This window comes from Arabidopsis lyrata, assembly GCF_000004255.2.
Source record: "Arabidopsis lyrata subsp. lyrata unplaced genomic scaffold ARALYscaffold_3, whole genome shotgun sequence".
Lineage (NCBI taxonomy): Eukaryota > Viridiplantae > Streptophyta > Magnoliopsida > Brassicales > Brassicaceae > Arabidopsis > Arabidopsis lyrata.
The window spans coordinates 21,041,645-21,181,100 of record NW_003302553.1 but is presented as its reverse complement, the minus strand read 5'-3'; the positions used below and the strand labels follow the sequence as shown (position 1 = coordinate 21,181,100).

Below are 139,456 nucleotides of genomic sequence, written 5' to 3'. Positions count from 1 at the left end.
TTGAATATGTAATAAAAATTAAACATAGTTACCACTATTTTACCTTGATCTGAAAGCATTTATTCAACGCTTCAGCAACATGCATTAGCAATACTGTGGGCCCAACTCCACCAACAAAATCCTTGTACAACACTCCAAGAATATCATGAGTTACTTGTCGGATACGTGAAGAACGCTCTGTCATTGAACATGTATGTTGTGAAACAAACACACAGACGTGAAACTTTGGGTAATCTTTTGATGTTGTAGCTCTCACCCTCCACGTACAACCTTTTACCCAGCACTTGATAATCAGCAAAAATGGTGTCGACTTATCAACATAAAAATCAAACTTTTGTACCACAGTTAGTATCTTCAATCGCGTCTCCAAATGTTCTTTCGTTTCATAACATTGACCAACAGCCAAATCCACATAAGACAAGTCTAATTTCACGAAATTAGCATCTTCCTTTAGTTCGTCAATAAAAATCTCTGAACTCCTCTCTTCAATGGTAACAATGCGTTAGGTTTTTCTTCTTCTTCTGGAAGAATCCCATACAAGGTAAAATTTTCATCATCGGAGTCTGTACCATCAGAATCGTCACAGTAATCGAATCTCGTTTCTTCATCGTCAACGTCTTCATCGTCTTTACTATCAGCATCTTGATCACAAACTTCCTTGTGAAAATCATCATCTTCATTCACGAAATCGTTTATGCTTCTTGCTCGTTTTTTGAAATTTTGTTTTTATTCAACAAAAACTTTCTTCTTCACTTCAACGCAAAGTCTAACTGTTTCTCTCTTCAATTGACACAAGAAGTGTGTAATTGTCGACAATTACCAATAATAACCTGAGGTCCAGGTAAGTTCTGCGACAACACCTTCGAAAGCTTGTAGCTCAACACGACATCATATTCTCTGTGATCCAGCCCATAATCTTCATACACCATTTGAATGCAATCAGCATAAATGGTTTGACGGTTACTTTCTAGAATACGACAACCCCTAGCATTATCAACAACAAACAACCATCGATTTTTTTCATAGATCCAACTACAACATACGAGAATCATCTGATCCATATCCAATCCATTGCCTTTGCTTGGGGACATTGTTTTTTCTAAACCCAGAAACAAGATTTGAAGAACCCAAAATCATGAGAAAAAACTAAAAAAAAATACGTAATTTGCTTAACCCCAATAGGAAAAAAATTGTGAAGTCGAAAGACACCCCAAAAGGAAAAAATGTAATTTCTCCATGTTGCCTCAATGGAGAAAAGAAAACTATGGAGGCCACATTTTTTTTCACAAAAACCCTTGATGTCGACATTTAATGTTTTAGTAGTAAATATGGTAACTGCTCTAATAAATCTGTCATTTCAAAGAGAAAAAGTTGTCACCCCTGTAAATCTTATTATAGCAAAAAAATCTGCCAAAAAAAAAAAACATGTCATCAAAGGGGTTCATAATTGCAAATCTGTCGTAACATACAACATTATAAACGTCATTCTAGCAATTTTTTCTTTACTTTAACAAATATGCCATCAAATGGCAGATTTGTGGTAATATAATTTAATCTGTCATAACATAAAACAAGTCTGTCATAACATAAAATATTATATTTTGAAAAACAAATTTGTTGTAACACGACAGATTTTATGGTAACATTATAAAAATATGTCATAATATATAATAAATCTGCTAGCATTAGACGTCAATCTAGTTATTAATTTTTAGTCAGCAAGCCAAAACTATTACAACATGACAATTTTTTTTCGAAAATAACAAATCTGCCGCTTCTTACAAATTAAATCAGCCAAACATTACAATAAGTCTGTCACAAATTGTTAAAGTTTGTGGTTGAATTAAAAAAAAAAAGAGATAATTGGGTGAGAGACAAAGATCTGAACTATATTTAGTTTTTTATTATTTTTTGTCGGAACCCAAAACAAAGAAAATTTTAGCCCCTCTTTTTGCCAGAAATAGCGTCACGCGTGTTTCCATTCGACATGATATAGTTTAATACATGAGACATCAATATGTTGTACATGAATATCTAAAAATCTTTATACAGTAAAACCTCTATAAATTAATACTCTATAAATTAAGAGAAATTGTTAAAAATGCCCTTTTTTCAATACCCCTTTTCAAAAATGCCCCCTTTGAGAGTCTATTTTTAAGTTTGCCCTCTTTTAATTTTTAATGACCATTTTACCCTTATATGAAACAAAATTAGGTCCACAAAATACAAAATATTTTTTGGCGGGAAAAGTGATCCCGCAATTTTCCCGCCAAAACACTTGTAAAAACCTTTAAAATACCTTGTAAAATTTTCCCGTAAAAATTTTTCCCGCCAAAAATTTTTTTTGCGGGAAAAGTGATTCCGCAATTTTTTTGGCGGGAAAAATTTACAAGGTATTTTAAAGGTTTTTACAGAGTATTTACAAGTGTTTTGTAAGGTTTTACAATGTATTTTAAAAGGTTTTACAAGGTACTTATAAGGTTTTATAAGGTATTCATAACTTGTAAAACCTTATAAAAAACTTGTAAAACCTTATAACTTGTAAAATCTTATAAAATAGCTTGTAAAATCTTATAATATCTTATAAATACCTTATAAATACGTTGTAAAACCTTTTAAAATACATTGTAAAACCTTATAAATACCCTGTAAAAAACCTTTAAAATATCTTGTAAATTTTTCCCGCCAAAAATTTAACGCCAAAAAAATTGCGGAATCACTTTTCCGGAAAAAAATTTTTTGGCGGGAAAATTTTACAAGGTATTTTAAAGGTTTTACAAGTTTTTACAAAATCAAATTTGTAATTTTGATGTGTGCACATTCTCATGTTTTCCTTATATATTTGTGATATTTTTTATTAAAAGAAAGGTAATTTAGTCATTTTGTACATAAAAAGGGGTATTTTTAAAAATGGACAGCCAAATGGGGCATTTTTGAAAAGGGGTATTGAAAAAAGGGCATTTTTGTGAGTCTCCCATAAATTAATAACCTCTCTAAATTAATAAATTCTTCCGGCCAGAGTTGGGACTACTGTAAAATATGACATAAATCGATAAATTAATAAGATAATAATTTTTTTGAAAATCTCATGTAAACAATGGTCTCATCTATATCATAAATTAATAATTATATAGATTATATATATATATATAATATAAATTTATATATGTTATATATGAATTACTATGATATATATTTAAAATATAATATGTAAAAAATTTGATGAAATATGACTCTATTATTCAAAAAAAGTTTGTGTTATTTTTTAAACTTAATAATTGTTTCTCTACTTGTAATTAGTTTTTAAAAGACATTGTTTATAAAGAAAAAATTTTATTTTTAGATAGATATTTTTTTAAGAGTAAAATCTCTCTATAAATTAATAATTATTAATTTATCGATAAATTAATACCTCTCTAAATTAATAAAATTTCTTAATCCCAACATTATTAATTTATTATAGAGGTTTTACTGTAGATCTATATATCTACCTTATATGTTACCTTCCTCCTCGTATACCGCCATCGTTTATATTGAGCCAAGATCGAACAGAGCACCACACTGTAATAGCAACACTTTAAATTCAACACAATTAGTGTTGCTATTATGATGATTTTTTGTAAGTTCTGGTGACAGTTTAACAACAACAGATGAAAATACAATGACAATTCAACGAAATCGGTGAAGATCCGGTGATAATTCGAAGAAATCCAATGATATTTCAATGTCCAATTACAATGCATTATTCACTTGCTCCGTTCAACAGTTTGGGATACAGTGATTGTAGTTATGTTTGTAGCGTTTATACAAGTATACTAACGTTAATAACGTTCTATATATGTGTTTACATATATACAAATGTTAATAACGCTCTATACATGTGTTTACATGCACACAAATGTTAATAATGATTCATATACATGTTTACATGTATACAAATGTTAATAACGTTTTATACATGCATATATAGATCTAATAACATAACACTATAATTATTTTTAACGCTCTATACATGTGTTTACATGTATATAAATGTTAATAACGCTTTATACATGTATATATAGATCCAATAACATAACACTATAATTATTTGTAACGCTCTATACATGCGTTTACGTGTATACAAATGTTAAAATCGTCTAATGTATATTTGTAGCATGCTAAAATTTTCCTAGTTTGAAAAAAAACCAATATTTAATGTTAGTCTGTATATTATTAAATGTTTGGTTGCATTAAAAATCCGTCTACTTTTTCTTTTTGTCTCATGTAAATGTTATATCATGTGACTAGTATTTACTCAATGTCGCTTCATTTCTTTTTGCCAATAAAAAGTCAAGAGCACTTTCCCACGCGCATAAGCGTGTAAACAATTGGTTTTTTTTGTAAATCTTTTGAAACCAAGGGCTATTGATAACGATTTATTTTCTCCTGTCTTAGACAAAATCGATTTTTGTCGATTCGCTAATTTGATGCTCTATTTTGTCTCTGCGCCAATCGTCCCTAAAAAAAATCAGTAAAAAAAAACAAATTTGCTAAAATTCTTTTAGTCTGTCGTAACCATATTCAAAAAAATCTGGCAAGCAAATAAGTCTGCGAAAATAAATCTATCACAGATAAATAAGTCTGCAGTTTATAAATTAATCTGTCACAACTTAATAACAAACTTTTCTAAAATTGCTGAAATTTTTTATGAACGGTAATTCTTTTTTTACACATAAGACAAATGTAGTTTAGGCATAAAAATAACTCATTTAACCCTAATTATTTGTGAGTCAATTTAATAATTAAACTCAAAATTCGGGTTAATCTAGTAACTCTCCCTTTATTTAATCTGATGTTTTCATTTTATAAACAAAGAAACTTTTTATGCTGATATATTTGATGTATAATTATGACTGTACACGTGTCGCTTTACCCTTAAGACTTTTCTTTATGGCACTTTGATATCTTATGACTGGAGATTATTTAAGGAAATAAATTTCATAATTATTTAACTTTTTAACAATAGGGTCACAACTGTCATAGACAACTGATGAGTGATGACAATTAGAAAAATGTCGTATTTCTGAGACTTGACTAAAAAATTAGATAATAAGCATTCAAAGAGAGATTCAATCCATACATAAGTTCGAAACATCCACAACAAAAGAAAGCAGCTCACACATACGGCGTTCTTTAACTTAAGAAGTAATAACCTTCTGTTTCTTACGCGGCTTCGGCGGACTAGCAGAGGGATATAAAAACTTGTGGATAATCACCCCTTCATCGAATAGGCGTCCAGGCCATACTGATAAGCTTTTGTGATCGTCTGTTGTAAGCTTCTTAGGCTCTACTAAGAAAGCATTAACAAGTCTGGAATGCATACAGGTAAGACCAAGGGTAAAGTTGACGCATCCTTGAATTTCATTTGAGATGACAATCACACTTGGTGGTACAACATACTTGTGAGGAGTGTCTATTTTCCATAAAAACATGTCGTTTACCATCATTTGAACTCTCTCAGTTTTATTCCCAGGAACTATAATACATCAACAAAGATATAGATTATGTAATGTAAAGAGAAAAAGGAGCGTTAAGAGAGCGTAAGGAAAAAGAATTCACCTTTGGGAAGGAAATAGATTTTGGCTTTCTGAAACTTCTCCAGCACATCATCTGAGAATGGTATCTTCTCAGCATAGGCCCATATTGACATCTCACCATAATAATCTTTAGCATCAAGAAGCAATTCGATTCTCGTATAGAGAAGTTCAGGATCTAGATCACTAGGGAATGGGAAATCCTCAATGTCCCAGAAGACGCCTACCCTAGGCCCTGGGACAGGTGGGAGAGGCTCTGCAAGGTTTCACAAAACAGAACGCATAAACAATTATCAAACGAGCAATAAAGGTAGATTACAATCGAAGAGATAAAAAGAAAAATCTAACTGGAGAAATCAAGGTTTTTTATGGTATCAACGGGAGAGAGTTGTTGGTTGTTCATGATTTCAACGGGAGAGACTTTTGGCACTTCCACTGCCTTCTGTTTCTTCACCTTCTTCCTCCACCGCTTATTAAATGGTCCGCATCTGGTTGGGCCGACAGAAAATCTTCTATCGAATAACGATCTTGGCCAATCTGAGGATCCGGGATCGATACACTTAGGCTGTACTAAGAAAGCAGAGTAATATCTCTGCTTGCATTCCAATTAGATAATGGGAGAAGTTAATATTTTTTCCTTGAGTGTTGATGTCATTTGAGATTACGATCACATTTGCCTCTACACCGAACACAGGATAAGTGTCCATTTCCCATAATCGAATGTCATGTGACATCCTAAGAAATCTCGCAATTTTATCCCCAGGAACTACACATATGTAAAGAGAATAGAGTCGATTATATAAATATATGTAAAGAGTGTTAAGAGAGCTTCAAGAAAAAAGGATTCACCTTCGGGAACGAAATAGATTCTGGCTTTCTGATACTTGTCCAGCACGTCATCCGAGAACTGTATCCTCTCAGCATAAGCCCATATTGATATCCCACCTCGATAACCTTTTTCCTCAAGAGTCGATTTAATTCTCTGAAAGATTGTTTCAGGATCAAGATCATTTGGGAATGGGCAATCCACCAGGTCCCAGAAGACGCATGTCATAGCATCTGAGGAAGGCGTGAAACGCTCTGCAAGATTTCACAAAACCGAGAACGCAGAAACAATTGAGAAATTAGTTAACTCAATCAGATCGGTCCGATGAAATCTAAACAAAAAAATTAAAGATAGAAAGAGAAATATTACCAGAGAAATCGTGTTTGTTAACCATAGTTGTCGAATCATTTCCTAATGGATATGTCCAGGAACTTAGTAGGGCTGGATTACTAAACATCTGGTCTGGTACTTGTCCTTCAAGCGGATGATGTGCGAAGTGAACATCGAAACCTCTTGATTTCAAAGCCCAAAGAACTCTTTTGGTCTCCTTGTCTTCAGGGAGACTTTTTGAGATTACCATGAAATTTGATGGTTTATGTGTCGAAGTTGGTTTAATGGTCGGTGTGAGGAGAAATGCGTGGGAAAGAATGTCGAGTAACATTGAAATACCTGGAACTGTATACATCAACAGAGATCAAGGTTAGATACATATATATATATATATATACAATATATGCGAGTAGAAAAGAGAAGAGTGTGTAATAATAATTAAAGGTTTTAAGTAAAGGAAATCACCGTTGTGAGAGAAAAAGAATCCGGCTTCGAAAAATTCCTCACTCGTATTCAACTCCTCATTTTCATCTGTCTTGTCAGGATAAGCCCAGATTTTCAAAGGCATATCACGATAACCGTCCGACAGAGCTGCCTTGATATTCTGATAAATCGAGTGAGGATCGATATTTGTAGGGATTGGGTAATCCTTGAGGTCCCAGTAGACGACTGTGCAAGACTCTTCACGAAAAAGAAAAACGGAGAACAACGCATAAACGATTAGGAAACAGAAGAATTAAAAAGAGATTACAAAAGATTGAGATATCCATTAACCATGAATTCAATAGATATGTATATGAAGGACAGACCGATAAAATGATATCAATCAAGCAATTTCGTAGAAAGGAAGAGAGCAGAGCCGGCTCTAACATTTTGAAGGCCATAAAGCTTAGAAAAAAAGAGAGGCCTAATTTCTTCTCAAAAAAATTGTTAAAGCATTACTGCAAGTGTGGGACTCGAACCCTCAACCTTGCACTTCTTTCTGACCAGCATTTAACCAGTTGAGCTATAAGAGAATTTTAGAAAAAGGAGGGCCGATATATTAATAACTACATCTGGGGCCACAAGCACATGCCTCCCTAGCTTGTGGCTAGGGCCGGCTCTGGAAGAGAGATCTTACCGCTGAAGTCTATCATAGTTTCGACGCGAGTGAATTAGAGACTTTTTCTCTTCCGGAGGAGAGAAACATGATAAGAAGAAAACTCAATTCGGGTTGAGAGGGTCGCTTCCTTTTTATCTGCGGCTGATACCGACTGACTTTTTAGGGTTAGATCTGTGCCTTGTTTTCAGCCGTTGGATCTCATCGTAAATTTAAGATGTCTGCGATTAAAAGATATATATCTATATATACATTTTTGGATCACAATTAGCAAATAAATCCTGAAGTTGAGAAGTATTTACAATGACATGCCATTAGCATTAATTATTTAGATTTGTTTTATTTAAGTAAAGATTTTTAATTGAAATTCATTTCTCATATATTTAGCAAAAGTCTCTACAAAATCTTTTCTTATCTATTTAAGTAAAGATTTTGAAATCAAATATGTTCTCAACAATTTACCAAAAATCTCTACACAATCTTTTTAAAAATCTCGACTTAGTTAACTTCTGATTTTTATCTGCAAAAAAAAAAATTAATTGTAACGAGTGATGTAAAAATCGGGAATGTTGATACTATAATTTCTTCTACTTCTTTTTTTTCATATAATGAAAATTATTTTTTAGGCATATTTTCTTAAAACCTCTAAACAAAACAAAGAGTTTCAAAAGATAGCTTCTCTTTTGGCGGGTCGACCCGCAAATCCGCAACTCTCTACGGGCTTATCCGCATGAACCTGCGACCAGTAGTGGATAAAAATATTATTCAAAAAAATAACAAATGATGTTTAATTTTACGGGACGGGGTTATATGGTGCAACGGGTTTAGATCAATATTAATATTAAACAATCTATATATACATTTTTGGATCACAATTAGCAAATAAATCCTGAAGTTGAGAAGTATTTACAATGACATGCCATTAGCATTAATTATTTAGATTTGTTTTATTTAAGTAAAGATTTTTAATTGAAATTCATTTCTCATATATTTAGCAAAAGTCTCTACAAAATCTTTTCTTATCTATTTAAGTAAAGATTTTGAAATCAAATATGTTCTCAACAATTTACCAAAAATCTCTACACAATCTTTTTAAAAATCTCGACTTAGTTAACTTCTGATTTTTATCTGCAAAAACAAAAATTAATTGTAACGAGTGATGTAAAAATCGGGAATGTTGATACTATAATTTCTTCTACTTCTTTTTTTTCATATAATGAAAATTATTTTTTAGGCATATTTTCTTAAAACCTCTAAACAAAACAAAGAGTTTCAAAAGATAGCTTCTCTTTTGGCGGGTCGACCCGCAAATCCGCAACTCTCTACGGGCTTATCCGCATGAACCTGTGACCAGTAGTGGATAAAAATATTATTCAAAAAAATAACAAATGATGTTTAATTTTACGGGACGGGGTTATATGGTGCAACGGGTTTAGATCAATATTAATATTAAACAATATTAAACAATATACGATGGATGAAATCCTAGAATTAAAAATCAAAATTTAATTATAAAATCAGAAACACTAAACAAAATAAACAATATTAACAAAACAAATACAACTTAAAATTTTGCAAAATAATTTTTTAGTTGTAAAAAAATCGACCCGCGGTGTACCGCGGGGTAAAATCTAGATTTGGAAGTTTAAGGAAGAAAAATCTTTTTTTAAAAATAATAGCTCCGCGGTGTACCGCAAGAAAAATCTTTCTCTTAAACTGAGGCAAGAAGAAGAAGAAAGCCAAATGTCGTTTAAGTGTATATAACTATATATAGATATACCATTTAAACCTAAAACACAATTAATATACTCAAAACTATTAATATAGATATATGGATGGTACATTTATAAAATAGGTCGAAATATTATATTATACTCTCTATTAATAAACAAAACTAATTATATTTAGATTTTTTTAAAAAAAATTATAGCCCCGCGGTGTACCGCGGGTTCAAATCTAGTACATGTATGTAAAACTTAAAATGAATTAAACGAATAATTCAACTAAAATATTCCTATGCAATCAGCCCAGCTCCTCCGTCAAACCTAAATAAATCAACGGTTGAGATTATTTAGAATCTCTACCATCTGATCCATCGCTCCTATTATTGGTTGAAATTTATAGCTTAATTAGTGGGTTGACAGTAACAACAATCATTCCGTGATTTTAATAACATTAATATTCATTATTATAAATATTTTAAGTACATTTTTAAAATGTTCGGAGCTAGTTAGATTGATATATAATTTTCTTTTATTATAGATTTTTTAACCCTCGTTTACAAAAAAAAAGATTTTTTAACCCTCCAATTAAATGAATTAAAAAAATTCTTATTCAAAAGATATTAGTTTATTTTAAAAACATTTTCGATGGCAATAAAAAAAAAATGTACTTAAAATTTTCTAAAATCATATATATGAAATGAGGTGAACTCTCTCCATAAAATAGACACGTCAGCGTAGGAGAGAATGACACGTGTCTTTGTAAGAATATTTAGCTTTTCGTCTTCTCTTAATAATCTCATTGGCCCCTTTGGGGAGAATCTTTTTTTTAAAAACCTCTCTTTATTCTCACTACCCCCTCTTCTTCCTAATTTTTTCATAAACCAATTTTACCCTTTATCATTCTTTTATCTATTTAATTCTACATTTAATTTAATACCAACATTTTTTCTCTTCTCTCATTAAAATCGTTCCTACGTCTCTTCTTCTTCTCCGATCTTTTTCTCAGCAGCTCCGATCTTTTTCTTCAGCATCTTCGATCTCCTTCTTCAGCAGCTCCGACGTTCTTCTTCTTCTTCTTCTTCTCCATCCACCATTAAAAGATCTGTATTTCCTTCTTCTTACGATTCAAGCATCTCCAAACTAAAAGCGAATTCTTCTTCTTCTTACGATTCAAGCATCTCCAAATTCTTCTTCTTCTTCTTCTCAATCCACCATTGAATCTCACCATTAAAGCTTACGATTTTGCATCTCCAAAGATATATCTCTTTTCTTCTTCTTCTTCTATTCCCAACTGAAACCATTAGGTACAACTAAGTAGAATATTTACGGAAACCCTAAGTTTGGTGCAACTGGGACAAATGTGTACAACTATGTTGATGGTCTACTACGAATGTTGTGAAATTATAGGCCGTTTTTCTCTCTTTCATTTTTAAGGACAAAGAAAAGCAATTCAGTCATACGCTTTGATGGAGACGATGCAGGTGGTTTACCAATGATGGTGACGTTGATGGAGACGATGCGGGTGACCAAGGTTGATTTATGAGTGCTATTTATTAGGATAATAAGAAACGATATTGTTTGTATTGGTTTTGTTTATGAAACTTATATGTTCTGTGTTGTACAACTAAGTTTTAGCAGGTATAACTATGGTTGATTTCCTTGTCGTAGCTGTGCAAATTAAGTTGTTCAGTCTTGGTACAACTAAGTACAACATGTACAACTAAGGTCTATTGCCTTGGCTAATTTTATAATATGAAAAATTAAGACCAAATTGAAAAAACCTAAAAAAAATGCATACACGATGGTAACGAAACTACACAACAAGTTTTTGACAAAATTTCAAAATTTTCTAAAATAATGAAATTCTTACACAAAATCCGACATTCATACACTAACAACCTTATACTTTCATGGTTACTTTGTAGTTTTGAACTAAAATTTTATAAATTTTTGAAATACTTGTATTTTGATAAATATAAATACACAGATACAAAGTAATGGTATTTTTATGAGGCAATACCATCGGTTCCACCCACAAAAATTAAACTAGAGTTGATAACAACTAGGTTTACTAAATTCTCTATAATTGTACAACTATATGAACAAAAATGTACAACCGGATACAACTGTACAATTATGAACAAATTTGTGCTATTTTTAATTATTTTTTTCAAAATAACGGCGCCAGGTAAACTATTTGTCAGATTTTTTTAGATATTTTGAGATATCTTTAGATTCTTTCAGATATTTTCAGAAATTTAAGTGTTTTTTTTTTTAATCAAAACCCTTACAAACCTACATATTTACCGGATTTTTTGAAAAATTAAGATTTTTTTTTTTGGTTCAAAACCCTTAGATTATATTCAATACATAGATTGATACATACAAATATTAAGATTCTGATTCAAAGATACATACATAATTAGATAGGTTTTTTTAACCAAAAAACATAAACCCAGAAACATAACCTGCTGCTTCGCCTAAACACATACATCAAAATCAGAAAACAATTGTATCTTTTCATGCCTCGCCTTCTCTTGCTCAATCTCCTTCACCTTCTTTTGCTCCATCTCCTTCGCCTTCTCTTGCTCCATCTCCCTCGCCTTCACTTGCTCCAATTCCCTTGCCTTCTCTTGCTCCAATTCCCTCATCTTCTCTTGCTCCAATTCCCTCGCGTTTTCCTTCTCTTCCTCCATCTTTGCTCTGATTGGTTTGGATCAGATTTCTTTAGTCTTTTGGATCTTCTAGTAGAAGATAATCTTTCCCTTCTAGAACTAGATCCTCCTCCTCTAGTAGTAGTCATTCTTGTTGGTGTCGGATCCCGCACCAGAAGTACGAGACCAACCAAAGATTGCCACGTAATCAAGATAATGGCCCATAAAGGATGAAGCCCATTGGACCCGTGAGCCGAAGGGACGGTCGAAGTGGTTGTCATCATTTCGGGAATCTGAACTGACTGCACGGTGACACAAGTTCGGTGTAGAAGACATGGGTAAGTCGGTTCAAGGACGCTTGGGCCAAAAGAGGCGAGGCCCATGAAGATCAGAGTCAACTCAAATTCAAACGTTGAGCATTAAAGCCGAAGAATCAAAACGGACGCATTTAAGAAGAAATAATTGTACTTAATTACTCATTTTAATGTCGTTTATCTATGTATAAATATAGAGGCCAATGGCCATGTAAAAGGGATCTTCCTCTCAAGAGAGAAATACTATAGCAATTTTCGTATCAATTTACAAGTTCTTACGTATTCATTTTTGTCCCTCAAGAATAATCTTTCCCACTTAACAAAATACTTGAGTGTGTGAATCCGACATCTACATTTTGGCGCCGTCTGTGGGGAAGTCAGGATTCTTGAGTGGTCAGATTTCTTCTTTTCTACATTTCCGAGATAAGCGACAATGTCCGGAGGAGACGCCGTTGAGACATCATTGGCCGAAACCCTCAAAGCTATGCAGCAAACCATGTCGGACATATCACAAAAGTTCTCGGATGTGGAGAAGGCCGTCGATACGTTGCAAACATCCCAGGTATCTCTTAGTCAAAACGTCAATAATATACAAACTCGTGTTCGCTCTTTAAGTGCAGGAAACCCGGTGGGAACCCGAAGAGGGATATTCAACTCGCCAAGTTCCGCTGCACGAAATGAAACCAGCGGGCAAACAACTCCCGGTGCTACTAATAATGTAGCTCAGACGTCGGAAGAAGAGACGCAGCTCGGGGATGAAGAGCAACTTGCAGCTCAGTACGAGCAGGAGAACCTCGACCAGTTCGAGACCATGAGGAAGGTTAGCCAGGAATTAAAAGAAATGAAATCAAAATTTCATCAGGCTACAAGTTCGGAGCCAGACATCAATCGAGTCATTGAAGAAGCTAGGCGAACCCCTTTTATCCCGCGAATTGCAAGTTTGAGGATCAAAGATTCCCGGAAGCTCAAGTTGGACCCTTACAGCGGATTGGAGGATCCAAAAAGCTATCTTGCAGCCTTTCTGATCGCTGCAGGAAGAGTCGAATTGGATGAAGCTGATGAGGACGCAGGCTATTGCAAGCTGTTTTCGGAAAATCTATGTGGCCAAGCTCTAATGTGGTTCACCCAATTAGAGCCGGGTTCGATCAGCAATTTCGACGAACTATCAGCCGTGTTCTTAAAGCAATACTCTATCCTTATGGATAAAAGCGTTTCGGATGCCGATCTTTGGAACTTAACGCAAGGACCTAATGAGTCACTTCGAGTTTTCATCACCAAATTCAAAGGAGTGCTGTCAAAACTCCCAAGAATCTCACAGCAATCAGCTTTATCTGCCCTACGAAAAGGATTGCGACATGATTCAAGGTTTAAAGAAGACTTAATACTTTATAAACCATACACAATTCAGGATGCACTCTTCCGCGCAAACAATTGGATGGAGGTAGAAGACGAAAAAGAAAGTTTTGCCAAACGGAATAAACAAGAAAAACCGGCAATCACCGTCCCTACCAAGAAGTTCGAGCCTAGAGAGAGCAAAGGACCAAGGAAGTTTGGGTCGCAACCCTTCAACAATTCCGTCGGGAAGCAATTCCAAGGGAAAGGAAGATCAAACACTTGGGTCCGTGATGAAAGTCTATATTGCGACATTCATAAAGTAACCGGACATTTAACCAAGGATTGCAGCGTTCTTAAAAAGCACCTCGCGGAGCTTTGGGCTAGTGGCAATCTTTCTAAATTCGATATAAAAGATTTTGTGAAGGAATACCACGAAGCAAAGGAAAACTCCAAAGATCAAGATTCCAAAAGACCAAGGTTATCCAACGAGGAAGAACCAAGGAGTTCGAAGGGGAAGATCAATGTGATTCTAGGAGGTTCCAGATTTTGCGGAGATTCAATAAGTTCCATCAAAAAACATAGACGAAATGTCTTACTCAAAGCAAGCTTGAGCGAAGAAATTGATTTTCAAGGTGCTTCAATATCATTTAACGAAGAAGAAACGCGGCATCTCGAAAGACCGCATGACGATGCTCTAGTCATTACTCTTGATGTCGCAAACTTCGAAGTATCAAGGATCCTTATAGATACAGGCAGTTCGGTCGACTTGATCTTTTTAAGTACTCTAGAAAAAATGGGAATCAGCCGAGGAGACATAGTAGGACCTCCGTCTCCATTAGTTGCATTCACAAGCGAATCAGCCATGTCTCTCGGGACAATCAAGCTACCGGTCCTTGCCAAAAAAGTATCGAAAATTGTGGACTTCGTCGTCTTCGATAAGCCCGCAGCTTACAACATCATCCTTGGGACTCCCTGGATTTATCGAATGAAAGCAGTTCCCTCTACATACCATCAATGTATCAAATTTCCAACATCAAATGGGGTGGAAACAATTCGGGGAGACCAAGAAGCTTCACGGACTTGTTACTTAGCTAGCCACCGTATGAAGATTCAATAGCAACTAACGAAGCCCGCAAAAGAAGAACTAAAAACAAAATTTCCTAGTGGGCAGAAGAAAGAGGATGTAGTAGTCGAAGTGGTACTGGAAGAAGATAAGCCGGACCGGAAAATTAGAATTGGAGCAACTTTGACTGGCCAAATAAAAGAAGCTTTGATCGAACTCTTAAGGAAAAACAAAGCATCGTTTGCATGGTCAGCAGCGGACATGCCGGGCATAAATCCGAGTATAATTTGTCATGAACTAAACGTAGATCCAAGCTTCAAACCGGTGAAACAAAAAAGAAGAAAGCTTGGAGTGGAGCGGGCAAAAATAGTAAACGACGAAGTGGATAAACTCTTGAAGATAGGGTCCATAAGAGAAGTGCAATATCCGGAGTGGGTAGCAAACACTGTCGTTGTCAAGAAAAAGAATGGGAAAGATAGGGTTTGCATCGACTTTACAGACCTAAATAAAGCATGTCCCAAAGATAGTTTTCCGCTCCCGCATATAGATCGACTTGTAGAGTCCACCGCTGGAAATGAGCTGTTAACGTTCATGGACGCCTTCTCGGGTTATAATCAGATAATGATGAACCCCAACGATCAAGAAAAGACGTCATTTATCACAGATAGAGGTATCTACTGTTACAAGGTAATGCCTTTTGGTTTGAAAAATGCAGGAGCGACTTACCAACGGTTGGTGAACAAAATGTTTCACATTCACCTCGGGAAGACTATGGAAGTCTACATAGATGATATGTTGGTTAAATCATTGAAGAAAGAAGATCATGTTAAACATTTGGAGGAATGTTTTGATATTCTCAATAAATATCAAATGAAGCTGAACCCGGCGAAGTGCACATTTGGAGTCCCATCCGGAGAATTTCTTGGCTATATCGTGACAGAAAGAGGGATTGAAGCCAATCCAAATCAAATTAACGCCTTTCTGAACATACCATCTCCAAGAAACTTCAAAGAAGTGCAACGGTTGACTGGGCGGATTGCGGCCTTGAATCGTTTTATCTCGAGATCAACAGATAAGTCGTTGCCTTTCTACCAAATTCTAAAAGGGAACAAAGGATTCCTTTGGGATGAGAAGTGTGAAGAAGCTTTTGGGCAGCTTAAGGCATACTTAACCACTCCACCTGTACTGTCCAAACCGGTAGTAGATGAAAAACTCTACTTGTACGTTTCAGTCTCAAACCACGCGGTTAGTGGAGTCTTGGTTCGGGAAGACCGTGGGGAGCAGAAACCAATTTACTACGTGAGCAAGTCAATGACGGATCCGGAAACCAGATACACAATGATGGAAAAACTTGCACTTGCGGTGGTAACTTCGGCTCGGAAGCTGCGTCCATATTTTCAATCCCATCCGGTTGAAGTATTAACTAACCAACCACTCCGAACAATACTTCATAGTCCAAGTCAGTCCGGACGTTTGGCGAAATGGGCGGTGGAATTAAGCGAGTACGACATAGAGTTCAAAAGCCGGATCAGTATGAAGGCTCAGGTCTTGGCAGACTTCCTGACCGAACTACCAATACCTGGAACGATAGAGCAACCGGAGAACCAAACTTGGAAATTACACGTAGACGGGTCTTCAACAAAACAAGGATCAGGAGTGGGAATCAAGTTGGAGTCTCCAACATCAGAAATTCTAGAACAATCATTCCGATTGTTATTCAGTGCCTCCAACAACGAGGCAGAATACGAAGCCCTTATTGCCGGACTTCGGCTAGCACAAGGAGTTGGAGCTAAGGAAATATTGGCTTATTGCGATTCGCAATTAGTAGTTAACCAATTTAATGGAGACTATGAGGCCAAAGATTCAAGAATGGAAGCATACCTCGAAGTGGTGAAGGATCTATCTAAAAATTTCTCGAAATTTGAATTAATCCGTATACCTCGGGGAGAGAATACAACTGCAGATGCACTTGCCGCATTGGCATCAACATCAGACCCTGAGTTGAAGAGAGTTATTCCAGTAGAATGCATCTCGGAGCGAAGCATTCAGGACAGCAAGGAAACCCTCGTCGTTACAAGGTCTCGAGCAGCGGCGCGTGACCGTGGCGAACCAGAGATCGAACCGCCACCCAACAAACGAAGAAAGTCAAAGGGATCAAACACATCTAACAAGGAACCCGTTGTCTTAGCTGAGGATGTGATTCCAGAAACAATATTGGAAACCGAACCAGAGCCACGAATATTTCACAAAGTTGACCAAATTCCGGCTAAAGACGAATATTTCACAAAGTTGACCAAATTCCGGCTAAAGACTGGGGGGCTGACTGGAGGGAGCCAATAAAGCACTACATCACGACAGGCGAGCTCCCAAAGAATAAATGGCAGGCCAGGAAAATGAAAGTCGTTAGCGCGAAATTTTGTCTGTCAAAGGATGCGTTATATAGACGAGGTGTCAGTGACCCTTACCTATTATGCATTTTTGGGCCCGAAGTCGAGATCGTCATGAGCGAAGTGCATGAAGGATTATGTGGGAGTCATTCATCAGGAAGAGCTATGGCTTTTAAAGTTAAAAGAATGGGTTATTTTTGGCCCACTATGATCACAGATTGTGTTAAGTTCGCCCAAAGATGCAAGCGCTGTCAACTCCATGCACCATTGATCCACCAACCGTCGGAATTATTTTCCTCCATTTCCGCCCCATACCCGTTTATGAGGTGGTCAATGGACATCATTGGACCATTGCACAAATCAACTCGAGGTGTACAGTACCTTCTAGTCCTTACGGACTACTTTTCAAAATGGATTGAAGCTGAGGCGTATGTTGGTATCAAGGATTCGGCGGTGAAGACCTTTATTTGGAAAAACATTATATGTCGGCATGGAGTTCCATACGAAATAGTTACTGATAATGGACCACAATTCATTTCACACGAGTTTGATGCCTTTTGTGCGGACTGGGGAATCAAAGTTAGTTATTCTACTCCACGATATCCGCAAGGAAACGGACAAGCTGAAGCCGCGAACAAGACAATATTAAGCAATCTCAAGAAACGCTTAAGTCATCTAAAGGGAGGATGGTATGAAGAACTCCAGCCCGTCCTGTGGGCCTATCGTACAACCCCTAGGCGACCTACAGGAGAAACTCTATTCTCTTTGGTTTACGGCATGGAAGCGGTAGTACCAGCCGAACTCAATGTGCCCGGACTTCGCCGAACAGAAGCACCGTTAAATGAGGAAGAAAATTCAGCAATGCTTAATGATTCACTAGATACCATAAATGAAAGGCGTGATCAAGCTCTAATTCGGATCCAGAATTACCAACAAGCAGCAGCCCGATATTACAATTCTAAAGTTAAAAGTAGGCCGTTCTTCGTGGGAGATTATGTATTAAGGCGCGTCTTTGACAACAAAAAAGAAGAAGGTGCCGGTAAACTCGGTATTAATTGGGAAGGATCTTACATTATTACCGAGGTGGTTCGAAACGGCGTTTATAGGTTAAAAGACCTAGAAGACAATCCAGTCAAGCGACCTTGGAATGTGATCAACTTAAAGAAGTTTTATGTTTAAAGGCTACATGCATTGTTTATGTACATGAACTACGATTTGGCTTGATCCCGAAATGGGTACGTAGGCAGCTCGAAAACGAGTTCAGCTATTAATAAAATTTTTGTTTTATTTCTTTATTAAAGGAAGAAGGTTCGGCTATGCGAACATACAAGAGATTGGAAATAAAGCGTTTATTCAAGAAAAAAAAAAAAAGGCGAAGTGTCCCTCATCGTACACTTTGAACTACGAAATCCTCGTTGACGAGCAGAACACTTCAATTCCTTGACCAGCAAGATCGAGGATTGACATCATGCAGTCCGGAATTCGAGCAAAGTCAGAGATTCCAAGCTCAATCCACTCTCCGGGGTGAGATTCAAGGATGTGAAGATTTCTTGACACCGTAGTAAGCCTGCGTTGCATCCGGTTAATCCTCTTCCGGAGCCTCCTCTTTTCCGACGTAAGCTTCCGGTGTTGAAGTTCAAGTGCCTCTATGAACGCCGTCGCTGTTCCTTGGTCTCTGATTGGGAGATCCCTGATCAAAGCACATGGGGCTCGGATCTGAGATCTCGAGAGGCCGCGAAGTGGGGAAGGCTGCCTGTTTGGCTCATTTGAAACATCTTCATTCATCATTCCGATTCTGGAGAAGTCGGGCATAGATTCTGAACAGCGAAGATTGAACTCCATACCTGCTAAAATGAAAAGAAGGATGAGAAGTAAAGGGAAATCGAACCTATAATTTATAGGAACCCCATATCCTTAGCAAGCTGCGGATTTTATCCAAGGAATGGAGTGATTCGCGGAGAAATTTATGCCCTCGAATGGATCCTGCATTAAAGGACGCATCTCCAAGAATATTTGGAAAGAAAGGAAAGTAGCAAATATTTCCATAAATAAAAAGGGTCGAAGCCCATCACGAGTTTTTTAAAAAAAAAAAAAAAGAAAGAAGAAAGTGAAGAAATTAAAGAACACTTATGGGAGAGGCTCAGGAACAGGCTCCTTCATCGCCGATTTAGTTTCCGAAGTGGACGCCTTGTTCGTGGCATCCACTTCGGAACGATCCCGAACGCGTTTCCGGCAGTTGCTGGCCTCCTCCTCCAAGTCCTCTTCCTCTTCACTGTCGGACGGAACGGCGCAGACAGGGGCGTTCACGGGACCCGGGACTCCTCTAGCGCGGAGATATATCCGAAGCATCTTCGGGATCTCAGCAACGGAGTCGAAGTTCCGCCACTCCCATTGAAAGGGATCGCTCTCCAGGGCCCGTATCTTCCTTTCCACCCGGGCGATGCGAGCCTCGAGCGTCTGCCTTTTGAGTCCCAGCCGCTGCCTCTCTTCACACAAGCGACGGTGCTTGTCGGCGACCTAGCATAAAAATGAGTGAATAAGGCAAAACAAAAAGTTTTTAAGTCAAAAAACTTTAAATATTTACCTTGTCGATGAAGTCGCAAGCCTCTTTCTTCTCCTTTGAAGGGAAGTGAAAGACGGCGTGAGGAAAGAGAACGCCAGCCGGTTCAAATCCGTCGCCGGACAAGAAAAGGGGGCTGCCGGGAGCGATGGGGGCTACTTCTTCGTTTTCCATTCTTAAAATATTTCTCAAGTGAGATTCTATAGTCATGTTTAATAAAGCCTAGAGGTAGGTAAGCCTTTATTTATAATAATTTAGGGTTTGTCTTGGAACCATAAATCCATTAATGGTAGCGTTTCCGAGTGGGTTAAACCATTTTTGGAAAATCGAGAAAAGGCAATTATTACATTAAAAGACGAGCCGTTCTCTTTAAGAAGGGAAAGAGCAACCGTCGCATTAACTGCAAAAGTTTCTAAGGCCCAAGCCTGACAAGTTTACCGAGTTGACTAAACCCGAAGTGGGGAACTCGCTTCAAGCCGAGCTCAGCTCTCGCATTCTAAAGAGAAAGGTCTGATCAGCCTAAAAATCTCGAAAGCATTGCCACAAGGCCACAAAAGGTTAAAAGCGGACTTTGCAAACCCGCATATAATTTTAACCAAACCCCCTTGGGTCACAACCTAGAAAGGTTTAAAAGCCTCCTCAGGCAAATATCTTGTTCAAAAGAAACAATAAAGCCTCCTTAGGCCAAAAATACATTAAGTCTTAAAGATAAAGGGACAATCCCCAATTTAAAGTGGACACAGCCACTACGGAGTAATCTCCACCCCGGACTCCGGCTCAGCAACCAAAGTTTCATTCACCTCCTTAACTGGTGCTTGATCAGATGAAGCTCCCTGGCCACCCTCCGCGGTACAACCAACCTCCGGAGTGACCTCTGGTACCATTGGAGCTGCGGGCGGGACAACGTCTTCCGTCTCACTTGAACCTAGAAATAATGATTCCAGTCAATCAAAGGTACAAGGTAAGAAAAAGGTAAGCCACAGGAGCCAAGTGTTACCTGCCCAATCTAAACCCGATTCACTGATAGGAGGTGATTCAGTAAAGAATGCCTCGAAGTCAAGCGGGTTGAAGACCGAAGTGGGAAGAGCTGCTAAGCGACTCCGTTTTTCAGAAAGGTTAGTCGACACTCGGTCCTTTCTTGCTCCTCGGAGAAATCTGCTTCATGGATTTGGTCCAGCAGAATCAAGTTGCTTTCGTGCTCCTTGATGTCTGACTCCAAGTCCGACCTAGCTTTCTCGGTTTGCATGAAGCGAATGGCCCCTTGGATCAATTCCATCCCGCGTCCCTTAACTTCCTTTCTGGCCTTCGATGCCGACCTTGCCAACTCAGAATCACGCAACTTGGCTAGCGCCTTGTACTTCGCGTCAAGCTCGATAAGTTGGTTGTTCAGGGTGTCGGCGGTTGATTCGGATTCGTGAAGTCTACCCTGAACACCAGACAGTTCGTCCTGGAGTTTGTAATTCCGGTCATAGTAGTCTTGCAGTTCCCCCTTTACCTGCGCCAACTCCGACGTTAACCTATCGACCTTATCCTCCAGATCGTGCTTAGAGCCAGCAGAAGAGTTGAGGTCAGCCTCAAGCGCTGAGAATTTCTTCTTCCACATGTCAATCTCCTTCTCCCGTCCAATGACCAACCCTTCGTAATGTTCGATCATGTCGTTAAATTCGCTTTGAGCCTGGCGTTATACATGAACCCGGGATGACGAGTCAGTTCGCAGAATGGCAATACAATAAAAAATATACATAAAAGAAAGCGAAACTAACCCGAGAAGAGTGATGCGCGTGAAGCAAATAACGTTCACGAATCGCAGGGCGCCATTTGTCAAAGTCTGGCAAGATCGAACCCGATCGGGTTTTGAAGCATCGGAAGACGCTGCCCTCTTTCTCCATAGCTGCGAAGAAGGAAGGGTTGTAAAAATTGGAATTTTAATAAAGACAAAAAGTTTAAGTATGTGTAAATCACCAAACCTGAAAGCGATTTGACTTGAGGTACAAGAGCAGGCTTCAGCCTCGAGGGAGCATCTCGAGATTCAGAATCTCCCTTTTTCGGAGACGCACTCCGAGCAGTCTTTCCACTATCAGGCTGGGAGGAGGAAGACATATCAACCGGACGTGGAGGACCCATTGGTTCAGGAGGAGGAGATGATCGAGGTGAGCGGTCAGTCCGGGCCCTCGACTTTTCCCTCTGCGGAGAAGAATCGCTGCGAGAGGACTTGTCTCTCTTCCGGCGAACCAAGTTCTTAATTGGCTCGTTACTAAAATCATCTCGGGGAGGACGAGGTGAATCACGGCGAGGAGATTGAACCCTCCGAGGAGAACGTGAGTCGCGACGATCGCGACGAGGAGTTAATCTGAAGGAAGCGACAGATCGAGCTCCCTCGGTGCTGCCATCATCAACCAACAAGGTTCTACTGTAGTCCTTCTTGTCTATAGAAGTCGCGAGGAACTTTTTCTTCTCCTCGCAAGCCTCAGCCATCGGCTTGGAAAGCAACTTACGCTTGGCCGCAAGGGCCCGAGATGACATTCCTTGAGTTGAAGGAGGGGGAGGAATTTGGTGAAGATGACCAGGCGGACTCATCCTGAGTCTGTGGTTAGCTTCCAGGAATCGTTCAAGAGTGAAGGAATTCCAAAGGGTTTCCCCTTCAAGAATTATTTTGAAGAATTCGATGAACTCTTCAGATGGGAGGTTGGAAGCGATGAAAGCTGCGAAATGAAACAACGGTGTTAGTCAATAAAGATAAAGAAACAACCGGGAAAGATACGGGCAACCTAATCACTACCGGGTTTCGCAGACCACTTCGAAGGGAGAAAATCAGCGAGATTTCCAATCGAAGCGGGGGTTTTCTTAATTAGAAACCAAGGATGATGCCAATTTTCATCCTTGTTCGGAAGATGCGAAATGATGTTCCTGTTGGCATTAGGATATGTTGAGAAATATCCCGTTTTCTTCGATGAACTTCTCACGCTCAGAAGCTCATTTAGTTCAGCAACTCCGATAACATAACCGGCCTCCGCCGCGATTGTTATAATTCCAAGAATTGTACGGAGAAGATTGGGGGTTAATTGAGGAAGAGCGATTTCAAGAGCCGCTAGGTATAAAATTAGGGCTTCGGGAAGAGGAAAGGTCAGCCCGCAACCCTTGAAATAAATCTCATACACACAGAAGTAACCATCGCGATGGTTCTCTGGAGATTCTGTGGGGGAAGCTATTTGTGCTTCCGCCATAATTTCCGGCGGAATCCGGCAAAGCTCTCTCAATCGCTCGAGGGATTGAAGAGTACAAGTGGACCTATAGTGCGGACCGGCAATGTCACCAGGGCGGGTGCACTCGTCGTTACTAGAACGCCTCTCGTCAAAAGACGGAGACTCGGGTCTATCGGAATCAGAAGTCATTGGTAAGAAAGAAAAATCAAGATCCGGCGAAGAAGGGTTTTGGTGAAGGAACGAAGAGAGAGGTTTTGATTAAAGTATAAAAGTAAAAGAAGAGAGTAATGGTGAAAAGAAGTTACCTCAAGCTAATGATGAAACCGCCTCGGAAGTCGTGTGGGAAGTGGGAAGGTTTTTCCCGTTTTAATAGTAATTAATCAATATACGGTCATAATGATGACAGATGTCACTCGGTTAAAAATGGCTAGTGCCGAAATTAAAGGAGTGATGAGATTTTCGGCGGGAAATCAGAAAGATTCTCGAGCGCAATCTTTGGCCACTAGAGCATTTAAAGTCCTCCGAATTGGAATAACACTTCGAAGAACTTGGGGGGCTAATTGTTGGTGTCGGATCCCGCACCAGAAGTACGAGACCAACCAAAGATTGCCACGTAATCAAGATAATGGCCCATAAAGGATGAAGCCCATTGGACCCGTGAGCCGAAGGGACGGTCGAAGTGGTTGTCATCATTTCGGGAATCCGAACTGACTGCACGGTGACACAAGTTCGGTGTAGAAGACATGGGTAAGTCGGTTCAAGGACGCTTGGGCCAAAAGAGGCGAGGCCCATGAAGATCAGAGTCAACTCAAATTCAAACGTTGAGCATTAAAGCCGAAGAATCAAAACGGACGCATTTAAGAAGAAATAATTGTACTTAATTACTCATTTTAATGTCGTTTATCTATGTATAAATATAGAGGCCAATGGCCATGTAAAAGGGATCTTCCTCTCAAGAGAGAAATACTATAGCAATTTTCGTATCAATTTACAAGTTCTTACGTATTCATTTTTGTCCCTCAAGAATAATCTTTCCCACTTAACAAAATACTTGAGTGTGTGAATCCGACATCTACAATTCTCCTTAGTTCCTGCAACAACACATGATCTTCAATAGCAAACATTCAAAGGATAAACAATCTCATAATCTTTAGTTTTTAACTCATTTCATAAACCATCTATACGGAACAAATTCATCAAATCCGAATTGTAATCATACAACTAGTCACAATGGCTATTAACAGAGGTAATTTCAAATCTGAATTCTAATTCAAATCCAAATTGTAAAACCCTCACATAGAAGAGGAGAAGTTCTCAGAAGAAATCAAAACCTAATTAAACCCAACACAATCAATCGAAATTAGGGATCTAACAAATGAAATTCAATCAAAAATGCACCTATTTAAAAAAAATCAAAGAGAACTACATATCAAACCCTCACAAAGAAGAAGAAATCAGAACAAATCAAAACCTAATTATACCCATCACAATCAATCGAAATGAGTGATCTAACTAATGAAATCTTACCAAGAAAAGACACGTCGGAGTTCTCACGGCGGATTCTTCGATTTCACGGTAGATTTCACGGAGAAGAAGAGAAAGGACGATCTTTGGATCAATAGAAACGAGTGAAGAGGGAAGAAGAAGACGACGAAAGAGTATCGAGATCAACGGTTGAGATTATTTAGAATCTATACCATCTGATCTATGCTCCCATCCATTCCTATTACAAGTGTTTTTTTATTACAGATTGAAGAGGCATCGGCATCTGCTATCAAAAACTTAGTTGGAAAAAAAATTTCAGTCATTTCTTTTTGATGAAAAAGATAAAATCTGCAGTGGGCATCAATTGCTTAAGCAAGCGTTGAATATTTTTGTTGTATATACTTTATCCTTAAACGTGAATATTTCGTAGTATACTTTTTTGTAATAAATCAGAATATTTTTTTAAATTCAGAAAATCATACTCTAATTATGTTAATAAATCACTAGATCCGGACCCGCACGTACGTGCGGGATTATATTTGTAGATATATTTTATTTGGTATAATATTTATAACCCAAATTTATATTGGTTTAATTTTATCAAGTTTATAAATGTTTGAAATAATAATCGTTTCATCATGCAATTTAGATCGACATGATAGAGGATCCATATCGAATATGAACTGGATTAGTGATCGGTTAGATTTATATTATAATCATGAACTATCAAACCAGATAAAAAAAGCGCACAAAAAGAAGAAAACGTCTTGAACTGGATGATCTATATATAGTTGTCAAGCGGATCAAACACATTTGCTAGGTCTGCCGACCGCCCTACAACATATAGAATATTTTGATCCGCAAAAAAAATTGTTCCGTGAAATCAACGGGAGTAAATAGTGTGTCCGCATCCGTCCTGTTTGAATTCGTGAGACCCGCAGACCTACATGCATTTCAATAAATGATTATTTATATTTTATAAATATACTTAAAGCTAAAAATTAACTAATATAAATAATAAGTAATTTGAAACATAAATAAAAATTTCTTTAAAAAAAACTTAAATTTTGTTAATAATGTTATATATATTATAAATTCTTAAAAGATTTTAATACTATATATTAGATAAATATATAATTATATTTTTTTCCAAAACTCCGCATATAACCCGCAAACCCTTTTCCGGTAAAAGTATATAATTATCAGTGAAAGTTTAAAAATTGAATTTAATAATCCAAATCTTATTATCTCGTCCCATTAACTAAAATTGTTGTCCCGTATTTTATTGAGAATAATTTAGAAAATATTTTTTATTTTTTGAATTACTCATGTCCATCTTGTGGAGTGTAAACGTTATTTTCTGTCCCAGTATTAAAATAGATAGGCCTATGAAAATTTTTGAATATGTTGTCAACCCGTTCCATCTTGTAATTTATCGAAAGTAATTTGGTAATGTTTTTTTACTTAGTATTAATAATAAGTAATTTTAAACATCCTTAAAAATATTCTTAAAAAAATTAAATTTTGAACATTATGTTATATATATATTACAAATTATTTTCAAATTTAATATCATATATTAGATAAATATATAATTATATATTTTGTTTTTCTAAAGCCCGCAAATAACCCGTAAACATGAGGTTAATCGGCAATAATATACAATTAGACAACTTAACATCATTAGTTAATGTGAATATAGTTCTTTTTAAAATATCTGTATTTTCAACGACACATCCGTATTATCCGTATTATATGTTTGGGTATTTAAAAGTTTAAAACAAAATTTGGTATATTTTCAAAAATACCTGATTTTAGAGTAAAAATATAACAACGTATACAAATGTGATATTGTGTATAATTTTGAATAATAAAATTCTTTTAACTAAACATAACCCATTATTTGATAAAGCCCACAATGAGCCCATACTACTTGCTCGATCTTCACTCATCTTCTCCGCTTTCATCCACCTCTTCCACTACTCCTCACCGTTTCAAATCCGCCACCACATATATCGCTACTGCCGCCGCGGTCTCAGGAATCTCCTCCGCCGCGAATCTGATCGGTTTTGTGGTATACGAAACTTACCTCTCCTCTGATCCACCGCTTTGTCTTTTTGTCCTCTCGCATGTGGACAATATTCGCAGGTCTCGAATTCTTCTATTTCTAAAAAGTTAGCTAAACTTTCTTTCAATAATTTCTTCTACTCTTAAACATGTGATGTGTTTCTTTATAGATTTGAATATAATTCTAAGATTGAACACACATGTCTAAGATTGAAGCTCTTTAGACACTAATCCTCAATATATAGTATGTCGTTAATTGCTATGGTTTTTAGTGAAATTGATGGAGTGAGAATATCATTTTAATGATTCAAAAGTATTATGTCAATTTCTAAATAATTAGTATTACACGTTAAGAACATAGTTTTGACAAACTATTTTCCTTTTGCTAATTAACAAATAGTTATCAAATTCACTTGATGAACGATGAATTTTTAAAAGTATTAGAAGTATCCCTTGAATAACTTATATAGAGGCTTTATGCATATAAGATATATGATGCTACGATTTAACTTATATGACCTTTCTAATATATTTTCTCTCTTATTGAAAGACAATAACATTAGTTGGTTTCTGTATTGTCTAGTTACAATAAGTAACAACAGTGATGATAAGATGAAACAAAAGATTATGTATTCCCTTCTATGTTAGACATGCGAACTTATAAAATCAAAGAAACAATACTTGTTACAGCAGATGTATTATATTAACATGTTTATTATCCTTTTGACAGATTAACATTGATGTTAAAAGTGTGAAGAATTGTTGGTGTGAATCACAATATGAAGAAAAGAAAAACAGCATATGCAAGCTCATGCCATTTTATTTAAAACAGAGGTTAGTAATGTTATTTAATATGTCTTAATAATCAAAACTCGAGAAACTATATAAACAAAATACATAGACAGTATAATCTAGAAAAGAAAAAGTCCTACATGTTCTAGAAAAGGATAAGACTTTATCTTTATCTGAAGAGCACTGTCAACCTGTAATGGAAAATTTTCAAAAAACAGCTTAACATCATTAGTTAGTCTAACATCAATTAGACAAAACACATTAGAAATCAAATGATAAAGACAAAGGTTAAGGGTTTTTACCTTAGTACTAAACAGTTTTCGATTATTTTCAAAATACATATTATCAAAGTGAGGCACATAACTTTCAAAAATTCGCTGCTCTCCTGTTTTGATAAACCTTTGAAGCTTGTTGACTTGTTGCTTCTTGACATAGCATGAATCAGGGTGCCCTTTAAAAAAACTATAAAATCATATTTAAATACATTGAAAATCTTAATTAGAAGCATATAAACATTTTTATTTAAAAAAAAGCATACAAACATAAATCGATAGGTGCATAGACGCTTACAAATGCATCATGTAGTGAGTCCACAAAAATGCAATATTCTTACTTGAATCCTCTAACTTGTTTGAAAGGTTTGATGTGAGCAAGGCTCGTGAAACCAAGATTTGCAGCCTTTTTTTTTTTTACTGAAATATATATAGCAATAAAAAGGAGAAGGTTCAAATGATTAGTGAGTGCTGAATATGTGAAGCGAATCCTTTATTTATAGATTAAGAAAATCGGCTAATATATTTCGGGTTTCAACCATAAAAAGCAAAATAATATCGTTTTCTTAATTTAAAAAAAAAAAGATTCGTGGTATATGCTTAATTTCAAAAGATTATGATATATTGTTAAGATTATTTATGGCATCTATAATTACTGTTGACGTCTAATATTCGAAACCGCCTCGCAAATATAGCAATTAATGATTCCATTTAATTATTTCTTAAATTGCGAAGATGATATATTATTTGAGTTTAAATTTTTCCATAATTTGTATTTAAAAATTGATTAGAATCGTTTTTAACTTTTTATGGTAAGGATGAAGATTACTACCACGTGGACGTCGAACATTGGGTATTATATTTTTCTGCAAAATAATAATAATAACAATTATCAATTAAATATAGATAATAAGGAATTTAGAATAAGATAAATCACCCTAATGATTAGCACTTGCCATAACTACCCGACAATAATTCGAATTCGATTTGTATTTGGAAAGTCGTGAATATTGCCATTTCAAATCAACAACCAAAAGTATCATAATATATAATAATTATGGAGGTTGACAAATAAGGCTTACATAGATCTTTGTTATATTTGTGCGAAATTCTTGGTATGTTTCCAAATCGGTATGATATAAAGGAAATATTCTAGGTACGTTAAGATTTATTCTCTAAATAATAAAACTCAAATTTGGTTAGTTATTATTGTGTGCAGGAGATTTGGAAATATCTTATAAACAGATTCGGTTATGTTAGAGATATATCATTAACAACTTCGGTTCTATTCACGGATCCAGCCCAAGATCCGCTTTTCAATCCGACCCAAGATCCGCTTTTTAATCAGACCCAAGATCCGCGTGTATTGACTTGTTGAAGTGACCGATTTACCCTTAATCGTTTTTTTTTGTTTGCTCTTTGATTTCACTTATTCCAATGGCATCTCTTGTAATTATTTACACTTAATAAGGTTATATATTATCTAATCTTTCCCAATTAATAGAATAGATATTACTTTTTTAAAAATTCATAAAAACATCTCATTAAAATTGTTGACAATTTGATTTCACTTACCTTATAGATGTGAAGATTTTCAAAACCGGCTGGTGCATCCGATTCAAGACTTATTCATTCTAGAAGTTATATACTCCTAAATTAGGAGAGCATGCAAATGATATGAGAAGATGAAAAATGAGTTTTTTTTATTATCATACTTTTAAACAAATAATGAGATCGAGTTTTTTTTTTTTTTCTTTTTAGAGATCGAGTTTAGAACTAGCAAATTCTTATTCTATATTTAATCTCATTATATAATCTAATTATTTACATTTTTCAGAAGAATTGGTTTGTAGGGTGAAAAGAATCCATGTTTCAGTGAACAGAACATGCCAACCGATTTGAGAAATTTGTAACTCAAGGAGATTAGAAAGTTATCGAGAACGTTAGATTGACTCATGAAACTAACGAGTGAAGTTCTCCTATATTTGCTTTCCATTACTAATATGTGTAGCTTCATGAGACTAACGAGTGAAGTTCTCCAATATTTTTTCACTAAATCTCCAAGAATATGTAATAGAACAATAAAAGAGTAATTCAGTATCACTGTTCATTGAGATTCAAAATTTGATTGTCAACTAACTTTCACTAGACACAAACGACCACAACACAAGAGAAAATAAAACGATTATAAAATGAAAACAAAAACCTTTTCTTTATGAATGAAGCCATTAAAAAGATTACACCTTATTTATTTTAAATTACCTCAAATTACTCCATGTTAATTGTAGTAAGTTGCTTGAAACTAGTCGAAATATTTGAACAGGAATCTAAACTTTATTTTATCTAAAATGAAATTGAAAAGTGAAAGATATCACAACCAGGAAAAAGATAAGGAGAAAAGATGCGAAAGATAGCCGAGAGTACACATTTAAGGCCCAATATAAAAGCCCATAAGAGTCAAAACAAGCAATACAAGTTTCAATAAGTTAAGACACGACAGAATTAATCCCTCTTCATTCATTCTCAGGATCAGTATCAGTTTCCCAGCTAGTGCTGCTAGTAGCAGAAGCATTGTCAAGTTCCATAGGAACAGAATCACCGTCAAAGACCACAGGAATGGAACCATCTAATAATCTTGTACAATCCAATATTGAGTCTTGAGAACGAAAAAACTCAGACTCATCATCAGACTGAACCAAGAAAACCTTGGAACCTCTAGCTTCCAAAGAGCGAAGAACCCTGAGACACTCGTCTTTAAGGGGGGATTTAGAGATAACCATCACATTTGCTGGGTTTGTACGAGAACAAGATGCAAAGGTAATAAGGTCAAAAAACATTGTGTCAACTCGAGTGTCTTTATCCCCTGGAGAAATATATCAAACAGAGATCTTGATTACATGCATATTATACATATAAGTAAAAAAAAAAAAAAAAAAGAAACAGAAAAGAGTGTTGAAGGAATTCACCTTCGAAATAGTAATAGATCCTGGGATCGCACCATTCAGCCTTTTTGGAGCTCGGCTCCTCAGGAGCATAAACCCTGATCACCCCCAAACTAAGAATACCCAATTTCTCAAGAGCTAATAGGATATTACGAGAAATCGAAAGATTGGGATCACTAGAGTTTGGGATTTCCTCGGTGAGCCAGAAGACGGCTGTGTCGATTGAGAACTCTTCACGAAAAAGAAAAACGGAGAACAACGCATAAACGATTAGGAAACAGAAGAATTAAAGAGAGATTACAAAAGATTGAGATATCCATTAACCATGAATTCAATAGATATGTATATGAAGGACAGACCGATAAGATGATATCAATCAAGCAATTTCGTAGAAAGGAAGAGAGATCTTACCGTTGTAGCCCAGCATGGTTTCGACGCGAGTGAATTAGAGACTTTTTCTCTTCCGGAGGAGAGAAACAGGATAAGAAGAAAACTCAATTAGGGTTGAGAGGGTCGCTTCCTTTTTATCTGCGGCTGATACCGACTGACTTTTTAGGGTTAGATCTGTGCCTTGTTTTCAGCCGAGTCACTTGCAGAGATAGAGTTGACTACATCAATTCTTCTAAGTGCTATTTCCCATGCTCAACTTACCACTCCTTCATCTTACATTCTGACGATAAGTGGTGATCACTTCTATGGAAAACTCCATAGAAGATTGAGGGATTTGAACTTTAACTCCTTCATTGCGGTACCTGAAAATGCCTTGATGGAGCATTTTGATCATCCAGATCCAACTAAAGCTATTGAAGAAAGGAGATATATTTGGAGTTTCAGGGACTAGCAGCTATGAATCCAACTCTTCAAGTAGTAGAAGAAGAAGAAGATGCTTAGGGTAGAACATAACTAAGCACATTTGCTTCCTCTTGTCTGATGATATTATCAAATCGCTGTGTGTGATTCCTCTTTGAGTTTCATCGCTTTTCTTATGTGTAATGGATTTGTTTCTTTTTTTCTTTTTGGATTCAGTTTTCAATGGAAACTTTGTTGTTGAAACGTTGTTATTTTATTCGAAGCAAAATCAGTTTATAATTACTTGCTGGTCAGTCATCTTTGTATAGCCAAACTTCTTTGTCCATATAGACTCTGCTTCTTCAGCTGCCGGAAGGACCAGGTTCTCAACATATAAAGAAGAAAGAAGATTCTCTACACAAGCATACAGCCCTTGGAAGTATCCCTGGTAGTGATCGTTTTGCTAAATACCGTTATAGATTTGTGCCACATAAATGTATCTTTTCTGGTCATTGGATTCAATTTGAAAAGGTCAGGCCAAATAAGGAGCTTGAGAGTCTTGTCATGTTCGGGTATCTAGCTTTTCTTGTCATGTTCCTTATGACTTATGAGTATCAGAACTCTCTTTACACTTCTAGTTCTGAAACTCTTGACTCTCTTTTTGAATAGGATATCTTCAAAAGTGAAGCTAGTCTTCATACTGGTTCTGAAGCATTACTCAATGATATCCTTTCCGAAGACAATGAGAATGGTGATTATGATCCTGGAACGAAGGAAGACGGAAATTGCATTTGTGGCTTGGAAAATGCAGGTGGTGACTGAAGATGGCAAAAGAATGTTAGCTAGATTGAGCTGCTCGTCTAATGGTGTATAGGCTTTTCTAAAGGATTCAGCAGCCGTGATTTAGAACCCCAAAATGAAGGTCATGCATTTGTAAATAGCAGCATTGAAGAAGTTCTATCCAGGCCAAGACAATGGAGAGCGGTGGACTATACTATGTAAGTACCTTTGAATTATAATAACTTTTATCTGTTTACGGGAGAAATATAGTGATTTGCCTCAAGAAAAAAGCAGAGGAAAAAGTTAATGATATACTTGAAGGCCGGAGTAGAAGAAACTCGTTTTTTGAGATTCTCCATAGGACAGTAGTTTACACATACAAAAGCATGCCAGTGTTGTTTATTTACTAACAAAATTGCTAATAGTTTCCAATGGTATGAGCAACCATATGATATGTCTTCCAATTATTTCGCAAGACTGATAATGCTAAGTTGTTTTACCCTTTCATGCTCACAAGATTAACCACCTTCTTGTTATGTAATAATTCCAATTCAATTATTTTGCAACACTATTGGTATAACTGTTATAGCTTATGATTTCCTTGTTTATCATTACTCAGAAAGGACTGTCTTTTAAATGAGCAGATTTTTTAAGGCGAAGACTGAGGTCTAAGTAACAGATACAAACTTGTAACTATGTGCAAAAGTAGTTAGAGAGACCCGGATGGTGAAACATCAAAAGAGGAGGAAAGACTCTATGTAGAAGATGAAGGTATAAGTTCTATTTTTCAGACTTCCCAGAGGTGTTGTTAAGGTCTAACGTTTGCTTCCTATTTTCTAATCTCTTCTGTAGTTTATAAAACATATCTGATTGCTGCGTCTAAAACATAACAGACTAACTGCTGGCATTATGTAGAAGTAAGTCCATCAGGTATTTGCAGAACCATATGTAAGTTAGAACGTGTTAGGCTATTACATCCTGATTCAAAGCTAAGAAACATTGGTTTGTCAGTATTGGTTATCATATATTTAAATTCCACTGTCAGGTCATGAAATGGTGTAACAACATCTTACAGTGAGGAGTAGGAAGGTGGGCTTTAAGATAGCTAAACAAGGTATCTCTCAACAACCTCACTATTCTAAGGCATCCTCTGAAAACTCTGGGGCTATAGCAATCAACGAGAACAAAACTGAGATTAATCAACTTCAAGATTCCACAAACGAGACTGCTTCACTCAGCAGGCAAGTATCTCTCTTTCTTCCTTCAACCGCAGATTAAAAGACACAGTAGTAGCACAGCTAGTTTTCTCATTAAACTCTTAGGTGTAAGTGAAAAACAGAAGTTGAAATTCATGATTTAGCACTGCTCTCATCTTTTCTTTCTGACCATTGCCATTAGTATGCACATTCTTTTTGCAACTTCTAAAATGTCACATCTTTTTCATTGTCTGAGTCTAGGCCTTCGACAAGTTGAAAGAACGATATGAGCTTAATGCAACTTCTAGAAGACAAAGAGACAAGAAGAGGACGACTTTGAAGCAGTAACGAAGAAGCTTCCTTTAGAACTGAAGCACATCCATGGAGACTTATAACCGAGAAAACTCAGGAAAATTTTAGGCAAGTCTTCTTGTTTTACTCCATGAGGACTCAATAGCAGAGACTTTTGAGCTTCTTGGAGAAATGTTGTTATGTTGTAGAATCAGATGTAGTTTTGTATTGTTTGATCCTCTTGGAATTATCAAGTCTAAGTCTTGACACATGTAGCTTTGAACTTTCTGTAACAGTGTAACATCTATGTATGTAATATAAGAAATGCCAAAGTTTTGTGTTTTCTCATTGTGATTTGGTTTGCAAATATTGAATCTGTGAATTTTCTCTAGTGATACAGTTTCAGAGATTCAGGGATCAGAATGCAAGAAACTAAAAAAATAAACCCTTTTAACACAAGAACAAAAATCTGAGCGGTTTAATTATAAATTAGATTTTGAAGTTATAAATATAAATTTTCCACAGGAAAATCAAAGAAAAGTTGTTTTGCCAGTGAGTTAGAGAGAGAGAGAGAGCGATAGAGCGAGAGAGAGCGACGGAGAGAGAGAAACTTGCGTCAGTGGAGGAGAGTCGGAAACTTGAGAAACTTGTGTAGAAGAAACGCCATATCTCGGAGGAAGCCCAAACGAGGATTTAGCTATTGTGTCTCTTCGTAGTCATCTGGTAAATGCGAGATTGTTCTTCTTGTTACGAAATTGTTTGTTCATTGTCTTGTTTGTTGTTTTGGACTGGATTATTGAGTGTGATTTGTGAGGTATGTGAAGGTTTTGTGCAATTACTGCAATTGAATTTGGTCTTTAGTCTCCGATGGTTTTGTGCCTATTGATTGTGTTCTAGGGTTTTCATAAGAACGAAAGTCTGTTTTGTTGTGAGTTTCTCAGGCTATATATGACTGAAAGATTGAAATTTCTCAGAGATTGTTGAGATTGAGACTTGAATTTTAGCATAGAAGGGGAATTTACTTACTTCACAATCGTTTTATGCAACCTGGATTTAAGATGCTATAGATATGTTTAGCTTGAATCTAGGTTGAAGGGTGCATGGGTTTCTAGATTTGAGTCACGGTAGATCCGAATCTTTTTGGTTTTCTCAACATCTAAGAACATCCTGGACTATCTGAATGGAAAGTCTGCATTTTTGACACTAGAGGGACCAACTTCGTTAGGAGTCCATTTTGTTTTTTCTTAGTGAGATTGGAGATGATGAGAACAATATGTGTAGGCTTAGAATGCAGTACCACAAAACTATTCAATTACGAATCAGGAGAGCAACCCTTTGGGCTCTTGATAATTGGCTGGGGTTAGTATAAAACAATGGGTTGGACTAAAATTATGTACGGTGAAATTGATCCAAATTAGTAATCAGAAGATAACGTACTGTTTCGTTTTTTTTAAATCATGGTTTCTTGGATACTGACTCTGTTCCATGTTTTGCTTTCGACATTTAGGAGATCAGGAGGATATGAACTCTACCATTCCAGGGGGACTACATGAAGAAGTTGACCAACAGATTCATCGGTACTTAGAGAATTAATGTGCTTTCAGATACTTTTGGGTTTATCAGGAAAAGATGTTGGTGGAAAGTTCGTTCAGCTCTTCCGTTGAATCTAGTCTACTGAACGTGTCCGAGTATCAAGATCCATTTGCTACATATGATTGGGCTTCGCTTGCTGAAACTTATCAGATGATCCACAAAGTTCCCGAACAGTCTCAAGTAAGCTTTTGTAAAGCTGTTCCAGTCACTGATGCAATGAATCTTGATGAATCAAAACATCCAAAACATCACAAAGTTCCCGAACAGTCTCAAGTAAGTTGTCCAGAGAAATCTGTTATGCACAAGGTATCGGGAAAGGCCCTGACTTCTCTTGTGTATCGTCGAAGGAAGAGGAGCTTAAAGCTTGGGGGAACTGAGGAACATAACCTAGGAAAAACCAGGAAACAGGATGATTCACTTGATGACTCTATTGTCTCTTTACATAACACTGGAGAAAGTACAAAAAGGAAAAATCGCTTCAACAACTGTCTTGTCTATAGCCGGAAAAAAAGGAGAGGGGAATCCAGTTGTACTTTTACAGGAGAAACTACGATAAGGGGTGCTGGGCTTGATGATGCTTTTGTTTCTAAGCATGACTGTGGAGAAACCAGGAGAAGAGGCAATCGATCAGATAATTGTCTTGTGTATAGCAGAAAAAAAGGTAGAGTGAAATTTAATAGTTGTACTTTTAGCAAACATGTCACTGGAGGAACCAAGATAGGCTGTGATCAAGCTGAATCTTCTGCATGTAGCCACAGGGGACAGGTAGTTAAAGCTGATAGTGCTTTTACTGGACCTATCCCTGGAGAAATCAAGAAAAGTGGTCATCAACCTGTTTACAACCGAAGCAAGCAGTTAGTGAAATCTAATGGGAGTTTTACTGAAAGTCATGTTGGGAAAACCAAGAGAAATGGAGAAAAATCTGATGTCTTGCTGACATATAGCCGGAGGAAGCAGAGAGGCAAATCTGTTGGTGATCGGGTTAATGGCTTTCTAGTTTATACCCGGAAGAAGTTAAAATTCAGAGGACCTTTTGCTAGACATGACCTAAGAGAAACCAAAACAAATGGTGATCAACTTGTAGATGATACCCAGGTTACCGAAGTGACATATTCTTCAGATGGAACTAATGACAGCTGCTCGTCTTTGAAATCCAGTTCTGAAGTTGATTCAAGTTCGAGTACAACTGGGGAAGATGATCGCTATTCCTCTGATGCTGTGGTGTCTGAGACAGATACAGACGGTAGTAGCGGCCCTTTCAGGCTGTGTAAACATTGTGATAAGCCAGGAACTGTCGAAAAGATGCTAATTTGTGATGAATGTGAAGAAGCATATCATACAATCTGCTGCGGTGTACAAATGAAAGACATCGCAGGGATAGATGACTGGCTCTGTCCATCCTGTTTGAAAAATAAGCCATCAAAGACCAAGACGAAGGGGAGAATTTCACGGGAACGGAAATGGAGAGTTACAGTACCATTGGTAATAGGAGTTCGAATAGGAAAAAAGTTTCAAGCAGATGTTCCAGACTGGTCAGGTCCAACAATGAGGTATGCACTTCGATATTCAACAGTCCTTTAAATTATTGTGATATCAAAGATGTCTGTCTACTCGTAAATGAGTTTTGTTCCTGTCACCAAAATGAGTGGCCATTGTTTTATTTGGTTGACATACAAAAGCGTTTTGATCTCAATGCAGTGATACTTCTTTTGTGGGTGAACCCTTCGAAATTGATCAGTCAGAATACACTCATGTAAGCTCTCAGTATAGTGGATAAGCATAAGTTTATGTTTTCATAGAATTGGCTGGATTTCAGATAGCTGCCATTCATCTCTCTTTGCAGGATCTCAAGAAGGCCAAGAATAGTAAGAAACAATGTTCTGCAGTGAATTGGCTTCAGTGCAGAGAGGAAGATAGTAATGGAGATATCTGCGGAAAGTGGCGTAGGTAAGTTAAACAATTTTGCATGTTCCATTATTTGGTTCATGCTGTCGCCTTTTCATCAGGCTTCTTAATAGTTACCAATATCTTCTTCCTTGTCTCATATCTATAACTCAACCACTGGTGTAAAATGAATTTACTCAATATGCTTAATTTGACTGGATATAAACAGGGCCCCTCGTTCAGAGGTACAAACCAAAGACTGGGAATGCTTCTGCTGCGTCTTTTGGGATCCATCACGTGCTGACTGTGCCGTCCCTCAGGTCAGAAACTGTCTTTACAACTATCTTTTTTTTCCTCAAATGAAAATCCTTCTGAGGGTGAAAAGTTAGCACCCGTGAGAGTCTGGTACTTGGTAAAAGCAGTGAAAATTCTCGCACCGTCTTGCTTCATCTTTCTCCATGAACATGTCATTTGGATTTTTGAACAGATTTCTTCATACTCCAAAAAAAGCCTTCAAAGTTTATACAATGCATCTTGTGTTCATTTCTTCAGGAACTGGAGACAAGTGAGATCCTTAAACAACTCAAGTACATCAAGATGGTTTGTTATCTTTCTCATTCCTTGTTTGATCTTTCCCGACCAATAGTCTTCTGTTCTCATCACGGATATAAAACTGAATGGTCGGTTTCCTCTGCAGCTAAGACCTCGATCAGACGCCAAAAAGCGAAAGCTAGGAGCAAAGGGTCGAAGCAGATCACATAACAAAGGAAAATCTTGATGGACACAATCAAATGCATATGCTTTTGGATTAGAGACCTTAGAAACTAGAAAGGTAAACTCAGAAATTTTTTGTGAAGCGCCAATGAGTTTTGTACCCCTTGCGAAACTTGAGGATATCAAGTTGCTCTATAAGTGATTAATTAGGTTCAGATCTTTTGTTAGCTCCCAAAACAGGAGTAGTGAAAATAGAACGTTTGTATTCAGGGACAAGTTCTGAGTTAAATCTGAGAATCATCTTTAATGCAACAAAATCTATAAACAGCATGTGTCAAAGCATTCTGCTGAGATTAGATTCATTTAGGGAAATGAGAATACACATTCAAAGCTTGGATCTTGGACAATAGTGAAAAAAAAATTACAGTGTGAGTTGCAGAAAATCTGTTGCCAATATCACAGAGAGAAACAATAGCGGCAAATCACCATCCATATTTAGCTTGTGTCTCGGCTTTTGTGAGCAATCCTCTAGAACGTCTCTCTGTCAACTCCGACTCCTTGTGCTTCATGTCCATGAATAACGCAGTGATTTGATGCTTCCTCTTGTGAAGCTTTGACACTTTCCCTTTAGATGAAGATGTTGCCGGCTGCAAGACAAATGAAAACAAAGAAGCATTTAAAAAGCAATACAAAGAATTCCAAATCTTTTTTACTGTGAATAACAACACACAATAAAATTGGTATGATAACAAGTATCTCTCTTCCTATACATCCACAAAGAAAATCTTCAGCAAAACAGAAAGAACTTGACAATGGAACCCCCAAACAAGAGATAATCTGCAACTCAAATTCTATTTTCTTCTTCTGGTGGTTAAATTTTGGGATTTTCTCAAATATTTGATTACCTAATATGCTCTCTAATGGGAATCTCCTACAAGCAAAGGGTTTAAATTTACAGAGCCAGAGTATATAATAAGAGACCTTAGAGAAAAGACAACTCCCAAGTTGTTGCATCCAAAAGAAAAGTCCAAGCAAGAGTAAAGAGTTTAGAAAGATAAACAAACCTGATACGCAGGTCCAAAGGCGATTCCAGTAGATTTAACCTGATCAACTCTTGGCCTATTCTTCATAAGCTCATCTTGCTTAACCTCAACAATCTCTGGCATCTGGTTCCTCCCTCTCCTTCCTCTCCTCGCACCACTATCCATAGCTACAACCGCTTCGGGCAATCCCGTTGTTGCCTCAAACCCACCACCATTCCAAGTATTACCTCCATAGCTACTACCATCATATCCCACACTACCACTAGGATTCGTTTCGTATCCACCATAACCAGCAGCATAATAGTTATCTACTCCAACATTTTGTTCCGTTTCGCTATTACTATGACTAAGCGATTCATAGCTCTGGTTTTGTTGATCACTAATACCTGAATCCGTTTGAGGAATTACAATCGCAGGTGTTTCTGTTTCGAGATTCGATCTTCGACCTGATCCGGATCCCAATGAAGGAAGAGCACCTAATGTTTGCGAGCTTTTAGGTGCAGGCATGGCGGAAAAGAACGATCTCACTGATGAATCGTGAGATGCGGAAGCAGATTCCATCTGTTTACGCTTCTTCCTAGCTTTCTCTTCTTCTTCGTCGTCTTCATCATCATCAAGATTGCTCGGTCTAGGGTTTACGGGAAGCCTGATCTGGACGACACGTTTCGGAATTGACGACGGTGCCGGATTTTGTTTCCGTGAAATTGAGGATTTAGGAGGAGGGAGAGAGGAAAGGAAAGGAGAAGATTTTCCTCGAGAGGAAGATGAACCAAAATCACCATCTTCGGAGGATTTGAGTTCTTTGGGTTGAGGAATAGCTGAGAACAGAGACGAAGAAGAAGTTCTAGGTTCTGAGGATTTCACAGTGAAAGCTTCTCTACGTGGTTGAAGATCTTCTTCTTCGTCCGACGACGCGTAACTCGCGACCAGAGAGTCCATTAGAGAGAGAGAGAGAAAGAGTTTGCCGTCGCCGAGAGATGTCGGAGTATTTGTCGTGTATAGATGGGCTTTTTAAGGAGAGCTCTAAGGCCCATATAAAAGCCCATTTGTGAAGTCACGTGAAAAAATGTTATGCCAAATCCGATACAGTAATACATATGTCACAACAAGCAGTCAAGCATACATAGTAGTCCTGGGCATATTAACCGGAACCGAATACCCGAATCGAACCGACCCGAAATTTTGCAATTCGGTTCGGGTATTGAGATTTGGTTTTAACCGATCGGTTCCCACTTTCAATATATTTCGGGTATGTCTTCGGTTCGGGTAAAAACCGATACCCGAATGGTTACTTTATAAACCCGAAATTAATACCCGATTAATACTAATATACCCTAATTATAATTGTCAACACTACCCTATACTCGGTTCTTCCCCTTTCCCGACATTTATACCCTAAGTCTCTCTAAAAAAAACCTAAGCCTCTATTTTCAATATTCAATCTAGAATCCTCATCAAGAAATCGATCTGCAGTAAGTCTTCTCTCCTTTATCTGTTCTTCTTTCCTTCGTGTGTTCTTCTCGAATTGATGGTTGTTTGACTTAGGGTTTTTGTCGATTAGATACAATTTCGATTCAACCGTCTGTTCTTCTCTACTTCTCGATTCAGTCGTCTGTTCTTCTCTACTCTCTACTTCTCGACTGTGTTTCTTGTTGATTTTAGTATTTTAGAGTTTTGTTGATTCTGAATTTCGATTTCAATCTGATTTTGATTGTTCTTTTCGTTTTGACTATTTTTATTAGATGGGTTCATCATCACTTCCAGAAGAAGATGTGGATACGAATGCTGAAACTCAAGATACAGAAGATGATTTGAGGATTCCTGAGAATCGAAAGAGAAGAAAAGAGTCAAAAGAAGCTTCAGGGAAAGGTTCTTCTAAGAGTAAGGGCAAGGGAAAGAGCAAAGAAGAGAGAGAAAGGTCGTATGTATGGGAGCATTTTACCAGATTGAAGGATAATGTTAACAAATGTACATGTCACTACTGTGGGAAGACACTAGCCTGTCCTACAACATCAGGGACTTCAAATCTGCAGAAGCATCTGACTTTTGCGTGTAAGCAATTCAAAGTTTGGCAAGACAGTGAAATGCAGAAGATTCTGAATCCAGATGGTAGTCATCTAATGGCTGGTAAGGTTTCAATTGAAGTGGTTAGAGAAGCAACAAATGAAATGCTTGTATTAGGACAGATGCCACTTTCATTCATTGAAAGTATAGCTTGGAGACATTTCACTACCAAATGCAACTTGTACAAGCCAGTTTCTAGAAGAACTGCAACAAGAGACATCTATGAGATGTTTGTGAAGCGGAAAGAAGAAATGAGGAAATGGATGCGTGCAACTAAGCAGTGGGTCTCTCTCACTACTGATATATGGACAGCTCACGTAACTGGTGCAAGTTATATGGTAATAACTTGCCATTTTGTTGATGCAAATTGGCATTTAAGAAAGCTGATCATAGGGTTTAAGTATGTGGCAGATCATAAAGGGGCAACAATTGCAGCTGTTTTGAGTTCTTGCTTGGATGAATGGGGTATAGAGAAGATCTTCACTATCACTGTTGATAATGCAACAGCCAATACTTCTGCACTTCAGAAATTTGAAAGAGCCTTCAGGGCAAAGAATGGGAATAATGCATTCATATTAGATGCTGAGATGATGCATATGAGGTGTTCAGCTCACATCATCAATTTGATAGTCAAAGATGGATTGCATGAGATCAATTCCCATGTGGAAGCAGTTCGGAATGCAGTGACTTTTGTGAGATCTTCTACAAAGAGATTGATCTCATTTGATCAAAGGGTTGATGCATCTAATCTGAGTAGAGGAAGCTTGCCTCTAGATGTCGAAGCCAGGTGGAATTCAACCTATTTGATGCTCACAAAAGCGCAAAGATTCAGAGAAGCTTTTGATCGGATGGAAGCTGAAGATAAGATCTACAACAACTACTTCTTAGAGATGGAAAAAGGCAAGAAAAGGGTTGGTCCTCCTACTTATTTGGATTGGGTGGAGATAGATAGAATGGTAAAGTTTCTGAACTTCTTTTATACTGCTACTTTAATTGTCTCTGCTTCTACATCGGTTAACTCATACAAGTGTTATGGAGAGATAGTTACAATAGAGAAGAATATGATACTATTGAGTCAGAGCATTGATCCGGAAATGAGGACTAGGGCTAAGGACATGAAAGAGAAGTTTGATAAGTATTGGGAGGGTTTTAAAAATATCAATAAGCTTTTGATTGTGGCTACTGTCTTTGATCCGACAAAGAAAATGTAATTTTCTCAGCTTTGCTTTGATAAGGTCTATGGGAAAGATAGTGTAGATTCTAAAGAGATGTATGATTCTACATATTCTGTGTTGACTAGTCTTTTTAAGGAGTATAGTAGCATGTTTCCCAAAGTCTCTACTGATGCATCATCGTCTAATACTGTTGGGAGCAATTCTGCTAGTGCTAGCCATGAACAAGCTACTGGATATGCTGAAGAGGAGTTAGAAAATACAGATGCTTCTCTTGGTGGTGGATTTGAAAGAATGCAGTGTGTTTATGATGAGATGGTTGATGAGTTAGGAGTTCATGATGCAAAGGACGAATTAGACATGTATTTGAAAGAAAAGGTTGAGCATCCAAAGAGTAATATGTTTGGTGATGAGTATGATGTCATGGATTGGTGGAGGCGCAATTCTGGTAAGTTCCCTATATTATCAGAAATAGCAAGAGATGTTTTTGCTATGCAAGTGTCATCAGTCGCATCAGAATCTGCCTTTAGTACAAGTGGACGCATGCTGGAACCAAGTAGGAGTTGTCTTAGTCATTACACCATTGAGGTTTTGATGTGCACAGACCAATGGATGAAGTCAGAGATGAAGTTAAAGGAGCAAGCTGCTATGACTCTGTCTTATATATATGCTGACTTTGTGACACAAGATGAGCTGGAGAAAGGTTGGTTTTACTTTATTTCTCAATTATACTTGTAGCATTGTATGCTTTTACCTACTGAAATTGTGTTCTCTAAATGATTTTCAGAGTTTGGAGCATTAGGAGTAAACGAGTAGATCTATATGACTCATACTCGGCTTTTGGGTAATAATCTAAACTGTTTTTTCTCTGTCTGAATTATTTTTGGTATTGATGAATCTTTTTTTCAATGTAACAGGAACATGATGTCTTTCTGATGCTTGTAGACTGTAGTTGTATGTTTCTGATAACTTTAACAACAATTGAAATGTTTGTGTTTTGTTCTCTTTTGAATTTAGACAATTAATCAGCTTATGTTTGCGTTTTGTTTGGTTTCAATTTAGACAATGCATCAGTTTATCTATATGTCTGTCTTTGGTTTCATAATTTAGACAAATTGAGTTATTTTTGCACAAGTATAATCAGGTTTTGCATGTTTGGTTATCTTTGGTTACTTTTGGTTATTTTTGGTTACTTTGGTTACAAATTACCCGAATTATACCCGAACCCGAACATAATCGAAACTTTTCGGGTATTCAACGGTTCTTAAATTTAATAGAGGACCCGACCCGAACCCAATTAGAACCGAACCGAACCCGAACCGATAATTTAGAATAACCGAATGGGTCTCGAACCCCTACCCGATTAGACCCGATACCCGAAAAAAAAGAACCGAACGGGTTCGGGTACCCGAATGCCCAGGCCTAATACATAGTCTACATAAAAAGTGTCAAAAACATGAAATTCCATTCAATAGATGGATTACAATAACTAAATGACTATGAGTTTATTAATAGTATATATAACATTAGAAAATATATAATTAGTTTTGAAGTCTGATTGTGTTCTCAGGTATCACTTGATACGGTTATGGATCCAAATGAAGCTCCCTTGACGCCATAGCTAACTGATGGTTCTAATCAGGAGGAAAAGCAATCGGTCTGGGCTCCAAGAAAATTGAACTCGATAGTCATATCTAAAGCATACTTCCGTTAACAGAGATAAATGTCTGACGAATTTCGTGGTACCTTAAGATCCTTCACTCCAAAATACAAGCTCAAATAGTCTTTAAATTGTTGTATAGCACCATTATCATTTTCCGTAATCGCATGGTCATAAATATAAACCAATATATATATATATATATAATGGTGCTATACAACAATTTAAAGTATTACATATTTTAATATATTAGTTTTAAATCCACGTAATGCATGAGACACTATCTAGTTATATATTAAAATATGTAATAATTTATGACTAAATATATATTAAAAATGTTTAGTTACTTTTCGGAACCGAAGAAGAACCCTTTAATTACTTGTAAATGGTCATTTATTTACAAGGTATTTATGAAATATAGAAGTACTTATATTCATGTATTCAAACAACTCTTACAACCAGTATTCATATAACCAACGCAATTGATTTTTTTAACATTAATTATAAATTTAGAAAATATCCATATAATACTTCACAATTAATAATATAAATATTAGAAGATTTTGTTAAGATTTAAAATGATGATTTTTCTACCATCTTTATTTGAATTTTTTGTAATTGCTTTGAATCATCATAGAGTACATACATTTTCTTCTTCCAATAACTTCAAATTATCATCTTGTTTTCCAAAACATGATATAAGTTCTTCAAATCTCATGGATAGATGCTGCTGGAAACTCTTTCGGAGTTGCTATAACTCAAGAACTCTCTCCCTCTTCTCATCAAATATTAGGACAATATCTGAAACTATTGCAACCAGTCCAAATAAGCAGGTAACTCTTTAGTACCAGTTAATTTGGAAAAAGACATGGCTGCAGATTTGGTGTTATAGGATTTTGGCAGAGAGTATTGAGAAGTTCTGTTGTTGAGTAGCTTCAGCATCACTACTGCTTTACTTCTCTGGGCCGAAGACACAACTTTGACTAGATTTGCAGCAAACGCTTCATTCACCTTGGCATAGCCATAAACTTGATGGTAGATTTGTTGATAACCACATGCTATAAAGTGAAATATGTTGTGCATTACGATAGCTAAACCTACTGACTGCAATCGGTTCAAAGAAGCATGCAACTGCTTGTTGCAATTATTCAAGATTATTTATATTCAGTGAAACTTAAAAAAAAAATCATAATCTTGAATAAGTATCATTTCCGTAAGGCACTAATTTCAAATTAATGCGAACACTTCTTCTCAACAACAAAATATGTGAAAAAATTTAGACTAATTTATTGTTGATGATTTTTTTTAAAAATAACTAAGAAGTTTTACGCCCGTGCGTTTATTGTTGATAGTTAGTGTAGTTAGAATCATATAAGCTAATACTACCTTACTTTAGGATCTATGATACGTGCATTTTTTGTTGAAATCATTCACTTGAAAACTACTCCCTCTGTTTTAAGAATGTATATAAGATGTTTTAGGCTTTTTCATTTGTTCCATTTTATAAGATTTTTCGTTTCTATGCATGATTTATATTATTTAGTTTTTAATTATTTAAATTATGTAGTATCTTCTCCTATTGGTTGAAGTTTTATAATTGAAATTTTTTTTTATTTTTTTATTTTTTGTGCTTTTTGCCAAAACATCTAATAAAATGGAACAGAAGAAGTATTATAAAACAAAAACAAAAGGAGTAAGATTTGATTTTTTAATAGGTAATATCTAAATGATTTTATATAGCAATTATATACACTTGTTGCGTAAATTAAATATCTTAATGAACTTTTCTATTAATGGTACCAATTTTATTGATACCAAATGATTTACTCGGATTTTTAGATTCATTGGCTTTCAAATCTTTATGAGTTTAATTGAAGGAGCGGATGGTTTTTTTTGTCTATATCCAGCAAACTTAATAAAATCACCCAATACGGTGAAACAAAATATCACCTTCAAACCAGATATAGATAATGTTATAATATACTTAGAATATAGTTTTTAGAGCATCTTCAATGCTCATGTTTATATTTATTATCTATTTTAGAGAAATTCTATTTTAGAGGAAATTTTACTCCGATGTATTTCTCTAAAATAGAGTTTCATCTAAGGAGAGACATAATTGGATCATACGAGATACAAAAAGTCAGGAATCAAACCGGTTTCTAATCATAAGAAACGTGACTGGGCCTTAGATTCCGATAAAAGCCCATTAATGAAGGCCCAATTTCTGTTCTTTGATTAGGAAACCGGTTTGATTCCTGGAAGAGGAAAAACCGAAATTTCACATCATACCAAACTTTCGTCTCTACCTCTCTCTCTATCTCTCTCTTCTCGCCGTCGCCGTTATTATTCCGGGCGATCAAAATTAAGACAAGCCATTGTAAGTTTTCGCAGCTACTTGGGTGATATAATGCTTGAGAGAAATGATAAATTGATGATATGGGTTTCTCTCAGAACCAAACTTTTTCCACAAAATTGACAAAAATTGTTTCCTTTGTTTTTGTTTCTTCTTCAGATAACTTGTGACCAGTCCCTGTTTATGTGGGTTTCAATCCTAAACCTCAAGTCTTCTGGTTTGAATCATTGCTTTACAAGAACCAAGGCTTTTCGATATTTCTGGTCAAGAACAAAGGCTTTACAAGAACAAAGATTTCAGAGTGATTCTGGTAAGCTAACTTACTCTGGATCACGGTACTATGTTTCCGATGCAAGGATTGGTTCAAGTAAGCATTTTGGTGAAAGTTTTGATACGATTCTGAAGAATATTGATGTCCCTAGTGACTGTGTTGAAACTATTAGAAATGTGCTTACGAAACACAGTTGGATACAGAAATATGAGAGTGGGTTTAGTACTGAACTTGATCAATACAATGTCATTAGAATTTTGGATGATTTGTTTGAGGAGACTTTGGATGCATCTATTGCTCTATACTTCTTTAGATGGTCAGAGTTGTGGATTGGTGTTGCGCACTCGAGCAGGTCTATCAGCCGAATGATTCATATTCTGGTGTCTGGAAATATGAATTATAGAGCTGTAGATATGCTTCTCTGTCTGGTGAAGAAATGTAGTGGAAAAGAAAGGTCCTTGTGTTTAGTTATAAAGGATCTATTTGAAACTCGTATTGATCGTCGGGTTTTAGAAACTGTGTTTTGTATGCTGATTGATTGTTGCATTAAAGAGAGGAAGGTAGACATGGCCCTGAAACTAACCTACAAAATAGACCAGTTTGGCATCTTTCCTTCACGAGGGGTTTGTATTTCGTTAGTTGAGGAAATTCTACGAGCTCATGGGTTGGAGTTAGCTCGGGAATTTGTTGAGCACATGCTTAGTCGAGGGAGGCATCTAAATGCTGCCCTTCTTAGCCTATTCATAAGGAAGTATTGCTCTGATGGCTATTTTGATAAAGGTTGGGAATTGCTTATGGGAATGAAAGACTATGGCATCAGACCTGACATTGTGGCATTTACAGTTTTCATTGATAAGTTGTGTAAGGCAGGGTTTCTAAGAGAAGCGACTTCGGTATTGTTTAAACTCAAACTCTTTGGTATCTCTCAGGATTCTGTATCCGTCAGCTCTGTTATCGACGGGTTCTGTAAGGTAGGGAAACCAGAGGAAGCCATTAAGCTCATTCATTCTTTTCGTCTTAGACCAAACATTTTTGTGTACAGTAGCTTTCTGTCAAATATATGTAGCACAGGAGACATGCTTAGAGCTTCTACCATATTTCAGGAGATTTTTGAGTTGGGACTCCTTCCTGATTGTTATTGTTATACTACTATGATTGATGGGTATTGTACTCTAGGCAGAACAGATAAAGCTTTTCAATTTTTCGGGGCACTGTTGAAAAGCGGGAACCCGCCATCCTTAATAACATATACACTACTTATTGGTGCTTGCAGCAAGTTTGGAAGCATAAGTGATGCAGAATCTGTGTTTCGGATTATGAAAACTGAAGGTTTGCATCCGGATGTTGTAACGTATAACAATCTGATGTATGGGTATGGGAAGACACATCAGCTGAATAAAGTATTTGAGCTTATTGATGAGATGAGATCTGCTGGTATCTCTCCAGATGTTGCAACCTACAATATTTTGATACATAGCATGGTGGTTAGAGGATATGTCGATGAAGCAAATGAAATTATCAGTGAGCTTATCCGACGAGGCTTTGTTCCTAGTGCATTAGCATTCACAGATGTGATTGGTGGGTTATCGAAGAGAGGGGATTTTCAGGAAGCGTTTATTTTGTGGTTCTACATGGCTGATCTTAGAGTGAAACCTGATGTTGTAACATGCAGTGCATTACTTCATGGTTATTGCAGAGCGCAGAGAATGGAGAAAGCTATTGTTTTGTTTGATAAGTTGCTTGATGCGGGGTTAAAGCCAGATGTGGTTTTGTATAATACGCTCATCCATGGATATTGCAGTGTAGGAGATATTGAGAAAGCATGTGAGTTGATTGGTTTGATGGTTCAAAGGGGAATGCTTCCAAATGAGAGTACCCATCACGCACTTGTTGTGGGGCTTGAGGGAAAGCGGTTCATGAACTCGGAAGAGCATGCATCCATGCTACTTGAAGAAATTGTAGTTGCAAATGGCGCCTGATAGCCGGAGGATGATAACAGATCACATTCTGCAACCCAATACAAGCTTTATCTGTAAGTTTTGGCTTTTGTTTACGACTTTACGTTTTGATTTATTTGTTTTTAACACAACGTAATTAAGTGATTAAATTTGTTCATTTAGTACATAAAACTTGTAAGTTTCACTTTAATTCATACATATCTCGACAACATTTAACACTTGATTAATCATCATCGCCGGTGATTTCCACTACTCTCACGTTACGATTCTCCTCTATCTCCGGCAGCTGTTGCGGCGAAGAAGAACCATCTTTCGCGACGAACACGACAAGAAACCCATCCTCCATCCACGCCGTGACCTGATCCTTCAAGGCGTTGTTAGGAAGTTCAAATCTGCTCATGAATTTGTTGTCGCCAGTACAGATCTGGAGATATCCTTCGTCGTCTACGAACACTATCGCTTCGTCTTGAGTCACTCCCGGAAGATACGCTTTGAAAACGTGAGCCGTCGGAGTCTCAGTCCAATTAAGCTGCGTCTTGACGGTGGTTGATGAAGATGATGGGAATATTTCTCGAGAAAGTGAGGGAAAGTGGTGAGAAAGAAAGAGAGATGGTGATGGGAAATCAAGAAAGGTGTTCATGAGTTCAAATGGTTCCCAGATTCTGTCGCCGGGGGATAGTCTCCGGTGATTGTTGATCGGAATCATCGACATCTTCTTCTTCTCTACTCTAGAAAGTAACAGAAGAAGAGGTATAAATCCTAATCTTACTCAAGAGAAGTTCTAGAGTTTTCTTGAGAGTGACGTTTGTGATGAAGCAGAGTAACTGGACCTAGAGTTGAAGGATAAAGCCCAATGGGCTTTTCATAGATAAAGGCCTTATTCTTTTTCTTCTTATTCCCGGATTTTGAGGCTCGCGCAAATAAACCGAACCGAATGTACCGAACTAAAACTAAAGCAAAAAAACCTGAATCGAACCGAGAATTTGAAAATAACCGGATGGATACTAAATTCAATGACCGAAATAACAGTAACCAAATTAGTACCGAACCGATATATTTCAGGTAACCGAAATACCCGAAATACAATTATATTTTCAAAAGTATTAGTTATTTATAGAACAAATAATCAAAAGTACTAGTTATTTATAAACCAAATAATGAAATAATCAAAAATACTTGGAAAAATATATAAAAATAGTAAAAATACTCAAAAATAACCGAAAAATATCAGAAAATAACTGAAATATCCGAAAATATCCAAAGCAAAATAACCGAATGGATACTAAATTTTAAAACCGAAAGAATCGGAACCGAACCAAAATTTTAAAATATCCGAATGGATACTAAATTTTAAAACCGAAAGAACCGGAACCGAACCGAAATTTTAAAATATCCGAATGGATACTAAATTTTAGAACCGAAAAAACCGAAACCGAATGGATACGAACCGATAACCGAACGCCCAAGACTAATTTTGACAATGTTGGTGTTCTAATAAATCAGGTGTAGAGATTGAAGATATTAAGTATCAAAGGTTTATTTGTTTTTTGATAAAGAAAACTAGTGTCATTTAGGTAAGTGGAGGAACTTTGTTGCAAAAAATGATCTTGTGGCAATATATAAGTAAACATAGATGTCTTTTTTCCGTATTTTTGTTAAACAATTAGTGTAATAATACTATCAAACAGTTTATTTGTTTGGCCATTCGATTGTTATAGAAAAAAAGATCATTTACACCATTTTTGAAAGAAATTAAAGACTACAAAACAGAACACATTAAATACTACTCGAGGGATGAATCGATCTTCCGTACGGTTCTTGAGAAAGCAAGAATGTCCTCTGGCTTGCGAGCGTCATGGTCGTTGTCTTTGTCGCCGTCACCGTCGTTGGAACCTCTGTCTTCCACTATAGACTCACGAACAATGGCTCTCACCGTCGTGTTGTCTTCGGCTTTTCCGGCCTCATTGGTGAGGTCTATCTTCTTCTCTTCTTTTTCCATTCTTTCTTTCGTTGCCTCCATTTCTCTCGTTCTCTTTCTCTCGTAGGTGCAATATTTTCTTGTAAGACTTCTCGACTCGAGACACGAGATTTAAGAACATGTGGCACGTTAGAGATGATTACGTGGTGGTGTTTGATGTGAAGGTGTTTTTTACGACGGATACGTGTAAGGATGAGTCATATGAAGAGGAAATGTTGTTACAAGAAAGCCCCTCAAAAGATTGAAGTATTTCGAAAATAACTTTTTGATCGATCTTTGAAATGAGCTAGTTTCAACTTTCATCTAAACAAATCGTCTTCAAACTACGTGTGAAAGTTGGTAAAAAAACGGGACTGGTAACGACTAACGCGTAACTCAAACCGGTTTTAAAATTTCCACCGAAAAATTTGTTCTAGCTTCTTATTTGATTTTCGTAGTATTATAGTGGAGAATTATATGGAGTAACTCAAATTAATTTGACATTTATTAAGCTTAAAAAGGTTTTCCTATGGATGCTACTAGCTAGGCATGGACAAAATAACCGAACCGAAGGAACCGAATCAAAGGAACAGAACCGGAACCGAAGCAAAAAGAACCAAACCGAAACCAAACTAAAATTTTAAAATACTCAAATGGATTCTAAATTTTAGAACCGAAAGACCGGAACCGGAACCGAACCGAACCGAAATATTTCGCGTATCCGAAAATACCCGAAATATGAGATTATATCTAAAAATATTAGTTATTTTTAGATCAAATAACCAAAAATACCCGAAATACCAACAAATATTTGGAAAATATATCAAAAAAATACTTAAAATATATAAAAAAATACTCGAAAATATCCAAAAATACCCAAAAATATCCAAAATACCTAAAAATATCTGAAATAAAATATCCGAATAGATCTTAAACTTCAGAACCAAAAGAACCGGAACCGAACCAAAATTGTTTGGTTCCTATATGGATCCTAAACTCTAGAATAGTAATGTATGTGCTCTCAGAATTCACAAGAATATTGTATACGTCTAGTGTCACAATTCCTATCTCAATCTTGTTAGCTGATCCCTCAAAACCATTGGCTATCTTTTTTTAGTTTCTTTGATTTAAACACAAAACTCTCTAAACATACAAACGTAACAAACCATACATAAAACATTGACGAAACAGAAGGAAAACACAATTTTAATTTTTATAAGTGATCATGAAGTACAAAAGTAGTAAATTTCACGGCTATTTTTGTGATTAATGAAAGGAATTTGAATTTTTGAATCGATTCTAAAATTCGTTTTTAAATCAATTTCTATGATCACCTCATTGGCCATGAATGAAGAATTTTTGAATTTTGGAATCAATGCTTGGTGGTACTTAAGATGGAGCTAGTCAAACTTTTTGCCATGAATGTAGTATATATGTTGTTTTCTAATTCAGTTTTTGGATTTGGTTTTTAGTTTTCTTAATTTTAAAATTTAATTTTAGATTTTTCTTTCAAAAAAAAAACAAAAAATGGTTTGTGGGTTTTGAGAAAAATATGTAGGTAAAGTAAAAATTAAATTCCTTAAATTATAGGAGAACTAGGAATCTAAAATCTTGAATTGAAGATTATAGAAAAAGTGTTTTCTTAAATTCTAAGGAAACCAAAAAACTTAAGAACTTGATTGGTATGACAATGATTGTTTGAAAAATAAAACTAAAAACGCCAAGAACAAGGCTAACAAAGTAGATTTAGTTTTTTTAGTAACATCAACTCATGTTGATATATAATTTAATATATATATTCGTATAGTTTAGTTGATACTTTAAAAACGAGACTTGATCTCACTCTAGTGTGGAACATATATCGTTTTTTCTTGGTAAATTTTGAAAGTAAATAAAGATGAAAGAGATCATGAACTTTATTTATAAAAACCAGAGTAAAAAGAAAAATATTTGTTAACGAGTACATACTATTAGTTACCGATTAAAGAGATTGATGTGTCAAGTACATTATCAATAGGAATATTCGCACTTTTTACACAAGTTCAATGCTTTTTGATTATTAGTGAGAACATTCCTTTTGATTTGGTCAAAAGATGCCAATAAAACAATAAACACTAATAATAGAAAGAAAAGAGTAATTTGCGTTAGTATTTGACTTTTTAAATCAGGTGGTTAGGAAACTTTGACCACTAATAAAAAAGCCATACTTCTATAATTACCTAATTAATCTATTTTATTAATGGCTTGGATATTTGGCTAAACTTAAATCGATCTACTTCCTTTTAAAACCCACCAAAATCCTCCACCGTACATCTCCTATAGTCTCTCCGTACACACACATTTGTTATACCATATTAAGCTTTTAAACTCTCTTTCTTCTATGATCATTTGATCATTCTCTTCTTCTTCTTCAAACATATACATAAAATCACACACACATATACATATATATATATATATATAGAGATAGTGTGAAAGATGATATGCGAAGAGGCATATCATCAGCAACCGCAAATACAAAAGGAACAAATGATGACTATGATGATGATGGATCAACGTAGTAATCATCAACGGAAAAAATCACCATTATCGTCGCCATCATCTCCATCATCACCAAAATCACCATCATTCAATAATAATGAGGAAGAGAGGCTAGAGGTTGTGAATTTGAGTGGGATGGCATTGGAGTCTCTCCCTAATCCTTCACTCAATTTAGCTCAGATTTGCAAGCTTGATCTCTCCAACAATCATCTCCAGGTTCATACCTAAACTCACAACACACATATACACATATTTATAATCATGAGACATTTTTCCTGCATTATTCAATACCATATGATCATAAGCATGTACTTTAATTCACATACTAATGCAATTTTGTCTATTTGGATAATAATTGAGAGCATGGCTTCATTTCTCTTGATGAATCAACACAGACCATAAGCATCTTGCAATATTTGTGAAAAAAGATTTAATGGGTTGCGTATTCCAAAAAAAAAAATCTTGCAATATTTAGATTTTTTTTCTTTTCCACACATTATTTATTTACATCAATAGAATCGTTTGATTGTTTCATTTTAAAATTTGATATCAGAATAACAATTATGGATCATTCCATTTTATATTTTGTTTGGTTTGATTCCTCGAAATTTTTGAAAATGACAATTTATTTATGTTAATTTTCAAATAATGTTAGGATTTTTTCCGATTAACTTGTACGCAGTCTTGTATATTTGACTAATTTTTATAGGATATTCTGGTTTACTTTTAGTTCAGTCTCAATCTTTGTCCGATCCAAATGTCAATCCCTAGTCAAATTTGTTATAATTTTTCCAACAGAGATAATCCAAAATTATGAGTCTTTTTCTTACTTGATAAAATGTATTGTAAATTTGTAATGCTGGAAAATGTGAAGAATTCATATAATATTTTCTTAGCATTTGGTGCTATATTGAATGTGACACAGACTATACCAGAATCATTAACAGCGAGACTACTCAACTTGATAGCATTAGATGTTCACTCAAATCAGATCAAAGCTCTTCCAAACTCCATTGGTTGTCTCTCTAAGCTCAAGACTCTCAATGTCTCCGGCAACTTTCTTGTATCCTTCCCCAAATCTATCCAACATTGCAGGTTTGGTTTCACCCCATAACTTTCACAACACCCCTACCAACAAAATCATAATTCCCACTTTTGTATTGGTTCTCTTTTTTTTTTCAGGTCTCTGGAAGAACTAAATGCAAACTTCAACAAACTCATCAGATTACCAGACTCCATTGGATTTGAACTCACCAATCTAAGGAAGCTCTCTATCAACTCCAACAAGCTAATTAGTCTTCCACTCTCCATTACTCACCTCACATCTCTCCGTGTCCTCGACGCTCGTCTCAACTGCCTCATGATTCTCCCAGATGATCTCGAGAATCTCATCAACCTCGAGATTCTCAATGTCAGCCAGAATTTCCAGTATCTTTCCGCTCTTCCATCTTCCATTGGCCTTTTAATGAACCTCATTGAGCTCGATGTTAGCTACAACAAGATCACTGTATTACCTGAGTCCATTGGCTGCATGAGAAGGTTAAGGAAGCTGAGTGTTGAAGGAAACCCGCTCGTGTCCCCGCCCATCGAGGTGATGGAGCAGAATCTGCAGGTGGTGAGAGAGTATCTGACACAAAAGATGAATGGAGGCTCACCAAGGAGTCCAAGCAAAAAGAAGTCTTGGGGATTCGGTAAATTGGTGAAGTATGGGACGTTCAATGGCGGATCAAGAAGCTGGAATAGAGAGGAGAGGGAAGGGTTTATCATGCCTGAGTACCGCGCCATCGACAGTCTTGCTTCGCCTAGGTATTCTGGAATGTTCTCTCCACGCCGTCTCTTTTCTCCAAGAACCTATTTCAGCAGATAAAACAGAGAGGTTTCACATTCCTACAAGCCATGCACACCTCTGTAGCATAGCATCAAGGCCAAAACAATCCAATTTTGTCTATCATTTTAATTATAGCATCATAAAAACATATACAGAGTATCTCAATATGTTAATCAGATTCTAGAATTCTTGTTTTTTTTCATTATATATGGTTGCACCAGGTCTCTGTTTCTATGCACACCAAATTTTGTTCATGAATAAAGTTTCTTCTTTCAGACTTCTTCCTGATTCTTTAGACATTGGCAAAAGACTCAAGATTATATAGACAAAGAAAGCAACTCTGAATTTTTTTTATTAAATTACGAAATTTAGACTATATTCTTAAATTTTTGATAGAAATGTTAGACTATTTAATTATCTCACAAAATTTCTTACGTGGCACGTTCTGCCGTTTCCCGAGTAAGAAAACGACACGTAGTTCTCGTTTAGAATGCCAATCCGGGCAGACTTGGTTGCTTTAACGAAAGTATCCATCTCCGTCATCTTTCTTCATTGAAGGAAGCAAAAGAGTTTGATTTCGTCGTCGAGCTTGCGATCTTCAGCTTTTCAGGCGACGTCGTTGTGATTCTAATCGTTTTCCGGTAAAATTGATTTCGGAGGCTATTCGATGGCTTACGTCGACCATGCGTTCTCAATATCGGACGAAGACCTAATGATTGGGACTTCGTACACCGTTAGTAATCGACCACCGGTGAAGGAGATCTCACTCGCGGTGGCTCTACTCGTATTCGGAACCCTAGGAATTGTTTCAGGTTTCTTCATGGCGTATAACCGAGTTGGTGGTGATCGAGGTCACGGTACGAATTACGATTCCTTATTTAATCAAAATTGTTACTAATTTTGCGCTTGTATCTTCGTGATTAGCTTGTTTCAAGACAATTTTTGTTAGCTTAGATTGAGGAAACTAGTGAAAATCTGTGTGATTTCTTATTGTTTTTGATTAATGTTTAGACTTGTTAAGGAACCTAGTTTGGGAGATTTAGGGATATATCTTGAGGATTTGAGGAAACTGCTTAGTGTTGGACTTGGTTTAGGTCTTTGTTTCTAAGTTCTCTGGGGATCAATTAGGAGATGTTAAGTGAAACATTGAGGAACTCTCTCTCAAACAAATCTCTAGAGGCATGAGAGATTTGGTGGCTCTTTTCTTCATTTCAGAATGCAAACCCGAAAAAGTCGGATTTGAGTCGAAATTTGAACTAATGATTACTGAAAACTCGCTCATTTCTTTTTGTTTTTCCTTGTTTGATTGTTGGTGGTGAAACAGGGATTTTCTTCATTGTACTCGGATGTCTTCTGTTTATCCCGGGGTTTTACTATACACGGATTGCATATTACGCTTACAAAGGATACAAAGGTTTCTCCTTCTCAAATATACCATCCGTTTAAGCCTTATGACTCGGTGTCTCTTCTCTCTTCTTACTCAATGTATAGGTTGTTTTCGCTTATATTGCTTTTAAACCAGTGACTTATTCTCTTTAGTGTGAGTTTACATGACTTGAATGACCCATGTTTGATATATGTGTATCTCTTTTGGTTTCTCTTTCTCTATGTTAGATCATTAATCTTCGATAACCATCCTTGTAAAATATAGAACAAGCTAATCACACGTGATGTAATTGGTGTCTTTAGTGTATAAGTAGAACGAGGAAATGACCAGAACGGTTTTAGTATAGAATACTAGAGGTAATTGACTGCTTTTTGTAGAAATCATGAAATTCTAAACAACTAGTTTAAGTAGATGAATGAATGAAATTTAATATAGTAGAGGAATAATTTAATAGTGATATAAGAAAAAAAATAAAAAATCTCTCTCCATATATCGTCACTGCTACTTCTTCTAGTAAAAACGCACTTGAATCTCCCAATCTCTCCGGCGACCGTTTCATCTTTGAGAAATCTAGGAATCAGATTATCAGATTGGTAGGGGGAGACCATTCCAGTGAAAAGACAGCATGATCGTGATTGGAGACTGATCGCTTGGACACCTCCTATGGTTGGTTGGGTTAAGTTAAACACAGATGGAGCATCGCATGGGAATCCGGCTTTAGCAACGGTCACAAGAGGTGGAGATTTGCGGGATAATACTTTTAGAAGAAACAAAACTTAATAATGTGTCAATTGGTGCTATTTTTGGAAATTTATCGAATGTGTTCCATAATTTTTCAAAAAACTTGTTTTAGTGCTATTCTCGGAAACCGATATAACAAACAATTGATGAAATTTTCTTTTGTTTCGTAAAAATGAGATTTCTTACCATATTCACTACTAACTATATTTACTTTTCAAAAACCAAAATTATTGCAGATTATCTTTCTTGATTACTTTTTCTTCTTTTTGGAAAAATTATAGTATTACATTAATTTCTTTGATATAAGTGAAATGAAAAAAAATCAATATCAATAAATAATATACACTTTAACCGGATATTATTTTGCTTTAAATTAATAATTTATTTTTATTTTCTTATTAAATTAATTAAAAGTATCTAATTATAGTTCATAGATATGACGTTCATTTTCTTGTGCATGACTTTTCTTTAATATATAAATATATAGTAGTATTTAACTTAATCATCTATAAACTAACTAGAAACTATTTAGAAAATATCAAAACGTTTTAGATAATCTTATTATGATCGATCGAATAATGACCAATTTAATCGTGCTATACATTCTAGTCATACTAGCTATGATAGTCACCGGAAGCGAGTCTTCTAATACTCGTGATGCTGAAATAAATCGACTCATGAAGAAACTCAACAAACCTTTTCTTAAATCCATCAAGGTTTATTTAATTTGTGGATTAATTACACAAAAATACACTTAACAACATTATTTTGTTTTTAATTTTCGATTGGTCTTACCTCGTAGTTGTGTATGTTTTGTAATTCTTAAAATAGAGTCCAGATGGAGATATCATAGATTGTGTTCATATGAAAAATCATCCAATTTATGATCATCCTTTATTCAAAAACCACACCATTCAGGTTCAGATTTTTTTTTATCAATATTATTTTAATGTACAATGTTATTATGCATTTTGTTTATGGTTTAATCATAATTTATTCAAAAATTACACCATTCATTGAATCTTTATCATAAGTTGTACCAGACCAAAACTTGATGATACTAGCACAAAAATTAACGAACCCGTTGAAAATGGTTTAACTAAATACATTTGGCTTTGTCATTTTTATTTAATCTATTACTTTTTTTTTTTGGTCAAACTTTAATCTATTACTTTAAATCTAACAATTTTGTGTTGTAGATGAGACCAACTTCTTACCCAGAAGGATGGAGCAATAAAGATTCAGATAATGAAAAACACAATATGGTTCCTCAACTTTGGACAATCAATGGAAAATGTCCAAAAAATAGTATTCCGATCAGAAGAACGAGAAAAGAAGATATTTTACGAGCAAAATCCATTGAAAGGTTTGGAAAAAAAGATCCCAACAATATCCATCAACATAAACGACCAACCAATCCAACTAACGACGGTGTACATGAGGTGCATATATCATTCATTAAGTATTTGAAATGCCATCATTTTTCCTATTATGAGTATATATGTTTTTATAGTTCTTACATATTTATATACATATACAGTATGCCATACTTAAAGTGGAAGTAAATTCTCCTCGAGCTATGTTTTATGGAACCCAAACTTTTATAAATGTGTGGAAGCCTTATGTACAACATACAAAAGAATTTAGCTTAGCACAAATATGGATGTCGGCTGGAAGTTATAGTACTCAACTTGAAACCATTGAAGCTGGTTGGCAGGTTTTAGTTTTTTCTTGCAATTGCATGTTTATATATAAATTAAATATAAATATATATTCTAATCTTCTTCTTTTATTCTTTTTTTTTTTGTTATTGATTAGGTGTTGACTGCACTTTATAATGATACTAACCCTCGATACTTTGTCTATTGGACTGTGAGTTAACTTCCAACGTATTGTTAAATTTTCTTTCTTTTTTGTCTTAACTTTTTTTTTTTTTTGTTATGTGTGTTGTTTGATTACCTGAAAACAGAATGATTCATATATACAACATGGTTGCTATAATACTATTTGCCCCGGCTTTGTTGTTGTCAACCAAGCATTTGCTCTAGGCGCGGCCGTTCCTGAAGTTTCTATCCGTGATGGTCTACAATACGAAATTTTCACAAGTATATGGAAGGTAAAAATAATACATGTTCTTTTTCATCATATAATTTCTATCTGAAATTACAAACTGAAATTGAATATGTTATATTATTATAGGACCGTAGTTCAGGGAATTGGTGGTTGAGATTTGGTACTCATGTAATTGTCGGGTATTGGCCTTCTTTATTGTTCAATCGTTTACGAATTGGTGCGACCGAAGTTGAATGGGGAGGCGAAATAGTAAATTTAAAGGAGAACAACCAACACACGTCAACACAAATGGGAAGTGGGTCATTTGCAATAAATGGATATAGAAAAGCTAGTTATTTTAGGAATATTTTCGTAACTGATGAAAATAATATTACGAGGCAACCTGTAGGTCCTTCTACATTTGTGTCGGAAGAAAGTTGTTATGACATAAGGTATCGCACTGAACAAGCCTGGGGAAGTTTCTTTTACTATGGTGGTCCTGGTCGAAGTCCTTTCTGTAATTGATCATATATGTAAGAATATTATGTATGAATCTATTTATGTCATCACCATCATATAGTATATATGTGGTGGTGAAAATAAAGTTTAAGATATAATTATAGTTTTGGGACTATAAATAGTTTAAGCCAAATTCATCAAGAGAGTACTTAAAAAGAAAGTTTAATGGATTTTTTTTTTTTTTTTGATAAACCCTATCGGCTATCCGGTCGGCCCCGGTAGGAACGCACCGTGGTGCTACATATTGGACTGGTCCACCGTGTTAACGGTTAGGCCCTTACGGGCTACCACTCTGCCTATCCCGAGTTTGGAATGCCTTCCGACTAAGTGCCAGGGGGTAGTCAGGCTGCCTGCATTACTGGCTACCAGGTAAACCAATTGGGCCAAAGCCCAACTGACAGACTTCCCAAACAAATGTGTTTTTGTTTCCAGGGAGAATCGAACTCAGGTTTGGGAGTTTCACCCTTTCTCAAAGCTTCCTCTGCCACTAGACCACAGATGCTTGGGCAGTTTAATGGATTGAGTATTTTAGTAGATTTAAACATCCAAACAACATCTTGTGTGCTAAAGAGATCCGAACCGTAAAGAGATCACAACCTCTCTGTCATTGATCACCACACCATTTTCAAGGTGATTGATAAAGAGATCCGAACCGTAATTCATGCTCGAAGACAAAGGAAGCATTTTAGAAATTTAATGCAACTTTGGATTAGATGATTTCACTTTTGTGTCTTCTTAAACATTTGTGGCCTTGTTTTTTATTCCTTTTTGGCAAAGTTCTCAAAAGCCCTAGGTATTATGTTTGTAATCCCTAAAATTTTCATTTCTAATGATATTTACAGTTATATAAAAAAAAAACATCTTGTGTGCTATATATTCTACATTTTTACATAAGTGCCTCCAGTGATTACCATTTTAAATAGACCACGAGATTTTTAATATAAAATTAGTAGAAATGAGTTTTGTCCAAAACATTATGGTTTAGAATAACGTTTTGTATTCATTTTATTGAAGACCTTGAAAAATAATTTTCGATACCGTGTAAGTGAAAACAAAATACGAAAAAATATTTTGTGGTAATTTGTAGGATCCCTAAACAAGTTTTGTAAACCTTTTAAGATATTCTACTGGTCGTCGAATGAGTGTAGGTCCATGTACTGAAAGATGATGTGTAGACCTATAGGCGGTGGTGAGTAGGGGTAGGTAAAATAACCGAATCTCAAAAAACCGAACCGAACTAAACCGAAATAAATGGTTTGGTTTGGTTATAGTTTAGTATACAAATCCGTTTGGTTGTAATTTTTATTAAATTTTTTGTTTAAGTTTGGTTTGGTTAAAAACCTTAAAACCCAATGTTTTTTTTTTTGTTTTTGACTAAAATTTAAAATAATTATATACAAAAATATTGTCCAGTTTATATTGTGACTAGTAATAGTATCATTAAAAAAATTCTTTATTGGATTTATAATTATTGATTTTTTTAATAATTTGGAAACCAAAAATTTAGGAATAAAAAAAATCTATTGAATTACAAAACCCTCACCTAAACTTATCAACATTACTTATAATTTATGTATCAAATTTATATATATATTTTCTATAAACATGGAATAACCGAAAAAAAAAAGAACCAAACCGAACCGAGATACATATGGTCTTATAGGTTTTAATTTTTATAAAACTCTAAAGTGTTATCGCATTTAACAAAGGGAAATTTTCCAAAAGTGAAACGGCGACGTAGTTAGAAAAATCATCAATCTGGAAAAGGGTTTCAAAACTCTAGGCGGTCTCCGAAATTGGCAAATTGCAAGAATTTTGGATCCAATGGTGTGGTTTCAGTGCGAAGATTGTGGCGAGAGTCTGAAGAAGCCAAGGCTCTCGAGGCACTTGCGTATGTGCACTGCCACCAAGGTACACTAAAATTGAAACTCTCTGATGATTCTCTTCTTCTCTTAATCTCTCTCTGATGATTATCTTCGAATCTTCACAGTTTTCTTGCATTGACTGTGGAAACATGTTTGGGCAAGATAGTGTTTACTATCATAATCAATGCATCACTGAGGCTGTAAGTATTTTTATTTCCCCATTTCTATCAATTTGATGCTAATCCCTAATGGTTTTTTTAAGTTTTTTTTTAGGTTTAGTTATGTATCTGAAGACTTATTTAGTGTCTTGAATGTTTTTTTTCTTTCTGGTAAATTGGAGAAATATGGTCCAAAGGGGCTATCTAATGGTGAAAATTCGAAACAAAAGCACGATTTCGATATAAATACCGAGTTATACAAGAGTCCTTCATGGTTTTGTAGGTACTTTACACATCTTTAGCCTTCCTTCCATTGTCATTAGATAGCTTGTCTTGTTTGTGTGTGTTCTCTTGTGGTGAGGTTTTATGAGGACATGACTTGAATATTATGTTATCTATTTGCAGCTTATGTAATGCAAATATGACCTGCGAGCAGGATTATTTTGCCCATGTCTATGGAAAGAAACACCAAGAGAAAGCAAATGAGGTTGCTGATATGGACTACTCTAAACAACAATCTGAACAACCACCAGTTGACAAGCACAACTTAAAACAACAACCCGACTTTGATATATATGTCGGGTTATCAAACCACTATCCATGGTTCTGTAGGTAGGTAATCTACATTGTTTAGGAAATCTTATCTATCTTTTTTTGGGTAAAACTAGTTCAAAATGTATTGTTGTTTATTTGTTCTCTTGTGGTGAGATTTTATGAAGACATGCATTAAATATGATTTATTTCGTTCCAGCTTGTGTAACATAATGGCTACCAGTCAGCAGACTTTGTTATCACATGCCAATGGGAAGAAACACCGAGCGAACGTCGAATGGTTTGATGCTGAACAACAGCAACGACAAGTAACACAACATTCCACGATGGACAACTCAAAACAACAGATCGAAGTCGATATAAATGTTGGGTTATCCAATTGTTATCCATGGTTTTGTAGGTAATCTCTTCACATATTTCACCTTTCCACTGCTATTTTCTATATCACGTTAGAAAAATGTATTTCACCTGAGTAAGTTAGTTGTGATTAGGATAATTCTAAGTAGGATATGCATCAGCTATTGAGTGGAGTCGTGTATATGGTTGCTTTTCGATCATTTGTTTGGTTTCATAGATTTCTCTTTGATATTGTATTGTAATAAATAGAGATGATTTCTGTGTTTGTTTGTAATAGTGCTCTTTGGGTGAGATTTCAAGAGTTAATGCTTTGAATATATCTATTTGGTTCCAGCTTGTGTAACGTGAAGGCTACATGCCAGCAGAATTTGCTATCCCATGCCAATGGTAGAAAACACCGAGAAAATATCGAATTGTTTGATGCTACACAACAACAACAGTTAGAAAAATCCTCAGTGGATAAGAAGGATACAATTGAAAATGCTTCTGATGGTAATTCCGAACAGAAGAGAGTAGATTTGCTTGTCTCATCAGGTGTTGCAAATGGATATCCTCAGGCCGGCAAAAAGAGAAAGCTAGAGACTTTCGATGAAACACGGAACAGGGAGGTAGTTCAGGCCGAAGAAGCAGAAGGAGGGGGTGAGAAAAAGCAAGAGAATAAGAAGAAGCGAAAGAAGGAAAAGAAGCAAACTATGTCAGACTCTGATTTCGAGTATGACAAGGAAGATATCAAGCAGCTGTTGGTATCTTACTCGAAGGAAGAGCTTGTTAACCTCATATACAAGACTGCTGAGAAGGGTTCTCGATTGATCTCTGCCATCCTTGAATCGGCTGACCGTGACATCGCTCAGCGCAATATATTTGTGCGTGGATTTGGATGGGACACAACACATGAGAACCTCAAGGCGGCGTTTGAGACTTATGGGGAGATAGAGGATTGCTCGGTGGTCATGGACAAGGACACGGGAAGAGGTAAAGGGTATGGGTTTGTGCAGTTCAAGACGCGGAAAGGAGCGAGAGAGGCATTGAAAAGACCGGAGAAGAGGATGTACAACCGCATCGTGGTATGTAATCTAGCATCAAAGAAGCCGTCTGGGGCTGGAAAGGAGCAGGATATGGCTGAACCGGTGAAGATTGATCTAACTCAGATGGCCAATCAAAGTGAAGCAGTCTTGCCCGGTCCCGAACTGGGTCACGGACATGTACTCAAGAAGATGCACCACCAACAACAGACTATAGATATGTTCGGACAGAACATTCCTTTTTACGGACACTCTCATCAGTTTCCTGGTTTTGATCCAATGTATGGTGCATTAAGTGGTCTAGCAAACTATGGTATGTTTGGCTCGGGTATGATGATGAACCAAGGATCGATGTTGCAGCCACCACCGAATCATTTAGGCATGGCAGGGCAATATTTTGGTGATGGGGGACATGCTTGGCATCAGAGGTAGCTGAGATCATTTGGTAAGGCTGTTATCTCTGATATATTAATTAGACTTTCAATTTTCGGTTAGGCTAATTACTAATCTGGTATCTTCAACCTACCTGAGTAAATCTATGTAAGCCAGAAAAGCAAAGTTCCGGTTTCGAGTTGTGTGAATATATACCAAACAAAACCAGCCTTTTGGGGTTTGATTTGAGAGTTTTTTATTTGGTTGGATAAAAAATAACTACAAGAATAAACATAAGTAAAAATGTTTGATATTTATTTAAAACTGTCTGTAGAATTTATTCTGGTTTACTCGGTTTGGTTCGGTTTATACTAAAAGCTAAATGCCTTGAATTCCCTTGTTGTTGCATTGCAATACAAAACAATCATCAATGCTAAAAACTAAGAAACCGTGTCGTTTTTAGTGTTTCAAAACACCGTGTTGTCTGACACTTCAATAAACAAACTCTGCATTTTTTTATTAAGTTCCTCTTGAAGGTTTTAAAACCCTAGCTGGTAACTAATCTTAAACCCATCTCCGATTCACGATTACAGAAATTTTTTGATTTCTGCTTGAAATTTTTTTGCCCCAAATCTCAATTTCGATAATTGGAAAACGAAAACAATGGTTTGGTTTCAATGCGAAGACTGTGGAGAGAGTCTGAAGAAGCCAAAGCTCCCGACTCACTTCAAGATGTGCAGAGCCAACAAGGTCTCACCTTTAAAATTTCTTTTGGTCTTCATTTTTTTTGCTCTTATGGTAAAATCGAAACTTTATGATGATTGTTGTGTTAAATCTCTCCTTCATGTGTTGTATCAATAGTTATCGTGCATCGATTGTGGAGAAATGTTTGGGAAAGATACTGTGCAAGGACATAACCAGTGTATTACTGAAGCTGTAAGTAATTTACCCATTTCTTGGAACAAATTGGGTTAAGTTTTAGATTTTTGGCTATGTATTGGATTTAAGAGATTGAAGAATTGATTTCTGTGTCTTGGATGTTTTGGCTATTTAGGAGAAGTATGGTCCAAAAGGGCAGTCAAAGTCATCTAATGGCACACCTGCAAAGCCAAAGGATAACTCTAAGCAACAGCCTGACTTCGATATTACTGTCGGCTTATCGAACCGATATCCATGGTTTTGTAGGTATGCACATCTTTCAACCTTTCCTTTCATTTTCCGCTTTAGGTATGAATGCATAATGTATTGAGGTTGGTCGACATTGTTCAGGAGTATAAGAAAGCCGGTTGTATCGATGTTTCTTTGGATTGATTATGCTAATGTAGACTTTTGTTTTAGAATGTATTGTTGTTTTTGTGTGTGTTATCTTGTGGTGAGATTTTTGAGGACATGGTTTTGAGTATATTTATCTATTTGGTTGCAGTATATGTTACACAAAGGCTACTAGCCAGCAGACTTTGCTTGCCCATGCGGATGGGAAGAAGCACCGAGGGAAAGCAAAAGCCTTCCATGCTAGACAACAACAACAGTCTGAACAATCCACGGTGGATACGAAGGATGGAAGCGAAAACGCGTCTAATGGTGATTCAGAACAGAAGAAAGTAGATTTACCTGTCTCCTCAAGTGTTGCGAATGGAGAATCGCATGCCGAGAAAAAGAGAAAGCTAGAGACTTTGGATGAAACGAGTAGAGGTGAGGTACCTCAAGCCGAAGAAGCAAAAGGAGGTGATCTAAAGAAAGCGAAGAAACAGGGCCATGAGAAGAAAATCAATTGGAAGAAGTTGATCACATTGGCTTTGAAGTCTGTACGTATTTATCAACTCACTGAATTTCAGTTTCAATTTAACTTCTTTTTTGCAATGTGACTACATAATGTAACAAATCTATGAATTTGTATTGATACAGAACGAAGATAAAACTTTGAAGATGAAGAAACTGAAGAAGCTCGTTCTGGAATCTATTGTGGATTCAGGCATAACTCGAGACAAATCTGAGCTTAAGGCAGAGCTAGTGCTAAAGGTTAGACATTTCTCATCTGTCTAATTAATGTACTACAATCTGTTCCACTGTAGAGAGATATTCTCAATAGAGTCTTTTTGTTTTTCTACAATTTTACAGGTGAATTCGAGCTCCAGATTCACGGTTGATGGGAAGTATGTGAAATTTGTGGCTAAAGATTGAATCTAATTCTTGAGTCAAGCAACAGTATCATGTCCCGACTGAAACTGGATTTGCGCCTCTCACAGTTTTGTCATATGATTCATTACTATTACTGTTTGTACTCTGTACCAAATTTGGAATTTTGGAATCTCATCAAACTACCGTATTTTTGGAATCTCATTAAAACTATTATTCGTGACGACTTTATTAATGTGCCTCAGGCGACAGTTATTATCATCGACTAAGAGAAAAAAAGAGAAAAATCTGCATAAATTATGCCTAAACTGTTGGTGGTATCATCCATTAATAGAGAGAACATGTTTTTTTGATAATGGTTTGATTGGTGGACTAAAAAAGAATGATACACAAAAGCGACATCAAAAGCGTTACTAAAAGCATTATTCTCAATTTTTTTTGTATTAACTTTCATGTACCATATTTTTATATAGTTTTGCATTATTCCGTAAAAGTTTACCGCTCCAGCTTACAACTATAATTTTTATACAACTTTGTGTTACCAATCGGACCCAAGATAAAATCAGCTTGTTAACTATATTTGTTAGTTGTTAAAGGTTAAACGTATTTGCAACATCTTTTCTCTCTTCTCTCTTTAACATAGAGAAAGAAAGTGTTTTGGTTCTTCCCATCCGGCTTATGTCTGACATCTATTTAGCTTTGTCAATGGTAAATGGTCGGCTTCTTGCCTAGCATCAGACGGCTTTTCTAGCGGCCATAGCTAGCTTTTGGTTTTGTTCTTACACAGTCCATTTTTCTCTTTCCACTTTTCAATCTCTGTTACTTTTGATGTCGGTTTTGTTTTCTAGTTAAAAGAAACTCATTGGTTTTGTGTTGTTGACGGCATTTGTCTCTTCCCAACTTCGTCGAATATGGAGATAGTTGGGAGACTTGGACGTTCCTTGTCGTAAGGATCACGTGTCGAAAGCCATCTATACAGATGCCAAAGATCAGCTTTTCTGTGGTCATATATGGTTTACAATAAGATCACCAGTTCAAGATGTTGATGATGGAATCAAGAATGGTTCAATTTGTTTCCATAACGATGACGTTTGGCCAGGATATGATTGTCCTTCAAAATGTGGTCTCTTCGATCTTGCCACGAGTAAGATCACATGGCCTAACTCGGTGTTAATACACTTACAAGTCAACAATGGTTTCTTTCACGATTTCCTTAGTCTTTTTATTTGATTGAAGTATTTTTGTTTGTTGCACTCCTTTACCAATTTTAATAAAATTTACGTTAACAAAAAGAGAAGAATTCAAAATCAATATCAAACATCCAATCTTATGATATCAGAAAGATCAAAGCAAACTCTTCCTTTTTTTTTTATCTCTAAACTTGAATCATCTTTACCTTTACAAATATTCAACAAAGGTTACGAGAAACACACATACCATCATATCATGATGGTAAAGATTGTATATAGTGACCTGATAATGGAGGGAGAAACTGAATTTTATTAAGGAACATAAAAATGTATGTACAGAGAGGTAATGGTCCTGAGGTTATGAAAACTACAAAAACAATACCCAAAGATGAAAGAAGAAGAAGAAGAGCCTCCATTTATATGTATACATATATCACTACAATATCACCATCATCACTCCTTTTTCCTTTCTTTCTTTCTGCCACAACAGCTTGTTAGAGCCGGAAGTTAACTATCAACCTAGTTTACCCACCGGATCCAAATCCAGCATCCATCACCAAAGTAAAAAGAGATTCACCCGAGAAATCGGAGTTATAAGAAGACGGAAAAGAAGCCTAAGAAGAAGAAGGAGAAGATGATGAAGAAAAGAATCTAAATGACCTAATTTTCTGGAGCTAACATCCGAATAACCCATTTCCTGTATTGGTTATTCGCCCAAGGAAGCAAAAATTTTCTTTTACCTTACGCTCTTTTTGTCAACTAGTATAACCAACAAGACTATACAGCTATAGATAGAGTGAGAGGGAGTGGTGACCTCATAACTTTATGTTCAGCCCTGAGAGATCATCCATTGGTATCCCAAGCTCCGTGATATCGAAATCTTCTTCGTCGTCCATGTTAAACCATGAACTAATATCACCTGGTTGCGTATCAAAATCTCCTAAGCCATCTGGTATTTGTAACTGAGATAAATCGAGAATTGGCTCAGTCTCCTCCAGTGCCTCCAAGTTATTATACTCGCTGTTTGCTTCATTCGGTTTTGGTAACAATGGTTTGGGTTGCTCCGGGACCCTAACAGATGGAGATATCTGAGTTGTTTTCTGCTTCGGTTTTGCTTTCGTTTTTCTTTCACCCTTAGCATTGGACAGGGAAGGCCGGCCGATCTTATTGGTTCCGCCTCTAGATGAAGCCTGCCCTTTCCCATCTCTGTCCCTGTCACTTCTCTTCCCCTTTGTATTACTTGAGAGTTGTGTTCCAATACCAACATCATCAAGCAGCAACTCTCTCTTCTTGACCCTATTGGACCATGCTGTATCTTCTTTCCCCATCGTTTGTTCTAGTAAAGCATTTTCAGATGGTAGAACATCAGAAGAACTGGCATAGTTCTCCGAGTTCTGCCCAATGCGTGCCAACGAAGAGCTTGGCTGTGAGCCCATGGGTGCTGTAAGGGAAAGAAAGAGAGATACAAATTAGTGAAGAGGATATGGATTTAAAAGAGAATTCGTTATTTTATATAGACAATAGATCGTACTTGAAGTTGACGGATTATACTCCTTGTCCATGAGAGTATCTTCGGCTGTTGCCAACCTGGCAATGAACATATCCTTAAATTCAGGCTCACTGAAGCAGCTTCTTCCCGTCTTTTCGAATTGATGGCATCGTTCAAGCGTCCCTCTAACAAAAGCCAATGCAGCCTGCTTTGAGATCTTGTTATTGGAATTCTTTCCACCAGCGTTGTGATGACGCCGACTTGCCTGTTAAGGAAACAGATTTATCAACTAATAACTAAGTATAAATTGGCAGTGCCAGGGAAGCAAAACAAAACTGAAACTGAGCCAACTTTACAATCAATTTACCTTGCTCTTTTCATATGCCATCTCGATGAGCTTTTCATAACTAAGTTGATCAAGCTCCCTATGGAAAGAATAAAAACCACAGATGAAAAACCGTCAGATCATAATTCAGATCCACAATGGCGTGCCCAAAAAGCAGAGTAAGGGAAAATTCATACTTCTCCTGAAGTTCTTTCATCTCTATGGCAGGCTTTAGTAGCCTATCCACAATCTCTTTCTTCTTGGAACCCTGAAAAAATTAACATAGAGACCATCAAATGGTGTTTTTTCTCTAGAGAAAGTAAACATGGGACACAAAAATATTACTTTTGTCCTTTTACAAGGATTTCTTAAGAAACATCAGAATCCCCCTTATTACTTAATAACTCACAATGGAGACAAGAAAACCATAATGAATCAACAAATATATATAATATTTGATGAAATAAACACCTCGTTGCAGATAGCCTCCTCCAACTTTTTAATTTCGTCCGCAATTCCTTCATCCTCCACGTTTGAGATACTAGGCTGTAAGAAAACACAAGAAGAATAAGCAACTTCAGTAAGAGACAAAAGTACATAGCAGTAATAGGCTCTAAATAACTAAGATACTAGACTGTATACCATTGGTTCTAAGGATATTCCAAGAGACTGGACTTCCAGATAAATCTTTTCATCTATCCCCAATTTATCATATTGAATGTCCAAGAAGTCAATGGGTGAAGTATCTGGAAATTTGCCATTGCAGTGGTGGGCTGACTTATTAACACCCTTGAACAAAATCGCAGACCCATCATCTTCTGATTCATCAAGTTCCAGCCTTTCATTGTTTCTAAACCCATTGAACTCCATATTATTCAGAACACTGAATTCTAAGTCATCGTCATGCATAGCCTCAAATCCATCAACTTGTAAATCTTCATTTACACCCATCGAGTCCTCAGAAATCAAAGCTGATAGCAATCTCTGGTACAGTGGAGAAGCCTTGGAATCTGCCCTGCTAGTTGCAAGTTCCTCGGGAAACACACGGCTATCAAACTCAGAGGATGTCAAAATGGGCATAGGACCCATGGAGGAGAGTTCTCCCTGAAAGAGAGAGGAAAAAAACATTACACTATTGACTATCTAAAATGTGTTGAAGTTGACATGATTAGCTTCCGTAGCACTGCAAATATTGCTGTCAAATCACATATGATAACAATTCCAACAGACACTTGACACCATTATTCTACTTCTTTGAGATTTTCTCCTTTCCCTTTACATTTACAAAAGTGGGGTGCAGATAGATACCTAGGGAACAGTGCGTAGTGAATTTACTGGTTCTCTTATCCAACTATAAATCCAAACACTATTTTTCCTTGAACCACATTCCCAAGTGACAGATACTCTTGCCTAGTTGTTTTTTGTTTTTCTGGGCTCAAGTCTAGTTGATTAGGAATGTGCTACAAGGAAAATTAGGGTTTTGGATTTATAGTTGGATAAGAGAATCAATAATTTCAGGAGATCGGGTGTGAATATTTATTACCAACAAAAATATATCTGTCAAATCCTCACTATGAGATCTGAAAATGAAGTAAAGGTATCACCTGTTGTTTCATGAAATTGATATGATCATCAGATATATAGCAAAAGTAGCGCTCCATTTGCTTCCAGAAAGAGTTGGGAAAATTCTGACCTGCATCAATAACAAGACAATTAATCCAGAAACAAAAGTTGGGTATAAATCATAGGAGTGGCCAAGGAAAAAAATGTTTTACCAAAATTTACAGCTGAGTTGACAGCTGCCAGTAGCTCCTCACGGCCATCATTTGAACCAACTAAGAAAGGTAACAAATCCATGAAAAAAAGGAATAAATCAATTAATAATTTCAATCCAAAAGAGCAATTCTTATTAAACTAAACTTGTTTTACCATGAAAATCTAGTGTTGGAGCATTTGTTGCCGTAGCTCTCTGACGTTTGTAGGCCTTACGATCAGATAGTTTCCTAGTGGGTGGACGACCCACCTTACTGCACAGAACTCATGAAAAAATCTATGAGATAAACGCAATGGATTCCAACAAATTTTAATCATACAGGAGAGAAAATTTAAGAGTGTGGAAAATAAGAATGATCTCTACCTTTCACTCTTGTCAAAAATAGGTCTTGCACTGCGAAGCTGTTTAGCTGTTCCAACATTCTTAAGTTTATCTACTCCATTTGGGTTAAGAGACCTCGTGGAAGAAAAGCCACGGCCTGTCCTTCCTTGCCTTCTCACACCATCCCCAATCTCTTCACCAGCTGCAGGCTTGTTACTTTTTCTTGATTGTAAAGCAGGGATGGACACTCTAGGAATATTTTGTGCAGCTTTCCCATCAACCTCATCAGACTGTTTACCCTTGTCTTTAGATTTGATCTCAGGGGGGCCAGATTCTTCACTTTCTGATAAGGCTGCAGTGGAGAAGCTGCTTTCACCTTTTAGCTTCAATTGAGGAGAAGCAGCTGGCGAACGTTTATGAAATCCAAACCCAGTTTCACTACAACCAGCATCTGATATATTATCAGAGTAGGGAACTTCGTCGTTACTAGAAACAATGGGCACTAAAGTTGTCCTCCTTGCTATCCGGGATATCTTCTGTGGTCTTTGACTGGCCCACTGAGTGACAGGTGGTGATGAAGACCGATTTGATGTCATACGCTTGCGATGTGTAACTCCTGACAATGTTGGAGGCTTACTCGTACAGCCAGAGATATCCCATTCAATTGGGGACGGAGTGTTATGGAGTCCTGGAGACAGTTTTGGTGGTAGCCCCGATCCTGATCTAGGTCCACGAACTGAAGCATTTGTTTTTATGTTTGAAACCAGACTTGAAGAATTGAATTCATCATGAATATTTGACCTTCAATGAATTAAACAAAGTAATAAGTACATTGACAATGATCAGAAATAACAGTCGCTAAATATGGGTAAGATGATATGGTGAATTGAAATCTTATGAACAAGGTACATGTAATTGATAGAAAAATTCAAAGGTTTGATTACGATTATAATACATACTTGTTGACTCCCCTGAGATTCACCCTTTCCTTAACTGAGCCAATGGAGCGTTCTCTCTTCTCATTGTACAAAGAATTATGATCAGAATCAACCCTCGGCAGTGGAGAATGCCCAGCCAGGCTCGTCTGGTGAGAGATGTTATCAGATCTTCCATACCCAGTAGCTCCATTACTAGTCGATTGCCTACAAAAAATAATCCAAACAGGAGATTTTACCCTATAGATTAACCACAAAAGAGACCAAATCCAATTTATCGAAAGAAGGCAAGAAAATAAAGAACAAGTAAAACAAAACAGAGTGAGTAATTCAATCAAGTGAATGGATCTCAGCATATTCTGAACCCTTGAAACCATAATCTATCGCACTGCAATGGATTGTAGAAATCCCCTGAGTAAAGGTCTTTCTTCGGTCAACAAAATCACCAGAACATACTTCTACAAGGTCAGATAAAGTCATGTAAATGAAGAGCAATCAATTGAATTTTGTGACATTCCACTTTTGATGTATTTCCTAATAAACTCAAAACGATGGATAGCAAAAGGAAATAGTGCAATTATGAGGTCTGCAAAAGAAAGTTTGCTAGCTAGTACATATGAGCTAAGTAATTTGAAAAACGCACATAGAATAACAAGGCGACAGTCAATACATAAGGCTAGTAAATAATAGATCTTCACCCTGAACTGTAAATATCAGCGCTGGACCTTGTATGTTGACTGCACAAAAATCTATCACGTACATACAACAGGTCATACCTTAACATGTTTGAGTCACCATTCAATCTCGACCGGGAGTCGCCTGTTGATTTCTGTTGTATGCCCTGCTTCAAGTCTCGGTAACCATCAACCACTTTATTTGAAGCCAAGTTAGGATGACAGTCCGCATTAATAGAGGAGCGTTTTTTCTTCATTTTTGACGTTTCCCAACCATCAATACCAATTGAAGTTCGATCTTCACCCTGAACTGCATTATGATTTGCCACCCGCATTATTTCTTTATCTCTGTCTACAGCCGCCGACTGTCGAACAATAGAATTGCTTCGAACATCCATCTGAACCAAAAAATAAAGAGATTAAGGTTTCCTGAAGCAATAGGACGCACATACTAGTTATAAGTAAACTGAGATTTGAAATTACTATCAGACGCAAATTTCTATAAACTTTTAAAAAAATAACAGTTAGTTTCATACTATCAAATATGCAAATTTCTATAAACTTTTATCAAAACTTTTTAAAATAACAGTTAGTTTCATATTATCAAATATATTCAGGTCATAACAGTATTGTGATAATACAACAAGCGTAAAAGCAAAAATAGTTGAGGACCTTTTAAATATAAGAAGACAAATGCTATGATATATCATTCCTTGATATAACACTTAAATTTGCATGCAATCCGACATATATAAAAAATACTACTTTTGGTAGCTAAAGTTGCCTTAAATGACGAAGCTTCTATATTATATCTAAAACTACAAATTGTAACCACTATCCAATTTATTCACAAAAACTTGTTCAAAAGATGCACCTTTACGGTGATCAGAAGCATGCACAATAACATGCAAACAGAAGACTGCATTATAGCATGTAAGACGTTTGTTCAAGTACGAACCAAGATAACAACTCCATACGGCTAATGCAGAAAATGATGTTATGTCAAAAAATAATCAGAATTACCATAGAAGTACGTGTTCTCTTATTTGGAACACCACTTTTAGGTCGTTCATCAAACTTTTGCTGGTCAAGCTCAAAACCACCAGCCAGGGTCTGACTCTGAATTCCCATTTTACCAAGGCCTGGTCCTGATACCAACCGATCACCAGAAAACCCTTCAGGTCGAGACCTTTTCTTTGTAGGTACACTTGGGAAAAACTTGTTAAATACAGAAGAAGCTTCGTTGAAAATTTTTACGCGCTCCCTGTGACCACAAAAAGTAAATGAGCCAAAAGAGCACCTCAAACACAACTAACTAACTTGTGGTAGTTAAAAACTACCTGGCCTTCACATTGTTTTCGCGCAGACCAGCCTTAAATCTTTTGATCTCTTCTGGTATAGGAGATGGAATAAACTTTCCTTTCAAAGATCCACTAGGAGACTCATCTCCTTGTATTCCAAGAGCAATACTAACATGTCGCTTAAAGTCACCTTGACGAATAGACTTGTGATCCGCGGCAACCACCTTAGGATCAAAACGCAAACACTGAAAGAAATTTGTTACATCGGTTTGTGCTATTGGTGAAGTGGTCCTCAACATGATTGGATGAGATGGGACAGAATGTTCGATGGACTCGCGAAAGCTACTCGATCTTTCCATCTGTGCGGCAAAGTTAGATCTGTAGAGAGGCCTATCTAGCCCACCAGAAGAATAATCAAACTTCCCAGGTGCTGACATTCCCTCAGCTCACGAAAGTCTTATGTTTTCTAATAAACACTAAACACACACTGGAGCATGACAAGCTGTAGCACATAAATGCTGATTTCTCAGTCTCAAATAATTGATTTAAGATGCACCTGCTATGTGACAACGAGAATTAATACATTAGTAAACACCATAAGAATTTTCCATGAGAACGGCATTTGTAAATTACTTGGAAGACAAAAAAATCCAAATATATTTCATGTAGAACTGTAAGTGAAACATTCGATTTAGACTGCCCAACACTTGAAAAGGCCAAAGAACAAACTCCAATATAAGACTATACACAAACACAGGAATCCCTTTATGTGGTTTCAGATTAATTTGGTTACTTCACGCAGTCATTGCATATATTCGGCTTTTTAAGCAAATATTCATTATGATCTTTAAACGGAAACTGCCAGAACCATGCTCAAATCCATAATAGCAAAGAAAATCTTATTCTAAATACTGCAACTAATCTACCCCAAATTAAGAACTAAACCTCAAAAGGGAATGTATTAAGTGACCACATTAGCTAATGTACAAAAAATGAAAACCTCTAGTAAAATTCGAAAACGAACTAAGCAAGAATAGAGATGTTATTCAAATCATTCTAAACTTAGTTCCAGATAACTATACTTTCACTTACAGAAAATCCAGGTGATAAATATTCCTCCAATATTCACTTCCACTTAGTTCGTTCGTTGAGCACCGGACAGACACAATTAGACAGTTACAATCACCTAACCAATGAAGTAACTATAATTAAACCCTGAGAAATTTTCAAAAGGATAATTCCTTAGTTGCCTTTCATCACAAATAATCTACATTGTCTATTAATCACAAAAACATATTCCCCAACTTAATCTTCTAAGCTTAACTACAAATTTGAACTGATCCTCTCTAAAATATTGATACTTTCACCATAACCTAACTTCATTACCACTAAATCAACATTGAAGTAAGAATTCTTAATCCCTGGATACTTTTAAACACGAAACCCTAGAAGAGAACAGAATCAAACATAAACGAACTAGAAAATCTTCAATAAGCAGTGTAATCAACAATTAGTTACTATAAATAAAACCCTAATAATCCAGATCAAAGCTCAAAGATTGAAACAAAGGAAAACGAAACAACCCGTACCTCTGAATCACAAACCGCGGCAAAGGAAACAAAAATTTCCGCAGATACAACAAAACCCAATACCAAAAATCAAAGCTTTCGAAGATTAGATCGTTTCAACGAGTTCGTGAAAAAAAAAAAAAGCTCGAAATCGAAATCAAGCAACGTTGCCATGAGATGACGGGATCGAAGCCAAACCAAGGCGCATTGGTTCGTTGCTAGTTTTTGATCGGCGATGAAACTAGGACTGTTGAAATTACGATACTACCCATGCTTAACCTCTGAGAAATGCATACCCCTTCATTGAGAAATTAGGGGTAATTTAGTCAAATGTAAGCCGAGCCGGCTCGAAGAAGCTATGGGCCTCTCTGGCTAATGGTGATTAATATTATACTGTTTACAAATTATCTAAATTGGAATGATATTTTGTATTTCACTAAATCTTGATGACTTGCTAAATCATTATTAACATAAGAAGCAGTTATTTATAATAGAAATGACTATGAGCAGATTAGAGTATTTCATTCATTACATTATTTATAAATAGGAGGATTTGCAAGTTATATTACAATTCTATTATTGGAATAAAATATACCAATACTAAATATAATAATAATAATTGTATAGTGAGTTGAGAGTAATTCTATAGATGACGATGTTACATTTTAGGTTTTTCAAATTCTGAATAGAAGGAATGAAAAGAGAGTATGTAACTAGATTTTGATTATTAAATTTAGAAGATTCACTTGGTAATTTTTAGATTAGTTCATAATGGTTGAAACAAAGAAACTGTAAAATTAGTAGATGGTTTAAGTAATTAACTAGTGTTTAAGATGAAGATCTATTTCAAAATACGATGAGTTATGACTGATTTTACTACTTGTCTAGATTTATTACAAGTGAAATGATTAAGATGAAATATAGGTGATAATTTTATATTAATATCACATTTTTAATATGTGATTTCATCCCTTACATAGTATTTTTGATATATTGTGATTTATTGTGATCTATTTATACTCTTTCACTTTCGTAATCTAATTTTTATTATTCTTCAGAAAAAAATTGTCAATATAATTAAAAATCACACTTAATTTTAAATATTTTAGTTAATTGTTTACAAAGATACTCCACGATCTCTCGCCAGTTATTTTTAAAAGCAGCATATAATTACGAAAAAAAAAAAAAGAGAAAAAATCTTTAATTAAATAATTGTTCCTAATCTTAATCAACTCGCTATCTTGACATAACATCTCCTCTTCACGTTTGTACTCTAGATTTTCATGGAACTGCCTTCTTCTCCATTTTAATGATTCAAAGCTGCTTTCCCTCTCCTTCTATGGAGGCGCTTCCCTTTTTTTTTGTAAAAAATTGATTTCTAGGTTATTCAATTACTTTGCATTTTTAAGGTATTCATCTTCTTAAGGTTATTCACTTTAAGGTAATCATTATCGATCAACCACTTCAATGCCTGATGAGGAATTTGAAGGAGAGAATGATGATTCAGAAGAAAACTCAACTGTTGCTTCTCCAAGTCCATAGCGGCGTTTCAGCAATAAGAGCGCTAAGAAGTGGCTGTTCACGTGCTTTACAGGAGAAAGGGATAAAGATTTCAAATACAAATAGGAAAGTGAAGTGGAGACTAACAAGAAGATTGATGGACACAAAGGGAATATTTGGACATTAAAGTTTAGTCTTGATGGTAAGTTCTTAGCAAATAGCAACAGCAGGTGAAGATAGAGTTGCAAAGATATGGTGAATCACAACAAGAAGCATTGGTTGTGTTTCCTCATAAAGCTTTTCATATCGAAGAAACACCATTTCAAGAACTTTATGGTAACACCAGAAATGTCTTGGACTTAGCATTGTCAGACTCAAATGTGAGTTCTTACTTTGTTTTTTTTTTCTTCTTGTTTTCGAGATTTCTTGATCCATTTCTTATGAATTTGTCTTTGGTGTTTTGGCTTTGAGTTGTTTTTCTCGGCTTCTAATGACAAGACAGTTCGATTATGGAGAACTGGTTGTGATCAATGTCTTCATGTCTTCCATCATAACAATTACGATAACATATTTTGATCTCAAAACTAACAGATTTTGGTCTAAAATAAAAGTTACTCAATGTTGTCGCTTTTATCTTTCAAATACAGTGACTTGCGTTGAATTCAATCATATAAATAAGAACAACTTCATAAGTGGATCTTGAAGATGCAGTTATTTTGGTGTTCTGTACTAGTCGTTGAAGTAGTACAGAAAGTAGTACAAGATGTGATTCAGGAAGATGAGATGCATAATTGCTGATGGGGGGGCTCGAGTACTTGGGTGTTGGAGCGTTTGTCAAGTCAAGAAAAGGAAAATTATCTTTGTTTGAAGCAAAAGGAGTCATGTAAGTAAAGGGGAAGTTTGCTTGAAGAGAAAAGGAAATTGACAAAAAGGAAAACCTTTTCCTTATGGGATTTGGAAACTTTCTCTTATGTGTGATTGGAAGAGCTTGAGGCGCAAGTTTCTTTTTGTTATATAAGGGGGACGTGACCTTATGAGAATGTGGATTTGCAAGAGTAAAAATCCCAAGGAGATTCGATGTGAGAGATTGTGTGTGTGATCGTGTGCGACGTAGTTTCGCGGGTTAAATGCTTGTGTGATCAAGCTTATTTGTGTGTTGGTGTTGAAGGTTCTCGTTGGAGAGTTTTGGTGACCATTGGGTTCGTTGGTGTGACGATTCGTGTGTGGTGGTCGTTCGAGAAACTTTGGAGAATTAAAGTCTAGACTCAGGGGAGTTTAGCTCAGGGTTAGGTTATCCTGATTAAATCTAGGCTCAGGAGAGTTTAGTTAAGGGTAGAGATTTATCCTTAAGGTTTCACGTTATAGAAGGGAGCGGTAAATCAAGAGGGTTGGGCTTGTTTTACGCGTTTGCGAATTGGTTGTAATTTGCTTTCTTGTTCTAGTGAAATCGAATCTGGACTTGGTCCCGGGGAGTAGGAAAAACCGAACCTCGTTAACAAATTTCTTGTCTCGTTTACTTTCTGCAATTTATCTTACCTCATCCGCACTTACAGATCTATTGATTGAAAAGCTCGAATTTGGGGTTTTTCAGAAAAGAGAGACCGACGTTCGTCATTCAATTTCTGCAATATGTTACCAACTGCTAAATTCAAGACCTTGTCCAATACCAATCAAATGGAAATGTAAATCTCCCAATTACCTTTGAATATATGTTATATAATTAACAAAAACTATGTCCCTGCATAGCAGGGGCCATAATGCTAGTTAATAATATAAATTGAAAGTAAGTAAGTAGTTTTCTTTCCATTTACTCACATTTCAAAATTATAAATAGATAAGGGAAAAAAACTTCAAGCATCTGTTAAACAATAGTTTTAATTTTCTTCTAAAATCTTCTCGGGTTTCGGCTTTATGTTGCGTTCATCGTAAAACCATCTTTTTGATGAATAAATTTTACTTTCATACAAAAAAACAATAGTTTGGTGGAGCTTTGACAATAAGTTTTCTCTTTTTTATTTTTACCCTTGAAAGTAAATCTAATCATTATAATTATTTACCATATATATATTTGGCACCATTTGCTAGCGGAATTTGCTATCAATTGATAAAAGAAGAAGAAATCAAATGCAAATTGCATACTAGGATAAAAATCTGTCACAATTGATGATAGTTTTTTTTTTGGTAATAATGTGAAGAATTATACCATTTTCGCAAATTTTTGACCGAAGTTAGAGAGGAATACAAGTAGCAATTAACAACTAGAAAGCAAAGCAAAAACTCCACTACTAGTGTCTAGGGAAGAAACACCGACATGATAGTTAATAAGATCATAACAAGTATAAACAAATGCAGAAAAGAAGAAGTAATCAAATGCAAAGATAAAAAAAAATAGGTTTATTTGGATGTTGCTAATAATAACTGAGTAACAACCAATGGCGGGAACAAACGGTTGGAAACTGCCACGAGGAAAAAGGCGGTTCAAGAAAAATACATGAACGCCGATTCTGGGCAGATGCAAAAAAAATACAAAACAAAACAAAAAACACAGCTTCTGAAAAAGAAGACAGAGAGACTTCTCAACATATTCTCTTCTCTCTGCAACTGCAATTATGACTGTACATTGAGAAACAAAAAGTTTCATGGATCAACAAAAATAGTTACAGAGGATTTGCTTTGTAGAAGAAACCGATGTCTGGATTGAATCATCTTGGTGTCTCAAGTATTTGAAGCAAGATAATTATTGTTGTGAACCATCACCACCAGTTGAGAGTTTTGTGTAATCAATTGCAGAGTCACCTGAGAATTGTAATGACATTAAAGCACAGAAGTTTTAAACCGATATTTTCGGTAATGGTTTAACCCGAGGTGAGGACTCGGGAGGACAAATTTAAATGCTAATAACAAAGGCTTACTTCGGGTAGAGTCAGTTGATGAGCGTGGTGGCGAAATGCCTCCTTTGATATCTGCATTAATGTTTACAAGAAACTATGAGAAAAGTAGGCTAAATGCCGTAATCCGCAAAAGAAATGAAAAAAAAAGCAGTTTTTGCACCTAAAGAATGGCGAGAACCACGGACCGCGTCAAAGTTTCTGTATGTATAGCCCACAAAATTGATATTTTGAGGGGTTATGCTCACCTACGGGCAAAATCAAAGTTCCAGTAGATCGATAAGTACAAAGCAAGACCCTCGGAATAAGTGAAACGTTATAAGATTTTCCTGATAATTATGGTACCTTCCACGACGGTCCAGATCCTGTTCTTGCTGGTCTTGGACACTCCACCTAAGGAAAGAATCAGAATATGATACCACTGAAAAAGAGGATATGAACTTTTTAATCCTTGAGATGGCGGACTTTTACCTCATCGAATTTCATAAAATTCTGGGTATCAAGTTCTCCATTGACCACTGGCTTAAAAGCTGCATCCATCTCATAGAGTTTTTCCCATTCCACATCTTTGAACCAAGGATGAGCCTAGATGTGTTTTGTTTTGTCAAAATGAATATAATAGACAAAAAGAAGAGTGAACAGTCTTTATTATTATATTTTACATACTTTGATTTGCTCGGCTCCGGCTCCATGAGAACCAAGCCTATGCTCAGAATCACAAAGCAACCTACAAATGAGATCTCTTGCCTCAGGTGTCAACCTTGCATCCTCGGGGAATACTAAATGAGTTCTCCAGCTCACAATCTAAATTCCATCAAATGTCAATTTTACGATAGAGATATAAAAGAAGATGTGAAAGATCCTAAGAGAAACAGAGCCAACATAATAAGCTTCCACCATCTTAAACTCTCATTTTAGTATCAACAAGAAATTCAAAATAATATAAGAGCAAAGTGGAAACTACTGTAAATTTAGTTACAAATAGACCTTTCTACATGTTGTTACGGGGTCATCGGAGTAAAATGGTGGATAACCGACAAGCATCTCATACATAATGGCCCCCAAAGACCACCTGCAGTCAAATGAATGCATACGAGTCGATGAAAGAAAATAGATATGTGTTGATCAACTAGTAGATAAGCAGCAAGAAAAGATGAAAAGCTGATCATGAATAACCCTATTGATATAGTAAGGAAGGGTTCTATGGAGAATAATCTATAAGATAATTTAGGTGACCCACCAGTCACACTCTACACCGTATCCCTTCTTCAGCAACACCTCAGGTGCAATATAATCGGGGGTACCTACCGTAGAATATGCCTGTTTCAAAACAAGAGCACACAAAAGCCAAAGGATTTAGACATAAACCCAAAGGAGCATGTTTTAAGCATACCCCAATTGAGATATGAATAAAAGAGTGATATCATAAAAAAAAAGTTTAAAACAGAGTTTTGTACTATACCAGTTTTCTTCGGTTTATCTGCCAATGCTGCAGCTGTTCCAATGGGCTCTTCCAACGCCTTCCACGACGTCCTATCGAGCAGTTCTCATCACCATCGATTGATTCATTTATATTCTCATCATTCAAAGGTTCATTTACGTTCATAGCCGAAATATTTCTACAATCGAGAGGCTTACAAAGACCAAAATCCGACAGCTTCATATGACCATTCTTGTCCAACAGAAGATTGTCTGGTTTAATATCCCTGCAAAAGATCTACCTCAAATATATATAAAATTTAATTCTCCATTCGACATGATGTGACAAACAAGTAGTAAAACCTGTGAACATAATTATGCTCATGTATCGACTCAATAGCCAAAACACTTTGGGCAATGTAAAACCGAGCCACCGTTTCAGTCAAAGTCTCTTCCCTCATAAGCAAAGTCATCACATCACCACCAGACAGATACTCCATGATAAGGTACAAATATTCTGGATCTTGGAACGAATAATAAAGCTTCACAATACAGTCACTAGCAACTTCTGCTAGCAAGTTCCTCTCAGCTCTCACATGTTCAACCTATTAAGAACGATCAACCAAAAGGGTATCCTAGACTTAAATCCCGAAATTTTATGCATAAATATAACAAAAATGAAATAATTGTAAGACTCACTTGCCCCCTACTAAGCATTTCAGACTTCTTTAGCTTCTTCATGGCATAAATGTTGCCAGTCTTTTTCTCACGGCAGAGTCTTACCTAAGAAAGATACCATATTTACAAATAGTTGAAGTGGCGTTCCTTGTTCGCGTTCTAATAACAGCAAATGTTCATAATTGGTAATACCCAAAAAGACTAACCTCACCAAAAGCCCCTCTACCGATAATACTCAGAAGATCAAAATCATCAACGCAAAGCCTGTTCCTCATTAATCTAGTATACTCTGTCTCTTTCCTCTGCAAATCCTCCAGCAACTCGAGTTGTTCTTTTTCTGATACATCTAAAGATGCAATCTTTTGCTCTAGCACCAAACGCCTGCAAATCAAAAGAACCCAATTTCCATTAATACTCTGGAGAAAACATCTTTGGATCAAAGACCTCTCATTGTTTAACAAAAAAACATTACAGCTCCCTAATAACAACACCATTCAGATAACAACACATTTGATTCTTCTTTTAGGAATATAAACAAACAGATGATGTGCAAACAAATTCCACAAAAATGGTACCTTTCTTTACGTTGTTGAATATGTCTCATGCGTCTATTGTAATGGTTTTCAATATACTTCTTCGCTGCAGCAACTTTCTCCAATGTCGAATTTGAAACCAACCCTTCATCCTCAAAACTATCCTCAGCCTCCGACGTCACCTTCGCCACCACCACCTCCTCGTCCTCTTGATTCTCCATTTTTTTGTTCTCTCCCAAGAAAAAAAAAAACAATTCCTTTGCTTTTCTTTAAACTCAGAGAATCTCTCGCACTTCTCTTCCCTCGGTCAATTGTGAGAATAATATGATTGCGAGAACGAAAACAAGTCTCTTCTTCTCCATCTATCAATGGCAATTTACAAGTTTGGATTTTGTAATTCAGAAAAGAAAAAAAGAATCAGGAATTATTACCTGGAAATTTTTGGTTTTACTATTTTTGCTATATTCAGGAAAAAAAAGAAAGATTAAACAAATCTACAAATCTAAACCCGACACGTATAGTAGATTGAATGAAATTTAACTTAAAAAAAACTTAAATTTGCAGATCTATTATAAATTGTATTTACATTTTATAAATAATACAATCAGCTATATTTAATATAAAATAACTTTAAAATTTGTAAAACATCTTACAGAAACCAAATATAATATTCAGCAAACTAAAGATTACCAAAAAAAATATTCAGCAAACTAAAATTTTCATTTTTATGGGTTTACAAACATAATCCAACCCACAAAACTCTTTTTTTGGTCTATCACAATTTACAAACCATAAATTAACATGCATATATAACTAAATATAATGCAACTTCAAATAAAAAAATTTACAAAAAATCTCTAGTGAGAAATATTAGCCAGTTATATTAACTATATCATTAGAAAACCGGACTCTTGATTTCCAATCGCGAATCGCAGACCGGAGTGTATGGTTCGGTGTGAGCTTGAAATGGTCGAGCTTTTGTCGAGTCACTGGTGAAATGTTGTGTTTCTCAAGCCACGCTAAGATCGCTTTCCTCTCGTACGTGAATCCATCAGCAGCAATCTCTGGCTCCTCCATTATCTCCTATATCAATAATATATTTCACAAATCAAAAAACGGTTATTAAAATTGTGTACCGAACCAGTTGACCTTTTTTACTCACCCGTAATATTGGACAGAAGTAATGACTTGGTGCACGTAAATTGCTTCCTTCTTTCTTTATTTTCGAATTTGCCGTCTCCACAAGCCGTTTCAAAACCGGTATAACCTCTGATTTAAGATCCGGTCTATCCCGGCATCGAAATTCTGCACATTTTAAACCGATCCGAGCCAATTCTTCGGTTTCTGCCAAAGGCCAATCGGTAACCGATTTATCTAGCATTTCGGTTAACGTCCCTTTCTTTACCGCATTTTCGACCGCTGGTACAAGTCCGCTCGGTTGACGAGCCGTCACCAGCTGAAGAATAATTATGCCGAACGCGTAAAGATCCGATTTTGGTCTAATTGTTCCGGTTCGATGGTATTCCGGATCAATATAATGCAATGTACCGGCAAGAACCGAGTTTTTGTACATTGTGACATTATCCGGTGCAACATCCGTAACCAGCTTGGCTAATCCAACGTCAGCAATTTTGCTCACGTAGTTCCGGTTTAACAAGATGTTTCCCGGTTTGAGATCACGGTGAACAATTGGTTCCGGTTTAGAGCTGTGTAAGAAGGCTAAACCGCAAGCCACCTCGAAAATTACCCTAAACCGGATAAACCAAGGCAAAGGCGGTTTATTTTTCCGGTGAAATATATATTCCTCGAGGCTTCCATTTTCCAAGTACTCGTAAACCAAACAACCATTCTCCGGACAAGCTCCGAGGAGAAGAACCACGTGTGGGTGTCGGAGTTGGCTTAGAACCTCCACCTATAGAGTAATAATAACAAACCGGAAATAAATCAACCGGATCAAATCAAAAGAGTTAACCGAAACCAGATATAATTTAACCGATACCTCTTGCAAGAACTCTTGTTTTTTCTCCGGCGTATCTAGCCGGACGACCTTAACAGCCGCCGGAGTACTATCAAGGCTACATTGGTAAACTTTTCCGTATCCTCCTTCTCCAATCACTTTCTCTGGCGAGAATCCTTCTGTGGCTGTTACAATATCCTCGATTGTGTATTTTCTATACCGGTGATCAGTTCCTAAAAGCTGATCGATCACTTTCTTCTTCTCCAAGTAAGTCCTTAAAGCATTCACTTCCGCTATTTGTCGCTGACAAAACTCTCTTGCGAGCAATGCTTTTGCGGTTTCTACCTCTTTCACCGCCTTCATGTACCGCTCTTTCTCCAGCGCCGCGGTTTTCCTCTCCAACTCTTCTTTCTCCACGGCATTGTTCACTCTTTTAGCTTCGTTCGAACATTCAGTCGAAAGCATTTGAACCTAGTAGAAACCGCAAAATAAATACTTTACTTAGAGAAAAAGCAAGCAAAATGATTCACCATTGAGTTTGGAAAACTATTTATACAAAAGCAAGAAAATCATATATAAAATAAACACTTCTTTCACACTTAGGTTTTGATGGCCATCACAAAAATACACATTTTTTTCCCAATTATCTCTAATCATTTTCTTGCGGAAACTATTTAGGGTTCAAAAGATCAGAAATATGTACCTTGTTTTGTGTGGAGAAAAGCTCTTCACAAGCTTGTTTATACTTAGTGACTGTACTTTGTAGCTCCTTCTTCAAACGTTCCACCTCTGCTATAATCTCAACCTGTCAAAGTACACCAAAACTTTCAAAAACCTCGGTTACGTCTAACTAGCTAGTCTCATCATTGCACCAAAAGATGATAGTAAAGTAACCTTCTTGGATTTGCTTGATGTTCCCGGGGGTGAACGATCAGAGTCTATCTGCTCGCTAACGATGATCTCAAGATTCGATGGGGGTTCGGTGTATGTTTGAACAAAATCTGAGTAATTTAGCTGCGGAATATCGGATCCGCCATGCCGCCTAACAATCTCTGGAATTGTTGCACTAGAAGCCTTACTACTTTGAGGCGTTTTGGGTTTATTACAAGTGAGGCTTAATGCCTCAAATCTCAGCTCTCTTGCCGATGCTGACCTCCTCGTGCCTGCCTCTTCAACACCCAAAAGAAAGAAAGAAAGAAAAAAACCCTCAGGCCTTCATGGAGATCATTTTTTTTTTGTTATAATGGTTAATCACGGCTTTCATAGACATCTTCGTTTATAATATGAATCTCTTATCGATAGATGCATGTTTGTTGCAAATTTCTTCATAAAATAAATTTATGGTTATAAGAGTTATAAGATTATGCAACTGCTTATTGTGTTAACCAAGATTATGCAACTAGTTGTTGATAAATTATTAACATATGAGATATAGTATATAGCATAAGTTTCCTTTTGCTTATCTTATGTATTAATCTCAAAGTCTATATATAGACTAATTGTACATACATTTGGTTTTAATGAGAATTTCAGTTTAATTCAATATGTTAACATGGTATCAGAGCCTAACACCAATCCGGCATGATTAGTATTGTACACAATCTCTACATTTCACAACTTGAACATCCATCATCTACATCATACTTCTCTGGATCCTTGATGGTTGATGGTGATCTTTGGCACAGGCGCCTTGGACATCCATCATCTGACAAGTTAAAGCATATTCCGGGTATATTGTCTAAAACTAGTTTTTTAAATTCTCCTTGTAGTGTCTGTCCTTTAGCTAAACAAAAACGTTTGTCATTTGAGTCTAATAATAGATTGTCAGCTTTACCATTTGATTTAGTTCATATGGATGTCTGGGGTCCGTTTTCAATCGAGTCTGTTAAAGGATATAAGTACTTTTTCACTTTAGTAGATGATTGTACTCGTGTTACATGGATATATCTTATGAGAAATAAAACTGAAGTTACTGGTCATTTTAAAGCTTTTATTCAGCATGTTTCTACTCAATACAACAATATCATAAAAGCTATTAGAACTGATAATGCTCCTGAACTTGCATTTACTGAGATTGTTAAAAATCATGGTATGCTTCATCAATTCTCTTGTGCATATACACCACAACAAAATTCTGTTGTTGAAAGAAAGCATCAACACTTATTGAATGTTGCAAGGGCTTTACTGTTTCAGTCTAATGTTCCTTTAGCTTATTGGAGTGACTGCATCTTGACTTCTGTTTTTCTGATCAATAGGACACCATCTCTGTTATTAGAAAATAAATCACCATATGAAATGTTAACAAAGAAGCAACCTGATTACTCTTTTATTCGCACTTTTGGATGTCTGTGTTATGTTTCTACTCTTCAAAAGGATAGACATAAGTTTAGTGCTAGAGCTGATAAATGTGTGTTTTTAGGCTTTGCTTCTGGTTACAACGGCTATAAAGTGTTGCATTTAGAAAATAACATCATCTCTGTATCGAGAAATGTGATTTTCCATGAAAATATATTTCCATTCCATGACATCACAGTTTCAAATCCACCAGATATTTTCAATAAAAACATTTTACCTTTACCAGTTCCTGTTATTCTTGATTCTTTTATTGATTCATCACATAACATTTCTACTCCACTTCATACTATACCATCTCATGCATCATCTTCATCACATTCTACACCTAGTGTCCCATCTACATCACAAGAGATTGTTACAACAGAAAGTGCTACTGTTTCATTGCCCAATGCTAGGCCAAAACGATCTGCAAAGGTACCCACTTATCTATCTGATTACCACTGTTCTTTCACCAAAATTTCTGAACCATCTACACAAATTTCTCCACCAGCCACTTCCATCACTTCTTCAAAAGTCTGTACCACTCCTTACCCTTTATCAAAATATCTCTCTTACTCCCTTTTCAATGAACCATATCAGTCTATAGTACTTTCATATTCTCTTGAAACAGAACCTACCACTTTTAAACAAGCTATATCATCACTGCAATGGACTAAAGCTATGGATGTGGAACTTGAGGCTATGGAATTGAATAAAACATGGAGTGTTGTAGAACTACCACAAGGGAAAAATGTTGTTGGTTGCAAATGGGTCTATACTATAAAGTATAAGGCTGATGGTACTATAGAAAGATATAAGGCCAGATTGGTTGCTAAAGGGTTTACTCAACAGGAAGGAATAGATTATTTTGAAACTTTTTCTCCTGTGGCTAAACTTGCAAGTATAAAGCTAATTCTGGGTCTTGCAGCTAACAAGGGTTGGAGCTTAACCCAAATGGATGTTACCAATGCTTTTTTGCATAGTGAATTGGAAGAGGAGATATATATGAGCTTACCACAGGGATATACTCCAAGCTCAGGAACTTTGCCACTTAATGCAGTGTGCAAACTACATAAGTCCATTTATGGATTAAAACAAGCAAGTCGGCAATGGTATAAATGCTTCTCGACAGTTCTTTTATCTGATGGTTTCATCCAGTCTCCTGTGGATAACACGATGTTTGTTAAAGTCAAAGGTATGACTTTCATTGCTCTACTGGTGTATGTAGACGATATTCTTATTGCTAGCAATAATGAAGCTGCAGTAAGTGATTTGAAAAGAGTATTAGCTCAGCAGTTTAAGACTAAGGATCTTGGACCAGTCAAGTTTTTCTTAGGTCTTGAAGTTGCTAGAAACTCAGATGGTATTTCAGTTTCCCAGAGAAAGTATTGCTTGGATCTGCTAAAAGATGCAGGTTATGTTGAGTGCAAACCAAGGTCTGTTCCTATGGATCCTAAAGTCAATCTTACTAAGGAGACGGGTGTTCTCTTACAAGATGGAAGACCTTACAGAGAACTAGTGGGGAGACTGCTTTATCTTACTCTAACCAGACCAGATATCACATTTGCTGTCAACCGGTTGAGTCAGTTTCTCTCTTGTCCTACAGATGCACATCTCCAAGCAGTGTACAATGTGCTCAAGTATCTTAAAGCAAATCCGGGCCAAGGTTTGTTCTACTCTGTTAATACAGAACTTTGTCTCAATGGATTTTCAGATGCTGATTGGGGTACGTGCTTAGACACAAGAAGATCTGTTACCGGTATATGTGTGTTCTTAGGAACTTCTTTGATCTCTTGGAAATCAAAGAAACAACAGGTTGCAAGCAGTAGTAGCACTGAAGCTGAATACAGAGCCATGGCCATGGCTTTTGATGAAATGGTATGGCTTAATCAATTGTTAAAGAGTCTCCATATCTCTGTGACTTCTCAGGCTAAGCTCTTCACTGATAACAAGTCAGCAATGCACATTGCTAATAATCCGGTATTTCACGAGAGAATAAAACATATGGAGATAGATTGCCATAGAACCAGAGATCGGATCAAAGAGGGTTTACTAAAAGTTTTTCATGTTACAACCAATAATCAGTTGGCAGATATCTTGACAAAGCCTCTTCATCCAGGGCCTTTTCATTCTGTACTTGGCCGTATGTCAGTTTCAAGTCTCTTCACTTCACAAGAGGATTCTGTTTTAGAGACTTGAGGGGGGCTATTAACATATGAGATATAGTATATAGCATAAGTTTCCTTTTGCTTATCTTATGTATTAATCTCAAAAGTCTATATATAGACTAATTGTACATACATTTGGTTTTAATGAGAATTTCAGTTTAATTCAATATGTTAACATAAATTTTCTCAAAACTTAGGTTTAAGTCAAAAATTTAACCTTCAAAATTATTAACTTTTGTTCGTTTCAAGAATGTACACAATTGAAAATTTACTATATATTAAAACAACCTAAAACCGCAATTTCGTAGGATTATGTAAAATTTACCAGTGGACTGTCGAGGCTCGGATAATGATGGAGACCGTAGAGTCTGGAAACTAGCCGCCCAGTCTCTCAAGAAGTCATGGGTAGTCGCGGCTGCGTATGGACTTGTGCACGGCTCTGATTATTAGATGGTTAACACGATTAAAGAAAAGTTTAATGAAGAAATGAAAAGTAATTGTGTTTTGAATAAAACTGTATAGTCCGTCTAAAATTATGAAGATTAAGAAATTACATCAAATATACATTTAGTATTACAAAAAAAGAAAATCCTAATTTTTACCTCTGTTGATTAATGGATCCATAGATTTTGTAGTGATTCTGTCTTTACACACAATGTATACTTCACATGTTTCTGGTGCGTATTTTAAGACAGTCAATGGTACTCCTGGACCTCTTGCTCTCCTAAACCAAAAAATAAATGGCCTGTTAGTGTATATAACCGAGTTGATTAAGAAAAACGTAAACCAAACCGGTTATGTAAATTTACCGTGTGAATATATTTGATGAAAATGATCCCATAACCAAACTGTTAACTCCTGATTTAGATATGAATCTGAGAAGTGCTTTAGCAGGATCGTCGTACTCTAGCAACAGAGTCTCTACCTGACACTGAAGGATACAATAATTGAAGGAAATTACAGTTTGACCCTAAAACTTCTCTAGATTTATATTTATAAACAGAAGACAAAACTAAACCAACCTTGGTACTACTACTACTCTTGCATATTTTCAAGAAGGGAACGAAGACTGTTTCAAATTCTTTTTTCACGTCTCTTACATACATTTCCACCACACTCTCCTCCACTTCTTCCACCGGCAATCTCTCTCCGTCTACAACAACGGACATTCTCGTAAACATTTATCTCAAAAACTATCGTTAACTAGTCCATTCGCGACCAAACTACATTCATATATTTGATACCTAAATTTTACTTATTAATATTTGAAATTAATGATCTTTTTGACCTCAAAAACAAACTAGGAAAAAATAAATAATTAATCATCTAACTATAATACGAATTTATTTTTGATTTTCCCTACCTGTTTTATTTGGTGTGAAGGAAACAAAAAAAAGTTCTGCCTATCTCCTTCTGTCTTTTGCCTACATTAAATTTGTTGTCGATTCATTGCCAAGATTATCTAGAATTTTTTATCAAAGAGATTACGGAAAAAGTTAATAACTAATTAATTCTAATAAAATATAATTCTTATTATTTCACGTTTGTAAATCTGTTTAAGTAACGTTTTTTTCCTTATTTTATCCATTTCTTGTGTCTACTCATGGTTATGTTTGATTTTCATTAGTTTGAACAAAACAAAAACAAGAAAAATGTAAAATTATGTTTTGGATTAGATAATTTGGCACGAAATATTTGTACCGAACCGCTTCATATCACATATGTAAACAACATTCTTTAGAAATGACTCTTTTGAACTCTAAGTAATTTCGGAGGATAAAAGAAAGAAAAAAGATTGAGAGAGACTTACTGGGGGTAGGAATAGAAGTAATGGTGGGGATGACGTGGATCATCACAAACCTATCAGCCTTAGGTAAAAGATTATCGACGGCCCACCGTACGGCACGGCGGCTTCCTGCGCCGCCTAATTTGTCTCCGATCAAACCCTTCACGGCCACCGCCACAAACAACTGGCCGTCTTCTGCCTTTGGACCACCACCACCACTCATTTCTTGCGTCAACATCACCACCATCTAATCAATTTTACTTACGTATACCACAAGTAACAAAAAAAGAAAAAATACTGATAGAATTTTGTTTCTGAAATTCGGTGGGCAAATGTAATCGCAGAGATGCTTATCTCTCTGACCACGACTATATTGTTTTGATCTCTTTATATATGAGTCGTTTAGGATCAAGTGTTAAGAAAATGTAAAAAATATATTTGATTAGTAGCCGGACAATGATTAGTCTTTGGGTCTATCTTTTGCTCTGGTTTGTTTTAATCAATAATTAAAGTCCTAATATATGTTTTAAACTAAACTTGAACAACCAAAAAATATGACTATATACGGGCTCTGAGTTTTGGATGGACGCACTTATAGCTTCTTTAAACACCCTAAAGTAAAGTATAAACAAATTAACAACATCAAAAACTAAGTGATTGTAGTCTAGGGGTATATTACGAAAGTTTTTCGAGCTCTTTTGAGCTGAGGAAATCACGCAAATTTCCGATCTTTGTGGTTCGGAATCGGTGTTTCTTTTCAAGTCTCTATTTGTGGGGTTTTCGTTTGTGTTTTCTTCCCCTTTTCTACTTGTGTTGTGTTGTACTTTTTGGTGGTTTCTATACCTTTCGATCTTTCCTGTATTCTTTGTAATTTCTGTCAAAATTTGTAAAAATAGTATAAATACTTAACATTTTACCAAAAAAAAATATTACGATAGTCCGTTCTAGAATTAATTTATGCATACAATTTTGAAAAATATAAGAAAATACGAAGTAGACTAATAGGGCTGGATTATATATAATCTGTCTATTGACTTTAGGAACAAACAAAAGATATAAGTTGATCTATTTTGAATTTTGTTGGTAATCACCGATACGGATCTTGCAGTCCTGAATAAATAATTAATTTATAGTGAAATATTTTGGCAAACATCATGAGTTAATCGATGGGATGGAAATGGCCTTCAAAGGTTTAAATATTCAATTTAATACTTTTCAAATTCGAAAATTTTTGGACGGCCAATTAGTTAATTATTATTAGTGTGCAGCTTTATTATCCGAAGTCTTCTATCTATATGATATTTGTAGGGTTTAGGTAGAGATTTTTATGTCTGTGAGTTTTATAATATGTATGATACTATGATCTGTTTCACCAATGTGGGCAACCAATGTGATCAATATAATGTAACCTACTAACCTATATAATCTATGAACCAAAAAATATAATTTTCGTTAATGTTACCATCGAATTCAAAGTCGTATAATGATTGCTATACACACAAAAAAAAAACACTTTTTGTTGGAAAATAATTATGTATAAAGTAAATTTTAATTTAATTGAATTTTTCTAGCAAGATTACTTAGCTTAGTAAGCCTTCATAACAAAAAAAATAGTAATTTTCTATCAGAAGATGACATGATTTAGTGTTTTTTTTTTTCTTTCTGTGCAAACGATGACATAACATAACTTAGTTACGCTACTAGATTAATCTTGAACTGGTCTGTGGTCGCAACAATCTGAATCGTTTAGTAAAAGGCATGTGATTGTTGTGGCCTTGTAAGATAGATATATATAGTCAAATTTGTTCGGGTTAAAATATGGACATTTTCAGTATTTTTGTCGCACACTGGCGATATATATTAACATACATTAATTATCATTTTGAATACAAAATCTTGAATTTTCACGATTCCTTGGACATAACAATTGTTTAGGATCTGATTATCTGATACGGTAACATATCCAAATTTACGATTTATGTAGTCCAAGTACAAATGTTTTCTAATATGTAACCAGAAGTTGACCAAAACAATCTAAGTTGTTTTTCGTCAATTTTTTGCTGACCCCAAATGAGGATATACCCGAATACTAAGGATTAGAAAACTAATAATTCACTGGTCGTTTACGAGAACGACATATTGAAAGTAATTAAATATCTTAACCATTGTCGACGTTCTGACTTTGTTAACTAAGCCTGCAAATTTCTTATACACACACACAAATATAGATATGATTAGTCCAGAAAATATTCGAACAGCAATTGACAGCAGACTTAGATCGATCTTTCCGAGAAAGAGATGTTACAAATAACATAACTGAGATAACTTATTAAAAAAACAAATCACTAACACATTCTATATATATTGGCTAGGGAAAAACGGTGTATTTTCCCACGAGAAGTATCGCATCATAATAGATAGAGCCCAAACTTTAACCCCGATCTATAAGTCCTTGACAACAATGTTTTATGTCTATTTCTCCCCGAAACGTAAGTTCAATAGCTAAATCTCTCCGAATTAATACTTCTAGATCTATTAAGACACATGTCTGGGTTTCGTCGGTTATTGTTTACTTAACCGTTTATAACCAAAGAAAACCTAATTTTGACCCGATTAAAACACAAACCCAATACCCTTCTTCTTCTTTCCTCTCCTTCTTCTTTTCTTCACCCGATTTCAAAATCTGGGTTTTGTTATTGTCAAAATTTTCTCTTTTTCACCCGATTTCAAAATCTGGGTGGTTTTTTTATTGTCAAAATTGGAATTCACTTTTCTTCTTGTTATTAAACCACTTATGATTAAGATTTTTACTAGCCAAAATCCTAGAACACGATCGTCTCGATTATAAGAAACAAAAGAGGTGAAGAGAGAAATCACATATTAAATAGGAAATTGTATAAATGTCAAACACAAACACTAATCAAAGCTTAGACATATACAAATAACTCTGTTAATCAATAATCTCTGAAAATCCAATCCATTGTATGTATATGTCTTAATCTCTTCATAAACATGGAGATTCCAAGCAAGCCATGTATAAAACTAAGTCCACTAAAGCTTAGGCACTTCAAAAGCAGTCTATTATATTGACACATTACTGTTCAATTGACATTCAAAAACAGAGAAATTATGCTCCATGGAAGCTTCGTCATTCCCGCCGCCTTCGCCGCAAAACCAGTCCTCGTCGAAGAATTAGCTCTTTCACCACCACCACGATCTTTACCTTTACCATAACCGCGATTTCCCACTTCTCCTTGCGATCAAGCCAATGATGATACTTCTTATCATCTTCTTCCTCAACAAAGCTAACTCTTATCACTTTACTCTTCTTCTTCCCATCCATGTTAAGTGTATTCACCTTCACCACATTGAATCCATAAAAAACAGAGTTTGAAGAAGAGATCGATTTGGTTAATCTCAAATTTGCATCCCAAATCGATTTGGTTAATCTCATCAATCTCAGAATCTTCATGGCGAAGAAGAGAGACTAATCAAAGCTTATCAATATCAAAGACCCATTGATTTCATCAACCAAAAGTTAGTCTTTTGTTATTGTTTTTAAACGAAGAGAATCCTAGCGATGTCAAATTGATGGTATCGAAACCCTAAATATTTTGAAGCGAAGAAGAAGAAAAAGTTCGATCGGGTCGTTAATGGGTCGGCCGGGTTTGGGTTAATTTTTGATAATTTCGGTTTAGTTTTGGTTAAAGTTGGTTTTAAAATGGTTAAGGCTGAATTGGTGTACACTAAACCGACGAAACCCAAATACGTGGGTTAATAGATCTCGAAGTATTAATTCGGGGAGATTTAGCTACTGAACTTACGTTTCGGGGAGAAATAGACATAAAACATTGTTTTTAAGGGCATATAGACCGGGATTAAAGTTTGGGCTCTATCTGTTATGATGGGATACTTCTCGTGGGGAAATATAATAGACCGTTTTCCCATTGGCTAGAGGTCAATCTTTGGTTAATTGTACCATATTGTAGATGCTTACCTATACATAGTACATTCAGAATTCTTTTGTTTTTAAACACTAAATGCAAATGTAAACGGAAACAAATCAAACAAAACTTCTAATTTGATAGAAAACGATATCATATATATATATATTTATAGCCAAAGCTAGCTGTTTTTAGGTGTTTATTTAATTTGTATACAATTTATATTTAATTGGAGCGAAATATAACCAGCGTGCATATAGAAGTTTCGAGACATCATGTAGAGGTCATGTGAATTCTAGGTCCAAAATTATGCACACTACACAAATTATTTTCTAACATCAAACGAAAAACAAATATACTAACCTACCATTACTTAGTTTCGGTTACGTGATACTTTTTTAATCAACTTTTATGAGTACTAACAAATAAACTCGAAATGGAGACAACGTTTGTACGAATGTAAATAGTTAACTCCTACATGAAAGTAAATAATAGATGACTGATACATATTGATTCCCAAAAGAAATTATTAAATCCAAATCATAGATGAAAAAGCTTACTAATTAAGATATATGGTTGTTGGGTTCGCTCATCATCTCGCATAAAGAATCTTCAGTCTATTTTACAAGTGCTTGTTGTTTATGGCTTATGGAGAGAAAGAAATTCTCGACTTCACTCTTTTTCCCATAAACTTGTAATTAGGGCAAAGCTTGCCGGTTTGGATCAGAACCAAATCATCAAGTCTTCTGTTTCACTGATTCCGATTACTTTAGAGAGTTTATTGGCTACTTGGTTTAGATATGTCCAGCGATAGTACATCATCAATATCAATATGAGTGGTCTTTAATGTTGCTTCACATGAGTTTCAAATCCAATTGTATCTTTATTGCTTTTGTGTAGTTCATCTTTTTGTTGTTGATTGTAATTCAGAATGATATCCCTATTGGCTATATATTGGGGAAGCATGAAAAGTGAATAAATTTCTAATTTTATTTTTATGGTTGTTGGTTCGTCCCGGTAAGCTGATGGGCGTAGTCAGACCATATATATTCTGATTCTGGACAAATAGTTCATGAATCATCTAATAAATTAGTCATTATTGATTTCTTAAAGATTTATTGATCAATTCATACATTTATTTCTAATTCTAGCCAAATAATAGAGCTAGATTTTTTTTTGTTCATAAAAAGAAAAACAGCTTTAATTAATAGTACAGTTGTTCATTATTAATTTTGCGACTTAGACGATGGATCATGCATGAAAAGGTACCAAGAGAAAGTACATAATTCAAACACTATTACATGTTGATAGATTCTAGAAATATACACAAATCATAAATGTGCCTGACAAAAAAAAATATAGATACATAAATATAAATGGTAAAAGAACAAAAATAGATAAAACATAGATAAAGAGAGAAAAGAAAGCATATAATTTTGTCCACAACAAGAATGATTTTTTTTCTTTTTTGTTAAAAGTGCCTTGCTCCTTTTTGTAACTCAAATCTCATCATTTGTACAAAAATATTTAGACCTTTGTGTAGCCTTATTTTATTATATTGATGTAATTAGTTTATAATTTAATCAAGAAAGTACGACTCTTCTGAGCTTTGCAACGGCTATTTGGCAATTTACAACGGATATAGCGACTTCAACTATTTTATTGTGAAGATTTAAGAATGATATATGTGTGAGTCGTTATAAGTAAAACATTAGTGAAAAAAAGGTGAATAGCTAGACAAGATATGGACCATATGGTCATATATAACTCATATATATCCATACAGAGAGACGTTTGTTGCCATGCCTGATGATGCATATATATGTACATGGAGATTTAATATACTTATATAGTTATATATACACATAGATATATATAGAGAGAAAGAGAGAAAGCAGGAGGAGACAAGAAGAGAGTAAGCACGCAGAGCTTTCGAGCATGAGCATGCTAGAAAAAGGAGCCATGTGTGCTCACTCTCTTCTGTCGCCTTCCTTATTGTTATTCATCACTTACCTCCTTAACTTACTTGACTTTCTTCATCTTCTTGCATGCATATGATCTTCATGTTATGTTAGCCTTGGTCCCTAAACTTACTAGATGATATGATGATATGATATGAAACAAGGTTGTCTGGTTTTAGGGTTTATATATAAGGATTGCAAGGGGTCTATATATGATGATGCGGGCATAGATATATATCATCATCATCATCCACTGACCACTAGCTACGTTTAATTTATAGAAATATTCCGCCGGATTAAACCCTTATTTTTTGTCAATTTGAGCATGCAAGATTCTCTCTTTTCAATATTATATATAAATAACACATGTCTATAATATACGTACAAACCAAAAGACTTATAGAATTGGAGTGTAACAAATTTTTGAGAGTGAGAGATGCCACTTAAAACGAAATAAACTATTTATTTGGTCATTGCATGCGTAAACAACCACTTGAACAATTAACTATACATAACATAGGTCTAGATCTATGTGAAAGATTCCCAAACTTAAGATCTCTAGCTAGAACATACATTGATACTCCAATCAAAAACCAAAGGAATAAAAAGTAATCTTTGACTCTTTGTAAGGACGAATGTAAAATCGAAACGTAAGCTAGAGGAATTGATATTAAAATGGAAGTAATAGCGAATATTACTAAAGGTTTTGGAGTTAATTAAGTAAAGCCAAAAGATGCTAAGGACAACGAATTATATTTGAACATCCTCTAAATATGTTTTAAATATTGTTTTGGCATTTGATTTGATTTGATTCTCCTAATTCCCCCATTCCATTGTTCATATGTGTTTTGTGTCTCACGCTAGCACTACATAAGCGGTCCCCCTACGTACGTTTCTAGAAACGTCGAAGTTTCAAGCATTCATTAGTTACCAACTTTTATGTGGTATCAATAATATAAAATCTGTAGGCTTTTGAATTGTGTCTGTTATCATCATCGAAATGCGCACTTTTATGAGAAATGTTGAATAAGATTCCATAAAGGGAAAAAACTCGAAAAAACCGCCATTTAATTTTTTTTTGGCCGTTTAATACGTGTAGTATTAAATTTGGAATAAAAATACCTTACTTACTTTTGGTTGCCTTTTAAAACCTTCATTTTAAAAAAATTGGTAAAATAGTACCTCCGAGTTAACGTCTGTTAACTTTACTAACGGAAGTACTAACTGCAGTTAAAACTTAACCCATGGTGTTTCAGAGTATCTATATACAATCTCTTTCCATAACTTTATGAATAAATTGACTTAGTCAGGTGGTTAAATGTGGGTACACTATCCAATTGAACGGGTTCGAATCCCCCTTCCTTCTTTTGACGTTTTTAAATTTTTTTTTCAATTTTTTTTCTCCTTCTTCTGTGTCTTCCTCTTCTCCTTCTGAACAATGCCTTCAACCCAGAAATTCAGAGATCATCTTCTTAAGTAATTTTCTTTAATTAAATTAGTTTCACTAATCCAACTTAAAAAAGCCCTTTCACTAACCTTCTTCCACGCCCAACGACCTAGGAATCAACGAAATCTCCCACCCATCGAAATCTGCAGAGCCTTCTTCTCTTTCTTCTACAACAATTGATCTGCGTAAAGAGAAGCTGTGCGCCACCATTCACCGACGGAGGGAGAAGTTGCTTCGCGTCGGAGATTGAATTGAGAAAATCTCGGATTAGGATCTTCCAATCTTCACCATTGAAAAATCAGTAGATCTATGCTGCACAACCTTCGCATCTCAGGTCTCAGCGAGCAAAAAAGTTGAAGAAAAAAAAAATTAAAGAAAAAAATTAAAAAAACGTCTAAAAACAAAAGGGAGATTCGAACCCAGGTTCAATTAGACAGTTTACCCGCACTAAACCACCTGACTAGATCAATCTGTTCGTAAAGTTCTCAAAAGAGATTATATATATACTATTAAACACCATGGTTTAAGTTTTAACCGCAGTTAGTGCTTCCGTTAGCAAAGTTAACAGTCGTTAACTCGGAGGTACGATTTTACCAATTTTTTAAAAATGAAGGTTTTAAAAGGCAACTGAAACTAAGTTAGGTGTTTTTATTCCAAATTTAATACTACACGTATTAAACGGCAAAAAAAAAAAATTAGATGGCGGTTTTTTTGGGTTTTTTCCCATTCCATAAAATACTTTTCTGGTGTGAATCATGGCCCAAAACATTGAAAATAGTAGTATATATTTAGTTAAAAGCCCAAACAAAAATATAGAATAGGTTTAACTAAAGGCTCAAAACATTTTTTTTTAACCCCAAGACACTTATTATTGTTGGACCGATCGAAGACTACATTTAACTTATAGATATTGTGAAGTATGATTAATCATCATCACACTTGTCTTTGTAAGACAAATCCCCATCACCATACACATGTCTTCTCTATATTAAGAGGTTATAACCTCATCATCATCCATGTGTCAACCTCTAATCTTGTAAACTTTACTATAAATATGTGTAATCAAAGTTGTAGAGAACGTTGAATAAAAGCTTCATATATACTCTTGTTACTCTCTCTCTCTCTAGTCACCAAAAATCTATCTCTCTCTAACACACATATATATAGTTGTGTTGTAGTTATATTTAACACGTTATCATCACGACCGACTCTCGATCCGTTAGCACGAGCGACTCTAGATCCGTCATCGTTTTGAGGTAACATTTAAATAATGCTAAATTTATTTAGATTTATATACATGTTATTATATGTTATTTAATATACGAAGTAAAATGCTATGCTTTCTTCCCGATCATAATGGTAGGCTCTGCCTTCTCGATCATATGTTCAGATCTATATATTTTTGGATCAAATGGTAGGCTCTGCCTCCTCGATCCTATGAAAAGCTATGCCCCTTGTACAATCATATGGATGGCTATGCCTCCTAAAATGATTGTTTTAATTTATGCTTTTACTATAGCTTATAGTATATAGTTATTTCTAAATTTATTTTATGTTGCTTTATTTCTAAAACAAGATTTTGCAAAAGTTTTTCAAAAAATTTATATTTAACAAATTGCTTTATTATTTATAGTTATCATGTCGAATTTGGCAAAGCTTGATATCGCTGCCCTTGATGTTTCTGGAAAAAATTATATGACATGGGCATTAGATGCAAAAAATGTATCTGAAAGGAAATGGGCTTCTTAAAACCCTCGATCCGTCGGAAACGACGTTAGAGGAAGAAAAGGCAAAAGCCATGATGTTTTTACGTCACCATCTCCACGATAGTTTAAAAGATGAATACATCACAAGAGAAAATCCCGCAGATCTCTGGGTCTCTCTCAGAGATAGGTTTGATCACCAGAAATATGTGATCTTACCAAAAGCCAAACATGAATGGCTAAATCTGCGATTTCAGGATTACAAAAGTGTAAGTGAATATAATTCCGCTTTGTTCGGAATCACTTCCAGGATGATTTTATGCGGAGAGACTGTTTCCGATTATGATATGATCGAGAAAACTTTCCAAACATTTCATCCTACAAATGTAATCCTACAGCAACAATATCGAGCTAGAGGATATACTCGATATTCTGACTTAATGCAAGTCCTTCTTGTTGCTGAACAAAATAATGAACTCATGATGATGAATCATCAAACTCGTCCAACTGGATCAGTTCCACTTTCAGAAGTGAATGTTGCTTCATCCAGTTATAATAATTGGTGAGGACGCGGACGCGGTCGTGGCCGTGGTCGCGGTCGTGGAGGAGGTCGTGGACGAGGAAAAGGAAGGGGTCTCCCTCCCAATAATTTCAACACCAAGAAAACCAACAAAAATTTTCAAGTGAATGACGCTGGTCGCACTTTGAAGAAACAAGATGAAAGTACTTGTTACAGATGTGGAATGAAAGGACATTGGTACCAGACCTGTCGTATACCTAAACATTTGGCCGATCTGTATCAATCATCTCAAAAAGCAAAAGAAAGAGATGTTGAGACCAATCTCATCTCTGATGAAGCTGGACCTTCCTTCCATGGCCTTAATGATGAAACCCATCTTGATATCGCAGATTTTCTCGTTGATCATGAAAACGGGAAATCAGGCTAATAAGATCGTTATGACATGATATGGTTGTACTAGTATTTTATGTATTTTACGGTTGTAATGCACTTTTTGTTTGTTTTTAAAAGTCTTTTTGAATAATGGTTTCTTTGTAATATACAATAAAGTTTTTTTGTAAGTCTTTATGTTATTAATGCATATTTTATAAATGCTTTATCTCAGAAAATGTCAAATTTTGAGATTGAGGATGGAGATATATGTCTGGCAGACAGTGCTACGACGCACACGATACTTAAAGATAAAAAATATTTCTCCTCTCTCAAAATAAAGGACTCCGTTGGAAGCGTGAGTACCATATCTGGTAATGCAAAGATCATTATGGACTCTGGAAAAGCCATTTTTTTAATGCCAAGGGGAACGAAATTTGAAATTGATGCATTATATTCCCCTATGTCTCATAGAAACTTAATAAGTTTCAAAGATATCCGAAGAAATGGATATCATATAGAGACTATGAATAAGAACAGCGTTGAATATCTTTGTATCACATCCGAGGGGAAACATATACTAGAAGAATTGCCAATGTTATCCTCTGGATTATATTGCACAAAAATAAATATGTTCGCATCATATGTTAAAGTAAACTCAAAGTTTACTACTACATTTAAGATTTGGCATGAAAGACTTGGACATCCTGGTTCAGTCATGATGCGAAAAATTGTGCAAAATTCTAGTGGCCATCCATTGAAAAACCAAAAGATTTTTCAATCTAATGAGTTTTCATGCGATGCATGTTCTCAAGGAAAACTCATAATTCGGCCATCGCCAAGCAAAATTGGGAATGAATCTCCATTATTCTTAGAGAGAATACATGGCGATATATGTGGACCTATCCACCCTTCGTGTGGGCCATTTCGTTACTTTATGATAATAATTGACGCATCCAGTAGATGGTCACATGTGTGTCTACTGACAACACGAAATACGGCTTTCGCGAAATTCATTTCTCAAATAATCAGGTTGAAAGCACAATTTCCTGATTACGCCATAAAGAAAGTCAGGCTTGATAACGCTGGTGAATTCACTTCACAAGCCTTTAATGACTATTGTATGTCAATGGGAATCGATGTTGAGCATCCAGTCCCTCATGTTCATACTCAAAATGGCATGGCTGAATCTTTAATTAAACTGTTACAACTCATTGCTAGACCGTTAATATTGAGAACAAAACTCCCAATTTCTATATGGGGTCATGCTATATTGCATGCTGCAGCATTGGTCCAGATACGACCAAGCGCATATAATAAATATTCCCCTTTACAATTAACGTCTGGTCAAGAGCCAAACGTAGCCCATCTCCGTGTTTTTGGGTGTGCGGTTTATGGTCCTATAGCCCCACCACAAAGAACAAAAATGGGGCCACAACGGAGATTGGGTATATACGTCGGTTATGCATCACCAAGTATAATTCGGTATCTTGAACCGCAAACTGGTGATATGTTTACGGCACGTTTTGCCGATTGCCATTTCAATGAAGATGAATTTCCAGCGTTAGGGGGAGGAATTAAACAAGTTCCAAAAGATATTACATGGTCTACACCATCTTTGGTATATCTTGATCCCCCTACAAATCAACGTGAGCTGGAAGTTCAGAAAATTGTGCATTTACAAAATTTGGCAAATCAATTACCAGATGCGTTTACAGATACAAAAAGGGTGACAAAGTCATACATTCCCGCTGCAAATGTCCCATCAAGAGTTGAAATTCCTAAGTTGGAATTCGATGGGAACAAAACTAATGAACCTAAGGTTCAACTGAAACGCGGGAGGCCAATGGGCTCTAAAAACAAAAATCCCCGAAAGAAAAAGAAAATGGGAGATAAAAATGAAAAGGTTCAAGAAGAACCTAATAAAGAGAAAAATCCTCAGGACGATACAGAAAAATATGAGATTTCCATTAACTATGCCCAAGATGGAAAATTTTGGGTTAGAGATGAAATCGATGATGATAATGGAATATTCTCTTTTTCTGTATCTAAAGAGATCGATCATGGATATGACGATCCTGATCCAAGGTCCGTATCAGAATGCCAACAAAGGCCTGATTGAGAGAAATAGAAAACTGCAATGCAAATTGAGTTGCTCTCCCTCAATAAAAGAGATGTCTTTGGACCTCTCGTCACTACATCTAAAGATGTAAAACCTGTTGGGTGCAAGTGGGTATTTGTGCGAAAAAGAAATGAGAAAGATGAAATCACACGATATAAAGCCCGACTTGTTGCACAAGGTTTTTCTCAAAGACCTGGAATTGATTATGAAGAAACATATTCTCCGGTCATGGATGCAATTACATTCAGGTACTTAATGAGCCTAGCGGCCTCTAAGAATTTAGAAATGTACCTTATGGATGTAGTGACAGCATATTTATACGGATCATTGGAAAATGATATTTATATGAAAATCCCAGAAGGATTTAAAGTTCCTGAGGCATTAGACTCAAAGTCTAATGAAATATGTGCAGTCAAATTACAGCGATCACTTTACGGATTTAAACAATCTGACGCATATGGTATAATCGTTTAAGCGATTATTTGTTAAAGAGAGGGTATATTAATAATGAAATATGCCCCTGCGTCTTTATTAAGAAATCTCCATCGGGATTTGTGATCATTGCTGTATATGTTGATGACCTAAACATAATAGGAACTCAAAAGGAGATTAATGATGCAAGAACTCATATGAAAGAAGAGTTTGAAATGAAAGATCTTGGAAAGACAAAATTTTGTCTCGGACTCCAAATAGAGCATTTCCAAGACGGAATGTTTGTACATCAATCAAACTATACCAAAAGAATCATTAAGCGTTTTTATATGGATAAAGCGCATCCTTTAAGTACTCCAATGGTCAATAGATCTCTGAATGTTGATAATGATCCATTCAGACCTTGTGAAGATAACGAAGAAATACTTGGTCCCGAAGTACCTTATATGAGTGCTATCGGTGGACTTATGTATCTTGCAAATTGCACCCGACCGGACATTGCATTTGCCACTAATCTACTTGCGAGATACAACTCATCCCCTACCCACAAACATTGGAATGGGATAAAACACATCTTTCGCTATCTTCAAGGTACGATTGACCTAGGATTATTCTATCCTAGAAACTCTTTGTTTGGTCTAGTTGGTTTTGCAGATTCAGGATATTTATCGGATCCGCATAAATCTCGGTCCCAAACTGGATACGTTTTCACAATCGGAGGAACTGCAATCTCGTGGCGTTCTCAGAAACAGACTTTGGTCGCCACCTCTTCAAACCATGCAGAAATGATTGCGCTTCATGAAGCCTGCAGAGAATGTATGTGGCTTAGATCTATGACCAACCACATACAAGAAGCAAGTGGAATAGCCTCTACTAAAGAGCCGACAACATTATTCGAAGACAATGCTGCATGCGTCGCCCAAATTAAAGAAGGTTATATCAAAAGCGACAGAACGAAGCATATCCCTCGAAGGTTTTTCTCCTACACTCAAGAACTCGAGAAAAACAAAGAAGTTAATATCCAATATATCCGCTCAAGTGACAACGCAGCAGACCTGTTTACAAAAGCGCTTCCCACTTCAACCTTCAGAAAGCATACTCATAACATTGGGATACGTAGTCTACGAGAATTATGAAGAAAAGATGACATCTATTTTCCAGGGGGAGATTACCTTATTGTACTCTTATTCCCTTATCATGGTTTTTATCCCACAGGGTTTTTCCATGATAAGGTTTTTAACGAGGCAATACGTAATACGACAATAATGATGACTAATCAAGGGAGAGTATTGTGAAGTATGATTAATCATCATCACACTTGTCTTTGTAAGACAAATCCCCATCACCATACACATGTCTTCTCTATATTAAGAGGTTATAACCTCATCATAATCCATGTGTCAACCTCTAATCTTGTAAATTTTACTATAAATATGTGTAATCAAAGTTGTAAAGAACGTTGAATAAAAGCTTCATATATACTCTTGTTACTCTCTCTCTCTTTAGTCACCAAAAATCTATCTCTCTCTAACACACATATATATAGTTGTGTTGTAGTTATATTTAACAATAGAAAACTACCACAGAAAACCAAAAAGGCAAAAACTCCGACATAACCTTCATCACTTAAATTACGAAACTATGTTGTTTTGAACGAAATATTTTGAATAACATATCTATAAAGGGGAGATTCGAACCCTTAAACTCGATACATTTTTTCGGTCCCAAATTTGATTTTGAGGTGATTAGTATATCGATAAATGAATAACTTGATAAATTAATAAATATCATAGTCCCAACTGTATTAATTTATAGAGGTTTTATATATAGTATACCTTATAAAGAGATTTTGGTAAAAAAATAAATTGAGATAAATCCATAAAAATTAATGACAAACCCATATATTTGGTAAAAATTCACGCAGATTTGTTAATCTAGATTAAAAAAAGTTAAAATCTCTAAATTTTAAAATCACTAATTTTATAATTTTTTACACCTAGTCATCTTCCAACAAAGCAATAACATACATTTATATAATTAACTGATTTAGTTGAATTATACATTGTAGACACTAGACACACCAAAAATAGTGTACATATTTTGTTTCCTTAATTTGTTTTGTTTTCTGAGTTTAATTTTGATTTATTTTTAAATATAGAATGACATGATATATTATTGTATTTTGATTGGCTAATTAAAAGGGGGTGAATAAGAGTTCTTCACCAGCGTTCAGAGATCTTCCTCCATTGCAATAAAGTCTATTTTCCATCTCCATCTCATTCGCTTTTGGGATACCCTTCGACTTCTTGACAAACTCCAGTCCAGAATAAATCGAATACGCGTAACAACTATGGTATCGTTTTTGTTTAGTATCAGGATCTGTCACAAATTTCTTCTTGTACGTAGCTTTGTTTACTTACATTTCCACAAACGTAAATTTGGCTCAACGCCTCATAGTGCTCCATCTGTCCACAAAGGACAGTTGTAGCACTAATAAAGTCGCAAAGGGTGTAATCCCAACATAAAGGATGCTCAAACTGATTCTCATAAGATAGTTTTGATGTAAGAAAAAAAATATGAAGTCTTTCAAGAATATCCGTAAGCATCAAGTTACTACCTAACCTATCTGTTTTATTCACTAGTTTAAATTTTTTCTCACCCAAACCTAGACTGACAGATCTCGAATACCATATGGCAGCTCAATCAATGTTGAAGACCTTCTCGGTAATGATATTAGACTCTTCTAAAGAAGTACCATTGATCCATGTTTATAAAGAGAAAACTTATAGCTGTTTTGTGATGTTCTAAGCTCGCACAACGCAGTTTCACCATAGCTGAGCAGTGCTATTGCAGATTTTTGGTGGAAGACAAAAGCCGATAGTAAAGGAATCCGTTGGATTGCCTGGGATAAACTATGCACCCAACTATCAGAAGGAGGCTTAGGTTTTAGAACTTTGTAAGAATTTAATCTTGCTCTTCTAGCAAAACAGTCTACCATCAATGAATTCAAGAATATATATAATAACAATAAATGTAACTTCAAGAAGAAATTACTAAAATATAAACTAATATAGTTTTCATACTAGAAAAACATAAATCTAATGCCCAATAATAAGTGATAGTTTATTATACTAGAAAAACATAAATCTTTTTTGATTTGAATTAGTTGCAAGTCTTTTTTACATTATAGCTCCAATACTTTTTGGGAACATGAATTCGATCAAGTTTATATTTTCTAGGTTCATGATTCATGAAGTCGAAACTGAGGCAAAAATAAGATCTTGTCAACGAGGGACTCACAGGATGAAGTCAGAAATTAACGTTGTTGTGAGGTCGATCCAGCCAAGCAATGCGGTTAGACAAAAGGGTACTACAATGGGGACTAGAGCTTTTCTCATCATCCAAGACATGAGGAGTTTATTGTGCAAAAAGAAAGTTAGCAGACATAGAAAAACCGTTTCTCTCTCTTTCTCTTGGCGATAACAAAAGCGATCGCCATCGAAGACAACTAGTCAATCTTTCCATCCCTTTGGCCGGCGTCGATTCCTCCGGTGTCGGCCACAAACCTTTTTCTATCATTTCCTTTCTCTAATACTTGCATATTTCCTGTTTTTAGTGATAAATAATGGCAAATCGAAGATCTGCAATCTATGCTCTTTGCTACATAGTGATGGTGATATTTCAGATTTCTCGTCCAAATCCATTGTTATCGCTTCAGTTTCAATCCTCAATTTGGGTTGCCTATCGTTTCAATCTGATCTCACCGATGAATTTGACAGATTCATCCGATCGCCGATGCTTCTCGTCCCGTGATATATCGATTCTTTTGAATCGTGTTGTTTGTTCTTGTATCAGGTCTGTTCACGGTGGTTGCTTTCCCCGGCGGTATCTCCGGTTCCTAACCGATGCTTTTTCTCCACTCCATTTGTATGGAGATATCATTTGGGTTTTTGATCCTGGAATCATTGGAACCGTCTCGCCTAAAGGAATCGGCCTCAATAGGACTCAAATTGGTGTTACGCAAAGGGGAAATACGGTCACTAACCGGCAAAGATGCGTACGACATTACAAAGTTCATGGTTTGGAACCACTTCAATCAACATATCAGAATTTTATTTTATCTAGAGTAATGCGGAAAGCATTTAGGAGTCTATCTATATGATGTTAGCCTATTACAAGTGTATGAAGAGGGTACTTAACAGATTTATTCTGTTGCATGTAAGGCTTCCGTTTGGAAAGCAGGGTTACTTCCACTTCTTCATCGAAATTGTGTTCAATTTCTTTTATTTGTTTATCGGTTGTATTTGAATGGTTCCATGTATCATGTACACTCTTATGATTAATATAATTGATTTGCCGTGTTAAAAAAAAAAAAAAGAAAGTTAGCAGACAAAATATTAAATATAAAACTAATATAGGGACTAAACGTATAATTAACAGAATTACTAAATCGGCCGGTTTAGGGATTGCTTCTTCTTACTCGTCATCTTCACCAAACCACTGGTGGTGTTATCGCCGGCGTTTTGCAAGAGTTTCACCGGAAGTTGCAAAGAAGCAGAGGAATATGTACGGAGACGCTACTAACTGGAACGAAGATGAGTATAGAGAATCAATATTGAAGGAGCGAGAGATACAAACACGTACCGTATTCAGAACCGCCTGGGCTCCTCCGGCGAGAATCTCTAATCCAGACGCATTTGTTGTCGCTTCCAGCGATGGAACTTTAGCTTTCCATTCTCTAAAATCGCTTGTGTCTCAATCGGCGAGTTTTGGCTACTCGAAAGGTCAGGATGTTATGGTTGCTGAGCCTGAGAGAGTGGTTAGGGCACATGATGGTCCAGCTTATGATGTTAAGTTCTATGGTGAAGAAGAAGATGCTTTGCTACTTAGGTAGAGACTTAAATCCTCTTTGTTGATTGATGATTCTTTGAATTGTGATTGAGAGTTTGAAATTTTGGTCTGGGTTTGTGTAGTTGTGGTGATGATGGTAGAGTTAGGGGATGGAAATGGAGAGAATTTGCTGAATCAGAGATGTCTCTTCATTTTCAAGGTGTGTGTGTACCATCTTTGTGGTTTTTATATGATATGAAGGATGCTTTTTTGAGTTTGAAGATTAAGAGCTTAGTGGTTGTTTTCTTATGATCTACAGAGAATCATGTGAAGCCATTGCTTGAATTGACTAATCCACAACACAAGTGAGTTTGATGAGTCTTGTTCATTTGATTCTACTTGATCACACTGTTACTGCAAATGCTATAATTAAGGGTTCAAAATGTCAGTATCCGCAATAGTTCTGCTGCGTATAATCACCATTCTTTTTCTTTTTCTCATAGAGGTCCTTGGGGTGCTCTTTCACCGATGCCTGAGATCAATGCCATGTCTGTTGATCCTCAGGTTGGAATTGTATTTAAACTTTTGGTAGATTCACTTGAGTAGTGTTGTCTTTTTTTCCTTCAAATGTCCCATTAAATCTCATTCCTTGGTTACACAGTCTTACAGGATAACTGTTTCCCCCTCCCTCATTTTTTTTCGTTTATGATAGTCAGGCAGTGTATTTACAGCAGCTGGTGATTCTTGCGCATATTGTTGGGACGTGGTATGTATTTGACCATGGTAGATGTATGTCATATGTGGATCCAATTATCTAAACTTCCTAAAATCATTTCTGTGTATCCAACATTTTCAGGAGAGTGGTAAAATCAAAATGACCTTCAAGGGGCATTCAGACTATTTGCATACAGTAGTTTCTCGTAGTTCTGCAAGTCAGGTAATGGTGATCCCATAAATATTAGAAATGTACTATCCAAATCTGAGTTCCACATTTGGATTTTTGTCTGATTATAGTCTCTTTCTCCAGATATTGACGGGTTCAGAGGATGGGACTGCGAGAATCTGGGGTAACATGCTCACACCCATATTTCTTTATGCTGTAATTTCTAGTTTTATGTTTGGGTCATATGTGGTTATAGAACTTTTGAAATCATTTGAGTCTTCATGTTGGTACTTAAGATCCAATGCTCCTCAGTTTTGTTGGCTGCTTCTTACAACTCTATGATGATTCATTTTGGTGATTACAGAACTTTCCACTATGTTTAGTTTAGGTTTTGATTCATGTGGTTTACTTTAGTTGTCTAGACTAATTTGTTCGCTCAAGGGCTTCTTTCTGTTTTGTCAACCAGATTGCAAAACGGGGAAATGTGTTAAAGTAATTGGTTCTCAGGATAAAAAGTCCCGCCTTCGTGTTAGTTCGATGGCCCTTGATGGAAGTGAAAGCTGGTTGGTAAGAACTAAGCAACTAGATAATCTTACATTTTCGCAACCTGCTATTTGTTTGAAGGGATTGTTGCCTCCAATAACCTAAGAATATAGTTCCTTTCTCCTGCAGAATCACTTAGAAGTTTAAATACTGGACATTTATTTACTGTTATTGCTATGATTTTCTCCTCTTTCAGGTTTGTGGACAGGGCAAAAATTTAGCTTTATGGAATCTTCCTGCCTCAGAATGCGTATCAACAATATCCATCCCTGCACATGTACAGGATGTGATGTTTGATGAAAAGCAAGTAAGCAGAACAAAATTAGATTAAATCTAAGCGGTGTAATTTAAAGTCTGGGAGGCTGTAGGTGTTATTTGCTTATCAAGGCTTAATATGTTTATCTAGTGTCTCTTTGAATTATCTCTGTTCAACGAAATTGCTATAAAAAAAAAGTATTACTCACTTTTCTAAACTAGAAAAAGAGGTCAACACATAGTCTTAATTCCTTTGTCAAAGTTGAGCATCTTTTTAAAAATGTTGTCTTTATCTAACAAGTATCACACTATCAGATTTTGACTGTAGGAGCAGAACCAGTTCTAAGACGTTTCGACTTAAATGGAGCTTTGCTTTCTCAAATTCCCTGTGCTCCTTGTTCAGTATTTTCCATTTCCTTGCATCCAGCAGGAGTACGTTTCCAATCCCTTCTATTCTCCCCTTTTTCGTAAATATTTGTTTGCTTATCGCTTTTAAAAATTTGATATATCTAGAGATAACCCTATGTTACTGCTAATGTTATGTGAATATGTTACCTTTTTTGGAGTAGAAACTCGATGTTTAACAGTTGATCCAAGGCTTTCGTATTTGCAGGTAGTTGCTGTGGGAGGTTATGGCGGTCTTGTTGATGTCATCTCTCAATTCGGAAGTCATCTCTGCACATTTCGTAGCAGCTCATTGTGAAACTCCTTACTCGGTATGGCTCGATACCCTAAAGAGGTACCAAAGTCTGGATGCAAAAGATGTGTCAGTCAGATTATTGTCAGAAGTTCAGAACCTTTGCTTTGTTTTCCTTAGGTTCTTGCTCCTGAAAAAGAGTTCAAGATCCCGTTTCTTATATGTTATCAGAAGGTTACGGAGGCAGTGTATTGGTCCAGTTCGGCTTGATTTGACTAAAGACCAAATAGTTGTTTGGTTCAGTGTAATTGGTTTGTGGTTCCGTAGTTGCTATCGAATTTGAACCCTTCGACCGGTTTAGTCTGATCACATACATTAACTGCCGTCGAGTTTCAATTTTTGCGAGTCCCTGTTTTCTTATGACCACCATTGATCAGATATTTGAAAAGCAAAAGGGAAGATCAATGCAAACATTTTCATATTTCGATAAATAAATGATTGTGACTCTTCCAAGTAAAAATTTCACCATATTATTCAATTTAATACATGGACAAAAAATAGTTCCTCTCACTAGTCTAAACTCAAAACATCACCACCATTGAAGTTATAACGAGTGACATTCTTAAGAGCCCAATCCTTAGCTCGGTCATAACTTCCCATGACCTTAAGCTGATCATTAGGAATAGCAACCATAACTTCAAGACCAGAGCCAGCAAGTGCACTCATTGTGGTCTCATCCGCATCAAAAAGCTTAACTTTGTTAATGCTATTGTCCTTAAGCATTTGAACCACTGTCTTTGGTGGTAGCTTATGTGTAGCCATTGTTCCCCAGTACACACCTAGCCCATCAACCACAACAATACCCATGATTCCAAATCCAACGACGATGGCCAACAGATTCATCATCCTGAGAAACAATGAAAGGGCTTACTAGGGATTTAACCCAAATTCAAACGTGAAATGCTAAGAAACCCTTGACTTGAACATTCGTAAAATCTCACTTAAACCCAAGAAATCGAAAAATCAAAAAGTTCAAAGCTTTTCACACAAAATCTACGAGATAACCAAAAATGAAGCCGAAGATACGATTTTTAACAAACATAAAAAAATGAGAATGGGGACGATACCTTTCCACTGAGAGTAACTGTCGTCAAGCAAAAGATCGATTCTTTATTTGGAAAAAGCTTTGGGCTTTGATCTTTCTCTGATTGAAGTTGGAAGTTTTTAACCGAGCAAGAAAGAGACTTCACTGGAGCCTAGGAAACGGAGAGATCATTAGGTGAAAGCCCAAATTTAAAAAAAAACTGTAAGTAACATTTCACTTTTTATTGTATAATTTTTATGGTCTAAATTGTTATAAACTACTAGGATATGATCCGCGGTACACCGCAAGTTAATTATTTGATTTTTTTTTTATCTTTTTATAAATGATGAATTTGTTGTGTATAATATTTGCTTTTGTACACCGCAGATCATTGTAACTAAAAAAATAAAAAATTTAAATTGTATTTGTTTTGTTTAGTGTTTAAGATTGTATAATTGTATTTTGATTTGTTAATTCTAGGATTTTACCGTAGTATATTGTTCCGTATTAATATCGACTCAAACCCGTCCACCATATAATCTTGTCCTGTGAAATTATACATTATTTTGTTATTTTTTAAATAACATTTTTATTTATAAGACATATAATTCGAGTCAATTTAAAAGTTTGCTTTCAAATGGTTTTCATAATATATATATATATTTTAAATTAGTGTGTGTTTTTGGACCAACCCGTAAAAACAATTTATAATTATATCTTAAAATACTAAATAATTGTATTTTGATTTGTTAATTTTAGAATTCCACCCGTGGTATACTGTCACATTTTAGATAATTGTATAAATTAAGGAAAAATCCGAATAAGTCAATTTCGGGTCAGAATAAAAAAAAAAACCGACATGATTAAATGCGCAATTTGTTCTTCAAAAATATTAATATAGATTACACACATATTCTTTTTTTATTGATTGAGTAATATATGTCCGTTTTAAAAATTTGAATAATAACATATGCAGAAAAAAAAACTAAAATTTATTAACTATATATATTTTATAATAATTCAAAATAATATAATATAAGATCAAATAAAAGTGAAATGAGAATCATATATTTATATTTAAATTAGATAGATATGTTTAAGGAAATTAACTCAAATTTGTTATATTAGCAATAAATTATCCTATTTGATTTCCTTATCTATAAAAATCGTAAAGAATATACCATAAATATAGAGTTTAGTTATAGTAATTAGTTGAGAAAATATATACATTTTAGATTTTATTAAATAATTTTCGTTTTTAAAATTTGCCAAAATTTAAGGAAAAATCCGATTGAAGATTTTCGGGTCAAAACTGAAACAAAATCCGACCCGATTAGCTTTTCTTAAAAGTGTTGCAAAAATGTATAGTAGATAACGCAAATACATAATAATATATTATATTATATGGTTTATGAAATAAAGATGGACACTGAGAGAGAATAGTAAATGAGCAAACAAGACTTCTTATTTCTTCTCTCTTACCTTCCTAAAATCCAACGTACACAACATATATATATATATATATATATATAGTGAGCATAGAATTAGATAAGTATCAATTACTTGGGGATAAAAGAACTTGATGGCCAAGTAATTCAAAGGATAAGAATAAAGATGAGATCAAAATGACCACATTTAGTGATGGATAATCACTTTATTTTGTAACACTTCCCCTTGAGTATCCATCACTATTGATAGATTGCGTACTGCCTCGTTAAAAACATTACCATGAAAAAACCATATAGGAGAAAAACCATGATAAAGGAAAAGAGTGCAGTAACGCAATCTTCCCCTGGAACAGACGAAACTTGTTCTCTTCATAGCTTTCGTAGATGATACATCTTGAATATTCTTTTCGCTTCTTCTGATCTCGTCAATATATGGCAAAGATTTTTTAAGAGAGATAGACCTTCACTTTAATGTCTATCTTTTGCGTGTTATTTGCTGCCTCTTTAAACACCTTGTCATGGAAAAACCCAGTGGGATAAAAATCATGATAAGAGAAAAAGAGTGCAGCCACGCTCATCATCATATGTCTCCCCCTGGAAGCAATCATCTTCAAAAGAGACCTTTTGATTTGCGAAGATGCTTTAGAATGTTGTAGCAGAAAGCGCCTTTGAACTCAAACTGCTACATTGTTACTTGTCTGGATGTACTGGACAACAACTTCTTGCTTCTTCTCGAATTCTTGAATGCAAGAGAATAATCTTGAAGACATAGCTTCTTTTGAGTTGGGAAACATATGTAACAATGTCTTGTTGTTGGCTCTTCACTGGTGTCTATATTGCTTGCTTCTTGTATATGTTGAGTGTATCAATCTGAGCCATACAGATTCTCGACATGCTTCATGGAGCGCAATAATTTTGGCATGGCTTGAACAAGCGACGACCAAAATTTGTTGTTGAAAACGCCACAAAAACTTGTTGTTTTGCATTATATATTTTTATAGATCTGATATAGATCCTCCATCTGCAAAACCAACTAAACCAAACTTGGGGTTTCTAACATAAAATAAACCCAAGTCAATCGTACCTTGCAGATAATAGAGATATGTTTTAACTTATCTCAATGTCTTGTCGTAGGGGATGAGTTAATCCTGCAAGTAGATCAGAAGCAAATGCTAGGTACAATATACAAAATATATAAATGCTCGTCAGTATTTATATATTCTAGCTACAATTCACAAAATATATAAAATATTCTTGCTACAATTCACAAAATATATAAATGCTCGTCAGCATTTATATATAGTGCTTCATGATCAAATATATAGAGAGTCGACTTCCTTTAGAAGTGACTAATATAACATCTCTTTCTTTAAATGTTTAGTTGGAATATCTGGAGACACTTTTGTCTTTCTAAGATCTTTTATTCCAAATAACTCTTCAAGAGTTTCGATGATGTTCAAAAACACCATGCTTATAAGTTCCCGGGAATAGAATTATGATATCATATATTTTAGGATTAGTCCTACAGACATCCCATGAGGCGCAATTCAAGTCATTTATTCATCAACTCAATATTGAGTGATTTTGACAAAATCCGGTGCAACACACCGTCTTGTCTTAAGTATCATAATACTCTTTCGATGCTTGGACCATGTGTCCAGGAATTACTCGTTTCTTATACGAGATTAATATAGACTTGGCTGCGTCTTTGTTTATTGGCCAATATATATCTCTTTACGATCACAGAGCGGAGATTTATGATCCTCATTAATCACATTTGTGCACTAGAATATTTTTATTGTCGACATTATGTTGTCTTTGGTTCCATATTTGCCGTAATGACATGGTTAATCGAGATCTCTTAATCATTATAAATGATTTTATTCAGGTACCTGATTGCGTTATTTACCATGCCAATCGGTCTCTTTACTCCTTTTGAAGAGTCTCTTTGCTCCTCTTAAGGAGTCTCTATTCTCCTCTTTAGAAGTTTATATGCTCCTCTTTTAAGAGTTTAATCCTCTTTTTAGTAATAATATGCTCTCTTTTTTTTCCCAGGATTTTGTTTTTATTTAGAACCAAAGTTGTCTATCACGTTCTTTTACGTATTATAGACAATAATATGTCATCCGCCAGAGACATATTTTTTAGAGCATTTTTAGCTAGGAAAAGAGTTTTCGTATGAACTTTAAGTTCATATGCATTTATATGAGGATCAATAATTTCATGAAATCTCATCCATCATCTTTTTGCATTTGATTTGCATTTATTATGAATAGTGGTCTATTTAAACTTTTGAACTCTTAAGTTCATGTTTATTATTGTCATTTGTTCAAAGATCCAAAATATTCAATGATTCTCCCATAATAATGGAGAACTTTATCATCAACATGATGATTTGCAAATATTGCAATAGGCTCATCTCTCATAAGATGGCTCAGTATTTGTAGAGCAGAGACTCATCTCCTGCATCTATATATTTCATCCTTTTTGGATGATATTTTTATGCGGTGCAGAGGAGCATTTATAACATATATCTCACACCCATAAAATTAAAAATGAGAAATACTTAATCTCCAATCATGTATATATAACATGGAAGAATATTTCTTATACATTGTTGGCCTTGTATATAATTATTAATACATGCAAAACTGCATGCTCCATATAAAAACATGGAGATTAAATCACCATGAATCGTTTTGCAATCTCTTGGATTTGCGCTATGAACGATTCTCTAAAAGCTCATTTTGAGAGTGAACATCATTTTAGATGTTGCACTTTATTACAAAGTGATAAATTTTAGGATATGGCTTCACCAAAATTTATCGACTTACTAACGATGTGGGATTCCTTTAATTCTCCCCCTCGAGATGATAACTCTTCGAGTTCATTCATCTCGAATTGAATCCCACTTTAGGATCAATAACATATCCGATACAGATCATGTATTTATTCTTAGATCCTTATAAAAATGTGGGACTTGTAATAACCCCTCCCAAGATGATGGCTTTTCAAGTCTATTTATCTTGGACCGAATCTTATTTTTAGATCGGTTATATTTGGAGCTTAATTTGGGGATTATTGAGAAAATCAACCAGCATATATAATGAGCTTATTAAATAAAATAATGGTGATTTGGCCAAAAATCGTATGCTTCTGGAGGCTTAGCCTACCACAGAGTTAAGGAGGAGGTATACAACATTCAACTCTGTATATAATATAAAAATTTAAATGAATTTAGATAAACCGAAATAAATTCAACATAAATTAAATGTTACATCTGAAATGTGGACGAAGCATGCAGTGCTTGAATAGCATTCTATTTGTTTATATAAAATTTTAGTGATATTTAATCACTCTTTTTGAGTTCCAAATCTCGATAGAGATTTCTTAATAAAGACGTAAAGGCATATTTCCCTTTGTTTAACAAATAATTGCTTAAGCAATTATACCACATGCGTCCGGATTATTTTAATCCATAAATTGATCACTGTAATTTGACCGTACATATTTTATTAGACTTTGAGTCTAATGCATATGAAACTTTAAATCCTTCTTAGGATTCCCATGTATATATCATTATCCAATGATCCATATAAATATGATGTCACTACATCCATAAGGTACATTTATAAATTATAAGAGACCGTTAGGCTCCTTAAGTACCTAAATGTAATTGCATCTATGACCGGAGAAGATTTTTTTTTTTTTTTTTTCATAATAAACTCCAAGTCTTTGAGAAAAACCTTATGTAACAAGACGGGTTTTATATCGTGTGATTTCAACTTTTTCCCACGAAGACCCACTTGCATCCAACAGGTTTTATATCTTTAGATGTAGTGACAAGAGATCCAAAAGAATCTCTTTTATTAAGGGAGAGCAATTTAATACATTGCACTTTTTAATTTTATTTCTCCCAATCATGCCTTTGCTGGCACTAATATGGACTTTGGATCTAGATCATCATTATTAATTTCATTGTTATACCGGGATGGCTTGACCGGTTATACTATGCTTAAAGCATTAGTAAACTTCATGTTTACTATTAAATAATTTTTGCCATCTTTATTTTGCAAGATATAATCATACATATGTGTATCTCCATTGTGGTCAAACATTAGATACCACATTTATTTATAGTCTCGATATAATAATTTTAAGGGAAAATATTTTGGAAACTACACGAGTTTCTTTGAGACTTTGGAGTACACAAAGCATCGATTATTATGAATCTGATGCATTTGGAAGTCGAGAGACTAGCTCATCTAGACCTTCCAATTATTTTGCACTGTCTAAAAATATATTGACATGTGCTTCATATATTCTCACAAGAGAAATATATTTTTGATTTTAAAGACAAATCAATGTCTTTAAATCTCATATAACACATATTTATTTTTACGAATAAAATAAATCAAAATAAATAAACATATTAATTCACAAAATAATAATAATTTATAGACTATAGCCTTTTCATATAATAATTCAGGAGGCATCGCCTTCCATTAAGAATTCAATAGGCATAACTTTTAATTGATCACATAGAAGGAGGCAGAGCCTACCATATATATCGATTAATCCGGGAAAAATATAAAACTTCATTTAATCGTTAGGAAGGTAAAACCTACCATATGACGATCGTTCCGGAAAAAGCATAGCCATTTATTTGATCGTAAAGAAGGCAGAGCCTATCATTTATAACGATCAAACTGGAAAAATGCATAGTCTCGCGATGTCTAAAATAATTATGTTCTATAAACATAAATCAATTTAAATAACAAAAATTATAACTTACCTCGTAAAAACTTTAGTGGTAAAGACATCATGTTGATAACGTGTTATAAACTATAACGCAAATATATAATAATATATTATATTATATGGTTTATGAAATAAAGATGGACACGAGAGATCAGAGAATAGTAAATGAGCAAACACGACTTCTTATTTCTTCTCTCTTACCTTCTAACATCCAACGTACACAACATATATATATATATATAGTGAGCATAGAATTAGATAAGTATCAATTACTTGGGGATAAAGGAACTTGATGGCCAAGTAATTCAAAGGATAAGAATAAAGATGAGATCAAATGACCACATTTCGGTACTTCTGTCAGCCTTGCACCTCTATTGAGTAATGCCTGAGTCGCAGCATCAAGGTCTGAGCCAAATTGAGCAAAGGCGGCCACTTCGCGATATTGTGCCAATTCCAGTTTTGAACGACCGCATACTTGTTTCATAGCTTTCAACTGAGCGGCAGACCCGACGCGACTGACAGATAAGCCGACGTTAATAGCAGGTCTAATTCCGCGATAAAAGAGCTCTGTTTCCAAACAGATTTGTCCATCAGTAATGGAGATCACATTGGTGGGAATATAGGCCGATACGTCTCCAGCTTGTGTTTCAATGACGGGTAAGGCGGTCAAGCTACCTGCACCTGTCTGGTCCGATCGTTTAGCCGCTCTTTCTAAGAGACGGGAATGTAAATAGAAAACATCACCTGGAAAAGCCTCACGGCCTGGTGGTCGGCGAAACAATAATGACATTTGTCGATATGCCACCGCCTGTTTACTAAGATCATCATAGATTATTAATGCGTGCATTCCATTATCGCGGAAATATTCCCCCATGGCACACCCGGAATATGGGGCCAAAAATTGCAGAGGAGCAGGATCCGAAGCGGTGGCTGCTACAAGAATGGAATATTCCAAAGCATTCGCTTCTTCAAGAGTTTGAATTAATTGTCCCACAGTCGAGCGTTTCTGTCCAATCGCTACATAGACACAATACATTGTCTCACTCTCAGAGGTGGCCCTTGAGTTTATTTGCTTTTGGTTTAATATGGTATCGATAGCAATAGTCGTTTTTCCAGTTTGTCGGAATCTTCCTCCCACATGGAAGAACTGCCCGACCCGGAAGGGCCGGTAGAGATGGATAATCACTTTATTTTGTAACATAAATGACCAATGTGTTTTATGTTTGACAAATGTTTTAGTGTAGTAGATAGATTTTTAAAATTTTCAGATTTTATTGTTAATAATTCATGTTACAACCCAATTACCAAATTTTGTGAGACTTAAAACATGGATAGAACACATACAAAATATTACTAGAATCTACTATACATTTTTGCAGCAGTTTTTGGGGTACCCAAATCGGGTCAAATTTGTTTAATTTTGACCCGGAAATCTTCAATCGGATCTTTCCTTATTTTTTTGGCAAAATTCAAAAACGAAATTAATTAATAAAATCTAAAAATATATATTTTTTTCAACTAATTAATTACTATACCTAAACTTTTTATTTATGGTATATTCTTTACGATTTTTATCCATAAGGAAATCAAATATGATGATTTAATGCTAATATAACAAATTTGAGATAATTTCCTAAAACCTCTCTACCTAATTTAAACATAATTATATGATTCTCATTTCACTTTTATTTGATCTTATATTTAGATTATTTTAAATTATTATAAAATATATAGTTAGTAAAATTTTAAATTTTTTTTCTGCATATGCTATAATTCAATGTTTTTAAAAACGGACATATACTACTCAATCGATGAAGAAAAAAGTATGTGTACAATCTAAAGTACATATTTACTCTTTTTTCGGGTCAGTTTTTTTTTTTTTTTGACCCGGATTTTGACCTGCAATGAAGTCTTCGGATCCAAATAATGAGACTTTCCAAAAAAAAATCTTAACAATTTAAATGATTGATTTCGTATATATATGTAGTTATTACTATATATAGTTATAACAAACTAATTTTTGAATCCAAGTCGTTTTCTAAATTGGTGCAAATGAGTTAAGTGCAAATCATTGTTTTTTTCCTAAATTAAATGAACTATGTATATGATAATAGTCATAGATTTTAATCTTTTCATCCTGAAATCTTCCCTTATATCTTACATATATTATTCTAATTTAATAAAAACAAATATCAAATCATTTACTAATTTAGATTTTCGGCATCTTTCTGTTTTTTTTAATAGATGTTATATTAACTAAATCATTTACCAAGAAACATTTCTTCAATGAAAATTTTTAGGAAAAAATGAGAAGATTATGGAAAATCTTTATTCTTTTATAAACTTAAATATATTCCTTACCTAACATTAGTAAACTTAAACATAAGTTGTAATACTTCTACCGTTTTTACTTCCATAATCATCAAACGAAAAATATTGTAATATTTGACTAAGTCTACCACTTTTTCACATCTCTAAATGTGTAATTGTAATACAAAGTTACTAAATTACACATGTTCTACGGGTTAAATCTAAAAGCACCAAAAAAATTCGATATTATATAATTTTAACACAAAAATTGTATAAATAAAAAATAAATATTATCCCGTGGTGTACCACGGGTCAAATCCTAGAAAGTAAAATAAAGTCATTTTATTTTGTTAACAAAACATTTTATTTAATGGGATTGAGTTTTAGGTGGATATAGTTTGGATTTTGTTCTAAAACAAAAATTTAAGCTGTATATTGTTTGAGTTTTGTTCTATTGGCATATATGGGCTTTAGTTAATTTTAAGGGTTTGCAATTTTTTAAACTTTGTTTGGGTGTTTTATCTTTAGTAAGATTATGTAACAACAAGTAAACATGTTTAACCCAGAATATGCAATGCAATCTTTAATATTATCAAACATTTATTTTTGATATACCAAGCAACTTTAAAATAATTGTTATTTTAACTATACAGAGATAAACTAAAACTAATGTAGCTTATACAATATAGAAACCAAATGCTATTATACTTAAAATATAAGAAATTTACATCTAATTAAAAACTAAAGAATCAAACTTACGTTACGGTACCAACAAACATACAAAATTAATACATCAAATTCATTAGTTTAAAAATAAATTATAAAAACAATTTAATATTTTAACATGCGGTGCACCGCGGGTCATATCCTAGTATAAGAAGAAAATTGCAAATCCAATAACGTTTACCTCACCAATTATTCTCGAAATAAATTCATAATACTCAAATAAAACAATTGATTGAAACTTTATACAAAATAGTCATGTAAAAAGAATCATCCCTAATTATAAAAAAAATTAATCATACCTAAAATTGGAGAAGATGATATTTTTATTAGGATATCTAGAAAAAAAAAGATGATATTGTATTCATTTCTAGAATAGCATAAAAATACAATATACCTTATACAAGAACTAGATCATGATCCGTACTACAGTACGGGTAGAATTTTATTTATTACAAAATTTATATTTTTATATATGTTAGAATAAATTTTTGATATATTATAATAGTAAGTGAACAAAATATTAAAATTTTCTCAGTCTCTATATATAATATTAGAATGAAAATATTTTCCTTTTTCTATAAAACTCAATTATGGATTTTATTAGATATAAAAACGGAAAATAATATTATTTTTAAGAAATTATTTAAGTTTTTGATCTATTAAGTATTTTTGATATTCTTTAAAAATACCAAGTAAAAATAATTTTAAATGTTCCAAATTAAAATATTTAAAAAGTTTATTGTAGTATATAAAATTATACATTTCAAAATATAAATGTATGAAATTGAATGTAAATATTCAAATTTTGACCCGTTACTCCATCAGAATTTTTGTTAAATTTATTTTTGTTTTAAAGATATATATTACTCAAGTCTGGATTTTTGACCCGCTAAATTTTTTCCTTCATAGATTGAACAGTTTGTATTCGTTTGTAAAAATTCAAATCTTGGCATATGCGGAAATTTTTTACTTTTTGTATTATATGGATGATATGGTGATTTATTTGTTCATAAAAATGGAATCATATAAAGATAAGAGGTGAAGTATGATTAATAAACAAATTAATATGGTAAATTAGATATCAAATCTTACATGTTCATTTTGATTGGTCATTTTTTTAATAATATATTTTCGTTTTTGTAATTAAATTAAATGAACTAAATTGCATAAATAAGTATTTGACTTGTTTATCCTTAATGAGCTGAATTAATTTACTCTTTAAAATTTTATCTAATGGCATTCCAATGTAATAACTTACAAAAAATAAGGTTAGTTCCAAAATGTACTCTCCAAATAATAGTATATGATTTTGAGAAAATAAAAGGTGATGTAAATCTATAACAATTAATGACAACCAATCATGATATTTGGTAAAAATCTATGCATTTTTTAATCAACAAAAAAGTTTAAAATCTCTAACTTTGAAGATTACTAAACTCTCTAAACCTATTCATCTACAAATTAGATATCAAATCTTACATGTTCATTTTGATTGGTCATTTTTTTTATTAATATATTTTCGTTTTTGTAATTAAATTAAATTAATTAAATTGCATAAATTAGTATTTGACTTGTTTATCTTTAATGAGCTGAATTAATTTACTCTTTAAAATTTTATCTAATGGTATTCCAATGTAATAACTTACAAAAAGTAAGGTTAGTTCCAAAATATACTTCCCAAATAATAGTATAGTATTTTGGGAAAATAAAAGGTGATGTAAATCTATAACAATTAATGACAACCAATCATGATATTTTGTAAAAATCTATGCATTATTTAATCAACAAAAAAAATTAAAATCTCTAACTTTGAAGATTACTAAACTCTCTAAACCTATTCATCTACAAATCATGATTTTCCCCAAAATGGCAACCTGAGGTTTTTTCGTTTCTTTTGTTTTGTTTTATTTATTGTTATATTTTAGTAAATATAATTTTTAATTATCTAATCATTCATTCATACTAAGGCTAAGCAAAATATGCGGATCCAAAGATTCAAACCGAATATGGTTTGAAATATCAGATACAAACCCAAACTTTAAAAATATCCGAACGAGTTTTAAAGGCCGGAACTTCAGGTACCCGAAAAAATCTGAACCTAACTAACCCATTAACAACATTTACCTATTTTGTGCTTTTCAATAAATTTTAAGTATTTTAAATAGCTTAGGTAGTTCTATTACTGATATATTTGGTTAATTTATATACTTTTAAATAGTTTGAGTTTTTTTATACTGGGATTTTTGAATAATTAATTCAGCCAATTTTGAATAGTTTTAGATACTTTAGGTAATCTTAACCGAACCCAAAATATAATTATAAATTCAAAAATATTAATTAGTTTAAGTTCAAAATAACTAAAATACACAATAACTGAAATATCCAAAAAAATTTATTTATGTTTATCAAAATTTAACAAATTTTTTTTATAAATTGTACCAAGTTTTTAGATATCTTCCGATATTTCGGATACTCGAACCCTAACCCCATCGAACATATAAAGTATATGAATGGGTCATAGAGGTCTAAACCTGAAACCAAAAAAAAAAACGAACGCCCATGCCTAACTCATGCAACTCATTAAAGTATTTTTTTTTTCTAGTAACATTCTCAACAATACATCACTCACACAATCTTTAAACAATTTTCGTTCTAAACCAATTTTACATATATATGTTGGGATTATAGAAAGTTCACGAATTTGATTATGGAGCTCTTTAGGTATTCCTCACCCTCTGTGATATATTATAAAGATAAAAATTTAAGAGAATAACCTACGTAAACCACTATACTATTATTTACTCATATTTTGAGTTAAAATTACAACATTAGCGAAAAACCCCTTAAGTATGAAAAAAACAAAGTTTTTAAACCCGATCCGGACGGTGAACCGGACTACCTTCTGGGTCACCGGGTCATTGGGTCAACCGGATCGACCACGGGTCAATCGATTAAAATTTGTTTTATGATTTAATATTTATAAAGATTACATAAGAGATGGCTTGGAAAGGATGGTCTTGCGGAGGCCATAGATTCAGGATTGAATCGCACAAGAAATTTTAGAATTCCAGTTTTTGTGGATAAAATTAAAAATTGTAGAAATTCCATTTCTTGGTGGAGGAAAAATAATATCCCGACGGGGCTGGCAAATATTTCTTCCCTTAAGTTGGCTTTGGAAGAAGCGAAGAACGACGATTCGATTCCGCAAGAGGAGATAAAAAGAATCGAAAATAAATTAAAGGAAGCTTATCATGAAGAGGAAATTTATTGGAAACAAAAGAGCAGAAATTTTTGGTTAAAAGTAGGAGATAAAAATACCAAATACTTTCATGCTTCTACAAAAAAAAGAAGGGCGAGAAACAAGATTTCAAGTCTATATGGACCTAATGATGTTTGGGAGGAATCAGAGAGAGGGATGGAGGAGATAGCAACTAATTACTTTAAAGAATTATTTAAGGTTTCCAATACGAATGGCATCGATGAGATGGTAAATGAGGTGTCTCCAATTATTACGGAAACTATGAATAATGAACTAACTAAGGAGGTTACCGAAATAGAAGTAAGGAAAGCTTTATTTTCTATGCACCCAGAAAAGACACCAGGTCCAGATGGTATGACAGCTTTATTTTATCAAAGGTTTTGGCATTCTTTAAAGGAAGATTTGGTAGGATTGGTCAGAGAATTTTTTCGTACTGGAAGTTTTGACAAAAGAATAAATGAAACAAATATTTGTTTAATTACAAAAACGGAAAGACCTCAGAGGATGGCAGAGTTTAGGCCAATAAGTCTCTGCAATGTGAGGTGTAAGATAATTTCAAAAATTCTCTGCTTGAGGCTTAAAAAGATTTTACCTGGACTAGTCTCTGAAACACAATCGGCTTTCGTTTTAGGAAGACTTATTACAGATAATATCTTATTAGCTCAGGAGATGTTTCATGGCTTACGGACTAATAGAATGTGTAGAACAGATTTTTTGGCAATTAAAACAGATATGAGCAAAGCGTATGACAGGATAGAATGGAACTTTTTAGAGGCGGTTATGACTAGGTTGGGATTCAATTCTAACTGGGTCTCTTGGATCATGTGGAGTGTTAGTTCGGTCTCATATCAGGTTTTACTGAATGGAGAACCGAGAGGAAATATCATTCCAAAAAGAGGTTTACGCCAAGGTGATCCCCTTTCGCCTTATTTGTTTATTTTATGTACGGAGGTACTTATTGCAAATATTAACAAGGCGGAAAGAGAGAAAAAGCTGACTGGAATTAAGATAGCGAAAAGAAGCCCTGCAATTTCACATTTGCTTTTTGCGGATGATAGTCTCTTTTTCTGTAAAGCGGATACAGAGCAATGTAAAACAGTGATGGATATTATTGGGAATTATGGTAAAGCTTCAGGGCAAGAGATAAATCTCAGTAAATCATCGGTCATGTTTGGTAAGCGCGTAGCAACCCAAACAAAAGATCAACTTAAAAACATCTTTGGAATCACTAAGGAAGGTGGAATGGGTACCTATTTGGGTATACCAGAAAGCTTAGGAGGCTCGAAAAGTAAAATCTTCAATTATGTCCGAGAAAGACTTAACGAACGGATTAACGGCTGGTCAGCTAAATTTTTATCCAAATGAGGGAAAGAAACAATGATCAAATCAGTGGCTGTAGCACTCCCAACCTATGTTATGTCTTGTTTTAAACTCCCTCAAGAGTTAACTTCTAAGTTAACAAGTGCTATTTCTAATTATTGGTGGAGTTCCAATGGAAGAGATCGTGGGATCCATTGGATAGCTTGGGAAAAAATGTGTAAGGATAAAGAAGAAGGAGGTTTAGGCTTTCACTCCCTAGACATTTTTAATGATGCTATGTTGGCTAAACAGTATTGGCGATTAATCCAATACCCGAACTCTTTAGTAGCACGTGTGCTAAAAGGCAGATATTTCAGGAATATTCACCCTTTGCACGCAAAAAAAAACAAATTCTCCATCGTTTGGATGGAAGAGCATTTTTTCGACTAAAAGACTAGTTGAAGCGGGAGCTAGATGGTCATTAGGCTCGGGTTTCAACCTATCGGTATGGCGAGATCCTTGGGTTCCTGATGTTATTCCACGTCCCGCAAATGGAAGAGGAAAATCATTCCTTCCAAGTTTAATGGTTAACCATTTAATTAATCCGGTTTCCAAAGAATGGCACCTTCCCATCTTACAAAAATTTTTGGATCCAGTGGATATTCAGCTTATTAGAGGACTGACTATTAGTCAAGTTTATAAACCATATAGGCTTATTTGGCATCATACAAAATCAGGAATATATACAGTAAAGTCAGGTTATCGGGTTGCTCGAGAGCTGACAGGAACGATTGAATGGGGCCCAAATTATCAATCATTACAAGCACAAGCTTGGAAAGTCAAAGCCCCTCCAAAAATAAAACATTTCTTATGGCAAATTGCATCGGAATCCCTAGCAGTGACTTCAAAATTAGCACATCGAGGAATTCAATGTGATATTATCTGTAAAAGGTGTGAGATGGCAGAGGAAACAATAAATCATGCTCTATTTGAATGCCCTCACTCTAAGGAAATATGGGATTTATCCACAATACATACGGCATCAGGTATATTTCCTTTAAGCTCGGAATATTTAAATCTAGATTATCTTTATCGGAGATTACCTTCTACTCCAGATGGGGGGGGGGGAGTTCACATATTGTTATGCTTGGATTTTGTGGTTCATTTGGAAAGATAGGAATAAAAAGGTTTTCAAAGGTTTACAATCAGTACCCATAGATATTTTAAATCATGCTTTGAATGAAAAATTAATGTGGGAAGAAGCTCAATTGGAAACAGTCGAAACTAGCTCTACTATGGAAGTTTTGGAAAATCCAGTTCAATCAATAAGATGTCGGATTGATGGCTCTTAGAAAGTTTCGGATCCAACTATGGGTATAGGATGGTGGTGTTTTCAAGGAATCGATCAAACGATATTACTCGGTGCAAAGTGCCTTCGGAGATGTCCCTCCCCCCTTCATTCGGAGATGGAAGCTTTAATTTGGGCTATGAAAAATATCCTTTCAAGAAGGATTGATTGTCAGGTGTTTGAAACAGATTGTTCGGAGTTAGTCTCGATGATACAGTCACCTGAAGATTGGCCCGCTTTCTCCAATCTGCTAGATGAGATTGGTTTGCTCCGTGTCTACTTTCCCTTGTTCTCGCTTTCTCTTATTTCTCGTTTATGTAATGTTAAAGCGGACTGTTTAGCCTGATCTTCTAGACTTTTATTTTCTGAAGTTACTTTTGTAAACACTTCTCCTCCTAGTTGGGCAACCAATCAAGGAGTTATTTATTAATTAATGTGTGGTTGACAAAAAAAAAAGATTACATAGTTTTATAAATACAAAAATAAAAATAATCATACCATATTTAACAAAATATGAAGTCTAACAATAATAATAAAGTGATTAAACTATTTAAATCCAACTAAAACTGTAAAAAAAAAAAACTAATATTGTAGGATATTGAATAAGAATAACTGGAAACAAATTAAAAAATAACTGAACAGTGGATAGTGAATACATTAAAAGTCTAAAATCCTATATTTTATTAAAAACATTAGAAACAAAAGTTAATTCATCAAAGTTTATATTATATTTTATTTTAAAAAAACCAATAAGTCACCAAGAAATATATACATAAAAAAAAACGAAATGATAAAATACAATACAAAAATATGAAGGAAAAAATGTAAATATAAAATTAGATAATCCTATTTTAACATGTAATTAATGTACATGTTAACTATATATATTATGGAAGAGATTTTTCTCTTCTTAATGTCCACATCATTATCCACTTCACCATATTTTTTCGGTCGAACCCACATATCTTGTTTATTAAATCTTAAAAACATTAAGAACATTAAAAACATTAAAAACAAAAGTTAAATCACACACTTTATATATTATCTTTCGGAAAAATCACATTTTTAACACTCAAAGTATCATTGGGTAGCACTTTAAACCTCGAAAGATTTCCACTAACATTATAAACAACCAAAATTATTTTACTAACACTTTAAACCTCCAAACTAGCAATCATGTTTGCACATCTATAAGATATGATGGAATAATTAATTTATGTTGGTTTAATATAAATTTATTTAATTTAATTTAAATTTTAATTAATTTTATTATTAAACCAAAGAGAGAAAGATAGGTTTTTCGGTTTGTGTTCGGTTTCAAATCTATCTAAGTACTAAACAAAACAAAACGGAAGATACAAATAAATCACAAACTTGTGCTTCAAGAAAAGTTACTAACTCATTAAAATCCAAAATACAAACAAATCCTCAAACTCTGACGTTGCAAACTTGTGCTTCAAGAAAAGTTACTAACTCATTAAAATCCAAAATGCTAAAAAATCCCAACTGAAGAAGAAAAAACAAGTTGAATCCTTCCTAAAAGGTCCAAAAGAGAGTAAGAAAAAAAAGACCTAAAACTTGAATCAATGCTTATCATCAGATCTCCTCTAATCAATGCTCAGCAGCATCAATATCTCCCGCTGGTTGAGAAGCACTCTCTCCACTGAACAACCACAGAGAGACAAAACCAGAATTAACGAAACTGCAATATCTCACAAACCAAATTCAGATAAGTAGTGACATGATCCTGATTTTGAGCTCAAATGGTTTGAAATAAGAGAAGGAGAGAGAGAGACCTGTAGGGAGAAATAGATGGAAGATTAGTAGACGAAGATCCCTGCATCCCCGCTGGTTGAGAAGCACTCTCTCCACTGAACAACCACAGAGAGACAAAACCAGAATTAACGAAACTGCAATATCTCACAAACCAAATTCAGATAAGTAGTGACATGATCCTGATTTTGAGCTCAAATGGTTTGAAATAAGAGAAGGAGAGAGAGAGACCTGTAGGGAGAAATAGATGGAAGATTAGTAGACGAAGATCCCTGCATCCCCGCTGGTTGAGAAGCACTCTCTCCACTGAACAACCACAGAGAGACAAAACCAGAATTAACGAAACTGCAATATCTCACAAACCAAATTCAGATAAGTAGTGACATGATCCTGATTTTGAGCTCAAATGGTTTGAAATAAGAGAAGGAGAGAGAGAGACCTGTAGGGAGAAATAGATGGAAGATTAGTAGACGAAGATCCCTGCATCCCCGCTGGTTGAGAAGCACTCTCTCCACTGAACAACCACAGAGAGACAAAACCAGAATTAACGAAACTGCAATATCTCACAAACCAAATTCAGATAAGTAGTGACATGATCCTGATTTTGAGCTCAAATGGTTTGAAATAAGAGAAGGAGAGAGAGAGACCTGTAGGGAGAAATAGATGGAAGATTAGTAGACGAAGATCCCTGCATCCCCGAAGTCTGACCCCTCCCAACAGAAAAATCTATTTTAAACTTGTTGTTCCAGATTTTAAGGCTCTCAGTCTCTTCAATCGTAATAGGATATTTCCCTTTTTCCATATCTACGGAGTAAAAATCGTAAAGGAGACTCTGTGGGTACTTTTTACAACTAAAATCCCCACCTTTCTTTCTGGCACCTGCAACTTCCATAAATCATATCTCTGGATCTATAAAAAGGTAACCATCATTACCAGTGTCCACCCCGTTTGAAGATTTACACCTTATCACTACAGTACCTTCATGTTTTACACAATCCAGCATCACAACTTGGTGCTCACCCATATAATAAGGAGGTTGAGGGCCACTGTAAGGTCCTTTATAAATTCCTGGGTTTTGCCACCCTTCAAAGCAGATTAACGTGGCAGTCACGGGATGGGTTCGCAATCGCTTCAAAGCATCTTTAAGTTGCTTATATCTGTACACATTTTTTATTTTTCCAAACAGTTCTTCACCGCGTTTAAGACTTCTTTCCTGATTGCAATCAAATTCTCCGATCTCCCTCTTTTCAGCTTTGGGGATACCCTTTGAATTCGTTAGATACTTCAGTGCATTATACATGGAATCCTCGTAGCAACTATGACACCTTTTTTGTTTTGTATCATGATCTGTCACAACCTTCTTTTTCTTGTAATTACTTCTATCAACGTGTTGACACACATAAATTTGACTCAGAGGCTCATATCGTTGCATATGACCGTACAACACACAAGTTGCACTTAGAAGATCACAAAACGAGAAGTCCCAGCATAGTGGATGGTCAAACTGGTCTCTAATGTACCCGGCAGCGTTCATATTGCCATTCCTAAAAACTGACTTTGAAGATACTTTGGAGGGAATCCAAAACAGATGAATACGTCCATTACTATCCGTAAGAGTGAAACACTCTTTTCCATTCACTAGAGCAGATCTTTCCCTACTCAAACAAATATTTGCTAAGTCCTCATGGTTAGAGACTATGCTGTTTTTCTGTAACTCTTCTCGCACTGCAACTGGTAGGGTACTCAAAACCACAGACCTTTTAGGGAATACTATAAGACGTCCTTCATCATCATTATCCACTACGTAGTCGGTATCATCGTCCGAGAATTCAGGGTCTTTTAGTTGTGCTGGTGTTGGTTTGGGTTTACTCGGTACAGTCTTCTTTGGTACACTCTTTGGGCGATACAGATTTTGTTGACTACGCTCTTTCCCTTTCTTCTTCTTCTTCGTCATAATGGATAATAAATATTTCAGCTATATTAAGCTAAACGGGGTAAAAGTAAGACAATTCTTCCATCTATATCTTTTATTAGCTGGAAAATTTCAATCATGCTATTTTTAATTCCTTTTTCAGTTTTTCATGTCTACCTTTTTACTTTCACTTCTCACCAATATAATTACACCATAAAAGATATTCAATGTTGATTTAGATTCCTAAGATTTGGATTTTTATTGAACAATTCAAAAATTACACAAAGTAATTTTCTTGGATTTAAAGATCAAATTGCTAGGATCAAATTTCTTCTTTCACAAAAAAAGGATCAAATTTCTTTTTTCTTTTTATTTATTTTGATCTGTATTATAGTGGACAAATCCAAAATAATAATATTTTTTTTGTCAAAATCTACTCTCTCTCTCTCCACCCCATGTCTTAGTACAATCATATATTAAATATAACTTTGGTCTTTATACTATCTTTAGAAAGATAGAAACAAAAGCTATAGAACACAAGAAAAGATAAAAGAGATACATATATTATTATCACTATGATCAAATTAGGTACATAGTTTTCATTCATCAACCGGTTTGTTTTAGTTAATAAATTCATTTCACTTGCATATGCATAATTTTTTTTTTGAACTTTCAAGAAATTTTATTAGTTTATGGGAAAAGATGACCATAACAATCTGTCAAATTGAATGCTCATGAAACGATTACAACCTAATTAAGAATTTTTTGTGGATAATTAAACCTACCATCACAGAATAATAGCTTCAATTCACATTTCAATGAACTGTTTAGATTGATCTCAAAATTAAGTTTTTTCTAACTATTTTTTGTTTATCGATTACATGTATTAGTTTAAGTAAAGGTTAATTAGTTTTTGTATTATAGGTTTAGAACAATGGATTTGTGATGATCAAAGAGAAAAAGACAACAAATGCTAGTAATTGGGACCACATTATAATTACAAACGAACCAAACAAAATCAATTAGTATTCTGAAGTGAAAGCGACTAATTCTATATACCAAATAAATTTTAATTGAAAATAAATAAATAAATAAGTGTGTACATATATATTTTGTTGGTATACTAGAAAGCTTGGTACATCAATCATTATAGCATAGAAAATTTCAATAGCATATATAATTTTTTAATTCATGCATGCATGCAAGTTATAGAAGTGTTGTGGTATAATATTGTTTCGTCTAATTAAATAATTATTCATCTGTAATATGCATTTATACTTATATAAATTATCAATTAGTTTAGTTTATGTTCACATGTTTGTCCTTTTCGGAACTTTTAAAGTTTGGACAAATAGTAACTAAAGATAAATCAAAACAAAGACTTATTGTTGTACCTGCAAAAAAAATTGGGATGAACACAAATTCTAAAGTCAAACTAACAGTGAAGAGTAATTGGTGAGAGCATCAATTAATGAACATACTAACGTATTTGCACCAATCAGTAAATGGCATAAAATCATTTAAATCAGTAAAGGATATCATTTATTTCATATACTCTAAAACTACAAATACAAATATTATAAGAAAACTACGAAGTTAGTAATAATTACAAAATAAAATCTCAAAAATAAAATTTAAGTTTTTTTTGTTTGTTTAAAAGGACCACCATAGCTCCTCTTTCTTCAGTTAACATGATCTAAATTCACTAAAGAGAAAAGAAAGAAAAAAAAACTTTCAATAATGTTGGTTCATGCGAAACTTTCCGCTTTTCTCATTGTGATGATAACGTTTTCACAAGCTAACTCCGATCTAGTCCGCCTTGAAGATGACAACAGCAACGGATTCATAGCGACGGTGATCCGAGTTTGCAAAGGATATGACGACAAAAAATCATGTCAAAACCTTTTGTTGGAGCTCAAGATGGTATCCTCGTCACTTTCGGAGATGAGATGTCGTGATTTATTGATTGCCGTTTTAAAGAACTCTGTGTCGAGGATCAACATTGGTATGCTTGGTGTGAGGGAAGACACGAAACTACTTGAGGAGGTGGAAAGTAAAATGCTTGGTTTGAGGGAGGACACAAATCTATTTGAGGAGATGATGGAGTCGGCAAAAGATAGGATGATCCGTTCAGTGGAGGAACTCTTAGGAGGAGAAAGCCCTAATCTTGGATCTTACGAAAATGTCCACACTTGGATTAGTGGCGTTCTTACTAGCTACATCACATGTACCGACGAAATTGGTGAAGGTGCCTATAAACGTCGGGTTGAGCCAGAGCTTGAGGACCTCATTTCTAGGGCAAGAGTAGCTTTGGCCATTTTCATCTCCATTTCACCGAGAGACGACACCGAACTTAAGTCGGTGGTTTCCAATGGCCCGTCGTGGTTATCCAACGTTGACAAAAAATATCTATATCTTTATCGTGAGGTAATTAAAAAGAACCCTAATATTTTTAAGTTACAATTTGATAATCAACTAATCGTATATTTAAATTCATATCTATAAACTTGTAACCTTTGAAATACACCCATATTTTAGGAAAAACATAAATATATTTACTTTAAATAATAGATATTAATAGCCTCAATAAACTAATCTGATTATGGTAAAAAAGTAAATTATTTTCATTTTATTTTTGGATGTTTGTTCTTATAAAGCTGGTATATTTTCATTAAAAAAAAAAAAGTAATCCTATTTTTTGGTTGTTTAAAAACCAACATGGGCCCATGGAATAACAGCCTAAAACCCAATGTTTCTTTTATTCATCGGGAAAGAGAGTAATCAAGCAACAATGGAGAAACAATTCTTTCTTTCCAATGTCAACAATCGTGAAAAATATTTATCCCTTTTTTATCTACAACTAATAGAATTTCTTCTGTTTTTTCTTAAATCAGACTCTAAAGAAGATTGCCGATGTTGTGGTCGCGAAGGACGGGAGTGGAAGTTACAACACAGTGAATGCGGCCATTGCAGCGGCACCTAAATTCAGCCGAAAGAGATTCGTCATCTATATAAAGACAGGCGTCTATGATGAAATCGTCAACATTGGGAGTACGAAAGCCAATTTAACTCTCATCGGTGACAGTCAAGATTCAACTATCATCACGGGTAATTTAAGCTATAGCTATGGTAAAACGACTTTCTACACTGCAACTGTTGGTAAGAATTTGTGTTATCTTCTTAAATAGTATATAGATTTCTCTTCTTTCTACCAAACTATAACATTTTTAAAGACCCTAATTATAATAAAAATACATTTGAAGCTTCTAATGGTGACGGATTCATCGGAATAGACATGTGCTTTCGAAACACGGTCGGGCCGGCGAAAGGACCAGCTGTTGCCCTCCGTGTGAGTGGTGATATGTCTATCATTCACCGATGTTGTATCGAGGGGTATCAGGATGCGTTGTATTCTCACAAACACCGCCAGTTTTATAGGGAGTGCTTTATTACCGGCACTATAGATTTTATTTGTGGAAATGCTGCGGCGGTCTTCCAATTCTGCCAAATTGTTGCAAGAAAACCTATGAGGGGGCATAGCAATGTGATAACCGCTCAGTCACGCGTAAGTGAGAGCGACAACTCCGGCTTCTCAATTCAGAAATGCAACATCACTGCAAGTTCCGATATAGATCCTCTTAAATCAACCGTGAAGACATTTCTTGGTCGTTCATGGAGGAAATATTCAACAGTTGCAGTTCTACAATCTTTCAACGGTGATTTAGTTGATCATGCAGGGTGGACTCCTTGGCAAGGAGAATTTGGTCTATCAACTCTCTACTACGGAGAATATCAAAACAGAGGTCCAGGAGCTGTGACTAGCAAAAGGGTAAAGTGGACAGGGTTTAGAGTTATTACGGATCCTAAAGAGGCTGCAAAATTCACTGTTACCAAGCTATTACTTGGGGAATTGTGGCTGAAAACAAGTGGAGTTCCGTACGAAAAAGGGCTCTGATGATATTGTTCCTCTTATGTTAATTCACTATGAGTTAATGTACTTAATAAAAGATATTATCTGCCAATTTCTCTATTACTCGTCCATTATCTATACTATTAATTGAGAAAGAGGACCAGCAAAATGTCATGCCTTTTGAGCTACATTTAGTTTTCGTTGGCTTGTAGAGTGTAAAGAAAAAAGGAAAAAAAATTAGGAGTAAAATCGCACATTAACATCACCATTTGAGCCGACCCAAGCCGTGAGAGAAACCGACCCGTCAAACACGCGCGAATGTTTGAAAAATGCATTTGGGTCGGTTGAAGATTACGCGCGGATCTTTGAAAAATGCATTTGGGTTGGTTGAATTTTCGATCCGATTACACAGTGTGGATATTATTTAAATTTTAATGCAATCTTCTTTAATTACCTACTATATTGATTATAATTGGGTTAATAGGAGTATATTTCGTTGACTAAATCGAAACTAACATTCCATATATATTTTTATCGGATTTATTGGAGCATATTCCAATATCAAAAACAATATAATTAGTGAATTTTCCATACTAAACGGATTAATAGTATAACTATACCAAAACTAGGTGAAATCTACAATTATCTCAATTAAATTTGGATAAGATATTATTTAAATCAAAAAGATATTCTAAAGTTCTTTTCTATCAAACCTAAACAACAGCCGACTAAACATCTCTATAAAATTATCTAAAAAAAAAAATTTATAAATAATTAGTGAAGAAAGAAAACTCACATTACCTCATCTTCTAGAAAATCAATTGGCTTCCGTGCTTACTGAAGCCTTTTGAATCAAGATGCATAACCAAGTGAATCTACAGTACACATGAAAGCGAAGGCGATCAAATGATTATTCCTCTGATCATATGTGCCAATATAAGAGTGTGGGAGGTAAATAACATTTTCAATTTTTTAAAAGGTCAGTAAGAGTCCTATAGAAGATTTGGCGTAGATATGAATACTAATTTCTGAATATTGATGCAGATATCCAGAAACATTTGCACTGCCTTCGAGTATTCGTAAGTCATTATTAACCATCCATTTCAGTGGTTTGAGGAATTTAAAACTGTGTAAGCATTTTCAAAAATAAACCAAGTTTTTAGTCAACTATGATAAATTAAACGTGTTTCTAATTTATCTTTTTTTTTTATTGACAATTATTGTGTAACTAAGGTTGTGATGTCTGACAGACATGCTATGTAGATGATCACTCAATATGCATCAATACTCCTAGATCGTTAATTTGTGAGCTATGTCAAGGCATACAAAATATTCTTCTTATAATGATTTAAGTGTTGTGTTTCTTATGATTAAGTGAGAAATAATGAGATTCACAAGTCATTTTACTAACTATTTTTAACCAAAGAGAAAAAAGGGATAAAATCTACTCCTAAATGTGTTGTTTCTTTGATATTTAAGTTTCTCTTGGCAAGTTCCTTTGTTTTGTATGATTTTTTTTTTATCTTCTCTATTGCCTTTGAGTTGTTTTAATTTGGATATCATTGTTATGCTTACTAAATAGTGTCTAATTCTCGGTTTAAAGAGTGAAAGATCTATGTTACCAGTTGGAAATAATTTTAAAATGCTTACAAAACAAAAATCTTAGATAAAAAAATTATAATGATAAGAACAGGTAAAAGTCAATCCCAAATGATTTCATATCTTAAGTATGTAATTTTGTAAAAGTAAAGAAAACAATCACCTGGTGCTTTTGTTGTTGAGAAGACGACTCCAAAGACTGAAAACGAATAGCTCAGAATACTAAGACAGTGAAGTCTAAAAAGCACCATATTGTTCTCTGTAATACCGAGAGCCCAAGAGCTCCGACAAGATGGGAAAAATAGTAATTGATGAGTCATGAACCGAACTAGATACTACTTCATATGTATCTTGAGAAAATTTACCTCTGTAAAAAAATGAAAGATAATTTGAAATCGCTTACTTCGAATTTGAATCAAATCAACAAAAAAAAAAAAACTGATCTAACTGTGATATGTGATGTCTTCGATCGAACCGGACTGGACCTTCAATGCAGCTACCAAATCAACAAGTAGACAAATCATTAATGAAACAACTTTGAGTTTTGCATGAACTTCAATCAGAATCGTCGTATTTCGTAAACAAGGAGAAGACTCCCAAAAACCCAAAGCACATCTTCTTAGGAAAATTCATGTTTCAGTTTAAATTACTTGAGTTAGCTATACTTACTTGGAGTTATCTCCCAAATATATTACTTTAATGCGTATAATTTAATTTAGTTATTTTTTTAAATTTTAAGTAAAATTAGAAAAAAATATTTGAATAGATAACCGTAACTAACCGAAATTTTATCAAGTTCGGTTTGGTTCGTTTTTTTTTCTTCCAAAACAACCAAAATAAACTAAATCTAACCAAAATAAACTAAATCGATACATGGAAGGGTTTTATTGCAGTTAACTTTTCAGATTGTGGTTTGACCTGCATTTATTCGACATGGAGGTTTGTCTTGCAAAAAGAAGTTACATGGAGGGCTCTTTTGCAGAAAACCCTTATGTTTTCAAACGGATTTATCGAGTGCTACATCATCGCTACACGGGAGGACTATATTGCGAGTGAGTTTTGAGATTGTGGGATTGACTTGCATAATTAAGATTTAGAGGGTAAATTTGCTGAAAATCCATTAAATTATATATTATCAAGTCTTATATATATTCACGTTAATTTTTAAAAAATAATAATTATATAACTTTACTTTCCAATATTAATATTATTTTGTTATCAGTAAAAAAAATTATTTGAATAATTATATATGGTTTTTAATCATTAGTCATGTTTAAAATTTTTATACTTTTTGGTGTTTTTATACTTTTGTATAATCATATATTAAATTTATTATGGTTTATTTTGGTTTAGTCGCTATTGTACCCGCTGATCAACCAGTCGTAATTCCCCCATAAACGTACTTGTTTTCAACTGTTAAACCAGTCAGTCAAAACACTAAATAATGCTTGAAAGCGCAACCGTCCGCTTCCGCAAACTCCCACAACCGCAACCGCAACCGCTGCGTTTAAACTAGTCAAGCCCTATATCGAAACTACCAAAAAGAAAAACTCTTCTATAATATAGAAAATTAATGGGATAATAACAAGTTTATATCTTAGTAAAATGGTAACAACAAATACCAATATACCATGTGCTACATATTTCAAATCTAAAGGAAATAAAATTATCTAATGTGTTGTCATAGTGCTGGTCAAATCAAAATCAAATTATTTTCTTACTAAAAAACATGGTCAAATTATCAAAAAAGCAAATATTGAACAGTTTGACATATTGCTAATAAATTCAATCATTTTATTATGGATAAATCTGTTAGCATTCAACTATAGAGATATTTTTCAGCCAATATAAATCTCACATATAAGTTCCAAACACACATAAAATAAGAAAAATGGTGACATACGCCGATAATAAAATTTCACCGGCTTGTTTATTGGTTTTACTTCTTTTTGTTGTCCCATCTTATGCAATGTTTAGTACGATGGTTACAGAAGATGAGATCCACACCATATGCACCAAAGAGGATATCAATTCTTCATTTTGTTTTGAGGTTCTGAAAGCAAATCCCAAAATTGCTAGATTAGATTTTTCTGGTCTTGCCAAATTTTTGCTCAATTATCAGGCTCAAAATATTTCGGATACGCTGAAACAATTTAAATTATCAGGAGGCTACACGCCGGATATTGATTCATATATCTTCTGCGATACTCAATATCGCTTATGCAAAGAATTATATGAAAATGCTCTTGACAATCGTGAATCTGCCCTCAAATATTTGGCTGCCAAAGATTATGACGGCTTAAACACTATGGTCAGCGGAACGTTGACAGATATGTTTACGTGTACTGATGATTTGTCAACAATGAAGCCAGTACCACAATTTTTTATGACGAAAAGTAATGTTATTAAAGACTTGTCTAACATTATCTTAGTGATTGTCGAATGTTTCCTACGAAAAGAAAAAATATTATGTCCTTCTCGAGATCTATAATCATAAGAAATATTTAGTATGGTTGTTGTCATTATCCTTAAAAAGTAATAAAGACATTAAAAGTTCTTGACATTTAAATTGGCATGTTCGCTATTCATTCATGTTTGAATTCATCCACACCATGTTATTTTTTACAATTTAGTAAAACAACTTGTGTAAATTATTGTTTCAGATCTTTCCATTTTAAGCGTGTAAGTAGGATTATTGTTATGTGATAAAGTTTTGAAGGTGTGAAATTGAAAGTTCGACTAATTAGTCAACAAAGCATTTATGCTTTGTATAGAGAACTCCCGTCAACAGGATTTCTTGGTCACCGTGTTTGTTGCTTATTCATCTTCGCTTTAAGGGATTCAGTTTCATCGTCACAAAAGTGAGACCTCTGCAATTCGATCAACATTCTATCGCTAATATCTCATAGTTGCATCAGCCTTCACTAAGCATTTTTCCATTGTTTAAAATGATGAAAATTATATTTTGAAAGAAATCACGACAATCGACGCTCCGAGGCGCATAATTTTTGTATCTTGTGTGATTGACGTTTTTGATCAACAAATGTTTTAAGACGTGAGCTCTCAAAATTTTCTAGTTTATCGATTTCTATCTAACATTCTAATGATTGAGCACAGAAGTGTCAAGAATATTCATTTGGTCATAAACGCTCAAACCTGAATCTTACCTAATTAATAAACATCGTTTTGAGATTTGATTAATTTTTGGCATGAGAATTTAGATGTTAACTATTTAATTAAATGGAAAACAAATAAAATGACACCAAAACATTTCAAATATATATCAAATATTGTATGTAATCTTCTCAAGCAAAGTTTTTATTAATCCGATATTTAGAAATAAAACTTTAAGAAAAAAATGAATAAAACGTGCGGCGTAGCGCGAGTATTCACGTAGTTATTCTAAAGGTTTATGAAAAAGTCTCTGGAATTAAATAACTAAATAATTGTGTTGGGTTTTCATTTGAAAGTTATGAACTCCTACTAGTACTAACATCATGAAATTTGCAACAAATAAAAAATACTTATAAAGTTTTCTGATATTTTTTTTAATTAGGATTTTTTTTTCCAAAAATACAAAAAAACGACTATAGAAATGAGAAATGTTGGGGTAAATTAAACAGTAGGAGGAAGAGTTATATATCCCATAATACA

The 139,456-nt window shown here is 35.0% G+C and overlaps 20 protein-coding genes and 1 long non-coding RNA gene across 30 annotated transcripts; 10 read left to right on the top strand and 11 right to left on the bottom strand.

Annotated features, from left to right (window-relative positions):
- Positions 1-5,072: 5,072 nt before the first annotated feature.
- On the bottom strand, positions 5,073-7,938 carry LOC110229794. 2 transcript variants are annotated; one of them, XM_021030681.1, is made up of 7 exons: positions 7,853-7,938; positions 7,198-7,413; positions 6,772-7,077; positions 6,426-6,656; positions 5,925-6,342; positions 5,602-5,832; positions 5,073-5,518 (listed from the first exon to the last, which is right to left on the bottom strand). In XM_021030681.1, the coding sequence occupies exons 1-5, from the start codon at positions 7,866-7,868 to the stop codon at positions 6,137-6,139; spliced, it is 975 nt and encodes a 324-aa protein (XP_020886340.1). In that variant the 5' UTR covers positions 7,869-7,938; the 3' UTR covers positions 5,073-5,518; positions 5,602-5,832; positions 5,925-6,136. The 2 variants fall into 2 exon arrangements, with proteins under 2 accessions (XP_020886340.1, XP_020886339.1); XM_021030680.1 differs by having other exon boundaries at positions 5,602-6,342.
- A 19,485-nt stretch (positions 7,939-27,423) lies between these two features.
- On the bottom strand, positions 27,424-27,775 carry LOC110230431. Its single transcript, XR_002333537.1, has 2 exons — positions 27,718-27,775; positions 27,424-27,606 (listed from the first exon to the last, which is right to left on the bottom strand). It is a non-coding gene; the product is annotated as an uncharacterized LOC110230431 (long non-coding RNA).
- A 2,224-nt stretch (positions 27,776-29,999) lies between these two features.
- Positions 30,000-32,219, bottom strand: LOC9322118. The gene is made up of 3 exons (XM_002883953.2): positions 31,041-32,219; positions 30,654-30,860; positions 30,000-30,550 (listed from the first exon to the last, which is right to left on the bottom strand). Exons 1-3 carry the CDS (start codon positions 31,054-31,056, stop codon positions 30,201-30,203), a joined length of 573 nt encoding a protein of 190 aa, XP_002883999.1. The 5' UTR covers positions 31,057-32,219; the 3' UTR covers positions 30,000-30,200.
- A 1,965-nt stretch (positions 32,220-34,184) lies between these two features.
- On the top strand, positions 34,185-38,188 carry LOC9320066. The gene is made up of 7 exons (XM_021031300.1): positions 34,185-34,408; positions 35,193-36,828; positions 36,977-37,031; positions 37,122-37,225; positions 37,392-37,482; positions 37,715-37,762; positions 37,860-38,188. The coding sequence occupies exons 2-7, from the start codon at positions 35,315-35,317 to the stop codon at positions 37,938-37,940; spliced, it is 1,893 nt and encodes a 630-aa protein (XP_020886959.1). The 5' UTR covers positions 34,185-34,408; positions 35,193-35,314; the 3' UTR covers positions 37,941-38,188.
- LOC9322116 lies at positions 38,161-39,895 on the bottom strand. The gene is made up of 2 exons (XM_002883952.2): positions 38,941-39,895; positions 38,161-38,523 (listed from the first exon to the last, which is right to left on the bottom strand). The coding sequence occupies exons 1-2, from the start codon at positions 39,856-39,858 to the stop codon at positions 38,359-38,361; spliced, it is 1,083 nt and encodes a 360-aa protein (XP_002883998.1). The 5' UTR covers positions 39,859-39,895; the 3' UTR covers positions 38,161-38,358.
- A 6,076-nt stretch (positions 39,896-45,971) lies between these two features.
- Positions 45,972-48,611, top strand: LOC9320065 (pentatricopeptide repeat-containing protein At2g19280). The gene is made up of 2 exons (XM_021032809.1): positions 45,972-46,195; positions 46,331-48,611. Exon 2 carries the CDS (start codon positions 46,355-46,357, stop codon positions 48,419-48,421), a length of 2,067 nt encoding a protein of 688 aa, XP_020888468.1. The 5' UTR covers positions 45,972-46,195; positions 46,331-46,354; the 3' UTR covers positions 48,422-48,611.
- On the bottom strand, positions 48,537-49,154 carry LOC9320064 (18.5 kDa class IV heat shock protein). Its single transcript, XM_002883951.2, has one exon. The coding sequence runs from the start codon at positions 49,110-49,112 to the stop codon at positions 48,624-48,626; it is 489 nt and encodes a 162-aa protein (XP_002883997.1). The 5' UTR covers positions 49,113-49,154; the 3' UTR covers positions 48,537-48,623.
- Positions 49,155-50,079: 925 nt separating this feature from the next.
- Positions 50,080-50,560, bottom strand: LOC9322115. The gene has a single exon (XM_002883950.2). It carries the CDS (start codon positions 50,418-50,420, stop codon positions 50,184-50,186), a length of 237 nt encoding a protein of 78 aa, XP_002883996.1. The 5' UTR covers positions 50,421-50,560; the 3' UTR covers positions 50,080-50,183.
- Positions 50,561-52,497: 1,937 nt separating this feature from the next.
- On the top strand, positions 52,498-55,007 carry LOC9322114 (plant intracellular Ras-group-related LRR protein 6). The gene is made up of 3 exons (XM_002886002.2): positions 52,498-53,114; positions 53,824-53,993; positions 54,081-55,007. The coding sequence occupies exons 1-3, from the start codon at positions 52,836-52,838 to the stop codon at positions 54,763-54,765; spliced, it is 1,134 nt and encodes a 377-aa protein (XP_002886048.1). The 5' UTR covers positions 52,498-52,835; the 3' UTR covers positions 54,766-55,007.
- A 235-nt stretch (positions 55,008-55,242) lies between these two features.
- LOC9322113 (transmembrane protein 230) lies at positions 55,243-56,445 on the top strand. Its single transcript, XM_021033898.1, has 2 exons — positions 55,243-55,583; positions 56,051-56,445. Exons 1-2 carry the CDS (start codon positions 55,394-55,396, stop codon positions 56,170-56,172), a joined length of 312 nt encoding a protein of 103 aa, XP_020889557.1. The 5' UTR covers positions 55,243-55,393; the 3' UTR covers positions 56,173-56,445.
- A 901-nt stretch (positions 56,446-57,346) lies between these two features.
- Positions 57,347-59,566, top strand: LOC9322112. Its single transcript, XM_002886000.2, has 7 exons — positions 57,347-57,570; positions 57,686-57,772; positions 58,054-58,296; positions 58,395-58,571; positions 58,673-58,726; positions 58,824-58,970; positions 59,054-59,566. Exons 1-7 carry the CDS (start codon positions 57,418-57,420, stop codon positions 59,429-59,431), a joined length of 1,239 nt encoding a protein of 412 aa, XP_002886046.1. The 5' UTR covers positions 57,347-57,417; the 3' UTR covers positions 59,432-59,566.
- Positions 59,567-61,154: 1,588 nt separating this feature from the next.
- Positions 61,155-64,501, top strand: LOC9322111 (UBP1-associated proteins 1C). 4 transcript variants are annotated; one of them, XM_021032400.1, is made up of 7 exons: positions 61,155-61,336; positions 61,416-61,490; positions 61,628-61,731; positions 61,854-62,060; positions 62,200-62,400; positions 62,692-63,824; positions 64,437-64,501. In XM_021032400.1, exons 1-6 carry the CDS (start codon positions 61,250-61,252, stop codon positions 63,809-63,811), a joined length of 1,794 nt encoding a protein of 597 aa, XP_020888059.1. In that variant the 5' UTR covers positions 61,155-61,249; the 3' UTR covers positions 63,812-63,824; positions 64,437-64,501. The 4 variants fall into 4 exon arrangements, with proteins under 4 accessions (XP_020888059.1, XP_020888060.1, XP_020888058.1 ...); XM_021032401.1 differs by lacking the exon at positions 64,437-64,501 and having other exon boundaries at positions 61,631-61,731; positions 62,692-64,068; XM_021032399.1 differs by lacking the exon at positions 64,437-64,501 and having other exon boundaries at positions 62,692-64,068.
- On the top strand, positions 64,191-66,118 carry LOC9320063 (UBP1-associated proteins 1C). The gene is made up of 6 exons (XM_002885998.2): positions 64,191-64,501; positions 64,613-64,687; positions 64,806-64,936; positions 65,175-65,556; positions 65,657-65,770; positions 65,870-66,118. The coding sequence occupies exons 1-6, from the start codon at positions 64,415-64,417 to the stop codon at positions 65,930-65,932; spliced, it is 852 nt and encodes a 283-aa protein (XP_002886044.1). The 5' UTR covers positions 64,191-64,414; the 3' UTR covers positions 65,933-66,118.
- A 1,249-nt stretch (positions 66,119-67,367) lies between these two features.
- On the bottom strand, positions 67,368-75,737 carry LOC9320062. 4 transcript variants are annotated; one of them, XM_021031632.1, is made up of 16 exons: positions 75,486-75,675; positions 74,989-75,111; positions 73,936-74,452; positions 73,619-73,859; positions 72,698-72,993; positions 71,946-72,128; positions 71,029-71,787; positions 70,821-70,918; positions 70,667-70,726; positions 70,496-70,584; positions 69,534-69,995; positions 69,363-69,437; positions 69,089-69,159; positions 68,934-68,991; positions 68,609-68,831; positions 67,368-68,518 (listed from the first exon to the last, which is right to left on the bottom strand). In XM_021031632.1, the coding sequence occupies exons 3-16, from the start codon at positions 74,331-74,333 to the stop codon at positions 67,893-67,895; spliced, it is 3,639 nt and encodes a 1,212-aa protein (XP_020887291.1). In that variant the 5' UTR covers positions 74,334-74,452; positions 74,989-75,111; positions 75,486-75,675; the 3' UTR covers positions 67,368-67,892. The 4 variants fall into 4 exon arrangements, with proteins under 4 accessions (XP_020887291.1, XP_020887292.1, XP_020887289.1 ...); XM_021031633.1 differs by having other exon boundaries at positions 73,936-74,455; positions 74,989-75,082; XM_021031630.1 differs by having other exon boundaries at positions 74,989-75,082.
- A 3,604-nt stretch (positions 75,738-79,341) lies between these two features.
- Positions 79,342-82,888, bottom strand: LOC9320061 (serine/threonine-protein kinase tricorner). Its single transcript, XM_002883948.2, has 13 exons — positions 82,525-82,888; positions 82,156-82,330; positions 81,971-82,054; positions 81,635-81,876; positions 81,315-81,558; positions 81,093-81,172; positions 80,840-80,924; positions 80,519-80,656; positions 80,324-80,437; positions 80,198-80,245; positions 80,016-80,100; positions 79,877-79,927; positions 79,342-79,760 (listed from the first exon to the last, which is right to left on the bottom strand). Exons 1-13 carry the CDS (start codon positions 82,701-82,703, stop codon positions 79,702-79,704), a joined length of 1,584 nt encoding a protein of 527 aa, XP_002883994.1. The 5' UTR covers positions 82,704-82,888; the 3' UTR covers positions 79,342-79,701.
- A 305-nt stretch (positions 82,889-83,193) lies between these two features.
- On the bottom strand, positions 83,194-85,803 carry LOC9320060 (U-box domain-containing protein 34). The gene is made up of 5 exons (XM_021030438.1): positions 85,334-85,803; positions 85,143-85,244; positions 84,482-84,910; positions 83,645-84,394; positions 83,194-83,565 (listed from the first exon to the last, which is right to left on the bottom strand). Exons 3-5 carry the CDS (start codon positions 84,902-84,904, stop codon positions 83,353-83,355), a joined length of 1,386 nt encoding a protein of 461 aa, XP_020886097.1. The 5' UTR covers positions 84,905-84,910; positions 85,143-85,244; positions 85,334-85,803; the 3' UTR covers positions 83,194-83,352.
- A 3,344-nt stretch (positions 85,804-89,147) lies between these two features.
- Positions 89,148-91,048, bottom strand: LOC110229714 (U-box domain-containing protein 34-like). The gene is made up of 5 exons (XM_021030440.1): positions 90,752-91,048; positions 89,964-90,094; positions 89,751-89,872; positions 89,544-89,665; positions 89,148-89,380 (listed from the first exon to the last, which is right to left on the bottom strand). The coding sequence occupies exons 1-5, from the start codon at positions 90,972-90,974 to the stop codon at positions 89,220-89,222; spliced, it is 759 nt and encodes a 252-aa protein (XP_020886099.1). The 5' UTR covers positions 90,975-91,048; the 3' UTR covers positions 89,148-89,219.
- A 16,609-nt stretch (positions 91,049-107,657) lies between these two features.
- LOC9320059 (THO complex subunit 6) lies at positions 107,658-110,793 on the top strand. Of its 3 annotated transcripts, none has more exons than XM_021033245.1 (12): positions 107,658-108,115; positions 108,199-108,275; positions 108,375-108,420; positions 108,559-108,619; positions 108,768-108,821; positions 108,912-108,992; positions 109,083-109,122; positions 109,405-109,505; positions 109,678-109,788; positions 110,052-110,168; positions 110,350-110,475; positions 110,554-110,793. In XM_021033245.1, the coding sequence occupies exons 1-11, from the start codon at positions 107,790-107,792 to the stop codon at positions 110,437-110,439; spliced, it is 1,104 nt and encodes a 367-aa protein (XP_020888904.1). In that variant the 5' UTR covers positions 107,658-107,789; the 3' UTR covers positions 110,440-110,475; positions 110,554-110,793. The 3 variants fall into 3 exon arrangements, with proteins under 3 accessions (XP_020888904.1, XP_020888903.1, XP_020888902.1); XM_021033243.1 differs by having other exon boundaries at positions 107,661-108,115; positions 110,350-110,452; XM_021033244.1 differs by having other exon boundaries at positions 110,350-110,793.
- A 71-nt stretch (positions 110,794-110,864) lies between these two features.
- On the bottom strand, positions 110,865-111,678 carry LOC9320058 (glucan endo-1,3-beta-glucosidase 8). Its single transcript, XM_002883945.2, has 2 exons — positions 111,501-111,678; positions 110,865-111,280 (listed from the first exon to the last, which is right to left on the bottom strand). Exon 2 carries the CDS (start codon positions 111,277-111,279, stop codon positions 110,944-110,946), a length of 336 nt encoding a protein of 111 aa, XP_002883991.1. The 5' UTR covers position 111,280; positions 111,501-111,678; the 3' UTR covers positions 110,865-110,943.
- Positions 111,679-130,996: 19,318 nt separating this feature from the next.
- Positions 130,997-134,624, top strand: LOC9322107 (probable pectinesterase/pectinesterase inhibitor 42). The gene is made up of 3 exons (XM_002885995.2): positions 130,997-132,720; positions 133,188-133,452; positions 133,557-134,624. Exons 1-3 carry the CDS (start codon positions 132,034-132,036, stop codon positions 134,246-134,248), a joined length of 1,644 nt encoding a protein of 547 aa, XP_002886041.1. The 5' UTR covers positions 130,997-132,033; the 3' UTR covers positions 134,249-134,624.
- Positions 134,625-137,693: 3,069 nt separating this feature from the next.
- On the top strand, positions 137,694-139,235 carry LOC9322106 (pectinesterase inhibitor 2). Its single transcript, XM_002885994.2, has one exon. It carries the CDS (start codon positions 137,694-137,696, stop codon positions 138,291-138,293), a length of 600 nt encoding a protein of 199 aa, XP_002886040.1. The 3' UTR covers positions 138,294-139,235.
- The last annotated feature ends 221 nt before the right edge of the window (positions 139,236-139,456 follow it).

Bases quoted from the DNA above. Each gene is read 5' to 3' on its own strand.
- LOC110229794 (XM_021030680.1), bottom strand. The intron at 7,078-7,197 runs GTGATTTCCTTT...TGATGTATACAG, and splicing joins ATTCTTTTTCTCTCACAACG to TTCCAGGTATTTCAATGTTA. The intron at 6,657-6,771 runs GTAATATTTCTC...GAAATCTTGCAG, and splicing joins TAACAAACACGATTTCTCTG to AGCGTTTCACGCCTTCCTCA.
- LOC9322118 (XM_002883953.2), bottom strand. The intron at 30,551-30,653 runs GTGAATTCCTTC...ATATTTCTCCAG, and splicing joins GATCTATTACTATTTCGAAG to GGGATAAAGACACTCGAGTT.
- LOC9320066 (XM_021031300.1), top strand. From the start codon at position 35,315: ATGTTGGTGGAAAGTTCGTTCAGCTCTTCCGTTGAATCTAGTCTACTG. The intron at 37,483-37,714 runs GTCAGAAACTGT...TCATTTCTTCAG, and splicing joins CTGACTGTGCCGTCCCTCAG to GAACTGGAGACAAGTGAGAT. The intron at 37,763-37,859 runs GTTTGTTATCTT...TTTCCTCTGCAG, and splicing joins AACTCAAGTACATCAAGATG to CTAAGACCTCGATCAGACGC.
- LOC9322116 (XM_002883952.2), bottom strand. From the start codon at position 39,858: ATGGACTCTCTGGTCGCGAGTTACGCGTCGTCGGACGAAGAAGAAGAT. The intron at 38,524-38,940 runs GTTTGTTTATCT...TTTGTCTTGCAG, and splicing joins CCTTTGGACCTGCGTATCAG to CCGGCAACATCTTCATCTAA.
- LOC9320065 (XM_021032809.1), top strand. From the start codon at position 46,355: ATGTGGGTTTCAATCCTAAACCTCAAGTCTTCTGGTTTGAATCATTGC.
- LOC9320064 (XM_002883951.2), bottom strand. From the start codon at position 49,112: ATGTCGATGATTCCGATCAACAATCACCGGAGACTATCCCCCGGCGAC.
- LOC9322115 (XM_002883950.2), bottom strand. From the start codon at position 50,420: ATGGAGGCAACGAAAGAAAGAATGGAAAAAGAAGAGAAGAAGATAGAC.
- LOC9322114 (XM_002886002.2), top strand. From the start codon at position 52,836: ATGATATGCGAAGAGGCATATCATCAGCAACCGCAAATACAAAAGGAA. The intron at 53,115-53,823 runs GTTCATACCTAA...AATGTGACACAG, and splicing joins TCTCCAACAATCATCTCCAG to ACTATACCAGAATCATTAAC. The intron at 53,994-54,080 runs GTTTGGTTTCAC...TTTTTTTTTCAG, and splicing joins AAATCTATCCAACATTGCAG to GTCTCTGGAAGAACTAAATG.
- LOC9322113 (XM_021033898.1), top strand. From the start codon at position 55,394: ATGGCTTACGTCGACCATGCGTTCTCAATATCGGACGAAGACCTAATG. The intron at 55,584-56,050 runs GTACGAATTACG...GTGGTGAAACAG, and splicing joins TGGTGGTGATCGAGGTCACG to GGATTTTCTTCATTGTACTC.
- LOC9322112 (XM_002886000.2), top strand. From the start codon at position 57,418: ATGATCGATCGAATAATGACCAATTTAATCGTGCTATACATTCTAGTC. The intron at 57,773-58,053 runs GTTCAGATTTTT...TTTGTGTTGTAG, and splicing joins TCAAAAACCACACCATTCAG to ATGAGACCAACTTCTTACCC. The intron at 58,297-58,394 runs GTGCATATATCA...ATACATATACAG, and splicing joins CTAACGACGGTGTACATGAG to TATGCCATACTTAAAGTGGA.
- LOC9322111 (XM_021032400.1), top strand. From the start codon at position 61,250: ATGGTGTGGTTTCAGTGCGAAGATTGTGGCGAGAGTCTGAAGAAGCCA. The intron at 61,337-61,415 runs GTACACTAAAAT...GAATCTTCACAG, and splicing joins GTATGTGCACTGCCACCAAG to TTTTCTTGCATTGACTGTGG. The intron at 62,401-62,691 runs GTAATCTCTTCA...ATTTGGTTCCAG, and splicing joins TGTTATCCATGGTTTTGTAG to CTTGTGTAACGTGAAGGCTA.
- LOC9320063 (XM_002885998.2), top strand. From the start codon at position 64,415: ATGGTTTGGTTTCAATGCGAAGACTGTGGAGAGAGTCTGAAGAAGCCA. The intron at 64,688-64,805 runs GTAAGTAATTTA...TTGGCTATTTAG, and splicing joins ACCAGTGTATTACTGAAGCT to GAGAAGTATGGTCCAAAAGG. The intron at 64,937-65,174 runs GTATGCACATCT...ATTTGGTTGCAG, and splicing joins CGATATCCATGGTTTTGTAG to TATATGTTACACAAAGGCTA.
- LOC9320062 (XM_021031631.1), bottom strand. From the start codon at position 74,333: ATGTCAGCACCTGGGAAGTTTGATTATTCTTCTGGTGGGCTAGATAGG. The intron at 72,129-72,697 runs GTATGACCTGTT...TATTTTTTGTAG, and splicing joins GGTGACTCAAACATGTTAAG to GCAATCGACTAGTAATGGAG. The intron at 71,788-71,945 runs GTATGTATTATA...AATTCATTGAAG, and splicing joins AATCTCAGGGGAGTCAACAA to GTCAAATATTCATGATGAAT.
- LOC9320061 (XM_002883948.2), bottom strand. From the start codon at position 82,703: ATGGAGAATCAAGAGGACGAGGAGGTGGTGGTGGCGAAGGTGACGTCG. The intron at 81,173-81,314 runs GTATAGTACAAA...GTTTTGAAACAG, and splicing joins AGATAAACCGAAGAAAACTG to GCATATTCTACGGTAGGTAC. The intron at 80,438-80,518 runs GTATGTAAAATA...AAACACATCTAG, and splicing joins CCGGAGCCGAGCAAATCAAA to GCTCATCCTTGGTTCAAAGA.
- LOC9320060 (XM_021030438.1), bottom strand. From the start codon at position 84,904: ATGCTTTCGACTGAATGTTCGAACGAAGCTAAAAGAGTGAACAATGCC. The intron at 84,395-84,481 runs GTATCGGTTAAA...ATTACTCTATAG, and splicing joins AACAAGAGTTCTTGCAAGAG to GTGGAGGTTCTAAGCCAACT. The intron at 83,566-83,644 runs GTGAGTAAAAAA...TTATTGATATAG, and splicing joins ACTTCTGTCCAATATTACGG to GAGATAATGGAGGAGCCAGA.
- LOC110229714 (XM_021030440.1), bottom strand. From the start codon at position 90,974: ATGGTGGTGATGTTGACGCAAGAAATGAGTGGTGGTGGTGGTCCAAAG. The intron at 90,095-90,751 runs GTAAGTCTCTCT...CCGTTGTTGTAG, and splicing joins TACTTCTATTCCTACCCCCA to ACGGAGAGAGATTGCCGGTG. The intron at 89,666-89,750 runs GTAAATTTACAT...TTTTTGGTTTAG, and splicing joins TCATCAAATATATTCACACG to GAGAGCAAGAGGTCCAGGAG.
- LOC9320059 (XM_021033245.1), top strand. From the start codon at position 107,790: ATGTACGGAGACGCTACTAACTGGAACGAAGATGAGTATAGAGAATCA. The intron at 109,506-109,677 runs GTAAGAACTAAG...CTCCTCTTTCAG, and splicing joins ATGGAAGTGAAAGCTGGTTG to GTTTGTGGACAGGGCAAAAA. The intron at 109,789-110,051 runs GTAAGCAGAACA...TCACACTATCAG, and splicing joins TGATGTTTGATGAAAAGCAA to ATTTTGACTGTAGGAGCAGA.
- LOC9320058 (XM_002883945.2), bottom strand. From the start codon at position 111,279: ATGATGAATCTGTTGGCCATCGTCGTTGGATTTGGAATCATGGGTATT.
- LOC9322107 (XM_002885995.2), top strand. From the start codon at position 132,034: ATGTTGGTTCATGCGAAACTTTCCGCTTTTCTCATTGTGATGATAACG. The intron at 132,721-133,187 runs GTAATTAAAAAG...TTCTTAAATCAG, and splicing joins ATCTATATCTTTATCGTGAG to ACTCTAAAGAAGATTGCCGA. The intron at 133,453-133,556 runs GTAAGAATTTGT...ATACATTTGAAG, and splicing joins TTTCTACACTGCAACTGTTG to CTTCTAATGGTGACGGATTC.
- LOC9322106 (XM_002885994.2), top strand. From the start codon at position 137,694: ATGGTGACATACGCCGATAATAAAATTTCACCGGCTTGTTTATTGGTT.